The sequence below is a fragment of the Nyctibius grandis genome, chromosome 1 (assembly GCF_013368605.1).
Source record: "Nyctibius grandis isolate bNycGra1 chromosome 1, bNycGra1.pri, whole genome shotgun sequence".
In the NCBI taxonomy this organism is placed as follows: domain Eukaryota; kingdom Metazoa; phylum Chordata; class Aves; order Nyctibiiformes; family Nyctibiidae; genus Nyctibius; species Nyctibius grandis.
Genome location: NC_090658.1, coordinates 4,979,841 through 5,101,736, shown reverse-complemented (window position 1 = coordinate 5,101,736; position 121,896 = coordinate 4,979,841). Strand labels below are relative to the sequence as shown.

The window sequence follows — 121,896 nt, the reverse complement described above, 5'->3', positions numbered from 1 at the left end:
CATAACTTGTTTCTTAATCAGCTGATACAGATTGAAAAAAGATGTTTGAAGATATGTAAACGTTTAAAAGTGCACAATATATTTCAGGGGAAAAGGCATCCAGAAAAGTCAGGCTTAAGAGCTTCTGGATGAAGCTGAAAGACCAGGAACACTTTCCATGAAATGCTTGTCACACAGAACACTGCACCATGGATAGGAATATTTCAGCAATAAAAAATGAACTTTCAGTACAGGGCTCTTCTGGAATGAGCCATTTAAGACTATATATTTATATCCTTAAAGCACCCTTTAGATTGTTACCATACATAATCCACTTATTGATTATATCTGTTTTACATTGTCCACTTGAGGTGCTGAACAGTACTTAACAGGAAAAAGCTGGCAAATAAGGCTCTGAGCACTTACCAACTTCCACATTCATATTCTGTACAAAACATCCTATTTCTAGAGACCTGCTAATGCATTCTTTGGCAAAAGGGTAGCTCTGAAAGAAAGTTTTAAATAAGCTTTATCATCAGCCCATGCTTCAGATAAATGTGCACCCCCTACAGTTTTTTTTCTTTCTCTCAGAAGAAAAATATTATCTTGACTTTGTGCCTGACACCCTTGTATTCTAGGGCTGCATCACTTAAGTGCTCTGCACAGGAACCCCCCAGAGAGAAATCAATAACCTTCTTTACGCTGATCACCTTAATTATCAAACCACTTGTCTGAAAGTTGCAATAGGCTTAAATATTTATGGCCACTTCAGAAGTTGCATTTAATCATGGGATGATAACTGGTTGCTGATTGTCTCTGTATATTTGAAGATTTCTGTGGCCTTGGCAAATAAAAGACTAGAATTTCAGCTTCCTGGAAGCTTGAGTAGTCTTTTTCTCAGATAATTTGCATTTTAAAAGGCTTCTGCTTTCATATGTCCCAGCAACAAGATACAATTTCTCAGTCTAACAATTTGTAGCCTAATCCAGCAGTAACTCCTGCCAAATCGAACAGAGTTTTTCCTGAATAGGGAATACCACAGCAGGCCCATGATCACTGTCCCACTACCTGAAAGGCAATCGCAATCCCCAGATGACAAACTGCCTAAAAGGGTCTTTTGACAGCAGCAGCGTATGGGCCTCTGGCAACTGTCACATGCAAGCAGCTGCACCGTGAGCTATGGGGATGCTCGGTACCAGATGGAGACTAGGCTGGAAGCAGTTATCTGGGTGGCCCATTTCCTTTGGCACCTGTAAGAACATTTAGTCACCAACAGCAGAGTCCCATTCATAAACACATCCTTGCAGAGGCCTAATGATCTACACGGCACCTCTTTTTGGAGCACAGAGAAATATTTCTATGGCCACATAAATTACTGTGAAGTATAAGCAATCTTCTTGTTCTGTTTTTAGCAATGCTGCAGAGACAATCCAGCCTGGTGATGGTAATAAAATCACCTTTAGCTGGCTCTTCATTCATCTGGATTTTTAGCTATGAAAAAGACACTGTCAGGACCAAGAATTTTGAACTCTGCTTGCTTTACATTTCAATACAGAAAACTTTTTGGATTGAATCCAGTTTTCACTGAAGTAACTAACCTCTCTAAAATCAGTGGGGTGATTTTATGACAACTGAAAGTGGTCTTGTTCCAGGAACAATTTGAGATCATTGTCTAAATGATAAATGGCTTGAAATGTCTATTGGACACTAGTGATGCAAGATGAGTGATAAGCTCAGATCATACAGCAATGTAATTCTTCTTTCAAGTAACTTATTTTAAACTCTCCATGGGAATGGGAGAGCAAGGAGAACTACAGTGACTAAGCTATGGCAGATTATAGTTTTCTTACATTGTGTTTTTCAGTAAGTTTCTCTGTATAGGTAGGTTTGTCCAGTGCCTTGCAATGTTTTCTGTAGTTGTTTACCTTCTTTAAATGGTTGCCAGGAAGAAAAAAAAAAACAAAAAAAAACCAAAAACAAACAAACAAAAAAAAAAACCAACAAAACAAAACTGAGCATTACTTGTCCATTGTCCTTGGTCTACATAATGCACAGGTCAGTGGGAAAGGAGCAGGAGAAACATGCCCATAGTTGTAGGTAATCACCGGTTAAACAGGAGGTCCAGGATAAGGATTTTATCTGTTTTGAAATACCAAAGGAGACAGATGAACTTTATTACTTGAAAATTATTAGAGAAGACCATTCCCACAGAAATCTCGAATACTGGCACACATATCAAGCCAACATACCCATAACTTTTCAGATGGGTCCCAGAAATACTATTTTTCGCTGCATTTAGGTAAAGACATATTTTCTTACTGTGGGAGAGAATGACTACAAACTCTGGTAATGCAGATACAGCAATACCTTGCAAAATATTTATTATTTCATGTATATCTTGCTGCTTCCATCTGAAGTTGTTTATCTCAGCACTAAATTCAGACTAATATATAAAGACATTTTCAAAGGTTGGAATTTGTAGAAGCTTGGCTTGAGAACTACATGCAATGGCATCTGGATTCATGGTTCTGCTGCAATATGTCTTCAAAGACACTTAACCAAAAATTGACTACAAGCAAGAACTTAGCTTATGGTATGACAGTTTTCATTTTCTCAAACATGCCATCTTTTCAGGTGAGCTTTTATTCTTTTCGCAGGAAGTCATGAAGTATTGTGACCTTTAAAAAAAATTGCAGCGTATATTTTGTGTGTTACAGAGTGCACTGTAGATACTCTGCCATAGAACATCTGTGAGCTTAGCCTGCGTTTACATCTGAGCCTTTGGGCAGCCTGCTTCGCTGCTGAGCTCCTGCAGCTTTCGGAGCAGGTTTAAAATAAGTATGACATACTGTGAAGAGAGCTGCCTGCTGTTAGTGAGACTATCGCTCTGCCTGGAACGGAAAAAGCACTTGCTGTGTTCACAGTGCCCAGCGCAGCTTTCAGATACACAATTCTTGTGCGGTCCCTGCTGAAGTCAATAGAAGATCTCCATGTCCACCTGACTTCAACACAGTTTGATTCACTTTAACACAACATGCAGCTGCCAGAAAGGAGCTGAAAAAGGGTTATTTTTGAAACAAGAAGTCACTGATGGTAAAAAGCTGTGCATAAATAAATAACCATGCCATATCTAACAAATCTTAGTCTTGTGATAAAGGCCTGCATTTTGGATTCATGTATTGTATAAGGAAGAATAATTCCTTTGCCTTTAATAGCATTATTTCTGATTTAGTTTGGGAGCACAAACAGAATTATTCTGTGTCAATGACTGCTTATGTTGTAAATCATGCCCTGTTACGCCCATGGCCTTCTTGCAACTAATAGAAGGGAACCAGTGTCACAGTAGAGAGAAATACTGACCACAAACAGCAATATGTAAGAGAGCAGAATTTGGCCGCAGATGTTTGCACTAGATTTACTGGCTGACAAGCCTCGCCAGCTTGAGCTTGCAGTGTAATCTAATAAAAACCTAATAATACCTTTTCATCTAACTCACTCAGCTGCATATATCAGGCTTTGGAGGTGTCAGGTCTAAAAAGAGAATTGTACTTCTGCCTTGGAGATATTTTTATTGCTGAGGAAAAATATATTGCAAGAAACAGTTCCTTACACAGCAGGAGAATGCCACTTTGGAAAAATATAAAAAGAAAAAGAAGTCAGGCAACAAAAATTCACATTTCTCATGAGATCTGTCCTGATCTGGTGCACTCAAACTTGAAAGCTGCTTCTCCTATCTCTTGCAACTTCTTTCTTTTAAATTCTGAAGAGTCTTGACAGGCAGAAAAAGGAACAGATGTACATTAAGGGTGGGAGATGATCTTGTAGGAGGTCTATGCTTGAGTTATGCAAAGATAAGGATGCGGAGGCATGCCTGCATCGTGGAGCGCTGTGTGGGTAGAGGAATCCTCCAGCATGCACCTCTTTACAGGACTGGATATTACATAAGGCTTGCAAATGACTTCCTGTCCTTCCATTTTGTACCTTGGAAGATATGTAAAGATACCAATACAGAGACATTTCACCAGAAACAGGTGGCCCTTCAGGTTCCAAATCTCACTCTTTCTGTCCCAGTTTCCCTGCTGAGGAGTCTTCTTTTCAAAGCCAGCAAGCAAGCTGTTCCTCTAGCTCCCACATAGGCATTTTATGCTTCCTGAACCAGGTACTCTGGCATCTCTGCTCCCTGGAGGTTATGGATGCCTCTGGCTGCACGACGTACACTGAGCACTACTGTTCTAGTCTTTGTATGACAAACTTCACCTCAGTAGCCAAGTGTCTTCTGTAGCTGGACATGCAGGCAAGATGAAAAAGCATATTTTTTTATATTATGTTATTTAATGCTACAAGATCAAGAGCAGCCATGCAGGAAGGTAGGGCAGAACTGTTAGCGCACACTAATGGGCCTGTAGTGATGCACGTTAATTTCCCTGTACAAGAAGCATAAACAACAAATGAGTGGTGAGGTTTTTTGATAACAAAATACATTTTTTAATGCTGAATACTTTTGATAACTTATCTTCAAATTGGAGTGCTTGACAGGACAACTCCAGTTCTTCACATTTATGCAGGACAGCAAAACTCAAAGTTAGTCTGAGATGTTCTTGAAAACTACATTTAACTAGTAGTATTATAGGTATGGTACCCTCACTGGCTTTCTTTATGAAGGTGCAAAACATGATTTCCTGTTGTCATTATATATCTACGTTTTTGTGGGTAGTCGTTAGATTCATATGAACAAGAAAGCTCTTTATAGATTTCTTTTAATATTCCAATGCATTTTGTAGTCTTATTTATGAAGGACAGATATGAACATGCCTGGTCAAAAGTCAAACTATTGTATAAAAGTTTTTGTTCATTTTAAATAGACATCAAAGGCAGAGCCATGGTGAGTTTCCAAGTTAGTTACAGTGCTGTGTATTTACTGATCTATCTATTTGAAACTAAACCATTTTTAAATATAACAAGCTTTAGGGTTAATAGATCCATGTTAGAATACACACAGAATACTTATTTCTGGCCATATATTGCTTATTTTCTACTACATTATTTGACTTAAATTATAAACAAAGTTGCAAACTCTTTTACCATTCACATAGTGAATAATATATTGCAACTATTATTTTGTTAGGCACGTGTACAAATTAAAATTGGAAATATCAAAATTGCTGCGTAATAATAACCTCTTATTTGTGAGTTTTACAAACAACCCATCAAAAACAAATTCCAAAAGTTTAGGAGGGTAGTTCCGCAAATCCAGTATAGAACTGAAAAAATTACACAGATGGTGAAATTAGGCATATTTTAGGAAAACAAGTGTTACAAAATTTTATTCCGCTTTAGGCAGTGTCATGAACCTATAGCAGCACACAGTGAAAGAAAACATGTCAAGAATGCTGGAATACCTTTCTTTGCCACAAAACATCCACACAAACTAATAATAGGACAACATTCCATTAGGTTTATTTTCTACTTCATTGAAACAAATTTACAGAAAAAGTTTTCTAACCATACCTTCTGTACCACACACCTAAAATCAATCAGTTTTAATTCCCTTCTTTTTCCAGTGGAAGACCACACTGTCACAGGAGGCTAAATTTTAGTTCAGTGAACGTAAAGACTCGACACAGAGAAAATACTTACGGAGCACAAAGCACAGACGTCCTCAGGTCCTTCAAGAGAAACACTGAAATTACTGGTAGGGAAGTCTAGGAAACAATGTATTTTGGTGGTGTCCTCTGTGCAAAGCAAGGATTGGCCACCAAGGTAAATTATCATTCCAGTACAGAAATATTTGTGATATGAGTGCCTGCAGTATCACAGAAGAGGAGAAAGATACGTTGTTGGTGTCTCTCCCTTCATTCAGATCTACCGCACTTACCTGTTCTTTCCATATTATAGTTGAACTTCCTATTTTATAATCAAGATTAAAACAGCTACAGAAGTGAACTCAAATCTTTTTTTTCCCAAATTCTGTCCAAAACTTAACTGTGGTTAATGGATACACTTCCATCAACAGCTGTCCAAACCTAAACTGACAGCTTGATTCCTAAACCTTTTCTGTAGCAGCAGTGGGAGCATGGAAGTTGGAAAACTGTAACTCTCAAGATCTATGCAAAGCCAGCAGAGCAACACGCACATATAGGGTAAAAGTTGAAGATGTACAGGTTTAACAGAAGCCCAATGAAGCTAAAGGAGAGTAAGCTTTGTAAAGGGCAGAGTAATTGAAGTAATCACGAAAATAATAAGTGGTCCGGCCCAGACAGTTGTCTTCTCTAACTGGCCCTCCTTGTTTTCTCTTTTTATCCATTTCTCATTTTATGCTCCTAATCATGTTCAAATGAGGTGTATCTTCTCAATCCTTGCAAGCCTGACCAACTTCAGAGGGATTAGCAGCACTGTGACATGCCTCCCCTGTTTCAGGAACGCTTTGTTCTGTTTTAGGAATGAAAGAAACTCTGCCTTGTTCCTGAGCAGACTTTGCGTGAACTGCAGACATCCTCTGTGTTGAATGTGGCTAGAAATGACTTATAAATTACTTATGAAGTAAGTTGTTTGGTCTTTTCATCCTCAAGACTTTCTTTCCTAGTCCTTTTGAATTCACAGGAACACTCCCATATGTTTGGAGCCATCATTTTACATATTCCTTCTTAGCCGTTTCAGAGAGATCTGTTTTGCTACTCCCTTCATTCGCATGTGCTTTGAGGACACAAATATAATTATTCGGCACCTTGTACCACACGATAAAATGTTCCTCAACCCTCTCTTTTGCACATCAGCTCTTTGTCACATAAATTCTCCTAATTTGGCTCCACTAGATCTCAAACCTCTTGGTTTTGGCCAATCACTTTTTTTTTTCCCCAAAGAATCTACAGAAAAACTAGCATGTTTCCCCAGTTCTAACTGAGCAGCAGAAAAAAGTCCTTTCTGTATTACCTTCTCAGAAGTAAACTTCAGCCAAGTGTATGTCTTCTCAAATAATTTCTACTGCTGTATTTCTTTCTTTTCACTACATATCTCAGGTCTAAATACTGCTAAAACACCACATCCAATTTTCAAGCTATCTGTTCAGGAAGGGCACTGATAACTTAGAGAAAGATTTTTTTTTTCTTTTTTTTACAAACCACAAGAATAGCTAAAGGATTAGAAAAATTGTAATATAGAGACTTTAAGTTCAGTCTATGTGTATCACATGGAAGATATTACAAGATAAATGTGTTCTGTGAGGCTCTTACCTACTTAATCCTCAGCTGGCATTAATGGTGGTGGCAAGAAGCTTACAGCTCAGAAAAGCAGGGATCTCTACAATGCTGGGAAGCTGTCCACAAAAATCTTCTTCGGTAATGGCAGGTACTATTTGAATACCTAGTGAGGAGAGAATATCACTGAGTCATTGGGAGGGTGGTCTACTCTTGAGAAGAAGCAAATGAGGAAAATTGCTGTCACTGTTTCATTTCTGCATAGCGTGAGTGGTGCTACAGGCAGGCCTGTCTACCTGCTCACTCAGTGCTGGAGGAACAGTGGAAGCCCACAGCTGCTGCTAACCTCCTCTTGGCTAGGAGTAATCTTTTGCTTTTGTCCCCAGATGCTAATGCTGAGCCCACTTCAGTGTCTATAAGTAAAGGCCAGACCTATACTCAGGCTTTATGGAATGGTTTGATCAAAGCCCAGATTGCTATGGAGAAACGTGGGAGTAATGTGAAGGGGCGTCATGAGACAAACTGGCAAAGCATGACAAAATCCAGAGTTGGTAAGTCCTACTGTTTCCTCTACTGGGGGACAAAAAAGTGTGTAAATGTTTTAACAACACGTCTTATTAACTTTGGAGTAACTGTGAAAAAATTCTTCAACACAAGTTACTTCCAAGCCAAGATAGTCTTCAGCAAACAAGAACTAATTTCTGTATCAGACAGGAAGGCAGCTCAGACCTGTACCTGATCTTATTTATTCTGGTCAATTTACCAGGCTAACTTAGGAAGTTGACTGTTGTACTTACCATTAATTGAGATGCAATCACTCCACTCAAGGGCAGTGCTGCTGTTCAGAGGGACCTGGACATGCCAAAAGGAATGGGGCTGACAGGAATCTCATTGAAGTCAGGGAAAAACACAGAGTTCTGTGGCTGGGATGGGCTAAATAGTACATTGGGGTAGACAGGCTGCCTGGCTTGGGCAGACAGTTCCTTGGGGCTCTGGTGGACACTTGATTAAACATGATCCCACAGTGCAGCCTGACAGGGCTGGTGGCTGACAGCATCCCAGTGAAGCGATTATGGCTTTTTACTCAGTGCTCATAACCTGGCACCTTGAATACAGCATCCCTTTATGGGCACGCCAAAACAAGAAAAGACTTATACACCTGATCGAGAGCAGTGAAGCCACGGCGATGTTAGAGCCAGAGCGCTTGCCCTGTGGCCCTGCTTGGAGACGGGAGCTCGGGCTTTAGGCTTCCTCCGGGCTTGTGACAACGGGGCCTTTTCCCCGTGAGGGGAGGCAGAGCACCCGGCTGCCCCCCCCGCCTCAGCACTGCCCCCCCCCGCCTCAGCACTGCCCCCCCCCCCCCCCCCTCAGCGCTTCCCGCCTCAGGAGGCGCCCGCCGGCTCGCGCTCCTTCCCGCCCGCGCAGGCCCCGCCCCCGCGGCGGCCGCTCGCGCCCTCACTTCCTGGGCCGGCCGGGCGGAACATGGCGGCGGGCCGCGGGGGAGGGTGGCGGCTACTCTGCGCCGCGGCAGCTCTGCTCCTCGCAGCGGTGCTGGGTCCTGCCGCCTCCTCCCGGGCGGGCAGCCCCGGCGAGCCGCGGAGCCGCGTGCAAGTGCTGGGCGGCTCCAACTGGAGCCTGGTGCTGCAGGGCCAGTGGATGTTGAAGTTGTGAGTAACGGCCGCTTTCCCGCCCGCCTCAGAGGCACCGTGCCGGGGAGGGGCGGGGGGGGCTTCCCTGTTAGGGCAGCCGGCCTCTGCTCGGAGCCCGCCCCGGGGAGCGGGCATGGCCGGTAATGCCTGTCCCGGTGCCGGGGGAGAAGGGCCGGGCGGTGCCGGCCTTCCCACCCCGCGGCGTGCGGGAGCAGCCGGGCACCTTCCCCGCCCTTGCAATGGCTGGCCCGGGGCGGCGAGGGAGGAAGGCGCCGGGCGGCGTCCGCGCAGGGACACCTAATGCGTGTGATCCCCTCTTCCACCGAGCACGGTGAGCCCCTGGCCTGCAGGCACACGCTCACCTGATTTGGGACGATCTGATAAAATAGCTTTTCTGCAGGTTCTGCTCCTGTGCGGGCACGGAGCGCCCGAGTGCCCCAGGGTTAAGCGGGGCACGGCTCAGGAAGCCGCGGTGCCACCGGTTGCATTGCAGCGGTGTTATTCGAGACAAATACCTGCTGGGGCATCGTGTCAGGCGCTGCGCCTTGCACTGCTTACCCATTTGGGGCTGTCACTGGATTCTGTGCACGCTAGGGAGGCTGGATTTGGTGGGTAATATTTAGCAGGAGTAGGTTTGCAAAGTGGTGTTACACAATACCGCGGTGCACCCTCGCTTCCAGCCGCGCTGCTCTGGAGTTGTTGCTCAAGGAAGATGCATCAGATTTCATTAACTTTTCAGTGCTGCTGTTGCTTTACCCTGTTGACAGCTAGAGAGGTTTGCCTATTGCCCGCCAGGGTTTTAACTAACTGTGGTGGTGTCATGGCTTCACTTGTGACATGATACTGTTCTTGAAATGCACGTGACATTTTGTGCGTGGAAGCTATCTCACCTCTTTGTATTTAGAGCGGGGGAAAGGAACTTGAGGAGGTTTTTTTAACATAGTTTTTAAAAAAAAGTAGTTTATATATGCTGTAAGCTCACATGATATGTGTGCTGTGCAGCTGTGAAATACGGTTTTATTGTGGTACGTGCGCTGCTCCTTTGTGGAAATGTTTGAGTTTGAAACAGATGGGGTAGCCTGTGAAACAGACTAGGTTGCCCATCAACGTCTGAACTCATTCTCCCTTATAAATACTTACCCAGCTGCTTTAAGTTTTGTTTTAGTATTGGATTTGCATTATCTCCAGTCTCTTATTAGGGGGAAGGACTATCACTTCCCCTAGGGCTTTACTGCTCAGGATCCTAATGGTCACCTGGTGTTAATCAGTGAATAGATGGGAACAATCCTGAAATAGCTGATAGAGGGACTTGGGGATGCACAGTGTTGTGGCTAAAGACTTGGGTTTGATTTTGAGTCTCTTTTACCCTTTTCATTTATTGTATTCTAAAAGGTGGGGGAAGAGATGATGTTGGAGTGGGAGAAAATACATTTATTTTTTAAATTGAAATTTTTCCACTTCTGACATCCTAGTCCTATGCGGAAGCTAGTGATTCATCCACGAGTTGGTGAATCTTGAGGAAAACGGTTATTTATGGTGATGCAAAGTTTTTATTTCTAAGAGAAAATGTTTAAATAATTAGTGATGCATACCCCTGAGGAAGAAAGAAGGGAGGAACTGAAATCAGAAGTGGTTGGGATAGCGAACAGTTAAAACGCTTTGCGAGTCTTTACTCCACTTGAAACATGGCACTCTGGTTTGGAGTGACAGGTAGCTGACAATAGCAGTGGTGACAGGTTATCTTCAGTGCTAGTTGAGTATAGTACATGTTGCTGCATTGCTTAAATTAGACTTATTTTTATTTTATGTACAGGATTTGATGTGAAAGATCCTTGGTTCTCCATGCTACTTTCTGTGGTGCATTTCTAGTGCTTTCTACTTTTCTCCTAACTGAGAAGGAACCTTTGTCTTTATTGGAGATGCTAACTCGATGCTGCTGTTTTTGAATTAGTGAGAGTTTGAGATTCCCAATTGTGTCTAAACAGGAGTTTGAGATCTAGTATTGATGACTTATGATTCTTGCAGCTGTTTTCATGCTGATGGATTTTGGCTTCTACTGGGTTTTATCTGGTTTAGAGCCGATGATCGGGACAGGAGTCCTGCATGGGAGTTGGCCTCTTCTCCCAGGCAACTAGCAATAGGACAAGAGGACATGGCCTCAAGCTTCACCAGGGGAGGTTCAGGTTGGACATTAGGAAGCATTTCTTCTCAGAAAGGGTTATTAGCCATTGGAATGGGCTGCCCAGGGAGGTGGTGGAGTCACCATCTCTGGAGGTGTTTAAGAAAAGACTGGACATGGCACTTAGTGCCATGGTCTAGTTGACATGGTGGTGTCAGGGCAACGGTTGGACTCGATGATCCCAGAACCTGATTGATTCTGTGACTATGATCCATGCTGTGTGGTAGACCTATTGCAAAGACTGCAATATTGTTCATCAAAACAAATTGCTCAAAGAACCTCCTGTTTGTTTATAAGACCTTTGTTTTCCAAGCAGTATTTGTTTGTTTTTTTGTTTTAATGCAAATGTTGCTATAGGATCTCTATGAAAAAAATATTTATTTTGGTCAGTTGCTCTAGATCACTGTTTTGAAGCCTACTGCCCTGGTAGGAATGGGTACTACTGCTTCTGTTGAATGTCAGTTTCTCTATTTGTGGAAGTAGTGTAGGTGAATTACTGTATGCTGCCACTTTTTGTTGTTCTCAGGTGCACAGATAGAGAAGCTTAAGTCAGAAATTACTTGTGTGCGGGATTTGTAGTGGAAATAGAATTTTTCTTCCTTCATCCCTCCTCGCTGAAGTGTGTGTACTTGGCTGACATTTGTATATATTCAGTTATTCATACCTGGCAAAACTGCGGACACTGGAAGCGCTGCTGCGTTTCATTGATAAAAATGTTCTGGATAACTTTGTGTCTCTGAAAGACATTACACCACTCTTTGCTTCCTGTTACTATCGCAGCACGCAGATCCTCGCTGAAGTGCTGCAAGCATGATGCTCGAATGAACCGTTACAAAAGGTTTCCTTATTGACTTATTTCTAGTCTGTAGCTGCAAGATAAAGATTCGTTAATATGAGGAATATTTTTGTGTGTTTATTTTTAATATTGTGTCTATAGAAATATAGACACTATAATATAGAAATATAGACACTATAATATAAATAATATAAATATAGAAAACTAATTTGTGATCTGTTTATTTAAAAGTGCATTTTACATTTGTAAATATAGCTTGTTCCAAGCTTGATTGATCTTAATTTAACATCCTCTTCTTTTTGAAGTACATTAAAAAAAAAAAACCCTTTCCCCCCCCCCCCCCCCCCCATAAACTTCTTGCCTTTATGCCTCTGGTTACAAAGGGAACTATTTAATATGGTCCTGTTGCACCAGCAGTACTTTAGGTACTTGCCCATCAGGAAAATCTCTAGTGTAGTTCCCACACAGGGTGTTAAATGTTTTGGTTCCCCTTTGTTTTCAGCACAGACTTAGTGCTGTGTGTACCTAAGAAAGAATGTCTTAATTTTCTATTTTAATTCTAGCCAGGTGAAAATGAGAATAGTGTAGGTAATAGTTATGTTTTCAAAGCTAGCTTATCATACCTATAACATAAGCCCATACTTTATTTTCTCATTGTTATTTATCATTAAACATTGCCCTACTATCTAGTAGGCCAGATTATCACAAGGGTTCAGTCCTCCCGCTAGCACTTTTGTCTGTAGTTTCAAGGGAGTGTGCTAAAAATCTAGCTGAATGTTTTGTAATGTACATCGTTTAATGCTTTTAAACAGTTGGCTCGAAACACTTTGTGTAAATAAACTCCTGAAGAATTCCATAAATTATTTAACAATTACTGTAATTTAGATTGAAAGTTCAGTAAGATTGGGAATTTTCTGTCACTTATGAGAATATAGTCTCTTACTTCCTTTTGATTTGTTAATATCCAGGCTTTTATTTGTCCTATTCTTCGAAAAAACCCACCCCAGAAAACAGGGGGGAATGAAAATCAAGTTACCAAAACTCCAGTTTGATTCTGAAGCTTCTGTGGCCCTCCTGGCTGAGTTTAGAGAAAGTGACCAAATTCTCTACGGACTCTTATTTGATAACTGACCATGTGGCTGATTACTGTGTTGTGCATTGACTGAACAGAAACTGACAAAATGTGAAACTGAAATATCCTTGGTGGCAGATGCTTTACTATTATAGAAGGGGACAAAACCATGTACAATGATGGAACTTAATCTGCTGAAGTTCTGGAAGAGTTCACATAATTTTTCAGTGATTGATTGGCTATTTTAAAAATAATTTCTCCATCTTTTAAAAAATGCTTGTGAACGGAAAGTTTTTGGGGTCTTTTTTTTATTTTAATTGCAGATGATACTCTTATCCTTCTCTTGTTTTTGAAACTAGAGAGCTGAATAGTTCCGATATATCCTACTTTGCTTTTCATCTTGTTCTTGGAAGTTTGAAGTGCATTTCATTAGTGAGCTGTAGAACAGGTGGAAAGTAGCACTTGAAATGTTATCTTAGAGAATACATTTTGTTTGTTGAGTGAGCAACTGTTTTTGGGTTGGGAGGCCTTGCCTGGCTGTTTTGGAGGGCTTTTGGCATGCTGGAGGAAACCTTTTGTCAGCTTGCAGAGCATGTGCTATTGTGATATAGGTCTTGGTAGATTACAGGGACTAACTTCTGTATCTTTGGCTACCACCTGCTCCCTTGAAAAGTAGAATAAAACCATGAAGTTGACCTTCTGAAGCTTATCTTTTGTTGAAATTACAAATCTGCCTATCCTGCCTCAAGACCTATCTGTATTTAGGAACAAGAATGAATCAAATGATAGTCTTAAGGTAACACACAAAGACATCAGGTGCTGTCTTTTTTTTTTTGTATGTTTATGGCAAAACTACTTAAAAGAATAGAAGTAATAATTATTTCATTCTGATATTGGTTTTACTGTTCTGTTAGGTACTGTCTCAACATTTGCACCTCTAATTTTAGTAGTACTCCCAATCTGAAATCCAGCAAATAGCTTGATTCACTGTAAGCAGTACCTTTTGTAAAACCTGTGTCTTGAATCGAGAAAAACTAGACGAAATGTTTTGCTGTTTTCTCTTCAGCAAATCCTCTCATGCCTGTATCTGATTCTTGCAACTTTGTGAAGTTGCTGTCAGAGCAAACTGTAGAATGTTATTCAAGGTTACATCTGTTCAATGTTGATAGTTACTGATAATGGTAGTAAAAAAGCAGATAAAAGGAGTCAGTTACATCATTTGCAAAGGAGTGAATTGGTGAATTCCCTAGCCAAGCAGTTACAAGAAGAGAGAAGATTAGTGGCTTGGAGTTGGAAACTGTGTATCAGTAAATCTTGGTAAAGTCATTCTGTGTTTACTGATCAGTTCTGTAGTGATATGCCTGAATGGTGTGTTTGCTCAAACTAGTTTTAGCTTAAGTATTTATATATATTTTTTTTTTTTGTATTGCAGCCATCAGTGAAGTTGCTGGTATTTGAGAGCCAAAGCTTGATCTTTTGTGCTTTAGATCAGACATAGACACAGACTTTGCTTTTGACTTTTTAAGAGCTTAAAATTTTGCTTTTGGATTGCTTTCTTTATGCCCTCTGAAAAAGCTTCAGGTATTGGAATGGATTGGAGTAAACTGGAAAACACCTGGCTACTTTGAAATAGTTATTTTAATCCAGTTAAGTCAGTTGATCTTACAGTGGGCCTGACCAGTAGGCAGATGTTAGTTGCCTCATCTATGGAGGGTAGACAGTGCATGAGGATATTTCAGCTGTAAAACTTTGTGCAGTGTAAGAGGTCTGGTAGTGCCACAACTGGGGTGTATGTTGAGAGATGTGCGTTACCTGCTTATGTTGAGACTTGGCAATGTGTAATGTATAGGTATGTGGTGTTTTCAATCTGATTTTTAAATAGTGGAGATCAGTAAATGGCTTTTTAATGCGTAACAGGCTACTGAAAACTTTCTTTCCTTAACCAACTGCCTGAGTCTTGATTTCAATTCCAGTGGACTTTGATTTTTAAATTGGAAAGACCTGAGTGCTGTTTTCTTGGCACGGTTGTAGGGCATAGGGCACAGTGCAAACAACAACAGCTAAATGTACCCCCTTGTGCAAAGGGAGTGCTGGAGGAGTCACAGCCCTAAATTTGGTGGTGTTGATGAGGTGCTAATTATATCCTGGTCTGTCTGTGGAGTATGGCAAAAGAAATTTGGCTACATCTACTTTTGTAAGTGACCTGGTCTTGGATCTTGTGACTTGATGAAAAGTAACAAAGACTGGTTTCACTGCACACACATGGATCTGCTTTCCTGCTCCAACAGATTTTTTTTTTTTCCTGGGGAATATACAATGGCAGTTGTACCATGGCTCTGGTAGGAATGTGAATCAGCCACAATTCTAAAGGATTCATTAGAAGCCTACATAGAAATAAAGTACCTCCTTAAGCTTCAGTTCTTCAGGGTGCAAAAAGTGTTATGAAACTTTTGCTAAAGGTGACCTAAGTGTGAAGTATTTTACTCTTCTATATCTTACTGAAAGAGAAAGTATAAGAAGAGGTATTGTAAGACTGAGAAGGAGGAAAAATAAAGCTCTGGCAATAGAATGTTTTTATTATTTCCAGGAGGCACTCCTGAATGTCTCCTAGTGCTTCGAGTGCCGCATAACAAATGTGGACATTAAAGGTTCAGCAAGGATGTTGAAGTAAACAGCAGTGACAACTTTTGCAAAAATCTGATGTCTATTGCAAGTTCTCTCTTGTGTATGTGGGGACAGGGTGTTCCCTGGCTGGCAAAAAATGAATGTGTAGTTTCAGGGATGTAAAGCAAATATTTTAAGCCTGATTGTGCTAATGTTCAGCTTGAGTGGCTGGATCTTGTAGCCTCATATGTGATTGTTGCCATCCCCCTTCCAATATTGGTTACAAAAACTAGGAAGCCAACAACTAAGGCTGTTGGTGAGGTTCATTGTTATGGTCTGTCACTGCCAAACTGTGATATGGGCAGATTTTAATGCTGCTTTGAGCTAAAGAAAATGTTTATAATTGTATGAATATTAGCCATGTGTGTCGACTATTCTGCTTAATTTTCTTTAGAAGTAGTGCTCATGAATGTGAAATGTAAACATAAATGTTGATACGAGCCAAATTTCTATTTCAAGATCAGATAGTACCTTAACCAGGCTAAAGGGTATATTAATCTTCAAAATCTCATGGCATGAGTTGGACACATTAGAGAAGTTGGGTTTAGAAAACGTTCCAACTTCTGTCTTTAATTTTAGAGCAACATCAGCAGCATGATCTGATGGATGTGTGCAGTTTCTTACCTACCAGTCAAGCTACTGTAGTTAAATAATAAAGTACAGTATCTGTCAAACTGTTATTAAAAGCCCTCTATAGGCCAGCAACGCAATGGGGAACAACTCTGCATGTGAGACTTGTTTCCAGCATCTTTTTAAAAGATACTGAAGGGCTGTTTCTTGGCAGGGTGAGATATATGTACTCTTTTCAGATATTCTCACATGAAGTGGTGTTGATTCAAAAAACCACAGATTAGCTTTCATACTTAAAATAATGAATTCCTAGTACAGTAAAACACAACACATTTTTAAATTGGATCCTTTTAACTTCTAAATGACAAGATTTCCTTTTTTAAATACTTAGGTTTCAAAACTACCATAAAGCACTCAGAATAAATTTAATTCTACCTCTTCTGTGAGTAATAACGTCTTTTAGGTTCAGTCTTATTTACATGAAACATCTGTGGGTGGCTGGGAAGATCTCTGTCTGCAGCCACTATGAAAGTAAACATTCCTGATCAGAAGACAGCCACTCTCCAGACCCACTACTTTTGCTCCCTTTCATTTTAAAATATCAGAAACCTGCATATATACATTTCCACCTCCCCCAATGAATTAGGTTAAAGCATGTAAAGGTCTCTTTTCATTTGTAAAAGGGTAAGTCTGTGCATGGGCAATTGCAGTGGCTCCGTTGCACGCTATACCTAGCTGTTCTGTGTTACCTTAACTGTGTATATGACAGACCACTGCAAGCTGCACAAGTTTGACACAGACTTTGTCAACCAAGTTAGGGTAAAATACATAAAGACGGCAAATGGGGTTTTATCAGCATTTAAGTGTTATCTGTTATTATCCTTTCATATTAGCTGTTCTGTCTCCATGTTGATATTACCAATAACAACTGCAAACTTGGTTTGATTATTCCAATTGGTAGTATAGAAAACTCAGCTCTTGAAACATGCTTTCTTATTTTGCTGAAATTAATTCTGAGAAAAAAAAAACCACAAGACTCGAGAAAGACAGGGAGTATGGGCAGTAGGAATTTGATGTGCACTCTCTTTAAAAATCTCTAAAGAGTGCTATCAAAAAGGGCATGCTTTGATGTATTAATTAGTGGGCTAAGGCAAGTGTAATTTCTGGAAGTTCTGAGGTGTGGGAAATCAATGCAAAATGTTATACTGAAGGATGCCATTTCAGAGGGCAGTGTGGCTTCAATAATTCATCTGCCATGGAAATCGATTTATTTCATATGTAAATAAAGTAGATCATAAGTGATGAGGGGATTGGATATGAATTTCTCAGGTCTGTGGAGATTTGTTTTTGTTTTAATAATGTGAAGAGGAACGTAGGGATTGATACGAAACTACTTGATTATCTTATTCAGTAGACTTGATTAAGATAAACCTTAGGGTTTTTTTTTCCTGTGTGATAGATGTGTTTGTATTTTCTCTGTACAGTAAATCAATTTGGATGTCTATAAGTGTAAGACTATTAAAATATTTAACCTGTCTTTCCCCTTTAGCTATGCTCCTTGGTGTCCAGCTTGTCAACAGATTGAATTGACATGGGAGAGTTTTGCAAAGGAAAGCGAACATCTAGGTATCGCTGTGGGAAAGGTGGATGTCACTCAAGAACCAGGTATAGTATGAAATAGACTGTTTTAATAAAGAGAATTATTCAACGTAAGTACCACTTAGTATCTAGGAGTGTGTGTTATTTTACTGGAGTACCTGGGATACCAGCCAAGTCAGAAGAGAGGTTTCTAAATCAAAATAACATTAGTCACATTTTGTTTCTCCATATAGTTCATATCTGTGTGCCTAAGTTTGTAAACTCAATTTGAACGATTAAAGAACGGGGGGAGTGATCTGGCTTAATAATGTATTAAAAGTGGCTTATTCTCTATTTTAATGTGCTTCACTGAAAGCTGTTGCCTGTCTCATTTCTCTCTCCTCCAAACTGTCTGCAGAAGAATCCTGTTCTGTAGCCTTTAGTTACCAAGAGTTTCAGGGTGGGATAGCATTACCACAGTGTGAGCCTGCTTCAATAAGTTCTTAACTGTTTCCGTGATGGTGCTGGTTTATTGTCTTGTTTAATTGTAGTAGTGCTTTGAAGTACAGACATTATGGTGGTTTTCTGTTGGTGATGCACATAGGCAAATGTGTTTACAAAAAGGGCTTCCTAACTATCCACAGAAACATAAATGCAATCTTATTTATTCCTTCAGTGATTCCCTTCAAAGTTTTAAATGTGTGTTTGTGTAAGCAGTACCAATATTTTTTAAACCTCTGCATCTCTTGGGAATGCTTCATGCTTATTTTGGCTTTGAGGGGATAAAAGATCTTATCAGCAGCATCAAAAGCCTGACAGAGTTAGGAAGAGATGTTACTAAAATAAAAAGGCTAAGCTTTACTGTTTGTTTTTTTTTCCCCCTTATAAAGTGTGTGGAAAATATGTCCGTTTTATTATTTGAAAACATGCCAAACAAGTTAGCTTTATCAAGTTAACAGCAGGGAAATGACTTAAACTCTGGTCTCAGAGCAATTTAAGTTGACCAGAAAATGCCAGCTGTTCTAGGCCTTGTGTAGGCTAATGTTTTGTTAAGAGCTTAGGAGTATACAAGAACTGATGCCAAAACGCTGTTGATGTGGGTCTCTCCTTTAGTGCGTATACTAATCATTAACAGTTTATTAAAAAGATGAGTTTGAATATTAAAAATTTTTGCATAGATATAAACTTAAAGTCAGCTTCTGCACATTAACAAAGTAGTGGTTACTCTGGAATTAAGGCTCAGATGGGGATCCATTATAATCCTATCTTGTTATTTTCTCCCAATTAGACAGGGATTCTTTTGCTTATGCAGTGTTTAAATAAAAGGATTTCAATATTTATTGTGGCATTTGGATGTAACTTATAAATGCACTTCCAGAAGTGAGGCTGTAGAAATGAAATACTTGAGATCTTGAATTATTCCTCCTGGTAAAGAACTTGAATGGAAGTATTAGGACCTGAAGGGGTCAGGTACTTGGTACTTTCTTTTGGTCTAAATTTTTCTGACTGCTGAGTGATGCCAGATGCTTAAGACCTTAGATGTGACTTTTAACCAGAAGTTCCTTAAATACTTGAATTTCTAATGTTGCAGAGAGTCTTGACCTCTGAGACTGTTTGACTTCTGCAAGTCAGAGGACTGACCCAAAACGATGAATCTGTACCAATGCATGCATAATATACCTACAATATCCAGTCCAGCACAAAGCATGAAAACTGTAGCCACTTCTGAAACTAATGAATACTCAAACTGGAAAATAAAGATTTATTACATATTTGACCTTTGGTGCTGATGTAATTTTGAAGGTAGATGAACTCCTTTTGGAAGCTTTCCAAAGTTACTGAGGTGTTTTTACTATAGGCTTGTGCTTCAGCCTTTCTTTCAGTTGTTGTGCTTAAGTGCTCTAGCTCCTGTTTTTGCTTGCACAATGGTACCTTAATTAGCTTTGGTTCTGTAACCCCTTCACCAAATTGAAAGTAGCCAAAATGTGTTAAATTAGGGGGCAACCACTAGGTGACTGCAGAGTTTCATAAAATTGCACTTCCAAAACCTGCAGGAGAAAGTAGCCATTCATGGTGCTTAACTACAGCAGGTGCACAAAGAATAAATCCACCAGAGCCTTAATGGATTTACAGCATATTTCAGTCACTTGATGCACTAGTCTTAAAGTGCTTATTCCTTCCTCATCTTTTCTATTGAAACATTCAGCATTTCAAGAGCAAGTAATGGAGGCGCTTCTGGATCTCGAAGTTCTGTATATTTGTGGTGTCTTTCTCAAGCTCCCAATCACAACATTTACCTGGGATTTAAAACAAGCCTTCTTTGGTCTTCTGTAATCTTTGAGTACTTGTTTGATGAAAGCAGCTTTATTTGTAGATGGCACCCATATTCTCTATGTTTTTTGGTGTGTGTGTACAAATACTGAAGTTTTTTTTCCTATTCTCGATTTATCTGTTGACTTTATTGTGGATGTTTGTCAGTTTTTGATTTGCAAACGAAGATACTTAACTGTATTTCAAGTTAAACTACTAGCCAGTTCAAGTTTGTGTGAAACATGCACCAAAACAATTTACCGTCTGTTCTTAGCTTTTTGTAGCTGGCTCACATCTGGTTTTACTGTCTAAGGAGGTGCCTTAGATAAGCAACAGACCTCCAACTGAAGTTTTGGGGATACTTAGATGCATTTTGGCAACAGATTTTATATTTTATAATTTATATATTTAATTGTTCATTCTGAGACTGGTGGTACTTGCTCTAGGATAGGCTACTGGTAAGAGAGATTTAAGCTATTTTGTTTTCTGTTTGCCTGACAAGCGTTTATAAGAACTTCAGAGAGTCTTTCAGTGTTCCCATGACTTTCTGTGCTCTTAAGCATATTATGTTCTTTATGGCTCTCCACCTATTTTTTTCTGGTGCAGCTGTGCTTTCTGCTTAATTCTACTGTTACACTTGTGGTTTTGTTTACTTTATATCTCCCTGTGCTGGCACAGCTTTTAGCTCTTTGATAAAGTTTTCTACCACTCTGCCTCTCATAGCAATAAAGGCAGAAAGCTGGAAAATTGAAATGAAGATGACTTCCTTTTTGGAACTTCAAAGATGCTTGCACTTTGTTTGATTTAAACGTCTTCAAAAAAAAACCAAACAACAAAAAATCCCACAACTCTTTTTTTTTTTGCCTATTCCATAGGGGAATTCACACTAGGAAAAGCATTACTACTGAAACTTTTAAAAATACCTGCCGTGGTTCAGTCTGGCACATCTCTGTCTCCAAAGGCAGAAACTCTTTGACTATAATACTTTTCCATGGCTAGCATCCTGATGCAGAAAGCTGTTTACTTTATTGAAAGCTGAATAAAGACTTAGTTCCCCAAAAGATTATCACAGAACTTTATAAAAGGAAAAATTAGATAACTGATTTGTACTCTTTACCTTGGTGCTTTATATGAATGGCAGTTGCTAGCTAGAGGAATGCAGTCCTTACTAATGGAGTTAGACTGCATATCTAGGGGTTGATAACCTCTGAAGTCTGCTGTTTTGTTTTTTTTTACCAAAATAGACTGCATTAGTAGCACGTTTTTCCTTTCTGCGGTCTTTAAGTTGGATGTATTGAATAGTAAATAATATTACTAAGCACTAAGGGGAGTTCTTTCTCTCACTTGCAGGTTTTCTAATTGTCAGGAGGTGGTAGTGTCAAGTAGCTCTGACTTCCCCCAAATTTGGGAGCAGGGGGAGAGTGATGCCTCCCTTCACTTGACAGCTTAGCTAGCTGAGTCGTGCAGACAGCCTGCTTATGGGATGTTTGGGAGCTTTTTTGCTTCACAGCTGACTCTTTTGCAATGAAGCCATACACTGGGAGATTTTCATTGGTGTACCTAACACAGGAGTGAAGCTGGAAGGACTTGCACCTTTTACTCTGTAGCAGTACTGAGTGCAAGGCTAGAGAACTTCAAACACCTTCTGCTCCACAAGCTGCTTTTTGATGATTTGGATAATTTTTCTGTCCTATGAGTTGCGTTATGTTGTCACTGTCCGGAGTGATACTTGTAAAAACATGATTATGTATTTGCCAGTTGGTGAAACACCCACTTTCAGTGTGGAGATCAATTCCAGTCGGACTGTTGAAGTCCTGCTTCAGCCTTTCCTTGTCCTTTCTGCTGTCTTATGTCTGATGTTCAAAATGCTGACATGACCCACCCTTCTAGATGGCGTGAAAAATTATTCTTATGGCTTAAATTTGCAATATCTTACAAAATGGAATGCTGAAACATCCCAAGCTTTATTGTCAATCTGTTGGCATACCATTTGTATTCACCTAGAGAGGAATGATGTATGGAAAGGAAGGATAAGAACCTAGAAACATGCAAAACATTGTCTTGCTATAGTCATGTTTGAGAGAGATTGAGCCTTCCTAGAGGATATAAGAACAGACTGGTTGTGCCATGTATGTTGATTATTTAGAAGCAGCAAACAAGCAAATATGAAGATTAATTTATTTAATGACTTGAAGTACCCGCGATGTGAAATGTGTGGCTCTAAATCATTTAAAATCAGGTAGAGGAGGAACTAAAATCAGCAGCCAGAGTTTGTAAGCCATTGTTGTCATTGCTATCATTAGTGGCCCAGCTTTCTAGATGAAACAAAGGTCATCTGGATGATACTACGCACAGACACAAGCACACAGCATTGTGGAATATGGGTGCATTTGTGTGGCTCTTCTTTCTCTTGGTTGGAGGTGCATGCTGCTGGTCTGGTCAAAAACTTCATCTGTGTGCAAACATTGGTTAGTGAAATCCACGTAGAAAAATTACTTCCTAGTAAATGTTCTTCAAGGTAAGCATTTTCCCCTAATTTGTCAACGGTATTTAGTATCTGTTACTGTTTGTAGCATTTCTGAAAACAAACTGTAAACCTGTATTTACAAAACAAAGGTAAAAGCTGTGCAGTCTGCTGCTTTCTAGTCTACAAATACAGATCTGTAGGTATTTATAGATAAGTCAGAATGCTGAGAAGTTTCAGTTTTACTTAACCGTTTGTTGTGTTTTTTTCTTGTCTTTCCAGGCTTGAGTGGTCGTTTCTTTGTCACAACACTTCCTACAATTTACCAGTAAGTGTGTCATGCTAGAAACAGTTGTCTGTTTCAGTATGTATTCTTTTTTCCTGTTGGGTTTGAACAGTGGCTGGAAGATGTAATGAACAACTGGCTTACTTCACTTTTATCAATCTCTAAAACATTTCTTGGGAGCTCAGTGTACTAAATGAACATAAAGTGTGTATTTTTAACTTATGGTGGGAGGTTCTCCTACAAACAGTTTTGTACCTAGATGAAAGTGATGCTTTTTCAGTCTGGAAATGATATTTAATAGCGTTTGTAAAAATTGGTGCAAGTTTGCAGCATTGGCTTCTAGAAACCTGACCATGTGCAAGCAGACGTACTTGACCTTATATAAGTGTCACTAAAATTTCTCATTTGAATAACTGACTGCATAGGTCGCATGTAGAACAGTACAGATATTTTCCACTGTTTGTTGTACTGCTTCTCTTACTGCTAGAATTCTTCATCTGTTGACTCAGTACCAGGACGTAGCTGTTGACTCCTACTTGTCACTTGTTTTAAACTGTAACTCTGAAATGCAGGTAAAAATGAAGGAATACTGACACTCGATTTGAGTTCAGGTTATTGTTTAGAGCTTTGATTGTATTGATATAGTCCTCATCTGAGGCTTTTCTTTACTTTAAGTGACTTTTAAAGTTGCCCTGTTATCAATACTGTTAAAAACAGATCAGGAAAGATGTTTTCTGTATCTCTTCTCCAATAAAAAGATGTCATCCTTCTAATATTGAACGCCTTATTAAGTTACGGTATTGATACTCGTGCATATATATATACACGCACACTCTCTTTTAATTCTGAGTTGTATCTAAAAAATTATTTGGTTGTTGACCTCATGTGCTTTGTATTTGCTGTAATGCGAGAGGATATTTAAGAAACGTAGCATTTTTAATGAATGGCAAAAGCTCATGCTGTTTAAAAACTGAGACCTTCCATCATGGATTACATTTTCAAAACATATTGAAAATGCTTAGGTGTTCAACTTCCTGAGCAAGTCAAATCTATAATGTATATGGGGTTTTGGTTGTTTTTTACAGTAGATACAGTTCAAGGAATGTCTGTGTTAATGCGTATTTCTGGTGGGTTTTTTTTTAGTGCAAACGATGGAGTATTTCGCAGATACCGAGGCTCACGGACACTGGAAGATCTTCAAGGTTATGTTTTAGAGAGAAAATGGGAAGCTGTGGAGCCTGTAGCAGGATGGAAGTCTCCATCTTCTATAATGTAACACTTTGTTTTTATTAACAAGAAACATGTTTTATAGCTCATTATTCATTAAGGGTGCTATGTTGACAGCTTAGAGACAAAAGGCCTTTATTCCCTGGATGTGTAGGCTTTGCAGAAGCAATCTGTATTGACAGCCTGCTTTCCAGTCTCTCACCTTTAAAAACAGTTTATTTTCTTGCACTTGCTTTTGTTCATGCCTACGGAGGCTTGTTTATATTATCTTTGAAAATATATAAAGAAAAAAAGTACAGGCACTGAGCATTATGTAAGTGTCAGCTTTCATGTCTGCTGAGTACTGGAATCAAATGCACACTTGCATAGATTATTACTTCATGACTTCTGGCTGCTTGGGGCAGGCAGCCTTTAGCTTTAACGAATTCTTGTTTATTTGTTTACAAGGAAGTCGTGTCCTCCTTTGGATTGGGAAACAGTGCAGCGCTTACACAGTATATCAGAATTTGTCTTCAGAGCATTGAATTTGCTTTGAAATAGTATAGAGTGCTTGCATGTCATAAAGGAGGAATAAAGATTTGAATGGCCTGCATTTCATTCTGGCTAAAGCTATTACGTGTAAGTGCATGGCAAAGATCCAGTGGGTGTCCGTCCTTTTCATCTGAGAACGAGGAAGAGCTATATAATATTTGGTAATGGGGAGAGCAGCTACAGGACTGGAATTGGTATTTCTTGATTGTGCTCAAATGTCATCTTTCAAGTCACTGTTTCAATGTTTTGCCCTCAGCTGGCTTAAATGAACATAATACAGAGAAAACGTATTTATTTGCAGTAGGCTCCTTCTGACATTACTAGGGGCTGAATGGCATTGAAAGTCTGTAGATAGAATCTGAGTGTAGCTCAGCTCCTATCTGTCTTAGAAGCTGTTCCTTCCTTTTCTTTGTTTTCTAGGATGCATGGTATGGCAGGGCTATTTCACCTCTCTGGATGGATCAGGGTAAGTAACTAGTAGTGTTTTCCATACCCCTGTTTATGCTTAGAATAATAGTCTGTTTAGGAGTCAAAGCCTAACTGAATATTTTTATTACCCTTTTATGAGAGTTAAGTTTTCCTTACATATACTGTACATTGGATGTACAGTATCTTTGCAGTATAAATTTTGTAGTACTAATAGACTATGCAAAAAATGGCAGTTTGATTGTAAAGATTATCATCAATACTGAAAATGTTTACCATTCTTATCTTGATATAGTTAAAATGTTCAATCAAAGCGTGCTAACATGATAAAGTAGTTTTTTGAGAGCTGCTGCAAAAATGGTTTGTAAACATCAGAAATTCATTTAGTATCTACCAGGTTCTCTCACTTAATAAGATTCCCAAAGATTATGTCCAGGTTCATTTTCAGAGTTGTAAATCATGCTCTTCTGCAGTTCATTGGCATCTAGTGTATTGTACAGGAAAAGAGAGGGCAATGGTTTTATTTTTTTAGGGAGAATTTCTGCATCTGAATTTCAAACTGTCAATGCTATTTGCATAGGAACACAACAAATTTGAACAGTAATCATCAGAAGTAAAGGAGAAATGCTTAGTGTACTCTGAAGTATGCTTTGAACTTAAAAATATTTCAAGACACTTTCATTTGGGAGCTATCAAAGTTTTTCCTGTAGCATGCAAACACTGAAAATTTTCAGACCTTTCTGGTTTTGCTCAGGAAACATACTCTCTCTTAAAATCTTCAAGTGTAGCCATGATTGAGAGACTGTTTGATTGTAGCAAAAGGTCTTACTATTGAAACCTGTGCTACGAAAAATAAATGTAATAGTTTGAACAGAGTCACTTCTAGTGAGCATCTAACTCGGAATCAAACAAAACTTTCAGTTATTAGGTTTCCTGTGCAAGCTATCTTTGATTATTTTTTTCACTGGATAGTATTAAGTTTTTATAGGCTTCTGGCATTTCTCTTCCATGGCTGCTGTGTAATGGTGTTGTCCCTGTCTAGTTTCCTTCCTGAAAGATTAAATGCTCTGGGAAGAAACCTTCTCTAATTTGCTTTCCGCTTTGATGAATATTTCAGCTGTACACTTCCTCACTCTTCTGGCTGTGCTGTCCTTGCATATGCTTGAATAAATGTTGGAAGCTGTTCTGACATTAAAAAAATAGAGACCCAAGAGTTTCAATATTTAAACTTTTGTAAATGTTGACTGTGGTTTGTTTTCTAATGGATATACTCTTGGAAGAGATCTAATGGCATAATTTACTTCCTACCAGACGGTCTCACTCAATGTGGTGCTTGTTTCAGTCAATTGAATTTGTAGGTTTGAATAACAGACTTCAGTTTCAAAGAAATCTTAGTATTGTATTTGGATTATTCTCTTTAAATTTATAAGTGAAATCACTTATTCAGGGTCTGCTTAGAATGGGTGGCTCCTTTTAAGAACTAAAGAACTTGAGTAAGAACTAAATGGCTCAATTTTAGTTAATGAATGAATTCCCAAACTTAAGTATGTATTTTGACCTTGTGCAAGATTTAAGTGTCTACCACTCTGCTTCCCAGATGTAGTTATGGGGATAAAGCTCTGTGTGAAGTTACATTTTTTTTTCACGTGGTGGTGTGCTTGTGAAGTGGGTATAAAAGGACACTTGCTTTTAGCCTGACTTGGTTGCTTTTTTGTTTCTGAAATGTTTAAGTTCTAAGTTACCTTTTCATACAGTCAGCTGCATAGACTTCTATTGGTGCTGAGACTGCCATTATCAGGGGTGCTTACTGTATGGTCTCCTTCCTATGACAGAGGCCGTAAGAACGAATGTACAGGTTCATGCCATGGGTTCATCTAGCCCAATACTCTGTCTCCACCAGTTGCCACCTTCTTACAGAATATAAGGATGAAGACTGTTGGATACTTTCCTGTGTGCTCTGAGGCTTCCTCTTACATATATCTGCAGTCAAATTGCGTATGGCATCTCTAATGCTGAGTTTCTTAGGAAGAAGGAATTGTGCATCCTTTGCTTAAAAAGCCTTCTAAAGTGAACAACTCAGTAAAGAAAAACAAGGTTTAGATTTAATGGTATCAAAAGAATTATAGTATGACATTTAAGGATGACTAGGGCTTGAGAGGGAAGACCTTAGTATAAATACTGTTAAATTAAAGATCTTAATTAGATATCAATTTATGTAATAGTGATGGCAATATAAATAATAAGTGATGTTAGATATGAAGTTATTAAGTATCATCTTCTCATTTCCAGCAAATTCATAGCTACCTCACTGGCACTCTTGGAATTCATGTGTGGATTTCTTATGCCATCTTCATCTTAGCTACCTTATTGATTGGCCTGTTCCTGGGTTTGGTAAGAAAGCGTATTACTTTCTTTTTCTTAGTTACCTAGAACTTTTGCATTGCATTAACTTGTGAAAAAAAGAATAAACTTCACTGATAAGATATACTGAAGTACCTTATTTTAATCATGTATCTCTTCCTCCCTAGTATCCAATGATAGGACGCGTGGGAATGGCTCAAAGCTGTGCCAGGGGAGGTTTAGACTGGATGTTAGTAAGCATTTCTTTACCGAGAGGGTGGTCAAACACTGCAGTAGGCTTCCTAGAGAGGTGGTCGATGCCCCAAGCCTGTCAGTGTTTGAGGCATTTGGACAGTGCCCTTAATAACGTGCTTTAACTTGTTCAGCCCTGAATTGGACAGGCAGTTGGACTAGATGATTGTTGTAGGTCCCTTACAACTGAAACAGTCTATTCTATTCACATTCTTAAGTATTCAGTACTGCAGATCCACTCTCCAGTGTTGTTACTGGCTTCTGGTAGATGTTAAGACCAGTTCACTCAAATAAGTTAACCTTTTTGTGAAAGTCATGTTTCAATTTAGATTTGTTTAGCCCATCCACTAAACACGTAATTTTTGTATTGGCCTTTTGTACCTAAGACTTTTGTACTAAAGGATTGAATGCCTGTGGTCAGAATTATGTAAAGACTCCAACTCTCTAAAAACACAGGCTTTGTGGAGAGATTGTTATTAGCTGGAGTGGGATTGTATTTGTGGGAGTTAGCAATGTAAGTATGCTGCTGCACTGTTACTCAAAATGAAAGGATGTACGTACTTTTTTTAAAAAGCTTTGAAGATTTGGGGGTTTAATTGATTTACTCTATTCCAGGGCATAGCTTTGTGGTTACAGCTTGGTTTTAATAAAACCTGACTTCACTTCTTTCTCCCCCATGATCTTTTGGTTTGAGTTCTCATTAGTAATTGAAAAATCTGACCTCTCTTGTTACTAACCAGAACTGGTGCATTTATGTATCCATCTCCAGAACATCAGGAAGGTTATTCAAACAAACCTGTTAGTTGCGTATGCAAATGTTAAGGGCCATATCCTGAGCCCTCTGTTCTTTCTTCGGTGGAAACAGTTCAAAGTTGCTTTACCTGTGGAGCTGGGATTGTTTCCTTCCAGAACATTTGAATGATGACCTCTCCAATATCAATACTAAATGAGAAACTGAGCTGGAAAAGGAGATATAGAGGGGAACAGAAGTTCTTACAGACTAGTTGCTTGGTCCACAGGCATGTTCTGCAACTGCAAAGACAGTTTAAAACAGTTACACTGATAACTGGTTTAACCAGCTGCTAAACTGCTATTCTGTGTAGGAAGTGTAAAGGTTGTTTCTGGCACTTGGATCTCTGCTCTGCAGCCCAAATATTAGTGTTAGTGAAATAAAGTGAATAAAATAGCCTTTTATGAGGATGTTACCCGGTGGATAGATGATGGTAAAGCTGTGGATGTGGTCTATCTCGATTTCAGTAAAGCGTTTGACACGGTCTCCCACAGCATCCTCGCAGCTAAACTGGGGAAGTGTGGTCTGGATGATCGGGTAGTGAGGTGGATTGTGAACTGGCTGAAGGAAAGAAGCCAGAGAGTGGTGGTCAATGGGACAGAGTCCAGTTGGAGGTCTGTGTCTAGCAGAGTTCCGCAAGGATCGGTTCTGGGACCAGTTCTATTCAATATATTCATTAATGACTTGGATGAGGGATTAGAGTGCGCTGTCAGCAAGTTCGCTGATGACACAAAACTGGGAGGAGTGGCTGAGATGCCGGAAGGCTGCGCAGCCATTCAGAGAGACCTGGACAGGCTGGAGAGTTGGGCGGGGAGAAATTTAATGAAATATAACAAGGGCAAGTGCAGAGTCCTGCATCTGGGCAAGAACAACCCCATGTACCAGTACAAGTTGGGGACAGACCTGTTGGAGAGCAGCGTAGGGGAAAGGGACCTGGGGGTCCTAGTGGACAACAGGATGACCATGAGCCAGCAGTGTGCCCTTGTGGCCAAGAAGGCCAATGGCATCCTGGGGTGTATTAGAAGGGGAGTGGTCAGCAGGTCAAGAGAGGTTCTCCTCCCCCTCTACTCTGCCCTGGTGAGGCCGCATCTGGAGTATTGTGTCCAGTTCTGGGCCCCTCAGTTCAAGAAGGACAGGGAACTGCTAGAGAGAGTCCAGCGCAGAGCCACGAAGATGATTAAGGGAGTGGAACATCTCCCTTATGAGGAGAGGCTGAGGGAGCTGGGTCTCTTTAGCTTAGAGAAGAGGAGACTGAGGGGTGACCTCATTAATGTTTATAAATATGTAAAGGGCAAGTGTCAAGAGGATGGAGCCAGGCTCTTCTCAGTGACATCCCTTGACAGGACAAGGGGCAATGGGTGCAAGCTGGAACACAGGAGGTTCCACTTAAATTTGAGGAAAAACTTCTTTACGGTGAGGGTGACTGAACACTGGAACAGGCTGCCCAGAGAGGTTGTGGAGTCTCCTTCTCTGGAGACATTCAAAACCCGCCTGGACGCGTTCCTGTGTGATACGGTCTAGGCAATCCTGCCACGGCAGGGGGATTGGACTAGATGATCTTTTGAGGTCCCTTCCAATCCCTGACATTCTGTGATTCTGTGATTCTGTGAAAGAAAAATTGCATGAGTATTTTTCTCAGTAGTAGAGGGACATGATTTCAAAGCAGTATGTGTGTATTTAGGCAAAAACATTTTTATACATAATATGTGTACGGAATTGGTATATATCAGCAAATGTCTTTCGTTATACAATTTAAATGGCTGCACTTTTCTAGATTGTGGATTTTCATCACAAAATGAGTTCAGATCAAGTTAGCATAACTAGGAGCAAATGAATATGGTAATTTAAAAAACCCTTTCGTTCTTCCTTCACTAAAAAAAAACAAAACTGAAAAAGCTGAAAAAATGTAGAGTTAATCTCTTATATTTTTCTAAAAAGCTTTTCAATGATTTAAATTTATTTCTTTAACATGGTATCATCTGTCTCTCTTCTTTCCTTTGCATTATTCTTAGCACATGACAGTGAGACACAAGTATCTTCCTTGCATTTTGATTGTATGTGTTCTACACTAGGCTGCTTTAAATAACAACAAAAACCTGAAAGAAAAAATCAAGCACAAAAGGTGGAAGTACACATCGTGTATTGGGGAGTCAGGGGTAGGAATTGAGTAACATCCCAAAATATAGAAAATCTTGACTAAGAAGGTTTCATAAGTTTTAAATAAATAAAAATTCCTCAACTGTGTTCTGGGCCTCTCTTCTTAAGGTGCAAACCTGAAATTCAATACTGAATAAATTTAGGGAAGTAGGAGGCAGAAAATTTGGAGTAGAAAGCAGAGAATGTTGGTTGGTGTACACTGAGAATGCACTTCTTTTCACTGTTTTTATTTAGCTTATAGCTCCTTAGGATGGCTCTTATCTCCAAGCAAGATAATATAATTTTCTAAATTTTATTGTATGTCTATCTAAAATGGATGAGTAGGAAAATACTTAGTAGCACAGAGGCTGCTGGGATGGTTTGCTAATAGATGCCTTTTTTTGCTTTACACAGATACTGGTTTTGATTTCAGACTGCCTTTGCCCATCCAAGTCAAAATACAGAGCTGAAACATCTGGTAAGAGCTCTTAAGTAGGTGAGATACTGTAGGTTTAAATGTGTGCTTGTGGGAGGGAGAACTTAGATGTGAACCAATGTCAAGAAGTTAGATGTGAATCAATAATCCAGGTATTCATTTTAGTCACACTGACGAGGGGTGATATGTTGGGCTCTAAAATATTGACATCAAAGCATCCACCTGGACAATAGCAAAGCAGACAAACCCCACAACAACAGTAATTTGTTGTAGCTTCCCCAACTGTGAAGAGGCTAAATGCATTCAAAGTGAGGAAGATTGAAGAAAGATACTGGGTTTGTGTATATTATGCAGGTGCATATTCACTAGACCTGTTGCTTAAATATAGAAAGGAATTTGCTTTGGCAGGACACTTCCACATCCTGATACGCACTCTATATATTGCATTACGAGATGAAACGTTCTGAACTGTAAAGTTCTGTATGTAATTTGTGGTTGGGGAAAGGAGCAGATAGAGGGAATCAAATTAATCTAGAGACTGCAGGTATGGGGACAGGGGAAGGTGTTGCATCTCCTTCAAATAAAAGAAGAAAACATACATCTTTCTAATTCTTAGTAAGAAGGCTTCTGAATAGTATTCTGCTCCCTGTGAACATGGGAGGCAATAACTTGCACAGGAAATAAAGTCTCTTGTCAGCAGCAGATGTGTGTTAAGCTCCAGAACACCTTTTGGTACGTTTGTGCTATTAAGTGGAGTCAAAACTTAACTGTAATTAAGAAATTATTTTTTAGTTATGTACATTTGTGTATATTGGTTTGCTGTTGAAAATGAAGATGCATCTGTGACACTTGCCAATAAGACTTTAGCCAAATCTAGAATTCGTAAGTGTGCAAAATTACCATCTTCAAAATCTTAGATGTTCATCACTATCAAAAGAAAAATGCACCTATGCGTGCTTGTGCAGTATGCTGTCCCATTGGCTGGTTGACTCCGCAGCAGCTTGAGAGAGCTTACCAGTGTCTTATCACTTTCCCACTGATAATTAAACCTCTTCAAGGAGCCAAGTAAAATTGATCTGTCTTTAGTTTGTAACTTGGTGGAACAAAATGAAAGCTGTCTACGCCCGATATGTGAGAAAAACGTATGAAAATGGAAGAGAAATACTACTGAAGACTTATTTTAAATAGTTTAAAAAGAAGGAAAATGTAGTCCCGTACAAGTTTTCAGTAATGACGTTCGTGAATATTTCAGAATACATACATGGTGATGTAACTTTAAAAGACATTGTGCTGAGATTCAGTCTAACTTCAGTATTTGAAACTCTTCTTTTATTTAGAAGAAGCAATTACAAAGGATAATGTGGAGAATGCAGCATTAGAAGAACCGGAGGAGGCTGCAGAGCTTTCCACAGATGATGCAGAAGAGGCTGCAGATGTAAAAGATCTCTCAGATGGAGAAGATGCAGCAAATTCAAGTGCTGATGACTCAGAGGAGGATTTAGCACTTGCAAAAGAATCAGGGGAAGAAGAAATGGAAGACTTAAGTGAACAACCTTTAGCTGATGCAGAGACTGAAAGCTCAGTAAGACAGCGTAAAAGTCAGGTGGCTGATAATGGACTATAGTGGTTTCGGTGGTGTATTTTGTACACTTGGACCAAAGAAGTATCAGACCCTTCGTCTGAAGCTGAAGCTTACACTTGATTTGTCGTTTGTGTTTACGCAAAACCTCTGCTCTGTCAGCAGGCTTCTCTTTTTTAAGCTAATACTCACTCATTGGGTTTGTTTTGTAAACACATATGCTGTGTGTTGTATAACTTTTAGCCATGACAATCAAAATAAGTGTATCTTGCCTGTTTGAAGTCTTCTAAGAGAAAAGGAGTGTCACAGTCTCAGTTCACTGGCTATAAAATGGTCACCGCCGCTTGTGTTCCTTTGTAAGGATTGAACTAAGCAAGATCAGGACTTTTAACTCTTTACAGTAGCTTGGCAGCACTGTGACTTTTTCTGTCTGAATGTTTATTGTTTCTACATGCCACAGAAGCACCAGATAAGTCATACAGTAGTGAAAGAAGGCACCTTACTAGTCTTCTATCAAAAATGTGTATGGTGGGTTTATTTTTATCACTTTCAACTGAAGCACTTTTCTCTTTCGTTGTTATTAATGTTTGTTTTGAAAACTTACCATACAGCACACTGTGTGCCCCCAGATTTTTCAGGTTTTGGTAACTTGGAGTCATGCTGCACAGCTTAAGCTTGTCAGCTGAGTTTTTTTGACCCAAGGAGTTTGAGTAATTGAAAACCTCAGGCCGAGAAAGAGTGGCAGCTAAATGTTTAAAATATGTTTGAACTTCTAAAAGGTTTAAAGGAAATTATTTTGGTCAGGGGGGAATTTTTGCCAAAGCATGACTTTTTTTTCTTTCTTCTTCAAGAGATTGTGGCAAGAAGTATTCACTTTGCAGTCAGTAAGTTGTGTATTTTTTGCCAATACAAGCTTGTCGTATGCAGCGCAGTTCTGCCATTTCCAACTCGGAATACTTTTGGTAGAACTCAAACTGCTTTAGTTTTATTCACCGAAGAGGCACTTAAGGTTTTACCTTTGATTGCTCTTCTGCTTTTTGTCACTGGAATCAGCACGTTCGGAAAAGAGAGGGGCACAGGTGGGGAGAAGCTTTTGGTTTTGCTACTGTTGTCAAGATAAACGTGTGACTGTAGAACTGTGTAAAGTGAAAATGACTTGCCAGGTAGACAACAGTATGTGTGGTTAGAAGACTCAAGTCATTAAAGATATCAGTATTTCCGTCCTTCGACCTGGTTAATATATAAGGCACTGGTTTTGGTAAGGAATATCTACAGTGAGATCCTGTATGTTCCTATTTTATTGATGTGTGATCTTGTGCATAAGATGTCTTAATCTTGATTTTTTTTTTATATATATATATATATTGCAAAAACCTTGCTAACATACATGAATTTCATCTTATTCTTCAAGAATAAATAGTAATCAGAGATGAAATCATCTGTCATGAGAAGAGACAAGTTGCAAGTGCAAAATGCTGGTTTCCTTTGAGACTGAGATTAATAGGGCCAATTTGTGTTGAAAGTTATTTTGTGGTTTTTTTTTTCTTTAAATGCTCATAAAGAGCATATTTACTAAGAAAGCTTAACTTTTCTGTCTATGTCCTGTTGCATGTTGTGTCTTGGAACTATATGGTAGAAACTTCGCGCTTGTCTGTTACAGCTGTGCAAAGAACAAAGTTACACTGCATATATTAAATATGAATTTTCTTAAGGAACATTCTCTGGAGCTTGAATTTCATATAGTGGACACATGTAAATATGCTTTTACATATGTGGAAACATACAGTTGATAATATATATACATTGCACTATAATGAGAACAGTTTGTCTTGTGTTATTTGGGTGTTGTCCTGTGTAACTGAGCAATTGTAGAACCTTCCAGACAGCAGAACTCAGTAGCAGTTGAGGTACATAGCAGGTTTTTTTAAACAAAACAGAACAAAACCAACCCCAAACTCAAGCCAAGCTTTTATTTGCAAAAATTAAGAAAACTTTGTGACCACTGTAATCTGTAGGGAAGAACTGTGCACCTAAAAGCTCAGAGTACAGATTTGTTGTTTCCACCATGTATTTGCTTTTTTCATTATCTGTGCATCAGGAGCTCATAAAAGTCAAAAAGAAAAACAAGACTTGAACTGTATTTCATGAGACAAGCAGGGGCTGGTGTGTGTATTCAGTTACGTGAACTTGCATAAGATAAGAATAGATATATCTGCTCAGTCATGGATCCAAAACTGCCACTGAAAAATATGTGGGACTGTATCCAGCACAGATTGAGGGCAGTGGTGACTTTGCTTGTGTACCAAAGAGGATGTGTCTTGGGATACTCAGTGTGTAGGAGGGATCACGTCAATATTAAATTTTGATTCAATTTCTCTTCACTTTTGTAGTATCATGGAGCCAGTCATCTAATATCCTCCTCAGCTGTTTAAAGAGGTTTTAACTTTAAAAGGTACAGAACATCCTTATAACTCACAGCGGCTTTGTTGTATGCTGTTGGGAATATGAAGTATTAAAAAGTCAAGCATACTTCTTTTCAGTGCTCAAGATGAGGTATTTGGGGTTTTTGAATGTTTAGACAAATAAGATGTTCTCACAAGGGTTGGATTTTGTTACGGTGTCTTTGAATTTAAGAAAACAAAAACACAAACACAAATGACACTTCGTCCTATAAGATACAGGGTTTATGAGATGCTGTGAGAAAGATCAGAAGCTCCTTTGTGTAATGATTCTCTGTGGTCTCTGCTTACATTTTCTCTGGTTTTACATGTCACTGTTAAGTTTGGAGTATTTAAAAGAAGATATGAAGTATTTTCCATCATAATAGCCCTAACTGTAAGACCCCTCTGATGAGCAGGGATTAAGTAAGCAGGCAGCAAGTTTCAGCAGTTCATCTCTTCATAGATCTGTCTTGTGAATCTGGCAATGAGCTATACTAGGCTGCTAAGGTTTCTTGAACGTCATAATGTGTGCCATTGCTCCTGTGTTTTCATTAATAAAGTAGGGAATACCAATGCTAACATGGATTTGACTGTATTTGACATGCATTGGAGTATCTTCTTACAAAGATCACTAAATTGTGATTAAGACTTTAGAATAACATGCTGTGCAACCATTGATATCCAACTTAGTTTTACATTTGTACGAAAAATATTGTAACATGATACTAGAGATACTCAACTTTGATGTTTATTGGGCAAACAACAAGTAGCAAACACCATAAAGGCTAAATTTGTGTTTAACAGACCACTGGCTATGCAGTAACAGTGTAATGTTAATGTACCTTCCAGAATCAGGGTTTTTTCCACTAAAACACATTTTAATTGAATCATGTAAGTTTAGTACTAATTAGACTATTACAATAGTATTAAACTTGGTGTGTTCCAAAAAAAAAAGTCAGTATCAACCTTTTGTACAATCTGAGTGTTCTGCTATCTCTGTTCTGTTATGATTAATTTTAAAAAATGGAACTTGTTATTGCAACCTCAGTATAGACAAAATGTCCTTGGAGAAGCTGCTGCTAACACTGTTCAAAATGTTTTGATTAAGGATAAGGCTGTAAGGCTTGTAAACTAGAGCTGTGTGTCAAAAATGACTTAAGATTTTTGAATTTAAATTTCAAATGGGATGCACGCCGCTCTGAAACCCAGTCCCTGATGGATCTGAACATGAATGCTTGAAAGTGAGTAATTCAAAAAATCCAGGGGGTTACTTTTTAAAGTGGTTAGAAATACCTACAGCTTTGCAAATCTCCTGTCCTCAAGATCGGTGTGAAACTTGTATGCGTGACTTGGAATACTCTGTATATACTGCACCTGTGCTGGGCAACACTTGCTGTGTGGTCTTTCTTCATGGAAATGCTGTACAGGATTGTCTTTTATATGAAAGTGTTGCAAATTTATACTGTGGGTATTTTTACAGAAATGCCATATAAATTTTTTATTTATGCTCTTGTTAGTTTTCATTTTCTCAGTGTGTAGATGGCTCATCTGTGTAATTAACAAAAGATTATTTTTTTTATATAATAGAGGTTGTGACTTGTGAAGGTTCTTTAAAACAAACCTGTCCACTAATGAGTTGCTTCCTTGTTACCTGAGTGAACAAAGGCTTGGAAGCACACCTACCCTGAGGTTTTCATTGGAGCGATTCTGGGCTGAACAGTAGACTCTTGAAGATATAAAATGCAGCTGGGACTCAAATGGAGGCTGCTGGGCCAACCAGTATAAGTCTGAACCCTCGAGGGCTTCACGTCTATGGTAGGTTAGGTTTTCCCCTCTTGAGAAATCCTCTGTCTAACTCCCTGCAAATCATGTGCTAGCTCCCTCTGGGATTTGAAGGGCAGCGGTACATTTCTCCCTGCTGATGGGGTTCAAAAAGCAGCGTGCAGATCTAAATGGCGTATCTTCTGGTTGTAGCTCACAGTGAGCAGTCATTGCTAGAGAAATAGGCCTGAGGGCCAGGCGTGCTGGAGGGAGAAGTGGCTCCCAGGAACCATCGCTGCAACGTATTCGGATGATGTGAACAGGCACTGGATGCAGTACACAGGTTCATTCTCCTCAGGTGAGTTTCCTGAACGGCCTTTCACTGGGAACAGAACTGCTGTGTGGGTGGGGTGGTTTGCTGCTCGCTTGGGTTTTCTTCTTTCCCATTGCATTGATTTCCTCATGTACAGTTGAAGGGGGAGTGGTATCAAATGAAGCCCTTGCGAGCATTTTGTTGTTTTAATATTTCATCAGCTCCTTGTTCTGTCTCACGGTGTAAGGATACAAAATTTTCCCCATGAAAACAAGCAGGTGGAATACTGCAGGCAAAATCTGATTGCGTTTTGAAAATGAAGTAATCAGACAAACATAAGCTCTATATTAATAGAGGAAATATGAAGATAACTCTCTGATGGCTGTTACTGGAGCGGTAGAAAAGCTTGAGTTTCTACCTTGGAATTTTGAACTGGACCAGGGGTAACTCCCAGCTCTGGCAATGAGGCTGCCAAGTAGCGTGTGCCTCCACCTGGGAGCTGGCCACACACTGAAGATGGAAAGCTGCGTGGCTTTGCAGCAGGTCTTTTAGCTGCAGTGGGGTAGTGGGAAGGAAACGGATGCCCTCCTTCTCCCTTTTCTGAGTATTACCCCCACACAGAGCAAACAGCGGGATGCTTGGCTGGGAAGGGCTGCCCAGGAGGAAATGGTGCAGGTCCCTTGGGATGCTTTTGCATCTCTTCCTGGAACTGCCTGCCTTTTCTCCAATTTTCTGCTTATCCATCCCCTCCTCATCCATCATGCACCAGCAGTTCCCTTGTAAGCTTGCAAGCCAAGCCTGCTGATGCCTGCCTTTCGTTCCCTTCCCTACAGGGGAAAAAAAGAAGTGTTCTGGTTTACTTTAATGAAGACTGTAGTGACAACTACTTTTAGCCAAACGTCTTCATTTCTTTCCCAGTAGAAAAATGCTTTAAAAACTCTGTGTGCTTTACTTTCACTTCATCTTCCCTGAGGAGAAAGGAAACCTCTGCATTTAAGCATACAGGGAACAAATGGGGATTTAGTAATCAAATATTTTCATTTAAATGTCTATTTTATATGGAAAAAACATTTTTCTTGTCTCGTTAGCATTTCTCAGAGCCTGCTAGTACTTTAGGCTTTTACATCTGTTAATTTGGATTCCAGTGGGGTGTGAGAGCTGCATGTAGACACTGCTGATCATCTCGGCACAGGCTGTGCCAGTAGCTCACACGTTTGCAGAGGGTGCGGAAATAACCGGTTATTCAAAGTGTTTGACTGTCAGTCCCACGGCAAGGACATGAACATGCTTGATAAGGGCTTTTTTTTATGTCTGATTATCACTCTTCAGTTGGGAGGGCAAAAATGGCACTGAGAACCTCTTTGTAGATCTCCCCTGGCTTGTTTTCATGGTATTCAAAGTCATCCAGATCCTCCAGGAGAGCTGGTCCTCCATTTGATGCTCCAGTCTCCCTCCACTGCAGCGGTCCCCAGATTTCCTGACTGACTTCCCAAAATAGACATTCAGGGGCTTGTTCGGGCCACCTGCTCACTGTCTGTGCTGAATGGCTGAGAAACTGTCCTCTTCCCTGCAACACGTCCATTGTTTTTGACTCGGTCTCACGCTGAAGTTGCAGATGGCTGCTGGAAAAAAAAGCCACACATTTTCTGTTGATTCTTCTGACTGACTTGGAGGGGCCAAAGTAAATTGGTTCAGCTCTGACTGGTGAGAGATACTCGCTGAAAACGTTTCACAATCTGTAAACAGGTATTTTCTGACTTTATTTGGAGAAGTTCACAATGTTCATGGGGAGTTTGGAACTCAAAATAACCATTTACTTCTGTAAGTGAAGTTACTTGATAAACCAGCTTTGCACTACAGCCTTGAGAAATAGGTAGTCACTGGGACATTGAAATATTTTAATTATATACTGCAGTTAACTTTTCCAGTTAATCTTTACTGCAGCTAACAGAAGTGAGAACAATCCCAGCTGACTCATCCTTCACCTGTGGAGGTTTCTGCACGTTGACAGGAGACCATCGACATTGTCTCTCTGATCTTGCAGTAGGACACAGTGGTTCAGACTAAAATGCTGCCTAGTGATCTCCCTCTAGCAAATAACATACGTGAGGAAAAGCATGTGGTATTTCTTAGAATGCTTCTTTGCCTTTTGATTGGGGCGCTTTCTAAGCTGGAAGTTGTGTCTCTGTGTTTACTAGCCCTCTGTGTGGTTTTTCATCTGGAATTTGTGATACCCCTTTTTGAACTAAAGTGCAAAGTTTCCTTTGCAGACACTGGTTCAGCCAAGCTCCAGTTACAGGACACCATTCTCCATTGGTAATTCTCCAGTGACCTGCCAAAGGAACAAGTGAGAGGCAGTAGATATGGGTGAGGATGTTAACACTACCTGGGTTGTGTTGTGGTATTTTTTTTTCTTTCCTCTGCCCTAATTGCATCTGACCGTTTTGATTGAATCGCGCGTTGACTTTTATCAGTGAGGTTTGCTGTGGCTGCTTGGGCGAACTTTTTGCTGTTAACTCAGATGCTGTTCTTTTCCTTCAAGGTTAAAGTTCAGACAGGTGATGTCTCATTAAGTGGCCAGAGGAAACCTCTCATCCAGAGAGATTCATTAAAATGAGGAGCCAATTACTTGGACAGATGCCATTTCAGAGCTGGTCTGTATATCAGTGTCAGTTATGCTGGGGAGATGTTGGCTGTGCTCTCCTAGGGGTTACACCCATAAGAGACCAAGTAGTCCTAGTTCACAGCAGATTAAACTTGTTTTGCTTCCTTTGTGCTGTTACTGGCACCTTCCACCGCACCTCAGGTCATAAACTGGCCAGCAGCGGGAAGCGGGAGGTCCTGCTGCGTAGAAGAGTCTTCAGCTCCTGGTGGACTCCTGAGGTCTGTGGAGCTTCCCAGGGCACATTGGCAGGGCTGCAGCAAGAAGTCAGTGCCCCCAGCTGGGCTTTGGTGTGTGGCTGGATCATTTGGGGGCGTCCTCAAAGGGTGACGTGAGCAACTTCGTGCTAGGGGAGGGAAGAGGAACTTTTAGCCCAAGTGGCAAATAATGATGAGTAAAGTAAATCACCAATATCGTGTGCATGTGGCAAATGAACATTAAGTGGAAAAAGAGAAAGATCAAGGTGGGAAGTGTTTCAAAGAGCTTAACTCTTCTTTAAGTGAATATAGACATAAAAGGGTGGGGGAGACCAGTGGTGAAACACTATCGCTACTTCAGGAACTTTTCTGCAACTTTCCAACATTAAAAGCTTTTGAATTCATTAAGGTTGAATTCAGATGGACATCTTAAAATGTTTAGCTGTTGTGCAGTGCTTACTGTCTCATGCTCTAGGATAAATACCTGTTTTTAGCACAGGCAATGCAAACTTCAGATAAATGAGAGCAGATGTGTCCCCGGTTTTGTGCTGAGAGTGCAGAGAAATGTCAATATTAAACCAGTTTGCATTTAAATTGTATCTGACACTGATGTGTGATAAATGCCTCATGGTATAATTGTATGTATGTTGATATTCATTTCCAGTAGTTCCTCCCATGAATATTCTGACCAGCCAGAAAAATGACTCCCTGCACACCCTGTACGACTTAATCTGAGATGCCCTCATCTGGGAAAGCAGTTAGAGAAATAGCTGCAAATCCTAGTGCCATCATTGCCTTTAAATGATTCCTGAGACTGAGCTTACAGCTGGCACCATCCTTCCTGCCTCAGCCCCTGAGATAACCCTCCAAAGATATTTTGACAATCTCCTTTGAATCGTCAGCGTTTTTCTTGCTCTTTGCAGAATATTGTGTTCCGAGTTGTTATTTATAAACCAGCAGCGAGGAAGATGGCTTTGGGGGTTTGTTTCCAATTAAGATATCGATTTCTCCCTACTCCCCAAAATCTGGTTTTAATAAAATGGCATTGTTAATAATTGAAATGTGCACAGCTGGAAAACTGGACTATATACACATGTGATATACTTGTAAGTTTTCCCTGTCAAACAAATACCATATACCTGTTGCAAACGATGTATATTTGTTAAATTTTAAGTCAAGGTTCAATCAAGAAAACTTAAGTGAGTCAGTTACACTTTGAATGAGTGTCATCTCTTTGATAAGCTGGTTTTATTTCCAGCTGCGAAGTGCATCTGACTTCGTAACATTTTAAGAATAACTAGAGTCTGGGTTGTGGAGGTGGAATCACGTTAAAATCAGGAGCCATTTGCCCGAGGATGTCTTAGATGCCCGAGCTGCCTGGCAGCCGAGTCCCTGCAACTTGACTCTGTATCCAGGATTTTAATGGAAATAACTGGAAACTCACTTGTGTTAGGTGTTGTCCTAAATGTCCAGGCTGGGACCTTCTTTTATAAATCATCTAAATCAAGATTTTTCCTTTCTGAGCATAAACAGCATCTTTCTTCTTCCAGTCTCCTGGATATTTTGGGTGATAAAGGCATACACCAGAGACTGTACGTTCCTCTCATTGCAGATTTAAGTCATGCATGCTGCACCTACGTATTTCTTTCCTTGCTGATTCATTTTCTTTCTTTTTGCCATATTTTATTCCATTATGTTCTAGGTTGGCCTTGACCACATGTAATAAAATGCGGTGCTGAAGTCCAGTATGACACAAGAAGTTGGTGTATTTTTTTTGGTATGGAGGTAAGTTGAATCCCGGTGAGGTCCCATATTAATGATTTACAGACAAAAAATACAGAGCTTAAAAGGGAGGGAAGTAGGAATAAACTGACCCTGTGAGATCTGCAAATATGTCTGGAAAACCAGTTTGCATTGCTGATTTTGAAGAATATGCTAAAAAATTTCTCCCCAAATCAGTGTATGATTATTACCGATCTGGAGCAGATGACCAGGAAACGCTAGCAGATAACGTAGCAGCGTTTTCAAGGTAGGAGGATGATTTAAAGCTGGGGTGGGAGTTAGAGGGTGTAAATTCTGCTTTATTAGTAGATGTGGTGCAATATTAGATTTTTCTGTGTGAACAAAACTCAATTTTTCTGCAACTTCTTTCTTTTTTACCAAAAAGACTCTCAAATAATTCATTTTCAGAACAACTGTCTCTCCCCTTTTACACCTCAACCTAAAATTTTCTGTCAAAAAGCAATCCCTAAAATCCTTGAGCATCTTTTTAGCTTTATGTGCATTTTGTTTCTTTTGTTAACATAAATTCTCTAGAGTTCTTCAGCTCAAATATTTAATCAGCTGATGAAACTGTAATTTCTACGTTTTGAGCTATAATGCTGGCAAGGGATTCTTGTGGGGGTTGTGCCTTTTAGGTCCTGAGTCAGTTTTGCCTTTTGCTTGTTCTTCCTAAACCGAATGAATTAGGCAGCCTTCCCTGGTGAGCGCTTGTGCAGCGTTGCTAGACCAGAGCTGCATAGCCCAGCAGAAAGGATTTGTGTAGCCTAGCTCTGGAGCGAGCCATGACAGCCAGGGCTCACTGCTGGGTGGCCAAGCTGTGCTCGGGGGGGCTCCAGCAGAAGGTCACCAGGAAATATTGTAAATGATGGGAACTATTACATACCAGTTTTGACTTAGACTGGCCCCCTGAACTGTTGTCAAAACCTGGACTCAGGTCGCCCTTTGTCTCGGAAGTACAAGGTCAACACAAATTAAGTCGACATTTGCTGTCAGATTCAGTGGAAGAGTGTCAAAACTCATGTCACATCAGTTGGTTCCCCATCCCCTCAATCTCTGCTGCTGCTCTGCCCCCAGAGCATCAGCCCAGGCGCTGCAGTGGAAAGAAGGCAGCTGGAGGCTGATTGCCTCAGCCTGGCTGAGCTGGTGGAACTGCTGAAACAGCTGCTGGCTTCTCTTTCCTTTGGGTCCTGTGTTGGTGCAGACATTTAACCCCCCTGCACTTGTATTTCTTCATCTCTGAATGCTTTGTCTTAAATCCCTCTGAGTCTCACAAACCAAAACAAGATTTTTCCAATTTATCTTTAATCTTTCTTCCTCCCTGCTCTGCTTCTCTGCTCTAGAGCAGCAATCCTACTTACTGCTCTGGTTGCCTTTCCGTAGGCTATGAGCAATTCAGCTGGAAATCCCACATAACTTTAAGGCTGTAGGAAGCTCAGTGGTATTTCATTTAGTGGGATCTCAAAGGTCAGATTGCAGAAATCTGCTCAGAACCTTGATTTTAGGGACATGTACAGAAAACCTTTATAACATCAGGAGAAAGAGAAAACTAACTTCCAATGTGACCACTTACTCCAGACCTCTTAGCTCCCTGCAGAAGGCCCCATCACGGACTTGAAATCCCCTTGTGCTTGGGGCTGCTCAAATACAAGCCAAAGCACTGCTCTGTCTCCGAGGAGTAAATAGGAACAGGAGGGGATGTAGTAGTGCTCACCTAATTGTTTTTTTTTAATTATTATTTTATTTTAACACTTCCTGGTGCTACGATGTTATTTGTCCTCATGAAAACAAAATGAGATGTTAAGGAAAGGACACTCAAAGGAAGTGCTCAGAGGCAATGAAGTGTAGAAGTGGTGAACTTTTTACTGCTAACTGCTAGAGCTGATCATGATTATACAAAAGTTGGATCTGAACTGCCCAGAGACAGGCTAACAAAAAGCTGGGTATGTCCACTTACTGGTTTGGTATTAGTGGAGCTAGATGTTAGTGGTGAGATAAGAGCAGCTCTGCTCTGAAGCTGTTTCCCACTGCAGGGGCAGATGCCTCTGATAAGAAGACCTCCTTGTATCAGACTGGTCACCTGTGGGGTTCAGGCTCACCTCCTCTTTCCTGGTATCTTCTATCATGCTTCCAGTAAGAGCCTCCAGTTTGAGGTGTTCAGAACTGTGGAGCTTGCAGGCAGCCTGGAGCTGAAGGAGGTATTTATTAGCAGTGCCTTGAACAATCTGAGACATTAAAAAAAAAAAAAAAAACAACAAAAAAACAAACAGATTTGCTAGGTCCTGGTGTGGCTAAAAGACCCTCGATGCTGGGTTCCTGCTCCTTAGCAGTGAAGGTATGAAGGGGATGGAAGCTGTGTTTCTGTCTTTGCTCCCCCTCCCTTTGTATATTTGTCTTAAAGAAAACAAGATCTAATTTCTGCAGTAGCTTTAGGCTGTTTAAACGTATTCCAAAAAGGCAGTTAATAAAATCTAAAAGACCTGACAAATGGGGTTTGGTTTATTAAATCATCAAACAACAGAACTTGTTGACAGCCAAAGAGAGAGGTTACGGGGCAGAAATGCTGCAGTCAAAGCTTGGCTTGTTACCTTTCCATCGCTCTACATCTATGTCTCTTTCCGGGTGTCCATCAGAGCACAGAGAAGCGCGGTGATGTGCTGACGGTCACCTGGCGGATCAGCGGAGAGCTGGGGTCAGAGCCAGTAACAGTTTGTTAGACTGTCTTTGCAATGGCTTCCTGGCAACTCATCTAGAAAAGGTAGAAACCTGGTATAAAGACTTCAGTGTTTTGGTTTGTGAGACCTGTTTGACACAAGCAACTTTTAAAATCTTTATTTTCGTCAGTGCTGTTGGGAGAAGCATGGCCTGATTGCTAAGGATGCAGGGCTACTGCTCACTCTGCCTCTCACACAGTCCTTGTGTGTCTCTGAGCATGTTACTGGTTTTCTCCCTGTTCCTGAGCACAGCCTGTGGGTAAATATAAAGTAAGATGGACTTTACACCCCCGAGCCACAAAGTGGGATGACTTTGTGAAAGAAACGAGTACGTTCAACTTCATTTCCCACTGCCAGAGACCTCCTGTTGATTTCCACTGTCAGAAGCTCGGCTGCAGGGTTTAGCCTGATTAAGAACATTTACAGTTTATCTAAATATTTCTAGATATATGTATAAATGTTTATGTTTAAATGGAAGAGAAGAAAGCATGAAACTGAACCAGAAACATGAATTGTTAGCCCATACCTTTGTGGTGCAAGATTATTCAGGTGAGCGAGACAGTTAGGACGGATGGTATTTGGAGAAAAATCAGTGTGGGGCTTGTCTGTGAGCTCTTTTATTTTTTTGGCAGCTGAATGGTTGCATTTATGGAGAAATAAAAATATTATTATTAAGGAATGATCTAGCAAATGAATGGTAGTTTCGATAGATGCTGGAATACCTTTGGAATGACACGTGCAATTGTTGGAGCAGCGCAATCCTTGCTCATTAGATTATAAAATGAATGTCCTGGCCTTTTGACAGCACAGGAGCTTGAAGTCCTTTGGACCTGTAATCAGATACCAGAGCATAAAATACCTCTAGTAACTCTTCTCTAGCTCCCAGCTCTTCTGGAATTGAGGGGAGAACCGGAGCTTGTGTTTCAACATCGGTGTGTTCCTGCTGAGGCCAGATAATTACTTTTTTTATTCATGATTTTCAAATGACGTGGAGCTGGCACTGGCGTCAGTGAGGCATTAAGGCCAAAGATGATGATTTGGGATGTCGGAGCATACGTTGCTCCCTACGGCATCTGACTGCATTCACATTGTATTTGCTCTGTGTCCCAGAACACTGCGTGTCCTTCCTGCACCGTGCTGTCTGGCGATTAAATTCACTCTCAAGTCGTCAAGGAACCAAGGGGCCTGAATGGAGAACAGATTTTATGACAAGGTCGGGACGTCGTTAGCTTGATGGCATTCAAGAAATCAATCTGAAATCTTCCCTTTTGGCATTTTAATGAAGGGGGACGTCTGCGTGTGTAGGAACAGGGTTCTGCTAATTTGCCGTGACACGTTCTGTCACTGACTCCCCAGCAGCCTTCGGAGAAGATGCATTTTGTTGTTGTGTATGAGGAACAGCAGCCGCTTGTTTATCCGTGACAGCATCAATGTGTATTTTTCTGCAGATGTATCGTTGTTTGTAGCTAGGTATTAAGGGTGTTAAAGTGACTGGGCACGTAAATAACTTAAATATCAGTTAAAAAAGCAAGGCTGAGAATGTGATTGGGGTCAACCAAGCATGTGAAGTTGTAGGGAGGGAGAAAAGGACAGGAATGCTTGTAACAATAATTTGGTTACGTGTCTGTGATGTCTTTCACCTCGGATTCGTGGAGTGCTGGGAAAAGAGTTGCTGTGTGGATGGCAAGACTGCCTGGGCAAGAAAATTGATTTTCCTCAAGCAAAAGCAGCTGTTGCTTAGCCCTGCACAGCCCTAGCACGTACCCCAGGTGATGGGAAGTGGAGCTGGAGGGGAGATGAAGGCAGCAAAGTAGGTTGAAGTTGAGATGGAGGGTGTTGGAATGGTCCTTGCCCAAAGGTGCTGCTTGCAATGCAGCACAAAGGGATTATTTAGCACAGACTCGGAAGGGAAACAAGAAGAACTGCTTCAAAATGTGTTGCAGTTTGAAAATTTCAGCATTTTTCACAGCTGAAAATGAGTGTGGAAAGCAGAGAGTGCTTCTCTCTTACCCAACTGCAAGATCATTTACATTCTGAAATTTTTGAACATAGACGGAAAAGAAAAAAAAAACCTGCTTAATCTTCCCTCCTTTCTGTTCATCCTTCTTGCAAAACAGCATTTAGCTGAAGTTGCCCAAATCGGGAGTGCTTGTTGCCTTCCCACTGCGGCATCGCCCTGCTTCCAGCTGGGAGGAAAGATGTGCTCGCTTGCAATCGCTGATTGTGGCATGTGAGTGTGGACTTGGCTGGAAAAGAATGTGGGTGAGGAGATGATGAGTACAAAAATTCAAGTTTTTTACAAAATATCCAGGAAATGTTTTCACTCAAAGACTTGGATGAAGCAGGTGGTGTGTGGCAGCCTGATGATCGCATGCTCTGGTTACTGGGAAATACTGCCCTTGGGTTTTGCTTGCTGTTGTGAAGGGCATTTCCCCATGGCTTGTCCAGAAAATGCCTCACTTCAAGTATATGGCAAACTGACAACCAAAAACATCCAGAAAAGGGAGATCAGGTTTTGCGTAAAGAGTGTAATACTGAGGTAGTGGTGTAATACTAAGGTAGTGATCCATTTGGTGTTTTTCATGGGTCCTGGTTATGAGTACTGACCTGACGTTGGTCTAGAGGATGTGACCTGATAAGGTGCGAGGGGAAGAGAAGCCACAGGAGACAGTGGAAGAGATGTTTATGTTTAAAGTCTGGAGCTCATGAGCCCGAGGACCCCGAAAAGCTCATGGACGGAGTAATTTGATGGTACATAAAGGTGAGTGGGAAGGAGGCTGTTTATTGCTGCTTGAAACAGCATCACTTTTCTTGCATACACTGTTGGGAGGATTTTTTTCTCTGTTTCTTTTCCCAGCTAAAAACAACTACACAGTGTTGGTACTCCAGAACTGCCCCTCATGCCTTTGCTTTGAGATGGCAGGGGTTTGCACCGAGTAAAAATCTGACCTGTGTGGAACAGCAGAGAAACTAGGAGGCTGGGGAAGAGAGAGATGCTTTGAATCCTTATGCTTTTGAGTTTGACTGTAAAAACGAGCAAGGTTGTTAAAGGATTTTAGTTTTCTTTATATTTGCTGGGAAAAGATGTCTCAGAGCTGGGAGAAAGCCTTCGGAATAAGGGTTAGGAAGAAAGGGGGAGAAAAAAGTCACGTTTACTTTGTCCCACCCTCAGCCCATCCTCCCCTGAAGAATAACAAACCAATACAATAGCCTGAAAACAAGTCTGAGGAGACATACTTGCAGTGTGTGTCTTGGCACTGAATGATACAGCTGACTCCCACAGCTACGTGTGTCCTTCCAAGCATCATAGCTATCTTTCTCCTCCCTGGGGAGCGCTTCCTGGAGAGCTGGCACAGCGCTGTGCTCTAGGGCTTCAGAAGTTTGGGTCTCATCCTGGCTTTGTCCCAGGCTTCTTATGGAAACGTCTCTTGATCTTTCTATAAAACAAAGAGATTCTGTCTTGTCTTTTTTCCGAACCTTGTCAGCTTAATGTGCAAGCTCCAGCTGACCACTACTCACTGTCAGAGCATAGTCTGAGGGTAACAGTGGTGCTGATTGCTCTCTGCTTCCTAGTAATACTAATATCAGTCCCAGGCTTTCTGGTGCTGAGCAGGTAGTCAGGTTCAGCAGCACTAGAGCTTAAGCTTTTAATTATTTACTGTAATTAAAATTCAATAGCCATCATCTAAAAGCGCAGGGTCCTTTCAGAGGGAGGGATGCCTTAGTGAGAGGTTGATGCGTACCCTACTACCGCTTGCAGAGAGCCTTTGCCCTTGCTCAGCGCACACCCGTGTCGAGAGGCAGCCCCTGCTAACGCACACCCTCTCGTGGCTTCTGCTGACAGCGGCTGCACTGCAACATCGCCTGGGTGCTCAGAAAAAGTCCAATTGCACAGGTACCCCCAGGAACATGACCCTGTTAAGATAATTTTGGATACTGCGGGGTCGTTTAGCTGACCCCGTCATAAGAGAGATCGTGGTAGTGTTGTGCTGCTGTTGTGGGGGGAGAAAAAGATACATTTCTGTGTGTGCAAGCATGTGGTGTCCAGCTTGACTGCAATAAATTGTAATTTCAGGTTAAGTGTGTTTTACTTTGCTCTGTTTTGGAGTCAGCTTCCATTTTCACCCAAGCTGAAGACCCCAGTGGGGAATAAAGCCCAGCTCTGGGCTGGTGTGGTTTCTGGCAGACATCAGAAGGCAAAGCAGGGTCCGGAATGGTTCAGCAGATGCTGGGCCAGGTCATTCAAGGGCTACATTGTAATTTACCCTATTGGGAAAGCAGTTGTGCTACTTGGTCTTTTCCTGCACCAAATCACAGTGGCTGCCTTGGGTCTGTTCCTGGAAGCCTCGAGTCCCTGCGGTGCGATGGGCTGTCCCTGGGGCAGCAGCTGTAGTCCCAGGGACTGCATGTGGCACAGCAGCCAGTGACTGCCAGGGATGGGACCTCTCTGAGCAAAGCGACTTGATCTCTGTGCCAGCAGAGATGCGGTGCAGTGGATTTCCACACCTCCCAAGCTGAGGAAAGCCAGGGCAGCCATCCTGCCCACCGCTTCCCACGGGGCAGTGCATTTCTGTGTAGTCTCACTGCAGAGACCCGTAGCACAGGGACAGGGAGGGCTCAGCATGCTGGCCAGGCTGGTTTAATCAAAAAATCCTGTGTCTTTTGTCTCCCTAGTCCATAGAAGGAGTAACTGAGGGGGGCTGATGACTCCTGTTCCTGCACACCCTCTGTCATCCAGTTCTGCCACGAGGCTTTCAAGGAGGCTGAGACTCACAGTGAACTTTATTGTTTTGCAGCTCCTGTCTTTTCTTTCAGGTGATACCAGCCAATGATGTCCAAAGGCTCTTTGCCTCTTTCACCTTCCATGGACTTTGGTCCTTCCTTGCCTGCTCCATCCTGGCTTTGTGCATTTCATGGGTCCTGCTGCAGCTCTGGGCCACGCAATGAGGTTCTACTCCACCCCCAACACACCTTTCACCATGCTTCTCCTGACAGCAGGAAAATCTGCTCTTGCCCATTAGGAACTGTAAATAACCCCGATGATGCAGGCTTTTTATCCTCCTTATTTGTTTCTGTGTCAGATGGAAGCTGTATCCCCGGGTGCTCAGGGATGTGTCGGTAATGGACCTGTCAACCTCAGTCTTGGGGCAGAAAATCAGCATGCCGGTCTGCGTTGGAGCGACGGCCATGCAGCGCCTGGCTCACGCTGACGGGGAGACGGCTACTGCTAAAGGTAAACCGTGCAAATTCCCCCTGCAGCGAGTTAGAGATGAACAGAGGAACACTGTGCCTCCTGGTTGTGAAACCCGGCTTGGTTTCTTGCTCCTGATGCTGTGGCCAGGTTGGGTTTGAGTTGCTGCTCAGAGTAATTTGGTTTATTTTTGGTTGTTTTTTTACTGTTTTCTTTTGCCTGTTTTGTGTGTGGGTTTTGCCTGGCTATGAAACAGGGATGAGAAATGCAGTATGTAAGAGGGGAATCACTTGTAACAAATACAAAATTGAAAACTACATCTATCTCTCTCTATCTTTCTATACATGCTATAAATGTAACTATGTATATTGTCGTGGTAACATTCGTCCTGTTACAGAACTGCTTCTAGAAATTCAGAAGCCTTTACTTGTCTGGGAAAAACACTTGCTTTGAAGAGAGAACTCTGAGAGCATCCCAGGGAGCCAGTGAGATAAGGGCCCCTCTGGGCCCAAAGAAGTTGCCAGCACGGAGGCTGCGGCCTAAAACACTGCGAGAAATAGGATATTAACCAGAATTCAGGTGTGAAATACCTTCTTACTCCTGTAAGCTGAGCTGCAGGATGACACAAAATCTGAGAAAGAGGTCACTTGGTGTGCCTGTTGCATACAAACAGCCTTGAGCTGATGTGTTTCAGTGCTCTAGGACAGAATGAAAAAGGATACAAAACCTAAATAGCTAATATTAAAAAAAGAATATATATCCTGTGCATGATTGAGCTATTCATCCTTGACCAATGCATTGAAAGCTAGTGTGAAGTGAGTCTAATTACCTGCCCTGCAGTGGGAGCTGGTCTTAATCCTCGTTAAAAAGCCACGTCACAGCGATGTACGCCGTGTTAGGCTGCAGCACAGCAGCGATCTCTGTAAAAGCAGATTTCTCTGATTTTATAGTATGTTTGGGGATACGTTTTTCCCCTTCCCAAGAGATTTATTAGGAAGCCAGATTTTGTGCCTGTTGTATGTACAGGCACGTTCCACACGATGGAGCTCGAATACCTTGAATTGGTTTGCGAAGCGGCGTCTGGTGGGACGCGCTGGTGCTGTCCTGTCCTTTGGCAGCTCTTGTGGATTATTTCTGGCCCCAGGTTATGCAGGGAGGAAACTCTGAAGCTTTATCCTGCGAAGTGCAAACATATTAATGCGATGTTAAGAGCGAGATTAGAAACACACAAAATTCAGTATGTTTCATAACAAAAATTCCCACCGATACTGTGGCCTGGCCACGTTTTAAGGCATAAATCTCTAACAACATGTACAGTCAAGGGGTACAATAAGGCTGACTACTAGGGCTGAGTTACGGTTGTGGTAGATAACTTAATTTTGGAATTTCCTGACTTTTGTGCACTTAACATTTTCAAACTTTAACATATGATTATTGCGTTTAACGTTCTTAGGTTTTCAAGCTAGGAGAACTTGGCGTACCGGCAACGGTTTGGGTGGGAGTTGGTAAATTTTTCATCACTTCCAAAGGAGAGCGTAATTAAAATCCACCCTATGTATTGCATTAGAGTTTCTTGCAGAAAAAATACGGCTTCAGTTCTGTGCTCTGTTAGAGGTGGAGTGGGGCATTCAGTGCCAAGCTTTTCGTTTGACCTTATAAGATGACAGGGATTAGCTGTAAAGTACACGTTTGGCTTAAAGGTTCCCTTAAGCTTGGGACATTTGGGATCAGGGGGTTTGCCACATCCAACTTCTCTTAAACTCTGAGATACCTCTGAAATATAAGCAAGCAGATGGTTGGTTGCTTTAAATCAGCTTTTGCTTCAGCTGCACCAATTTCCACAAGCCAAGAAAGTCTGATCCATAGCCTTGTGGCTTTTGCAGAGCCTGGCGTACTTCCTAAGCCTGACTTTTGGCTCCAGTGTGTAGGAAGCGATGTATGTGGTGGTGCCTCTGCTGTTGTGACGATCCTGGAAACGCACGGTGTGGTCTGAATCCTGCCCCTTCCCAGCCAGAGAAGCAGATGGCGTGTGCCCTGGCTCGTGTTGGGGGCATGGCAGCTGCCCAAAGGTGCACCCACAGTGTGCACTTGTGCCTGGGCACTGCTCAGCAGGTGCCACAAGCCACACATCTGCCTGGCTGGGGTTAAACCCCAAGAGGTAACCTTGGGTTCACAGCAACCTTACCTGCAGAGCAGGGTGGTGTGGGTAGCAGTACCAGCTCCTTCCCCTGCCTTGTTGTGTTTTGAGAGCGATGCCGGATCCTGCCAAGGAATTCCCTTAAGCGACAGCATTTTGCTTTGAACTGCTCCCCTCTTCCAGTGGGTTTGCCTGCAGGTGGCAACGTAAATGTCCTCTCTAGGGACAAGGGAATGTCGTGGTGTCTCTTGTTGGGTAAAACTCCCTGCCCTCGTGACCCCTCGCTTTGGGGCTTGTCAGGGTTTTGGGAGCTGCTGCTGCTCCTTGAGGGATGCTCTTCTGCAGTGACCCAGCTGGTGGAGAGAAGCATGCATCTTACCCAAAATAGGGCAAAGTCTGGCAGCTTGCCTTAGAGACACCTTCACTGACGATTCTGGTTCATTAGTAAAGGATCTTTTTTGGGAAAAATTGTTCAATTGTAATTTTAAAAGTTGCTGGTGACAGGCCATCCAACACGTCAGTTATTCCGAAGGTTAACTAACTCCACTTGAGCAGTATAAGCTGTGATCGTGGTCAAAACTCGTACAGCTTCAAATCCAGATGTTGCCTTTTGTTATACTTCTGTCAGCTAGGCTTTAAAAAAGAAAAGAAAAAAGAGATATTGTCCACATAGGCTGTAGTAAGGTTGCTCCTCAGGTTTGTTTGACATGTCTCAATGGACCTGGAGTCCCTCCTTCTAGAGAACACTCTCTCGTCCTTTAAACAATTCCAGGGACCTTGGCAGTTGTTCCAGTTTTTCCAGGTCTTTCTTCAAGTATATTCCCTAGCATTTCAGTTGTAGTTCATCAGTGTGTGTGGCAATTTTCCAAATAATGGATTTTCTGTTCAGTAGAAACTGAAAAATTGGGAGGAAAATTGTTTTGGATTAACTGAAATGTTTAATTTGATCCAAAACACAATGTTTTATTTCATTTTCCTACTAGCTAATGCTTTTAGCCATAGTTCTGTTTTGAAACAAAAGTGTGAGCTCAGAAGAAAACATTTCCATTTTGAAAATATCAACACATGACATTTTGACTTAGGTGAATTTTTCTCGTCCTTCCCGCTCCAATTTCAACCTCTTTAAAAATATTTGCCAAATTTGATGAATAATCTTAGCCACCATTAAAGAGCAAAGGGCTGTTCTCTAACACTTTTCAACAGAACTCTTCTGATTCTACACGATTTTTTTTTCCCTGTTTGTCCATCGGGAGCTTCACTATTTCTCCATGCAAAGACATTTGTTTGCCATCCTTGTGCTTGCAAACCAATGTGATCCTCATGTCATCTCCCTGAAAGGGCAGTAGTACTCGTGCTCCTCTAAATAGGTGTCACGGTTTAAAGCTGGGCCAGCTATTAACCAGGTGGCAGATGCTCTCTGTTAACCCTCTCCCCCCCCCACCTAAGGGAAAGGGAAAGGGAAAAGGGAGAGAGACTTATGGGTTGGAAAGTTAAAACAGTTTTAATAAACTATAATAATGAAAAAGAATATAATAACAATAATAATAGAAATAACCAAATATATACAAATATGTACAAAACCAAGATCAAGAGCTTGGAAATCCTCCTCAGGCAGAGTTGCTCCCCCCAGTACAGGCAGAGGGGAAAAGGCAGTACCTCCCCCCAGCACAGACAGAGGGGAAAATGCAGTAGCTCCACCCAGCACGGGCAGAGGGCAAAATGCAATAGCTCTCCTGCCATCACACCTGCAGGCTTTTAACTGGAGATTTGGCAAAGCTGGTACCAATCAGTGGGAGACAGGAGGGCCCCTCCCTCCTGGGCCCCACCTCCAGGAGGCAGTGGGTTAGTGATAAACAGGAAAGTGAGAATGACATGTATGGGATGGAATACCTTGCTGGTCAATCCTGGGTCACCTGCCCCGTCCACTCCTCCCTGCAGGTACAACCCCCTTCGGCTCTTTACTCGTAAGCAGTGACCTTGGGTTCTCTAAGGCTATTTGGCCTGGTTTGAGCCAAACCAGGACATTCCACCCCTTATTCCATACCATTCATGTCATACTCAGATCACCAGTACCTTTTCATTTTCAAATATATATGTACATATCACTAGTCTATGATTCATCTTTATGCGAAAAGTCCATCAAGTTCATTTGGTTCAGGATTGTGGGTTTGCATCTGGTTAGCAGTCTCTCAGCAGTCTTTCTGGCTAGCAGTCTCTCTTTTGTCATGGTTCGTGCCCACGGGTTGCAGGTTAAAGATGTCAGACTCGAGGAGGTTACTGGACGCCACTTGATGAAGCTAGCTCCGGTCGCATCACCACTGTCTTAACCTAAAAGACACTTATGCAGCAACAACATGCAGTTCAGACTTAAGTAGTCTCACCCATAATCAGATCACCTTCAGGGACACATCGGACTTCACCATCTTGCAACATCACCCACCAAGTACATCCAGGTCCCTGAGCAAAAGCAATCCCACGAATGGGTTTACCTTTGCCCATTACAGGAAGAATCCAGACAGTTTTTCCCAATAGATTCCTTTCATGCACCACAGGGACTTTATCTCCTTCTACTGTATGTAGAAGGTCTGACTGAGCAGGGCCAGCTCGATTGATAGATCCCCTGGTGTTAACTAACCAGGTAGCTTGTGCCAGATGTTTATCCCAGTTTTTAAAGGTTCCACCCCCCATTGCTTTCAGGGTAGTTTTTAACAGCCCATTATACCGTTCAATTTTCCCAGAGGCTGGTGCATGATAGGGGATGTGATATACCCATTCAATGCCATGCTCTTTGGCCCAGTTGTCTGTGAGACTGTTTTTGAAATGAGTCCCATTGTCCGACTCAATTCTCTCTGGCGTGCCGTGTCGCCACAAGATTTGCTTTTCGAGGCCCAGAATAGTGTTCCGGGCAGTGGCATGGGGCACAGAGTATGTTTCCAACCATCCGGTGGTCGCCTCCACCATGGTAAGCACATAGCGTTTACCCTGGCGGGTCTGAGGGAGTGTGATATAGTCAATTTGCCAGGCCTCCCCATATTTATATTTCAACCACCGCCCCCCATACCACAAAGGTTTTAACCGTTTGGCTTGCTTAATTGCGGCGCATGTTTCACAATCATGGATAACCTGTGCAATAGAGTCCATGGTTAAGTCCACCCCTCGGTCACGAGCCCATCTGTATGTTGCATCTCTCCCTTGATGACCTGAAGTGTCATGAGCCCACCGAGCTAAAAATAGTTCACCTTTGTGTTCCCAGTCCAAATCTATTTGGAACACTTTAGCAGCTTGATCCGCTTGTTGGTTGTTTCGATGTTCCTCAGTTGCCCGACTTTTAGGTACGTGAGCATCTACATGACGTGCCTTCACGATTAGTTTCTCTAGCCGAGCAGCAATATCTTGCCACAATTTAGCAGCCCAAATAGGTTTCCCTTTGCGCTGCCAGTTGCTTTGCTTCCACTGCTTTAACCACCCCCACAAGGCATTTGCCACCATCCATGAGTCAGTATAAAGATACAGCCTTGGCCACTTTTCTCGTTTAGCAATGTCTAAAGCCAGCTGGATGGCTTTTACTTCTGCAAATTGACTTGATTCACCTTGTCCTTCTGTGGCTTCTGTGACTCGTCGTATAGGACTCCATACAGCAGCTTTCCACTTCCGATGCTTTCCTACAAGACGGCAGGATCCATCGGTGAACAGCGCATACTGCTTCTCATCCTCTGGTAGTTCATTATATGGTGGGGCTTCTTCAGCACGTGTCACCTCCTTTTCTGGTGGCATTCCGAAGTCTTTGCCTTCTGGCCAGTCCATGATTACTTCTAAGATTCCTGGGCGATTAGGGTTTCCTATTCGAGCCCTCTGCGTAATTAATGCAATCCATTTACTCCACGTCGCATCAGTTGCATGATGGGTAGTGGGAACCTTACCCTTGAACATCCAGCCTAGTACTGGTAGTCGAGGTGCTAGGAGAAGTTGTGCTTCAGTACCAATTACCTCTGAAGCAGCTCTAACTCCTTCATATGCTGCCAGTATCTCTTTTTCAGTTGGAGTGTAATTGGCCTCGGAGCCCTTGTATCCTCGACTCCAAAATCCTAGGGGTCGACCTCGAGTCTCCCCTGGCACTTTCTGCCAGAGGCTCCAGGTAGGACCATTGTCCCCAGCTGCGGTGTAGAGCACATTTTTAACATCTTGTCCCGTACGGACTGGTCCAAGGGCTACTGCATGCACAATCTCTTGTTTAATCTGTTCAAAAGCCTGTCGTTGTTCAGGGCCCCACTGAAAATCATTCTTCTTTCTGGTCACTTGATAAAGAGGGCGTACAATCTGGCTGTAATCTGGAATATGCATTCTCCAGAAACCCACAACACCTAAGAAGGCTTGTGTTTCCTTTTTGTTAGTTGGTGCGGACATTGCTGTTATTTTGTTGATCACCTCTATCGGGATCTGGCGACGCCCATCTTGCCATTTAATCCCTAAAAACTGGATCTCCCGGGCAGGTCCCTTGACCTTGCCTCTTTTTATGGCAAAACCAGCTTTCAGAAGAATTTGGATTATTTTCTCCCCTTTGTCAAAAACTTCTGCTGCTGTATCACCCCATACAATGATGTCATCAATGTATTGCAAATGTTCTGGAGCTCCACCCTTTTCTAGTGCAGTCTGGATCAGTCCATGGCAAATAGTAGGACTGTGTTTCCACCCCTGGGGCAGTCGATTCCAGGTGTACTGGATACCTCTCCAGGTAAAAGCAAACTGTGGCCTGCACTTTGGTGCCAAAGGAATAGAGAAAAAGGCATTAGCAATGTCTATGGTGGCGTACCACTTGGCTGCCTTTGACTCCAGTTCGTATTGAAGTTCTAGCATGTCTGGCACAGCAGCACTCAGCGGTGGCGTAACTTCATTTAGGCCACGATAGTCCACAGTTAATCTCCATTCTCCATCAGACTTTCGCACTGGCCATATAGGACTATTAAAGGGTGAGCGAGTCTTGGTAATCACTCCTTGATTTTCTAATTGTCTAATCAGTTTATGAATGGGGATCAGGGAGTCTCGATTGGTGCGATATTGTCGTCGGTGCACCGTGGTAGTAGCAATTGGCACCTGTTGTTCTTCAACCTTCAGCAACCCCACAACAGAAGGATCTTCTGAGAGGCCAGGCAAGGTAGACAGCTGTTTAATGTCCTCAGTCTCTACAGCTGCTATACCAAAGGCCCATCTGTACCCTTTTGGGTCCTTAAAATACCCTCTCTTGAGGTAGTCTATGCCAAGGATGCACGGAGCATCTGGGCCAGTCACAATGGGGTGCTTTTTCCATTCATTTTTAGTTAGGCTCACTTCGGCCTCCAATACAGATAACACTTGAGATCCTCCTGTTACTCCTGAAATGCTGATAGATTCTGCCCCTTTATGATCCGATGGCATTAGGGTGCACTGTGCACCAGTGTCTACCAGGGCTCGATACCTTTGTGGTTTTAATGTGCCAGGCCATCGAATCCACACAGTCCAATAAATCCGGTTGTCCCTCTCCTCCACCTGGCTGGAGGCAGGGCCCCCCTAATTGAGAAATGGATTCATGCTGCTCACAGGGACTGGACCTTCATTTCTCCTATTCACACTTGGGAAAAAGTGATTTGAGGCCCATCTCCCCTGACTGGGGTCCTGCTCACTGGTAACTGGAGCAACCATCCTCCTAGAAAAATTCTCTCTGGTATTTCTTTTAGCTTGCAACTCACGTACTCGTGCCTGTAGGGTACTGGTAGGTTGTCCATGCCATCTGCTCATGTCCTCCCCATAACCACGCAGGGCAAACCACAGGATACCTCGTGATGTGTTCCTTTTCCTTTGAGCTGGTCCTGTAGGAGAACGTTTTCTCTTAACAGCTGCAACGCGCGCCTGTGTAGGTAGAGAGTCAAGTTTATTCTCGATCATGGACAGTTTGTCTGACAGTTGTTTAAATGAGTCCTTGTTCTCCTTAGTCAGTTTTTCCACAGCCGAGATGCGTGCCTGCAGTGGGGAAGAAATACTATCTTCATACTGTCGCATACAGTTAGCCATTTCGCCCACACTAGATCGTGCCATAGCATCTTCTCCCCATACTAATATTGACAATGTATGGGTATATGTCGGTGGAGCATTCTTCACAACCTTCCGGAACATGGATCGGTTGCATTCCACTTCATCAGGATCTACAGGATCTACAATGTCCCGTGGGTGTCTATAAATGATCTCTTGCACAGCCAGTTCTCTAAGGTAGTTAATACCTTTTTCTATAGTGGTCCATTTGCTTAGGTGGCTCATAACATCATCTTTATAGGGATACCTGCTCTTTACAGCTGACAAGAGTCGCCTCCAGAGACTGACAGTGTTTGACTTTCTTGCGAGCGCTTTATCAATACCACCATCTCTGGACAGGGATCCCAACTGTCTGGCTTCTCTGCCATCCAATTGCATGCTGTCTGCCCCATTATCCCAGCATCGGAGCAACCAGGTAATAATAGGTTCACTGTCATAACGGCTGAAGTCTTTCCTTATATTTCTCAGGTCCTTCAGGGATAAGGAGTGGTAGGTTATCTCTACGTCCGAGTCCTCTTGTGATAGTTCTGCTTTAGAAGGGCCTTTCTTCTGTGATGGGTCTGCTTTAAAAGGACGATCGAGGAAACCCCCATCTGTGTCAGGCCCTAACTCTGCCTGAGAAGGGCCCTCACCTGGGTCATATGATGGCTCTGCCTTAGAAGGCTCCGAGTCATCATCCTTCACTTCACGAGCTGATTTCTTTTGGTATTTCTTCCTGGTTACAGGAGCAATTGGTACAGATTCGATAGATGCTGGAGTCTGAGTAGATGCAGTGGCTGTCGTGGGAGTGCTGAGAGTCTGAGTAGCTGCAGTGGCCATCTTGGGGGGTGTAGCAGCTGTGGTACAGGCTGCCAAGGTTTCAGTGGGTTTAGTGGCTGTAGCGGCAGTACACACTGTAGGATCTGAGGTGGCTGCATAACACCTACAACTGTCCCTGCACCGATATTTAATCTTATCCCACATCAGAAACACATTCAGGACAAACAAAAATAAAAACATGCCACCTAGACAGTACCATCCTAATTTCGCAAAATCTAGTGGAATCAGCTTGGCAGAAAAGGAGAAGGTACTATTTCCCAAAGTAAAACTGGAAGTGTAATCATTAACAGAGTCAGCTAAAGGATGCCTGGAGCGTGCAGATGAAGTTGCTGCTACTGATTCGCGATTAAAGCTGCCCATCATTGTGTCATAGAGATAAGAGATCGGAATATTAACTGCCCAGTTTATCACAGCATAAATCAGTATCAAACCCCATACCAAAACAATACATTTCGACCAGCGCCCACTGCTAAACTGCATGTAAACATTCATAAGAAGCAAGCAATAACACAGTGCCCACGGCAGGTAAGGCATCATTGCAATACTCAATTGTGAAAGAAACTCCATAAAAAGATGAGATAACACAGCATTCAAAAATGACATCACCATCTTCACTATCTGTTTTAACTTTCCAACCCCTCGTAAATCTCAAAGGAAGAAATCTGATATTCTCTCAGCTGAGTTCTCCAGGTCTCCTCCCACCAGAGCCAGGATTCAACTTATCAGAGCAACCTGTTGGAGCTTCTCTCGAGCCCCACGTTGGGCGCCAATAAATCTGTCACGGTTTAAAGCTGGGCCAGCTATTAACCAGGTGGCAGATGCTCTCTGTTAACCCTCTCCCCCCCCACCTAAGGGAAAGGGAAAGGGAAAAGGGAGAGAGACTTATGGGTTGGAAAGTTAAAACAGTTTTAATAAACTATAATAATGAAAAAGAATATAATAACAATAATAATAGAAATAACCAAATATATACAAATATGTACAAAACCAAGATCAAGAGCTTGGAAATCCTCCTCAGGCAGAGTTGCTCCCCCCAGTACAGGCAGAGGGGAAAAGGCAGTACCTCCCCCCAGCACAGACAGAGGGGAAAATGCAGTAGCTCCACCCAGCACGGGCAGAGGGCAAAATGCAATAGCTCTCCTGCCATCACACCTGCAGGCTTTTAACTGGAGATTTGGCAAAGCTGGTACCAATCAGTGGGAGACAGGAGGGCCCCTCCCTCCTGGGCCCCACCTCCAGGAGGCAGTGGGTTAGTGATAAACAGGAAAGTGAGAATGACATGTATGGGATGGAATACCTTGCTGGTCAATCCTGGGTCACCTGCCCCGTCCACTCCTCCCTGCAGGTACAACCCCCTTCGGCTCTTTACTCGTAAGCAGTGACCTTGGGTTCTCTAAGGCTATTTGGCCTGGTTTGAGCCAAACCAGGACAATAGGACCCACCTTATAGTGCACCGAAACAGAATTTTGTGCACCATCCAGCTGCTTAGCAAGGAATAGCAATTTTTTGAAGCCTTAATTGATTATAAACAGATATATAGCATTATTTTATTGAGATTTCTATTCTGTTTATATTTATATTTTTTATATATGCCATTCTGTTTATATACTTACATAACACTCTCTTACTGACTGCTTAACTTATATTCTTGTGTTTGAGCCCAGAAGGGGTATTGCAATACCTGACTTCTCTCTGACTTGCTGAAAATCAGGCTGAACAGCCTGACTGTTTTGTCGGCCAGATCTTTTGAAAACTTTGAATGCTAGTTGCTCAGATCTCATGTTTTTGTGTTTACCCTCTGCAATTGCTCTCAAACGACTTTCTGAGTTACTGCTGACGCAAGAAGGGTTTCACCATCACCTGCGATGTGACTGCACCATTCGCTTTGCCAAATAGAGAACAGGAATATCGACTGAAAAGCTTTTTTCCCCTCCCTCGTTTAGTTTAGTTACTGGCAGCTCTATCATTTCCACTAGAGAGGAAGCAACACCTTTGTTCCTTTGGCTCTTAACAGACTTCTAACATGCTTTTTGTTGGCTCTGATGCTGCTGAGTATCTGAATTCAGGCTCCTTGTGCTCATCTGACGTGCTCGTGACTGTGAAGGAGGGATTTTGCAGTCTTTTGCTCTTTGTGCTCAGCCGCGATGAAAACATCAGGACTTTGTACCCATCTTTCACCTGTTTTCTATGTGGTGTTCCAAAAAAAAAAGTTAATTTTGAAGTATGGCTACTCCAGAGTCATTGAGAGGACAATATTCACGTGGGACAGTATGGGCTGGACTGACCTGGCCCTGACTCCCCCCCGTCCCAGAGACCGGCATGGCCAGAGGACTTTCTGATGCAAGTGTACGCAGGCAGTCTGGCATGACAGCCCTCCTAGACCAGCCAGAGCCATTTTGGCCACGTGTATTTTCCCTGCTGCCTGCAGCCTTCCTGCACAGCTGACAAAATGGGTTGTGTCAACAAAAGGATCGTAGGCACAACTCGCACACAGTGTTTTGTAAGGGGTAAGTGAGGTAAGGCTGGGCAGCGGATTTCTCAGCCAAGTGTGTTTTGTCAAGAGAGTAATGTTAAGTACTTTAAACAACTGTGTTTTTCAGGAGATGCAGCTCCAAGAGCATAGCTACTTCTCTTGAGAAATACCACCGTGCCAAAAGGACATCGTGTTGATCCCAAGTCATGTCCTCTGGCCCCTAACTCGGACACAGTGAATACACTGGTGAATTCAGGGAATACCAACCACAGTGGGGCAGTTTGGCTGCTGTGCTTTGGAGATGCCCCTGAAAGGGAAATGATGGCAATTTGCACAGCTAGAGAAAAATAGCAAGAGTTCCCCTTCCCATACAAGGTAACCCTGACAAAATATGCAAGCTTAAACTGGGCTCTTCTCCAGTGTCCTCCCCTGAAGCATGTTGCCCATGTGTTGACCACAGGGACAAACTCCATACCCTTCCTATACCAGTTAACAGAGTGATGTCCTATCAGATGTGGGAAAGAGACTCTGAGGCTTCCGGATGAAAAAAGGGCTAAAAAACATTATTGCTCTGTTTTCATGTGGACTCCACAAGTGGGTCCTGTCCTATGGTCAACTTTGATGTGTTGCTGTGTAAAATACTTCAGTTGAATTCCCCAAGAATGAGGAAAGCGCCATTTTATTGACATTTATGTTCCTTGGTGAGAAGGTATGTCCTTGCTCGTGGCTTCCCTGGGCTAAGTACAGGCAGGTAGCAGTGGGGCTGAGAAACCTGCACCCACTCAAGGCACCCAAGAAGCGAAGGCTGTGAAACTGCCCTTTCCCAAGCACCCCACCATATCCCAATTCTGGTTGCATTTGTCCCTGAAACAAGGTGGAATAGAAATAACTCAAAGCTTTATTGTCCTGATATGGAAAACTTCCCCAGCCTCCTGTGTGTGGCTAATGCCGTGCTCTCTGCACCGTCACTGACCTCAGTGGGAGCCTGCAGCGTGTACAAAGGTAAATGAATCCTTTGGGCAAGGCTCAGGATTAAAAGAAGACCTGGAAAAAGAAAAAAAAAGACTAAAAGCAATCTGAAATGGCATGAGGAAAGGCTGGTTTACAAAAATCTGATGTTTAAACTCTGGCAAATGTCACATATTGCCACAACAGCATCCCCTGGGAATATGGATCCAGGACTGATTTGTAATAACAAACAGAGGTATTTGCAGCACCCCAAAATTGAAGTGTAAAATATAGTTGTTGGAGGAAATGAATTGCTTCTGTTTTCTTCAACAGCAGCTAAATATGCAAGAAGTGGGAGAGTATGTTTTTAAGCAAAACCTGATTTGAGGTAGGAAAAAAACAGAGCCTGGCAACACTTAGTACTATGTATCATATGTTTTTGAAAGTCTAGAAAATTGTCAAAATAAGCTTTCAAATGATCAAGATAAAGCACAGATCAGCTAAAGCTGGAACTTGGAATCTCTAAAAGTTTGAAAAATTTTGTGTGCGTGAAGTTTGAATTTGACCGTGCAAATCCAAAATCCGCGTGTTTAGCTGGTGCTTTACCAGAGAGTTGTTAACTTTACGGGACAGAGGAGAGGAATTTTGTGATTATGCTTTTGTGAAATCCCCATAACCCAGTTTGGGATGGTTGAACTCTGATTGAACCAAACTGCTTAAATCTAATCTTAAATAAGATGGAAGTGTTGTCTTCTCTGTTGCCATGTATGCAGATAAGTTGAAAGGATGCGATATTATTTTGTGTTTTAAATCTTCCGTTCACCGGATACGTTTTATCGTGCAGCTTCTATTTTCATTTTTGCTCTCCCAACGATTATTGTATCCTTAGGGCTGTGGAGGTAGAGTTGAGAATAAAAATAAGAATAGAAATAAATGGATACCTAAAGGCAGATTGAACCATAACATTTACATTTTTCCCTTATCTGATCTGAGGGTTTTGCAATTGCTGGGTTCACAACCCTCCCTCTCATTCATGAACTCATATTTGACAGAGCAACAGGAATGTGGATCCCCTTTTTCTTAGAATCACTTAACAGACTTGATTTGGTGAATTGCTTATTATGGGATTTGTGATAACCCACCACAGCTGATACTAACAGGACTTTAGGCATTCTGTATGCATGGGTTCTTCAGAAGAAACTCATTTCTAGGTACTTAATCTGTGAGAAGGAACTCTTTTCAGTAATTTTAAGGGGAGAAATGAAATGGCTAAAATGTAGAGTGTTTTGGTTCATTGCTACTGTATTTCCACTGATTGAAAGCTGCCTGGTGGCCGTGGGAGGGTGTAACCAATTTGTTTGAATAAGCTGTTCATAAGTTTCCACTCTGAGAGACTTGTAATCCTTATTTAATAAAATGTTGTCATAAAGACCACTTTTTAATTCCTCGATGGGCTGGAGATGACGTTTTGAAACAGAGGTCCATTTACGTTAAACATGTGCATACTGCGGTAGACCAAGAAAAATAAGGCTTCATATAATATTTTTGAGTTTTACAGTGTGTTTTCCTTTATTTTATATTAAGTGACAGATTACTCCAAAAAGAGTAAGTGATGGATTCATAAAAATATAATTATATGAGGTTAGCTGGTTTGTAGTGCAGCCCAAGTTGGAAATCATCCCAAGGGAGGCGGCCGGCACAGAGCCTCCAGCTGCTTTGACCCCATATGGGATTGTTCCATGACATTTAACCTTGGGGCTGCCCATGCCTCGGGAGTGATGTCACTCCACAGCTTTTTGAAGGTAAAGGAGGAAAGGCCAAAACACATCGGGCATAAGCACCCATCCCTTTGGCCTCAGCAGAGGCTTTGGAAACCATTTGTTTGTTGTACTTGCTCATTTTTTATTTACCTTTGGAGTCTTCTGGGTGGGGACTGCCACTTGGGATGTGTTTCTCCCACTCTCAGCGAGATCAGAACTTCTAGTTTTTATTGCCAGAAGTGTGAAGCTTTACATGTGGGAACACACCATGGACATGGGGTCCCTCTCCTTCAGTCCACGAGACCGTCAGCAAAAGTGTTGAAGCAAAGAACAGTGGAGCTTCCACCTCAAGTCTTTAAATGAGGTTGTCTGCTGGACGTTGTCCTTCTGTTTCATTATGCCTCGAAATACTCTGTAGGGATGACAACAGGCATTTACTAGAAGAGCACTTCACGAAAGACAGGTTTCATGCTAATGAACATTTTAGGGATAGGAGAAAGCAGCCAAAATGCCATCATCAAAATGCTCAAGGGAGCGTGTGTGGCAGTGGTGAGGAGGACTGAAGAGCAATGTTGAGAATGACAGATCCGAAACACCGATCTGCAGCAGTGTGGCAGTGCTCAAGAAACTGGAAGCCTTAAATGCTTTTTTTTTTAATCATTTAAAACTGTGCATGTGTGTGTATATGTCCTTAAATGTATGTGCCAAAATTTCTGACAAGTGGCAGCCAGACACTAGGGACTTACAAACAGGCTCCCCATAGGATAAAGAATTATTAGTATGGGTTAGGCTTAGTTTGATTATAATATCCTTTATTTCCAGTATTGGAGCAGGGATCATCCCAAAGAGTGTGCAGTCAGCAGCCACCAGAAATTTGCCTATAAACACAGAGAATGAGCCAGAGAGCACCCACAGTACTCCACCACTGTTAGTAACTGCTATTAATGTTACCTTCTCTGGAAGGCTGGAAATGCATCAACACTGAGGAAAGGCAGCGTGAAATTACGTGCACCGACACACTCTGGTGAGCCAAGCGCTCCTGTTTAGAGAAACCTTTTTGGATAATCTCAAATATAACCTTGTGTTCCTGCAGCCTGCCAGGCAATGGGGACAGGGATGATGCTGAGCTCCTGGGCCACCTCTTCCATTGAAGAAGTGGCTGAAGCAGCTCCAGCCGGCCTTCACTGGCTGCAGCTTTATGTGTACAAGGACCGGGAGGTTACCAAATCCCTCGTGAAGCGGGCGGAGAGAGCAGGCTACAAAGGGATCTTCGTGACGGTGGACACGCCGTTCCTCGGCCGGCGCATCAACGATGTGCGCAACAAGTTCCAGCTCCCTCCCCACCTCAGGTAGGTGCCAGCTTGAGGGATGTGGGACAGGCATGTGGCAATGCCATGGTCACCATGAGGTGCTGTGGGGGAAATTTGTCTCTGGCACAAGGAATTCCTTCCAGGTGCCACACAGGCGATAACACCGAGGAACTGAGCACCTGCCTCTCCCTGTGCTTGGGCTGTGATCTGCTTAGGGTCAAAACTAGGCTTTCTTGGCTGTTTGAGGACTGTAAAAGAAACTGTGTGCCAGGCAATGAGGCTGCAGAGTGCTGAAGTTAGAGAGATGGGCCATTTCTTTGTACATCTGTCAATGTATCCTTGGATGTCTTCAAAACTCAGCTAGGCACAGCCCTGTGCAACCTGCTCTGACTTGGAACAGCTGTGGAGATGGCCTGGACTGAGTAGACCAAATACCCCTTCCAGCCAATGTTATGGTCCATTCTAACCTGTGTTATCCTATGACACTGCACTGGGTCCAGGGCCATGTTGCTACTGACCACAGAGCCCCTTTCCAAGCAACTTCAGCTCCTCTTTTACTCAAATACAGAAACACATGGGTGTCAATCTTACTAAATTCTCCATGAGGGCAATTTCCACTCCCACATGTGTTTTGGGACATTTTCTATATCTCGGAAGGATTTGTGGCCTCATGATTGACTTCAGCATTAATTCTAGTTCCTCTCTACTGCAGGGCCTGTGCAGCATTTAATTTTAACAGTTATCCTGTGGTGTTGCAAGGGCACTGATTTTACTAGCCTTTTGCAAATAGAAATTGGTAGACTGTAGAGACCACCCTGATAAACATCTGCTGAAGTGCTGGCACAGCGTTAGCAGCCAAGGACTGGCTGGAAGAGTATTTTGTGGATGGGATAGCCAAGACTTGGGTTTGCAAAATGGAGCTGAGAATCTTGCAAGTCGGTCTTGGTAGTGACCGTAGTCTGCCACAGCATATATTAAGACTACTGTGTTTGCTCTTATTCAGAGCCTGCAAATGAACACAAAAATGGAGAGGAAAAAAAATAAAGGATAGCTGAACGTATTTTGAAGCAGATTAACTTTGATTGGAGTTTTGGGTGAAAGCTAGTTTTGAATATTATCAATGGATCTGAAGTGCTGTTCCTATGTCTCCTAAGACTGTTATGTTATACTGTGTACATACCATATGTAACATGTACATAGCAAGAAATATAATATCACATCCTGAGGTCTTGCTTCTTTTTCATAATATTCAAATTGAAGGTAAGCCACGGGACTGTGCAATGAATCTGATTCTTCACCTCGGAGGCAAAAAAAACCTCAAGAGCTTGGGGTGTTGGATCTCCCCCATACACTTGTATTTGAAGCTAATATATGATATGATGAAGGTTGACAGAGCAACCGTAACTCTGCCTGTGATTTCTGTGTTGAAGTACAATCTTATGAGGAAAACACCAGAAACCAAAAAATCCCTGACACATCTAACGTTAAAAGACAGTACGCTGGTATGCATATACCCCATATAGTAATCTTGCTATAGATCTGGGATTGACAAAACATTGTCGATACACACTGTCATTTTACCTAAAAAAAAAATATAAAAATTAAAGAATTCTTTAAATAGCTTTTTTTCAGGGGCAGTATCATTTTAAGGCCTGGGGTTAAAGAGTTTTTGAATGCAAGTCAAATAACCCAAAAATATTTGAGGAAAGCGACAGAGCATTTCTGAAACACTTTGACCCCACCTGACTGAGCTGTAAGAAGGTTTTGTTTGAGTGAACCATATGAAATAATATGAAGCTGGAGTAATCTTTAAAGGTTTGAATTAATCACTTCAGATATCAGAATGACACTTGGACAGTGTTTTGTTGCAGAGTCGGCGGTGAAACCCTCCTAGCGTGGGGCTCTGCTCAGTTACGTGATAACTTTTTCTTGGCTTCGGACTTTCAACAAAGTTTTAAAGCAACAACAAGGTGCCATTGTGCTCAGAAACGCATGTAAGGCAACATTCATTCAAGTGTTGATCTGCATTTCACAGGCCAAGAAAAACAACAGTTATTTATATAATCTTATCCATGGTTCTGTTTTTCTCTGGGTACCCCACCCTTCACAAACCAACAGCTGAAAAGCTGGACCTTGCTGAGAGCCCACTCCCTTCTCATTTTCTTCTGGGCCTGGGGCTGAGCAGAAAAGCCATGTGAAGTGCTGCTTGTTGCAGGCATGAAATCAGCAGTGAAACTAGCCAGTTTCCATGCAAAAAACCCTGTGCGTTTCCCAGAAAGTGAAATATGAGTATAAAATAGCGCAATGTGGAATGAGACACAGTTTCTGAAGAACAGAGCAACGAGCTTTGTGTGGGACATGGGTGTCCTTGGCAGTACTAGTGTCACCAGTGGTGATTTAATGCTTGTGAGCACTCAGGGCTGCTTCAGCTTTCTAATACAAGCACAGCCTGAATTTCTCTATTTGCCCTCCCTTACGCTTCTCCTGCTTTGTTTAGTAAGTCTGTGAACTCTTTGGCGCAGGGACTGTCACTTACCATTCAGTTCCTAGAACCTGAGAGACTGATTTGCTGCTAAAGAGCAAATAATAGCTAATGTTTTCATACAAACTTAATTTTCCCCCCTACATTTTACAAGGAAACATACAAAAAAGACACAAGGTGAACTGGCTGGATGTTGGTCTTGCTGGACAGATGAGAATTCTGAATTCCTTGCAAGGCTTCATGCAGCTCTATCTATTTTATGGAGCTTAAAAAGATTTTCCTTCCATCTTTTCCCGTCTCACCTACCCAATCCCCTATTCTTCCAGCAGCTGAATCCCCTGGATTTGGAAAAAAAAAAAAAAAACCCAAAAAACCAAACAATCAAACAAAAAACCCCACAAAACAAAATGAAATTTGCTTCATGAAAGCTAAGGGGATTTTTGCTGGTAAGTAGAGGTGTGGCTCTTGACTTCAGTGCATCCTGGGTTCTGTCAAGCAAGACTGATGTTCTCTTCTCACATCCAGCCTGTACCACTCTAGGGTCTGAATGTCCCACAGCCTCTGATGCATCTATCCTCACAGTGCTCCTGGCAGATACTGTTGTTCCTATTTCGTGGTGGGAAACTGAGGCAAAAGGAGGGGCTAAGTCTTGTGCCCAAAGTCGCACGGGAGGTCTATGGGATGACAGATGCTTGAGGCCAAATTAGTGCTCTCACTGCTGAGTTTTCCCTCCCGATTGCGCATTTGATGCTGAACCTTTAGATTTTGGACTTTATCCTATTTCTTTTGAAAGAACTAGGACTGTTGCCTTGGGCCAGAGAAAATTTCCCCAATGTTATCAAATGCTTTGCCAGCCAAAGGCTTCGGCTTGCTAAGGACTGTGATCTGACATGCCAGGGTAGGCTTTTGTTGCTCCTGCCCTGCAGTACAGCGAAGGTTTAACACAGGTATATTGAATGCTGGCATTAGGAACTGATTCGTGGCTACAATGGATCTTTCTCACGCTATTTTTCTATGTCTTTTGTTGTAGATTAAAAAACTTTTCAACCAGTGACCTGGCATTCTCCTCAGGGAAAGACTTTGGAGAAAATAGTGGACTGGCTGTGTACGTAGCCGATGCGATTGATGCAAGTGTCAACTGGGAGGACATCAAATGGCTTCGAGGGCTGACCTCGCTGCCCATCGTCGCGAAAGGAATCCTCAGGGGTGTGTAGCTCTGCTGCTTCCCTTCTCACAGAGGCACCAGGGAAGGAAAAGTGCTCATGCTGGGGAAATTTCTGTAAAATTGCACAGAATTACATTACTTTTTGACAGCAAGCATCTGCTTTGCTGATATGGAATATGGTGGGGTACGTGTTCATATTTCTCTGCTGTGCTAAGTAGGGACGATTTGCCAAAACGGAGCCAAAAGCAATCAAAGGGAAAAAACCTTCTCTTCCTCATGCGTGGTTAGAAACCCAGCAACCAAGACACTTGCAGAAGCAGCTGCTTTAAATCAGTACCTGGAGCTGTCAGATGGATTGTAGGGCTGTGCTACAGGGTGTGTCTGCCTTGATGTTCAGTAGGGAGGGACTGGAGCCACTGGTCACTAAACTAGTCAGTTGGTCGGCCGGCATAGTATCAGTTATATCTGAAATCAGATGTGACCAGGAAGACTGAACTTGCTGTGTTCATTGTGCCTGTAAACTCTGATCTGAGTTGTGTACTACATAAAGGAAACTGGATTTTTCATTCTGGCAAAAGAGCACTGAGCACAGTGAAGCGGTTTCGTTAAGTATGGATTATTACTGTAATCATGCTGATAATTTTTGGCTTGGAGAAAATAATTTAGCAAAATAATTTCTTAGTGATGAGTTGTGGGACATAGTGGAGAAAATAACGGCTAGCAACCTAAGTGGCTGCTAATCCAAAGTGGTAAAACGTTCTGCTCCAACACTTCGAATTACTTTTCTGGTCTTATTGCTTAAAGATAAATTTTTTTTCTGTGTTGAGATGGGGCTTTGGCAGGATGAAGCCCTAACGTGGCTTTGCATTAGCTGGCAATGTTTTTTTTTGTGATGCCAAAATTTACCTCATCATGGTGTCAATAAGCTTCCAGTTATGGAAGGGCATATCTTGTTTGTTTGGGTTTTTTTCCTAGCTGATGATGCTAAAGAAGCTGTAAAGATTGGGGTAAATGGTATCCTGGTGTCAAATCATGGAGCACGACAGCTTGATGGGGTCCCTGCAACTGTAAGTACTGGTGCCAGTATGTACCAGTAGTCTCTGGTTTTCTCTACCTTTTGGCTTCTTGTTTGCTTTCTTGGAACACATTGTAGCTGGAGGAAAACCTGTAAATACGCATGTTATATGCCTTAACCCATGAGCAGTAGTCTCTCTCAAGTTCACTATGTATGTCACATCATACTCTGAGTTAGACACAGCCTCCCCTTGGTCACATCAAACAAAAAACCACGGGAGAGTTTACATGTGGCTGTTCCTTCAAGCTACCTGGGCAACCTGTCCTTAGCTGCAGCACCCTGCATGGAAATCTGGATGAGCAATTTCAGATAGCGTATTATTTTCAGTTAAATGTTTAGAAATGGGAAAGTCTTTAAGAGATGTTTTCCAGTCTTCTCTTTCACTTGTCCTTTCTCATTCTTTTTTTGAAAACCCCCTGTTGCTGTTTGCAGTTCACTGAAGATGGTACTAGAGTTGTTTTTCCCTTTTAATATTCTTCAGAGACTTCTGAAAAATTAGAGTTACAGAACAGCTAAAGCCAGAATGGAACTCTCCCTTTTTCTCCTTTCAAACATTTTCACCTTTGGAAAAGGTACAGAGTGGTTAAATTATAGTTTTTTCCTTTTTCCTTTTCCTTGTCATGCTACCCTGTGCCTTTTCCAAAGGTGAAAAGGGATTTGAGAAGTTCTCAAGTGGCAAAAGAGAAAGAAGTAAAGGAAAATAAAAAAGTATGTGTTTAGGCTGAAGGAAAACCCCCAAAATTCCAGTCATCACTCATCTTGCTTCGTTTGATGTGGGAAAGACGTGCAAGTAAAAAGAGAATGAAAGGGAGGAGAATCAAAGCCCAGTTGTGGCTGTTTCAGTATTCCTAATGTGTCCTTGATGGAAAACCTCCTGTTTTCCATGATGATTTTCTGAAGGGAGAGGGGGACAGGTAAGCCCTTTTTCACTGCAGAGTGTTTTGCACGTGAATTCTTATCTGCTCGGCTCTGCTGTCCCACAGGCATGTTCCCTCCTTCCCTGGAGCACTTCTGCTCTCTGGTTCCCTCCCCGGGGGCAGCTGAGGATTTCCCCAGCCGAATTCCTTCACCTGTTGATTTTCAGAAGTCTTCACGCGGACCCATTGATCTCCTGGTTTTGTTGGCTGGTTCTTCACCAGCCAAGCCCTGCGTTGGAGTAGTCAAATGCCAGCACAAATGGTTTTCTGAATGGTTAATGATGTTGAGACATTGTCATCTGAGATGCTCTGGCCTGACTGTCTCCAGGTACTCCTGGGGACTGGTAAGAAAAACCCCTGATATCAGAATGTCTCCAGTTTCAAAAGGGAGACTGAGAATTTTCTTTTTTCAAATGTGATTTTGTGCTGTTGGAGAGTGTGCAGCTATTCAGTTTTAGATACTTTAAGGGGAACTGAGTTTTCAGAGTGAGGGTGCCTAATACTTCTGAAATGAATTTTTCTTCTTTAATTTCTGTCCTCTTTTATCTCCTTGTCACCTTTTGAGAACTTATTCCCCAATTTCACTGAGTATTTGAAAATCTTGGGCAAGTCTGTGTGTGAGGTAATCCAACAGGAAGAATGTATGGAGATATTAAAAACATCCTTTTGAGCAATGAGAACTCAAAAAATAGGAATTATTTTTTTGCTAACTGCAGTAGAACAGAAATTAAACTTGCAAACTACTTGTTGTGAGTTATTCCTTTGCAAGAGCGCAGTGCAGAGGAGAAGGCACTGCTAAAGCTGGTGTGTTCAGGGGATTTCATCATACAAAGCACTACATTTCACAATGCAGTCCTCATAATGTAAATATCTGTATCGGATCACGTTGAATGTTTCTGTTTCAGAAACGCAATAATTTGCTTTAATTTCATGAGTTTTTAGAACGTGAGCTGAACCCAAGCTGGTTAATATTTCTAGTGTCTAGTTACGCATTGAGGAAATCTATGTTTTAATTATGGTTTGCATCATACTTTAGTTATTATAGCACTTTAATGTTGGTACAGTTCGTCAGGATGTAGAAAGTGGTCTCTGTATATGGAAATAGATCCAAAATATGTTTGGCAAGAGAGCAAAACCAAAGGGAAGGGAAAAAAAATCACAGCAAGTGCCAAACTTCAAGAAAATTTTAATCCAAATCTAAAAACAAACTGCACTTTCAAGCTTTTTCCCCTCCATCTCCTCGTCATTTTTTATCCATTAGAAAGGAAATTAATTACATCCCTATTTGAAATACATGAATTTGTGTGCCTTTTGTCTTACTACCACACACTGTTTCCAGTCTCCTTAATACTTGGCTTCCAGTTTTGTGTCTTTCCTGATATTCATGAATAGGAACTATTTAGGCATTATAGAAGCAGTTACCCTGTAATTAACGCCTGAGGCTTGAATTCAGGAGGCTCATCTCTCCATTGAGACCTCTTGTGTGTTGTGGACATGCTATGTAACTCCCTGGTTTCTTACTTGTAACTTGGGAACAGTAAAAATCCTCTTCCCCCTTACCTTTGTCACTGATGTAGGGAATAAGTAGAGCTTGGTGAAAGTTAACATATACGTGCATTGAAAGAAAGCATTTCCCACCTTGCTCAAAACTCAGAGGAAAGCTAATGGTTTCCTATATGAAGAAGTGTCCTCTACAATTATTTCTGTAATCAAGATGTATTTTTCCAAAGGAAAATTAAAATTTTTCAGCCAACTCGAAGTTCCTCAGGGCACATCTTTCTCTTACTCCATATCTACAGGTATTATGCCTGCCTCTGGGCTCCTGGATGCTAGCTGGCCCTTAGTATAAATGAATAATAAATTTAAACAAGAAAGTGAAGATGATTATTTTAAAAGTGACAGTGATGCAACTTCATCCTCAAACTAGTGAACACTGGAAGTTTGAGGGGCAATATCAAGGAAAGGCCTCCTCTGTGCTTGCTGTTCCTTATATTCTTCAGAAGTATCAGATACATGTCATGGGATCAGATGGATGTTTTGTGTGACTCTGCTGATTCTCATTCTGTGTGACTCTTCAAATAAATTTGACCTTTGCATGTGTCTGCTAACATGCTAAGTTACTGCTGTTTTTCATACAAAGCTGTGTTATTTGTGCATACAGTTAGGCATGCAATTGCTCATTTAGCTTCTTTAAAGCTTGGCTCCTATACGTAAGAATTTATTCAAATAATAAATAGGGTTACAGACGCAGACAAGCTGTATTCCTGGTTTCACTCTTTTAGATTGATGTCTTGCCTGAAATCGTTGAGGCTGTGGAAGGGAAGGTGGAGGTGTTCCTAGATGGTGGTGTAAGAAAAGGCACAGACGTTCTCAAAGCATTAGCTCTTGGTGCCAAAGCTGTATTCATCGGAAGACCTCTCATCTGGGGCTTGGTTTATCAAGTAAGTTAGAAAAAGCTCAAATTTCTGGTTTTGGGTATCTAGACTCACTGTTTAGGCTTAATGTATGCATGTATGTGTATATGTGTGCACATAGGGGTGCATGTGTGATGGTATTTGAGTGTGTCTGTATGTATCTAGACAATCTACAATTTGCTATGGTAAGTACTCAGGAGTTACGGTTGTGCATAGAACTTTGTTGGCACACGTATACATGTCTGTATCTACACACAAGCTATATGCACGCATAATAGTACATATTGTCCCCTAATCTCCTAGGGTGAAGAAGGAGCAAAAGAAGTTCTCCAGATGCTGAAGGAAGAGTTTCGCCTGGCAATGGCACTGACAGGTGAGACGTCAATGTTTCCTTTCAGTAATAACTGCCTCTGTCTCACATTTCCTCATAGCTTTCATTTGCCTGAGGCAAGATGCTGTTGTAACCTACAGAAGGGAGATGGAAATGTTTGCAATATAAACAGATTAGGCTATGGAGAGATAGGAAAAGGACTTCTTGTTATCCCTGTCTTATAGATGGGGAACTGAGTAGATTAAGTAAAAACAAGTACAAATGTTTTTCACAAGGAGAGCAATAAATCCGTAGAAAAGTAGTGGCAAACCCTTGGTCTCTGAGGGGTGGATTTCCGCTGACAGAATGTACATTTCTATGGGATAGAAAAAGTGAAGGCTTAGAGTGAGATCGAAAAGCAGGGCTTTCAACTGATACGTAACTTCTCCTCCAGGATGCCGGAGAGTAGAAGAAATTGGCAGGACACTGATACGAAGACATCAAGTATTGTTTTCCAAGATTTAGGTCTGAAGACTATTGCCTCACGTGTTGCCTGTTGTACAGAAAGTGTGCTACCAGACAAAAAGAAACTGCATTCACTCTTGGGGCCTCATCCTGCAATCCTGACTGAGAAGGGGTGGTCTGTAGGAGATCACTTGTTGAAGAAAGTACTTGAAGGAAATTTTACGGGTGTTTCTGTATTCTCCTAGGCTCCTATTCTCTTCTGTATTCTCCTAGGCACAACTGGGAGTTGTGATTAGAGATGGGCCTTTATACAACACCAAAATAGAAACTTCAAGGTGTTTTGCAACAAATGCCAATATTATTTTAAATACCTGGAAATAACTTAGCTGTTAAAATGAAACTATAAACAGAAGTGTTTTGATAGCAAACAGCTATCAAAATGCAGAAATTTGAAATGTAAAAGATACTTCTTGCTCACTGTTTAGAGAAACTACACTGTAGATCATAGAGATTAAATTTTGCTTTTGTATGACTGTAGTGTCGTTTCCCTAGCGACTATGTGCTATTCCTTTATAAGCATGTGTGCTTGTAGCATGTAGGCTGTAGGAGCTCAAAGGAGCTTTACAACTCTTAGTTGTAAAGAACTGAAACAGCAAAGCAAAATTGGGGAAGCTCTAATGTTTAACTGACACAAAGCCCTTTGCAATCAGACAACCATTATATATGTGCATCAGGTATAGTTCAGATCCTTGGCTGGTGCAAATCCTTGTAGCCCTATTGCCTTCACCAAACTGTGCCAACTGCACCTAGCTGGGTCACATTTTTCACCTGGATTCATTTGCTGATGGTGGCAAATGAAGAAAGCTGATGCCACTTGAGAGAGTTTGTAGGATTTGCAGCCATGTGCAAAAGAGAAACTTGAATAACTGAGGTGTTAACCCATGACTTGGGAAGAACCTAGAGGCTCAGTTTGGTTTCCATGAACACCCTTCAGACAGATAAATCTTAGTGTTATTCACTCTGCTGCTGCTGAGGATATGGAGATGTATAGGATCTGCTCCTCTATTCTCTGAACGATCCAAATACCCACTGAATTCAGGAGAAATTTTGCAACTGTAAAGAACAAAGGAATAGCTTCATGCTGCGAAGCGACATTTCCCAAAGTGAGCAGGCAGAGAAGGTAAGACTCTACTAATCTCATATTGGGTAAAACTAAGGGTGGCTCTTACCTGCCTTGCTTCTGTTGCAGGTATCACAACATTACTGGGGATAGGGGAGAAAAGTTTTGAAAATCTTGGTCTGGAAATCTAGTGTTCATTTTTAAGGAGGATTAAAAAAAAAGTCTTGATTTCACTGTTCCACTGTCACTGGCATCACTGGCTCCACCATTTGTTTCCCATCAGTGTCAGGAAGACTCATGCATTCTGACTCTCCCTTTTTGCTCTGTTTGAAATATCCCTTACTGAGCTTTAGAGGCAGCTTTGTAATAAAATGATGGAATATTACAATGTGAACTAAAGCTAGGGCTGGAACTCAAAATGGGGAGAAAACCCAGAAGGCCACATGCTTGCCCTTCAGTTGTAAAATTTGTACTCTTATTTACTGCAGAACGTAGTGTGTTGTGTGAGGGTTGCGTAGCAACAAAATAAAGTTTATCTGTGTAAGGAAATATGAATGTTTCTCAGAGCGTAGAGAAGCATAATTTCTGCTGTTTACTGCACTTATCATATCTGTTGCAATGTGGACTGTGTCAGATGTCAATTACAGACTAACTTCAGAAAGACTGTTTATTTTAGATAATATAAATGTTACTTAAAAGATAGGGGCATAATATCTTATGTTTACATGTTTAAGATCTATTTCTAAAGTTTAGAAGATGCAGTTTCCTGTCTTTGCCCTAACCAGACTTGAGGAAAGTTCTGTAACTCTGTGGTCCAGGATAAATTCTGATGGTGAGGAAACTGATTTTGTTACTTGTTTGTCATTAACTATTTCTGGTTCCTCTGGGATAATGGGTTTACATTGTTTTTTCCTGCTTGTTATCTGAGAATTGTCTGACTGCCTTCCAGTTCAACCCTAGTAAGAACAGACATGCATTAAAAACCAAAATTAGAGCCAAATACTGAAAGATGGTGAGGCAGTGTTAACAGAAATGAAATTCATTTGCCTGGTAGACTTCTGTTTTCAAAATATTCCACAGTGAAGAGAATTCCCCTTGATTTTGAGATAACCAAGCACAACAGCTTCTGGAAATTATTTAATAAAGGTAGGAATTCTGTTTGGTTTTGGGTTAGAAAGCAGAAAGACTGAGTGCCCTGGACCATTTTAATAGCTGAACAATGCCCATGCTAAGAAAAAAATCTACCTGACAGTTGCTTCACCTGGAGAAGCTAAGAAAACATAGCACACGTAACAGGTGGTGGTGGTAGATCTTTCTGCAGTTTGTGAGGGTGTTTCTGATGAGAATATAAGCTGTATAACAGAAGCAAATAATAGGTCTTTGTGAGATATGCTAAGTAGAAAAATACAATATTTGCCTCTAAAGTAACAAGTGAATGCAACAAACTCTTAGGAATAGTCACAGTCCTCGGATCAAGGCATAGAAGTAGGGGGGAACAGAAGGTGTATTTTGCATTTATGATGCTTTAGCATATCTGCCTATCTGTATGTCAAATAACAAACACAATGTCTTGATGGTTTTAATTGTGAAATTATTTTCTGACTTTACCTTGGCTCCATACTAAGCCATAGATACCAAGAAAAGTCTACATAGAAAAAAAAATTAATAAGGGAGGAATAATGAGTGATATTTATGTAGCCAGAAAGACAGCACTCAGCTGGTGTGCTGGGTGCCTAGAAAAAAACAACCCATTTAGGAGGCTGGTGACTGAACAGTGACTGAATGGGGTTCCCTAACCACCTCCGAGGTAGACCAGGAACATTCCCTGGAAAAGGAGATTGCAGCTGTTAATGAGAGAATATTTTTCAGATATACACATACTGGTGTTTCATGTTCAGCCTACATGTAGATTCCTCTGGTGCTGTCAGTTTGGAACATCACATTTTTGGAAGAATCCCCAGAAAGTTGTCTCCTTGGCCTCTGTAAGACCACAGAGGATTAAACTCACTGAAAAAAGACGATGGAGGAGCATGGCACTCTACAGCAGATGTACAGGAATCACTCAGGAGATTTAGAGAGGCTTCAGCCCTGGTTTGGGATCTCAACAACTGGACCCTTTTCTAGCAAGAGGTTCTAGGGAAGACAGTTTGTGTCCAAGTGACAAGGTCAGTGAAAGAGCCTGTGACATTGTCTGGACATCTGATACAGCACATCAAGGCTGGACATGTAGGGAGCAGGGCCCTCCTAGGTAAAAACCAATATGATTCTGCAAAAGACCACTCAGAGCTGCAACACATGGGCGATTTGTGCCCAGGGAACAGGTTTGGTTGAATTGGGAACGTATTTGCCCTGAGAGTGTGGCAGTTAAATATAGCAGAGGAGAGCACCAAAGTATGGAGGTGCAGGGCTGCAGGCATGGCAGTCTGGTGAGCAGAAGATGGCAGAAGTCAGCCGAGGGTTGTGAGCACATGTGACCTTTCAGATAAAAAATAGAGGAGATTGGTGTAGCTTCAGGACAAATTTTACTCTCTCGCTTATCCCTGTCAGTTCTTTGAAGCAGAGACCTGCTGCTTTTTGAATGCTTGGAGCCTGCGCACAGGGTGGGGAATCCAGTAAGTAAATAATAGGAGTCATAATTGAGTGCGCTGAAGCTGAAGAGCTGTGAAAGACATGATCTGTTTTCTTGTGACCTCCACCTCTCGCTATGACTCTGGGACATGTTATTGTGTTTTATTTTTACTGGTGGCCAAGTCAAACAAATAGCTCTGGAACTGGTAAGAACTCCATCTCCATCCCCAATTTTTCAGGTTAAGCATGAAACTTGTCTGTCTTACTGGGAATTTCTGAACATAAATAAACAGACACTTAGAGTAAGTTGCTTTGATAAATGGGCAGTGTAGGTCGGGGCCTGTTGGATATGCAGGCGACTCAAAGATGAAGCAGAGCTGGGGAAGTAGGCAGGAATGGCTCTGCTTTTCTTGGCTTCTCAAATGGTTTTCAGGCTGAAATCAAATACTTGAGAGTACGAGGAAAGCTGGCTTCTGAAGTCATGATTTTGCACTGAACCTCACTGTAAGGATATCTCTTAGAAAGCTACTTTTGATGTGGAAATTTGGCTCCAAACCACACTGAAGGCCATTATAAATAACCACTTCATCACAGGACATGCAACCGTTGGCTTCCTTGAACACTCCTAGAAAGCAAGTCTAACCTTATTGAGCCATAACCTCAGCTAGTGTAAATCAGAGAAGCTCCATTGACTTCATTAGTTTATACTGATTTACACCAGCTGTGACAGTGGCCCACAATATAGCAAGATATGTCAGCTTTTAAATTCTGCCACTGAGTGTTGAACAAAATTGTTTTTAAAACAAGATTGGCAATCCCAAATTTAGATACTAATGAGACACAGCACTGTAATTGTTTCACGATGCCTATATGCTTCATTTTGTTTTCATTTTTGCCTTGCTTCTGTTTTTCTTATCTTCTGCCAAACAGAGGGAGAGTACCACATATGTTACATTCATAACAAAGATGTTTTGCTGCTTTGAGAACATGTCCTCCAGATGCAAAATGCCTTTGTGTTGTAGTTCAGCTTCTTCCTTTGCATAGGTACGTTGGTCATGTGCCAACATAAGAATGCCCTTGAGGTCCAGCCCCATCTTTCTCCAGGGCCTGGAGCTCTCAAAGGGGCACCCAGAGGCTGTCCCAGCAGAACTTCAAAGATCTGATTCCCCCTTTGGGCTTTCTAGCTCCTAAGTCATAATTTCAGATGGGCAGGATGAATTGTGTCCAGGAGCACCCTGACAGGAATGCCCCAAGACTATCAATACATCTCCTTTGTCACAGTCCTGCGGGGTCCTCATGTACTTAACCATATTGAGTAATCAATTGCACTGGCGGCACCTTTATGGTATGTAAGGCTGGTAGATACATACAGCTGGTTTGTTCAGGCAAGCGGAAGACATTCATACAACTAGACTGACAATGATTGATATTGATTATTATTTTATGACAACAGCAGCTGTAAATTCCAGTCAAGGTCAAGACAGCATTGTGCACTGCAAAGATGCTTTTCTGCAAGCAGCAGACTCTGCCCAGCAGAGTCTGAAGTGTAAAGTGACAGGCACAGGAAGAGAAAGTCTGTATAAAATGGGGATAGAAACAAACTGATTTCCCCAGTTAAGTGGAATTTCCATTCCACTGCCTTAATTATAAATCATGCTGTTCTCCCTGAGGCAGATAACTCTGAGGTGGACATCACATATCACAAACACCCAACAACCATGGGAAACGTCCACAGATGAACTATGGAGCCAAGGGAGAGATGGGCTACAGCAGAGCCTTTAACCTGTGTATTTTTCCTTGCAGAAGGTGGAGCTCCTTACACAACTGTGACTATATCTTACACTCTGCCAGTTTGCCAAGCAAAATCTGGTTGTGGTGGCTTTGCAGTACAGGAATGGCAGACCTCTTATTTCTTGCTGGTTGTTATCTATAATTCAAGAGCATAACATGATTCTACTTGAATTCTCCCCAAGACCCACAGCATACTAACCCCTTTAATTCTGTATACTGTGTTTTACTAGATTTTCCTGTTAGGAGGACTGAAAATAGTGGATTTAAAACACTTAGTTGTCATTAAAAAGGTTCCTGCAGACCTTGGTACTCATGGTTAGGTTCATTTCACATGAGATTTGTCTAATTTTCAAGAACTATCAGGAAGACTTCAAAGGAAGGTGCAAGAATCCTACAATAAGGCAACGTGTCATAAATTTAGCTCTTATACAAATTCAGGATGTGTATTGTAGGCGTTTCCACTTGGTATGGATAGCAAATCAGTTCAGAATGTATTGCTACTGGATGCAGAAATCTAGCATGGATGTGAGATAAACAATCTTCGTAACAGGTGAGACCTGAATGCTGATCAGAGATGGGAATTTGAAGAGCAGGACCATCTCACCATACCTAAGCTTTCCTCTGAGTCTGTGTGCATGCTCTGTCAAAGACTGGTGTGCCTGGTGTGTTGAAGAGTGTTGGTGAGGTCTCTATTATAATTTTAGTATAAACTGTCATTCACTCTGGAGTTACACATCTACAATCTTCCCATCAGGTAGTTAAGAGCAGCGAAAAATACTGAATTTGGTATAAGCAAATTCCCTTTGACGAGCTTACGTCTCTACCCAGAAACCTGGAAAAACTAAAAAAGTGCCCTTCATACAAGAAACTCCCCTGGTCAGCTCCTTGAAAGAGGTAAAAACACAGAAATTTATATTAGGAAAAGAGAACTTGGTCATAGTCTTAGGAAAGCACAACAACAGAATATGTGCAAATAAAGAATAAGAGCTGGCAGAAATCCACTTCATTTCCTTACTACCTACTGGTGAGTTTGTTCCAGAGCTTCTAATCCATGGTTGCAGGTCTGGGGGTGCCAGCATCCGTCTGCGCTTTGTTGTGGCATTTCATCTTATCGCATCCTGCATACTGTCACCGTGTCTGCACCAGTCTTTGCTGCGAAGGCCTTGGTTTTGATCTGAGAGGGAAGCTGGAATAAGAGAGATGCCTGGGACCTTTGGGCAGAGTCTTTGCTGTTTGGAAATACTTTGAAATGAGCTGTGGACACATGTGGGTGTTGGTGAAGGGCTTTTGGCCAGAAGGTAAGAGCTCTCTTTCATTTTTCAAGAGCCCCCTACCCAGGATTGAAGTTCAAGTCTAGTTATAGTGGCTAGCTAGATGCGACAAGGGAACCTGCATAGGTGCGAGTTTGGCATAAACCATAGGTGGCCTGTGGTGCTTCAGCAGCACTTTACGTCAGTAGAGAAAGCACCGAGTACCTCCTCAAGGCAGAAGAACCCAGTTCCTAGTTCCCAGGCCACACACCACCTATAGCCACGGTAAAGAAGTTAAAAAGGAGGCTAGCAAATACCTTCAAGTGCTGTTGCCTCATCATGTTACTTGCTCAGTTGTGTCGTGGGGCCAGGGAGGTTAGGGCTTGCTGTTCCAGAACTTCTGCTGTAAGGGTCATGCATTTGAGTAAATAAAGAAGCCCACCACCATTACAACATTCTTTCCACTTCATCTGTTTAGATGCTGATATGATCTTTGTCTAAAATGTTTAAGGCCAAATCGTGAGCGAGCATAGCTCTGTTGCAATCTGCAGTTGTACTGATCTATGTCAGCTGACAATCTGAGCCTACAAGCTCATGTCTCCCTATCCTCCCAAGAGAGACCAAAGTTTTCATTGGTTTCACTGGAAGTTTTGTGTGCATCCCATCGGGCCCATAGTATTTGAATCTGTGGGACTTGCAACTGTTACACGAGGTGCGTGATTGTCACTTCTTTAAGGAATTTTGAGACAGAAGCTGGAGGGAAAGCAGCAAGTTCTGCGCTGAGGCCAAGATGATCCTTCTGAGCTTGGCAAGGCTGTTACCTTCTCAGTGCTGCTGATATTTCCCAACCAAAATTGTCCTGTTATAGAGTTAATACTGAATATCAGACCATCCTGTGTGAATGGAAAAATGAAGAGCCCTGGTGCATGACATACACACTTTAATGTATAAATAAACAAGCACCTTATGACTTCCGTACTTCAATTGTCACATTATCTATCCATAAACTATACCTTACCCAGTTCGGTTTCCCAGCCTTTGCTTTTTTATGTGCTCACTGTAAACCTGTAAGACTGCCACAGCTGTACAGCAGGCCTGAAAGACATCTCTGGTAGTTCTGGCCCCAGCTTATTTTCTGGTTATTTGGTGGTGCAAGAGAAACTCTGAAGACCTCATGGTGCATCATTAACAGTGTCTTCTCATGTTAGTCTATGGATAGTCACTTGCAACTAGCTATGCATATGTTCGTAACTGCTGCATAACAGACTACAAAACCACACACGACCTAAATAATTTGCTGGCTTCCTAATGAACAGTAAACCCAGATGGTTCAACCATCTGCATGCTCTGCTTTTTATCAGTTTCAAGTGTGTTGGGTTTGGGTATATGTGTGTCCCCATCCAACATAAAAACATACTTTTGATCTATCACAGAAAGGCCCTTTTACCATAAAGATAAAAAGATTAAAAAGTATTGCTTTTGATTCTCAATCCTTTTTCCACTATTACTCTGATATGGATGGGAGTTGTATTGTCAGTTATTATGGAGGATGTAGAGTGCATTCAAAGAACAAGAAACTGTAGAGTACATCCAGTCCACAAGCTCGTTTATTAATTTGTGTTGCTTTACTGATGTGTTTGGAAATCTTCAGTACTATATGATGAGCAAAGATTTTGGCTGCAACGTAAAGCATCTCTAAGCCAATGCTATGTGCTGCTGCCATGATCTCTAGAGCTGTTGTTGCAGCAGAATCATGGAGAAAGATTCCATTCTGACTGAATCTTCCCTGCAATGCACTGGACAATTTACCTTGGAGGATTTTTATTGCCTCTATTAGAAGGTTTTTGGTTATTAATACAGGAAAAGTAATATGTATATTACTACATATATTAATACATGGGAACCCAGGAGAGAACATCCTGAGCTTCGATGCTTTTGGTGGTTAGAAAAGTGCAGTGACTGATAGACATTTCCCAAAGAGTTCGAAATCTTTATAAAAGCAAAGTGTCTGTATGCCATATAACATGATGCATCAAAGTAAAGGTGTCTTTGCAGAGGAGACAGCCCTGTTAAGTAATATTCCTTTCTCCTTAGCTAGACTTTTTCGGTCTCACCTTCCCACCCTCTTAAGAAAGTGGCTATGGAGAAATTCCTTGAAGTTTCTCTTTTTTTCTGCTCAGCATTGGTGTACGCTCCCTTCCCTACTGCCTCATGGGCTGTGGGAAGGTGTCGCTGTGATTAATACTTTTTTTCCTTGTTTTTGTTTCTAGTGCTGGCAATAGACCGTCCTGCAGTGCAGAGTCATCATGGTAAATGCTAGAAGAGCTCATCTCAATATTAGTATGTTCAGTGAAGTGTGTCAATTAATTACTGTTCACTTACGCTGTCACAAAGACACTTCCATTGCCCCAACAAGATGCTTTTAAGCAGCATGATAGTATGTAAACAGCTGATAAAAACAGGGTCGTCAACCTAATAGGAACTTTGGATTTTGGGGTGTAGTGTAATTTGCTGCAAGAAAACAGTCAGCATGTAACCTTACAGGATGTTTAGCGCCAAAAGCAACAATTCCTGATATATTATTTTCTCTTTTGGGATTGAAATCTTCCAAATTAAGTGATCCCAAGTCAATTCCAGGAGGTGATTTAGGTCTGCAAAATAAAACTTTGCACACGTGTCTGGCTAAGGGGTTGCCTTTTAATCTTACACGTATAAATACATCCCAGACATGCACGCACACAGTGGTTACTTGTGTGTGGAAGCAGAGGAGCCATGCTAAGGTATGTATCTAACATCTGCCTTGTAATTTTTCCTGCCATGATCATGACTTTTGGAATTCATTTATGTCTGTAGATGAGTGGCTCTAAAGAATAAAGCCCTAGCCAACGTTCAGCTACCTGCGCTTATTGCTTTTGCTGCTCTCGAGACACGTTAGTTAAAGGCTGCTTGAGGTCCTCACTGAACCTCCTGGTGAATATGGGTCTGATTTCACAGAGATGAAACCTGCTTTGCTTGTGGGTGGATGCCATGCAGGACCTAACACCTTTGCAGGTTTTATACAGAGAAGTGTACGTATCTGATTATTAAGAAGGTGGTGAGAGTACTTGATCTTGGTTTGGAGGTACCAGCGAGATAATTTGGGGGCTCTTTCATCTCAAAACAAAGACATAAAGGATCCAGGGGCTGAAAGGATTAAAAATGGAGTGTGGGTTGGGTTTTTTTTTTAGCAGCAAGGGTTATTAATATTGGAATGTTCTCAAGGAATGTGATAAATTGTCCTTTGTAGTATTTAAATGAAAAATAGATTTTTTTTTTTTTGAGAAGATATGTTCTATTTTGGCCACAAAATATTGGAGACTTGTTGGGTGAAATGTTCTGTTGTTGATTGCAACAACCCTAAAACTTATTAAGCCTATCACTTTCTTCCTGATGTTTTTTAGTTTTTTTTTTTTTATTTGTGGCTGAACCTATGTGAATCAGGCAAGACAGGATAGTTTGCATGATTGATTTGTGCGACCCAGGCTATGAAGAGGCGTACCTGTTCCCTGATCCTGAATCGTGCTGGGCCTCTTTATCAGAACTTCCCTATGACTGTGGGCATTTAGGATTTCTAAGCCTCCAGCAATGCTTTGGCTTAAGGTCCATGTCTGGGTCCATCAGTACAGCTCTTCTGGCTTGACTGGTACCTTGCTGAATTAAGGCTCTGGGCTATCGTCTTGTTTCTCTGACATCTCTGCTTTTTACTTTGCTGGTGTGGAGATGTCAGATGCCTCACTGTCTTGCTGACCCACAGTAGGTTTGAGAGCATAATTCCAGGCTTTGTGAGAAGGGAACATTTGTAAAGCAGCAGCCCCTCGCTAATCTGCAGAAGGAAAGCACGTATGACAGGCAGTGGGGATTCCATTTTTCAGGATCCAGGGTTTAAGACAGGCTTAAAGGAGTCTTATTAAAAGTGTTTTCCAGTGCATGTGGCTCCTTCTGACAGCACCCAGGAGGTTAAGAAACCAGCTTTAAGAATAAAAGCTGTTTCTCTTTTCTGCACAACAAATGGTTCAAGTGTCTGGTATTTGATTCAGAAAGGAAACCTGCGGCAGTCATGTCCCCTGAAATAAACCCACCAACATTTTGAGCTGCCAACACTTCTGTCTATTACGTCAAGGCATCGCAAAGTTTAAAGCATAGAAAAGTAATATATATTTTTTTTCAGTAATCCCAGGGTAAATATTAGGTAGACAGTATTTCTGCTTTGCGCATTAAAAACCCGACTGAATTTGAAAAGCCTGCAAGTGCACTTCGGGGATTTCGGAAAGTGTCGTTTGGCCATGAGCTAAGACCAGAAGCTGCCATTTTGCAGATGGGGCAGGAGGGAAAGGCGCTTGGCCTCATTCATAACTTCACAGCTACTGCAAATATCAGCTGATGAATATTTATGTTATGACTGGCAGAGGCCCGAAAGGCAAATGGGAGGAGGAGCGGAGGGGGAAGCTTAAGTTAGGAAAATGGTTGTCTGAACTCTGTGGGATTTCTTTACCAACACTTTCCATGCTTGAACAGTAGCTGCTGAATGAAATCATTATGTACTGAGCCCCTGTGCAGGAAAACAAGGTTTGTCAAGACTCTGTTAGTTAGCACCTCGTACTTTGTTTGAACCTTGGACATTTGCTGGGCCCTGTAAAGGGAAACTTTTTTTTCTTCAAATCAAACACGCTATAGAGCTAGCCATTTTTCTTTTGTTTAGTCCTTGCTGTGATGGCATTAGTTGTAAACCAGGGTCTCATCGTAGGGAAAACAGGGAACCAGACAGGAACGTGCAGTGCTACAGGGTGATGTGGGTACTGAGGAGGTGCTGCTGCAAGGCAGACTGAGATAGCAGATATGGAAAGAGTTAAATTAGAGATGTCATTATTGAACAGACCTCTAACACTTGACTCTGCTCAGCTGTATTGGTGTCTGTAGGCTCATCCCTTGTGCCAGGAACACACTTGAAACCGGACCACTTTCATGCAAGTTGCTGCCCAGATATTGATAAGCAGAGGGAAAAGGGAGAAATGCAAATTTAATTATTTGGGCACAGAGCTGGGAGAAACTAAAAGCCAGCTGTGCTTCCCTCTTTGCACAAATCCTCAGCACAACCACTGTGTTGTATTTAACTGCTGCAGTCAATAAATGTTTGGTTAAAATGAAAGTTATGTTGTTTTTTTGCAAGACAATACTTCCCCAATAATTCCTGCATGTATCAGCACTCTCCAGTGTTACTGGATTAGTTAGTACTGCACTTGAATTTTAAAGCAGCAAAAGAGGTGAGTGTCCTTCCTCTATATAACATAATTTCAAAGTAATGTATTTCTTCATATTTGAACTATCTCAAGTCAACCAATGAGAGGGGAAAAATACCCAAATCTCTTCCCTCTGCCTTCACCAGGCTGTAAATTAACAGCAAGGAGCAACTTTTCAATAAAGTTCACGAACATTACTTCACTGTTGGGATGAATCAAGCCCAGGAAGGAAACTGGCTGAAATAAGTAACTGCAGAAAGGGAGCTAGGGCTTACTAAAGTGAGGGCCAGCTGCGGGTGGCCGGGCTGAGCCCCCGTCAGAGGACCACAGGGTCAGAAAGCAGCAGCTCAGGACTTGATGAAGCGCAAGTGCTTTGAAAGGCAGGCAGCCTGAGTTAGATATATCGCAAAAATAAAGTGCCCAGAATCAGTTGGTCCCTTCAGAAAATCATTCCCCAAGGGGTCTGCAAAATTTACCAGGGTCTGCAAAACTTTCCAGGCTCTGCTTTGGAGGAATCGGGAAAAGCCGAGGTTTTGAGTGTTGCACTTCAGAGAAACCCCTAAACCCAGCACTAATTTGTCTGTTGTTTCTCCGGGAGGTGGCTTCTCTTAGACTGCACATTTTAGCGGTACCTTAATTCCTTTACAAGGAGGAGAATCTTGAGGAAAGGCCCATGCGCGGGAACCCACAGGGGCCTTGCGCCCCCCCCCCAACGCCACCCTCAGAGCCCCTCCGCTCCTTCCCGCCCTGCGCGGCCAGCCCCGCGTGCCCCGCGTACAGCCGCCAGCAGATGGCGCTGCAACACCCCGAGTGTTTCCTTCCCTCAGCGGGGAAAAGGCGGGACGGCGGCGCGCGGGGCTGCCCCGGCCGCCCCTCAGCGCTGAGGCGAGCCGCTCCCCGGCCCTGGCAGCCTCGGGCGATTGCAAATGCAGGCGGCGCAGCTCCTTCTCCCGCCCAGCTCTTTGCTCTTTCCAAACACGCGAAGCAGGTTCTGGTGGGGAGGGGTCTTTCATATCGATCTTTCCTCACGCAGCAGCAAGATGGAGTGGCCATGAGGGTGCTGAGGGCGGTTGGGTGAGGGGAAGGTGCGTGCCTCTCCTCAGGGGTGGCTGGGGAGAGGTGAGGGGACAGCAAGGCAGCCATGATCCCCTAGCACTTTGCCAGCTTGGTCTTCCTCACAGTGAGGGGTTTGCCCTGTGGCACAGGTCTCACTTTGTTGGGCACCCATCAGAGAAGGCAGCCATGCCTCACTCCCTCCCCAGCGCTTTTATTGCTGCCAGATTTTTGCCCTCAACTTGGAGTAGAGGTTCTTGAGGTATAGGGAAATGACTATTTTTCCTCAAAAATTTAAAAAATACCTCAAAAAAACCAAGAAACAATGGTGAATTTGTGCCTAGCACTGCAGCCCTGCCTCCAGCCCAGAGCCCCAGAACTTTCTGGCGCCTTCTGGAACCTTCTGGTGCTTCCCCTCTCAGGGCAGTGGGGACCTCGAACTGCCACCTCCACCTCCCGCCCCGAGACTCTGTGGTGAAAATCATGAGGAAAACCCCTGAAAAAGAGCAGCAGAGGAACAGAAGGAGTTGGGAGCAAGGTACAGAAACACACGCAAGGCGCTGTGAGCAAGCAGGACATGTGTGTGTCCAGGGAGGGCTCTCTACAACATGGCGGTGTAAACCAGGACAGGAATGGGTACGATGCGTTGTTTTTCCCCTCCTCTGTGGAAAAAGGAAAGTCTTCAAAGGGTTTGCCATTTATTTGTGAGATTGTCCCTGCCTGCCAGCCAGCACCTGATGCCCTGTGAATCGACAATGTGCCACGAGGAGAAGGGGCTAAGGAGCTGCTAACTGTCAGGCAGCAGCAGCGAGGACAGGGAGAAATATGCTTGGGGAGGGACCCAGCAAAGCTGCGCAGCTGTTTTTGTTATACCACCGAGCTGTAAAGTTGAAAAATGATTTGAAAAGCAAGAGATGTGCCGGGAGTACTGGCGTGTCCTGCTTATGGGCGCTTGGGGCATTCTGTGTAAATTGAACTTTTTCCCCCCCTGTTTTTTTGGATGGCTTAATATCACAGCAGTGGAAGGGAAGAGCAACAACACGCTTGGAGTGCAGAGGCTCTTCCCTGATCCCTCTGGCACCAAACTGCACCAGAGTGAGCTGAGGACAGAGGCAAAGCCCGGCTGCTCCCTGTCTTTTTGTTACTGTAATCCAAAACGTGGAGGTTATTTAAGTGCGGAGGTTGCACGCGAGAAGGCCCTCAGTTTCTTCTATTAAAAAAAAAAATAAAATCAACCGGGACAAGAAGGATAACTCATGCAGGATTTACTGGACAGCAGGGGACCAAGTGGAGGGACCTGGCATGGAGTGGAAGGGCCTTGCTGGCAATGGAGCAATTTGCAGTGGTGGAACATCTGGCCCATCAGCTATACCCAGCGGTTTGTATGCTGATGCTCTGCAGACTGGGGTCACAGCCCCTGGGAGTGAGACGGCCTGCATCCCTTTCACAAGTAAATAACAATGTGCAACTTTTCTTTTTTCTGCAGGGTTATTTGATAATTGTGAGTCAGGGGTTGTGTGGGGATGTTTCTGGACTTTTTTGGTCTGCTCAGTAGCCTTTTTGGAAGGTGACCCATTTGTTTCTGACCAAAAGCACCTAGGAAAACCTGCCCCCTAAGAGGAGTTACTCATCTCAGTGAGGGAAAAGGGATGGAAAGACAATTACTGTGTCTTGTGACTAACGCAATATGTGACTCAAAACGTTAAGCAAGAGTGCTGATGCGATAGCCTCTTCCCCACAACTTGAATTCAGGGTGAGAGGCGTCAGGTTGAAATGTGAAGTGGTTCCCCCGAACCCAGGTTGCTCTGGCTTTGTATCCAAAGCAGCTGGAGTTGGAAGTTAGTCCATAACCTAGAAAAAATCAATTGGAAAAGGATGTACATTGAGAAAACATTGCTGTCCTTAACAGCTCAAGTCCCTATTCTTGTTCAGGAGTGGTTTCCCTTGTTCCAGTCTCTGCTGGGACATCTCACTGAAGCATTATTAGCAATTTTATTGGTGGTATGTACTGAGGTGATCTTGCTCTTGGAACTGTCTGCATGTACTTGGTTTCTCTCCCTTGTGTGCAATGATGCACTGATCTGGGGTGATGCTCCTGACACTTTATATATAAAAAGCGTAGCTGTTGCAAATACTTCCTGCCACACATAAGGTTTTTCAGAATTACACGTTTCAAACGTTAGTTTAAAAGAGGTAAGAAATTCAGACTTAAAAAGGACGCGAATTACAGAAATGTCCCTCCTTGTCATTACTCTCTTCCCTAGCTGACCTCTTCCTCCCTTCAAACCATGCATTTATGGTTTTAGTCTCTGAGCTTGAGCACAGAGTTATTTCATTTCTTCAGGTAGCAGATCCGGAAGGAAGCGAAGCTTTAGGTAGATAAACATTCATTTTGTTGTGTAAAACCACGCGCTGCCTTGTGGCAGCACGTTGCAGAAAGTGCTTTCGAAGGGTGTTGGCTAGATCATCCTTCCTGTGGGAGTGCTGCCAAGAGGCTGAGCTCCTCAGCGTGGGGGTTAAAGGGATTGCTGTCTGACTCAGGACCAACCACAGGTGAGCGAGCCCATCTGTGAGCTGATGTCCCATAGAAAAGAGTGTGCTTCCTCCTGCCCCCAGAATGTTTTGTGACTGTTTTCACACTTGCTTCAGAGCCAATCAGACAATGTAGCACATTCGTGTGACTCCTGTTGCATTGTACTGCCCTAGACTATATTTTTTTTTAATGAAGAATGATTTCCTAAAATAAATTGTACTGTGTTTTGCAATAGGGTGGTAAATACTGCTTTGTTTGTCAACTATGGGATGTACTGTGGATGGCAAATACTTCGTGGCCTAACAGGCAAGAATTTTATTTTTAAGAAATGTCTGTAGATTGGCTTTAAGAAACCTGTATTTTTTGTACAAAAGTCTTGTAAGAATTATAAGAATTTGGATGAGCTTTCACAAAGATAGTGTTAAGGTAAGCGGGACGTTAGGCATCTAAAACCTTGGCAGATTTGGTCATGGTTTTGTGCAGTCACTTAAACAAAAAAAAAATTGTAGCTGTGATTTTATTTCTGACTTCAAGGAAACTTAATTTTATACCTTGCTTTGGGACATGACATGCACAGTTTTTATCCCTGAAATTGGACAACTGCTTTGGAAAGGATTTAAGTTTTCTTCTGGAAGTCTGTGAGCTTTAGCAGATCACAATACACCTCCCATCCAGGAAAGTGTAGTGTGGTTTGAGGTTTTATTATAGCCGTTTTCTACAGCTCCGCTCAGGGTGGATTCATGCTTAAATGGAAGCCCAGCAAGGCAAAGGGCAGGTGTCTAGGATGTGGCATTGGTGACTCAGTAGGTGGTACGCTTCCTTCTCCGTCAACATTAAACAAGTGCCCTTGTGTGGTAACAGGGATGGGTTATTTCTTGGCTGACATGAAAAAAAAACAAGGTCACTACTAAGACTTTGGGACTTGTACGGGAAAGTCTTCTGTTCCCTGTAGTGAATGGGAAATTAGCCTCAGGATCACTTCAACTGAAAAAAAACAACATCCTTTAAAAATGGAAGCTGTTAAGTGTTCTATTGCAATTGGAGCAAGAAACCCCAGCTGATGTCAAGGTTCCATCGTGCCTCACGTAAAAATAAAGATGGGTAAATGGGGAATTCTCCCTGCTCGTGTTCAGATGGAAACATGATTGAGTGAGCACCAGAGCTACCTAAAAGGGCACGAGTGAACCAGGATCTCGGTGGGGGGATGCATTAGCAGAGCTTTACCTTTCCTGTCTCTGAGCAGGTATGTGAGCAGTATGGTCTGTCCAGTTACCTGACCCTTACACGTTTGAACTTGAGTTCATTGGATTTGATGCTGCCTCTGCAACTTGCTATTTGCTACTGATTTGGGGACTGATTTGCCTGCCAGATATTATTCCGGCTGTTCAGTTGTGACATGGCTGGGCTTTGTGTGTCTGGGAAGTGAGAACTGCATTTAATTGTACCTCTAAGCTGCGCCTTTGGGCTGAAAAGGGCCAGTCTTGATGGTGTTGCCATTCGAAGTCCCCTAATACTCCAGTACTCAGACCCTGTAGAGAGGCACAGGAGAGGTCCCTTCAGCTCTCAGAGGTCTCCCTGCAGCAAGCCTGCAGATGCAGGAATAAAACTGCATATCCCACAGTTTCAAACCTCTCTGAAACCTGCCAGGGCTCACAAATGACCAAAGCATGCATGACTCTTGTTCTGCTTTTAAAAAAAAAAATTAAAAATCACATCTTGAAGCAGTAAAAGGTTTTTTTTAACTTTAAAGATTGTTATTTCAAAGGATATTTTCTTAGTGACTGAAAAAGAAACTGGAAATCCCATATTATTTCTCCATCCCTCCCTCAGCCAGGTCCTTATTGTGCCCAGAATTTTATCTGGTGTGAGCAAAATGCTCCCTGGGTAGACTGTGAGATGTTTGAAGACAGAGTGTTCAGGTGGTGGTTGCCACCTGGCCAGAGCGTAGCTGGCTGGCTGCTGCAGTGGTTGGTTAGACCTGAGAGGGCATATCCATTGCAGGTGGCACAGTTAGAGGTTTTCTTTTCCAACCCCTGCTTTAAGGGATGGGGGGAAAATCTTAGAGATTTTAATTATAAAATGGAGAGAATGGTACTTCTGAAGTAAGGACATCAGATACAGAAAAATACAGAGACAGCTCACTGCTCTGTGCATGTTCCCACAGACAGTAAGATACACCATTGTTTCTCTTTGCCTACAACTGGACCCAGAACATGGAATTAAACAGCAAAATTTGAAGTGCTGACAAATTGAAAAGCTTTTCTGAGCTCAGTTCGCATTTAAAATCTGCTTTATGGTAGGCACAGAAACCAAAACCAATTATCATAAACACTGATTCTACAGCAGAGTTTTACAGCAAAACTTAGGTAGGCTCTTAGCCTTGTTAGAAATATCACAGTACACCTTTCCAGTGTAAGGGTTTGAGCGTCATTGCCTGTCAAGATTACAAGATTACATTATATGATTCTTCTTCCTGTGGAAATGGCATCAATGTTATTTTTTTTAGTACATTAAATCATTACATGGGATTATGTAGCGTTACATTAGGCACTTTCAGGAAAAGGTATACGTATTTCTGAATGCTTTCATGGCTTCACTGGTGTTCCAGCGGAAATCTAGATGTCCTAAATGTTTGTGTTATCAAAGGGAGTTAGATCCTTAACCCCTGTAGGAACCTTTGAAAACCCTATTAAGTGCCTATCTGTGCTTAAACAATTTTAAAAAACTGATCCTTAATCTCTCTCTGCCTCATTTGCATTGTCCTGTAGTAACATAAATACCTGGGCTAATATTGTTCTGTTCTTTCTTAGTCAGCCGTCTTCTTGACTTCCTTGAAATTACCCACAGAGAAATATTTGCTGATTAGTGGAAATAAACCTGTTACCTTTCCCTTTGTATTTTATAAACAAAATACAATACAGTAGTTGTGCAGCTTGAAAATATTTATAAAAATACACAAAATATTTTTTTCCTACTTTCAGACAGCCAGATAAGAAGCAATAGTATCAGTGAAACATTGCAGGTGAGTATCATTTGGCTCGCTTTTAAGAAAGAGGAGTGGCAAATTACTAATCTTGGGGGTTTTGCCATCCCAGGTGGTGAGGATTAAAAGGTGGCACTCTGATTTACTGTGACAAGAAATCCTGTGTCATGGCGCACAAGGAAGCAAAGCTCGTTTGAAAGGCAGACCAGGAAAACAGGGCATGGAAGAAGGTAATACAAAATTAGGAATTGCTGGTTGTGATGGCACTTTTGTCAGTTGTTCATTTAGAACTGGATGCAGCTCTTCTGTAAGCACTAAACGGTCAGTGGCACCTGCTAGTAAACTTACACTCAGGATGGGTAGGAGGAAAGGAGCACGTGTGTCTTTACTGGTAAGGGTAGTTGCTGGAGTAATGTTTCCACTATAATGTAACTGTCTGTACTCCCTGTATTTTAAAAAGAGAGGGTAGGAAAAATACCTTGAGTTATATCCTGATTAGTCATGTACAAAGGAACAAATGCTGAGGAAAATTTTCACTGCACTATAATGCTTACTCATGGTGGGTGTTCTGTTGTGATTTCTTAGCTGGAGGCTCAGCTGGGGATTAGTACTACAGAGAGACACCCAGGGAATGACCACAGAGGGAAACAGTGGCTCACAGAATCACAGAATGTTAGGGATTGGAAGGGACCTCGAAAGATCATCTAGTCCAATCCCCCTGCCGGAGCAGGATTGCCTAGACCATATCACACAGGAACGCGTCCAGGCGGGTTTTGAATGTCTCCAGAGAAGGAGACTCCACAACCTCTCTGGGCAGCCTGTTCCAGTGTTCGGTCACCCTCACCGTAAAGAAGTTTTTCCTCATATTTATGCGGAACCTCCTGTGTTCCAGCTTGCACCCATTGCCCCTTGTCCTGTCAAGGGATGTCACTGAGAAGAGCCTGGCTCCATCCTCATGACACTTGCCCTTTACATATTTATAAACATTAATGAGGTCACCCCTCAGTCTCCTCTTCTCTAAGCTAAAGAGACCCAGCTCCCTCAGCCTCTCCTCTTAAGGGAGATGTTCCACTCCCTTAATCATCTTCGTGGCTCTGCGCTGGACTCTCTCTAGCAGTTCCCTGTCCTTCTTGAACTGAGGGGCCCAGAACTGGACACAATATTCCAGATGCGGCCTCACCAGGGCAGAGTAGAGGGGGAGGAGAACCTCTCTTGACCTGCTGACCACTCCCCTTCTAATACACCCCAGGATGCCATTGGCCTTCTTGGTCACAAGGGCACATTGCTGGCTCATGGTCATCCTGCTGTCCCCTAGGACCGCCAGGTCCCTTTCCCCTACGCTGCTCTCCAACAGGTCTGCCCCCAACTTGTACTGGTACATGGGGTTGTTCTTGCCCAGATGCAGGACTCTACATTTGCCCTTGTTATATTTCATTAAATTTCTCCCCGCCCAACTCTCCAGCCTGTCCAGGTCCCTCTGAATGGCTGGCTCAGTTAGTCTGGGGCTTCCAGGCAATTTGTACCTTGTGCTGATTTTGGAGGAAACATTTTATTTTTCTAGGGAACTTTTGTCTTTTTGAAAAGCTGAAGATTCTTTTTGCTGGGTGTATTTTAGCTCTTCTGATGAGAATTTGCAGTTTTCTGTGCAAAACAAAGCCTCCATTTGGTGAGAACTGTTCTGATGGACATACAGATGGCTTTCGATGGAAAATTTCCTACCAGCTCCACACATTGAAAAGAAACTGTTTCTGAATGAGCTTCCCTAGTGACAGTGAAGGTGTTCTAGTAAGTCTCATGCAGGCAGAACATCTCGGGATTGGCATATGGCCGTGTTTGTTGCAAGCTGTCCAACTTCAGGTTGCTTTTAAGACAAGTAATTTTCCTTCCACGACTCTTTGCATTGTGCAGGTGCAGCCACAAACCACCTTGTTTTCAGTAATAAATTTACTGTTATCTATAATAACTCCTGTAAAGTGAGGCATGATATTGAGCTGTGTGATCTAACAGCTGTGATTGCTAGGACCTACAGTAAACAAAGCACTAGTGTTTTTTTGCCAGGAATGAAACTGATTGATAGCAAAGCTGTATGAGTTTCTGCATGCTCTGCTGGTGGTGATTTGAAGGTAGTTTGTGGGCTTTCACTCTCACTCAAATACAAATGGTTCCCAAATTTCCAGCAAACTATTTTTTTACATTTGGGTACTGAAAAAGACACAGCTCTTTAAAGCTTACAGGAGCTGGGTAGTTTGAGTGGCAGCTAAACCACCCTTCATTAGAGAAAGAGAAAAGAGAACTCCAGTGGATGTGAAAGTGATGTAAGTAAGATACTAGCAAGCAGTGTGTGGCAGGAAAAATCTTCTCTCAGGTTGGTCTGGCTGTCTGAGGAAGTGTTGGAGTACAAATGCTGAAAGATGTGAAGATCTTGGAAGACTGGGATCTGCAGGAAAAAAAGGTTGGAAGGGGAGGGGCAGGGAAGAAGGCAGTCCATCAGGGATGCCTGACTGCCCTAATCATGGCTGTTTTCTCCTTATGCTCTTTCCTTGCCATCACCCAAAGCAGATGTGTCTTTTTCTCCTGGTCTACTTGCTTTTTCTCTTGAAACTGCTTCTAGGGTCCCAGCTAAAGTGCTCTTCCAGGCACAGGGATTACTCAGGATGTGCTATCTGTACTGGGCTCCAATCCCATGGGGCCCCTACTGACTACAAGGGGCCTCATGGCAATCACGGTTGCATTACCATCAACAGAGAGAGCAGAGGTCAAATGAATGCCTGGATTAACCCTAAAGATCTTGCAGGGAAGCAGCAAGAGTGGTGTTCTGGCATGTTGTGAACCTGTATTTACTCTTAAATTTGCCAGTGCTGCATGAGCTTAATATTGAGGTAGTGCTCACCTTACAGTGCACAGTGAGTCCCAGTGGAGCTGAGGAGCATAGCGTGGAGGTGGATGGGGAGAAGGAATGGGAGCCCGCAGCTGACAGACCCTGTGCAGCTGCAGGTTTTCATATCTTCATCTCAATCATCTATTTATGGCACTGGTGATTCCCATGACCTTGGGATTTTGCTGTGAAAGGAAAGTTTTAAGAATTACCGTCATTTATTTATAATTAGAAATAGTAATAAAAACAGAGACAGTTTCTGGGCTCAGTAAATTCCTCGCAGCAGGATTCCCCCTTGACACCGATCTCTGTTCCAGGCTGCCCTCCATTCCCTTTCTGCACTAAACTTTCCCTCCTCCCAACAGTAACCCTGTGTTGCTCCCAGTAGCTCAGTCGCACCATAGCGCACTGTGGTGTCAGTCCCACTGTCTCTTCCACCCCAAGGCCTCCTGTACTATCGCTGTGCTCTGATGGGGAAGGATTTTAAGCAAGAACAAGCCCACAATATTTAAATTAATCCATAAATTAGCTTCATAGAAGTGATACCCAAGTATGCTGTTTCTATGTCCTTCCAAACAAACCGTATATTTTCTCAGAGATTTTAAAGCAAGCTTTGTAGTGTGGCAAAAATCAGTGGAATCAGCAAATACTGACCTTTATGATAGAACAGGATATTAGCTTTAGTAATTGTGGCCCAGGCTGGGTGATCTAGATCTGGGAAGAAAATAAAGTTAATTTGCCTCTTAATGTGATCTGATGTTTCTTAACATCTGATATCTAGGAATAAATGTCATGTCATAAAACCACAAAGTTACCACCAGAAAAATAGCATGGAGGTTTTAAAATGAAAAAAGGTTTTTTTTCACTTTTTCACTTGGGCCAAAATCTTGTGATATTTTTAAAATAAAAAAATATTATTGTAAGTATGTGGTAATATGGATCTAATAACTGCCTGGAAAAGTGCTTTATTTTCTGAAAAAAATTAAGGAATCGAATCTCAAATGCTTTGTACCTGAGTTGTTGTTATTTTAAAAAGCATACAGTCAGTACATATGTTTGAGCTATACTGATTCACGTTAGAAGAGAATCTGGCCATGTAGTGGGTTGGGCATTTTGGCTGAGTTTTGTTACGAATGTGAAAGTTAAATAGTAATATTGACTCAGTCAAGACATTGAGTCAAAAGGCTCAGTCAAGCTTTTTTCACCTTCCCCTGGTCCCCAAATTTGTTAATATGTGTTAGTCTGGACTTTCTGTGAGTGACTGAAATATCTCTTTTTTTTATATTTGTCTGGATTTAGATAGGGCTAGATTCATTCAATTCAAGTATCTTACAGAGAGATCAGACCCAGGATCCTTATATCACTGTCATCCTTATGTCACTGCCTTACCAGTGAAAGTCCACCAGTAATCGGAGCAGGTTTACCCACAATAAAAAGGGTGGGGAGCACTCTGCTCCTTGAAATGAATGTCTTGAGTTTTTTCAGCTTTCATTTTTAATTTTTGTTCTTTAACCTGAACACCCCCAATATTAATTGAAATTAAAATCCTTTTAAACATCAGGCAGCTCTGTCAGCCAGCACAAGAGCCTGCCTTTAGATAGGTTTTGGCTTCAAGCACGTCACCAAGTTGCCAGCCATCAGCTGAGCTGTAGCAACCGATCACATATGTTTTCTTAGACAAATGCTGACAATTAATGTGAATGGGAACTGCATGTACAGCTTTCCTAGTGAGATTTGGACTTTTTGTCCAATTTAAAAATATTTTTTATTTTGTTCATTTTACTCTGGAGACATCTGTTTGCTTTTATTCCAATGGAAATTAAAGAGCTAACCTCGGTCAGAGTTTAAATTCGTTGTTAGTGTTACACTATATTTTCAGAAATTTAATTAAGCCTAAGTTCACTCAAGGAAATCAGCTCCTCTTATTAGCCTAGCCTCCTTTTACTCAGAGTTCTTCATTGACAAGTTGTGTTACATTTTAGTGGGCAGAATTAAAATTAACCTCCTATTTACCTGAATCCAAAACAATACTGAAGCTAAGGCAACACAACCTCACACAGTCTTAGAACTGGCTTTGGGAACATACATTTCTAATCCATTTCATTTATTGCCCCTTAATATCTGTCAGCCGTAGAAGCTCGTGCTTGCGTGTGATGTTCCAATTTTAAGGCCCCTCCCAAAGAATGGGGAAATGTTGGATTGGATTGATTTTAATTCTACCGAAATGCTTTGCCATTTTTTAAATTGTCAGCATCTGGATGTCTCTGGAATTGTCACTGGTGGAAAAAGAAGTTCTTTCTATGGCTGCACAGAAAGAGTGATTTTGACAGAGGACTAAACTGAGTTGTTTAAGTATTGTACATTCGGGGCCTTCCAGAAAGTCCATTAAATTGTCTGGGCATATAGACGAGCTGAGCATTAAACCAACTTTCATGGAATAATAAATACTCGTTTTTGAAATTAAGGAAGTCAGTCAGTCGATGGAGCCCATGAATGGAAGAAGGGGAATTCACTCTGTATAGCTGTGTAAACACAGATCTTGCTGTATATAACTCAAAATAAGACTTTTCAGCTTAACATGTGCACTTCTAAATTCTTACATCATACATCTTCAGTGTTTCCTCTGTAAAAGGGTCAGAAACTTCTGTTAGAGCTGTTTGCTTTGAAATAAGTTATTCAGTGCTGCGTCCATCTAATCCAAAGCTTTTCCATCAACACTAGACTGAAAGTTTCCTGTTCTTTGGTTTTCTGTGGTCTACCATTTTACTCACCATGACCTCTTTACTGCCAGGTCATACATGACTTGTAAGTTCAGACTTGTGTTTGATTATAATATGAGCTCCTAAACCCCTGAATTTGGTTACTAATTCCATTGAGAAAGACTGAAATCTGAGTTTGAAAACAAAACATTATCTATTAAAAAGCGCATTTTGCTAGTATGTAAAAAATGTCCAGTTCCATCTAAAACCAGCTTTTTTTGTCTTAGCGTATAACATTATGGTGACAACAGAGACACACTTACTGTATTGGTTTTGGCCCATTCACAATGGCTTTAACTCTCTGTCTTGTCTCAGCCAAAATTGTGTCAAAAGAGGTCAAAAAGGAGGATATAGTAGCCACACTAAGGAGGTCATTTTTGCTTAATATGTTGGGTGTGCTCACTTAAACCCTGGGGCTTAGTATCTAAAGAACATTTGATTAGCTTGGATCAAGTACAAGTGCTTCTATACTGGGAACTAATCCTGATAGATTTTACAGGATGTTTCAAGTTACTAAAACATAAAACTCTGGACAATGGCAAGCTAGAGGGAAGGAGGACCCTGCTGGGTTTGCCTCTGGAAGAAACGTCAGATGCATAACGACTCATTTACTTTAAGGAGGATGAGTGAGAGGGCGTTGGGACACTGACTAAGGCTGACAGACCCTTGATGGCTGGGGAGATGGGAGTTACACACCATTTCCATTATGTTAATGTCAGCTTAAAAACACAAATGTCAATCTTTGTAACTCTCTCTGGTCCACATAACCTTCTAGCAGCTAAATACAAATAACAGCCTAGCTGCTGTGTTCCCCCTCCCCAAACTCTGTGTGCCTCTCTGCTCTTAGTTATGTCTTTTAAGGTGAGTCCACACTACTGGATGGTAGTGAACGTTATGGGCAGTAGGGCACTTATTCTTCATGTGAAATAACGTGAAATCTTGGCAGAGGCTACAAAAACCTTCCTCTGACTCATACTGAGGGTTCCTTGAGACTGGGAGTGACTGCTGCAGGGGAGATGTTAGAAACAATGTGATAGACAAGGGAGAATCTTTAGGTTTATGAGAAGGGAAAGAGAACTGGCTGAAGTACACGTGATCAAACACCACCAGAGATGGAGTGAGAAAAAGACATGTGTAGACCAGGAGCCTGCTGCTGAGATGCCTCTTGAGTTGTATTTTCTCCACATGGTTCTTTTTGGGAACCTGCATGTGCTTCTCTACTTCTGGGGAGTTGGGAAGGCAGAAAAATGCTGCTGTGCACCTACAAGTCGGTGCTGGAAAAGCAGTGGGTGGCAAAGACATTCTTTCTGTTTTTAAATATGATCAGTGATGAAGTCCTGACATAAACAACCTATTGAATAATCCACTTCAGACTTGTTTTATATCTATTTTAAAATCTTTGATAATTTGATGTTCACTGGTATATTTCTACTAGAATTTTTCCTTGGTTCTGACCTTTTCTGCTATAGTATTATCACTATGTTACATATTTAAGAAATTATGTAACAAAATATTAGGACTCTTAACTATCAAAATTTGCTAAAATTTGAATTATGCTAGAAAAGGATGAATAATATATTTCATTTTACTAACTACCTACTGACTGTTTGCTTGTTCATCATCCCAGGCTGCATTTAGATAAAATTTGGAATTAAACTATAATACACAAAAAGACCAGCAAAATGTTTTATTTGTTGTTTAAAATATCTTAATGTTCCTGATTATATAGGAAAAAAATATTTATCTGAAGATATTTTGCATGTAAAACTTACCTGTTAAACACAAGAGTAAAGAAATTAAAAGGTCAGCTTCTGGTTATCATGTTCTTCAACATTTCAGAATTATTAGGCATCATCCTCTCATAACTATCCTTTATTTATAGCTAAGAGGAAACCAAGCTTTCCTGTTCATGCACGGTTTATAAGAGGAAAACAGACTTTCCTTCTTTTTCAAATCCCAATCTCTTTACCAATTCTGAATGAACTAGTCATTTTAGAGAACTGATTAAATGGACAAGAACTAGGACAATATTTCTTCTGTTCTTTATAGAAGAGGTTCCGCTGTCCGAGGCTAACTATCAGTTCAGTAAGTGTTGGTTAGAGTGGCATTGATCTACTCAGTGCTTTAACTTTCTATATGAGTTTGACAAGAAATACCTGTATCTCTTAAGACTATTTTAAAAATGTAGTTTAAAATATTTTAATAATTTTTGTGTTTAGGCTTTAACATGGATTTGTCATTATCTGATAAATATTTCTTTTTAAACAGGAAAAATATCTCACTGACATTTAAAATGGCTGAATTTATCTTATTTTATTTTTAAATGACTTTCAAGTCCTAAAGGACAGAATCAAAACTAGACTTGGTGTTGATGTAGGCCACTTCATACAGGGGAGTCAGAGCTAAACTCACAGTCTTTTCCTGCCAGTGTGAATGTCAAACATAGCAGCCTGCAGTGATTCTTATGTCTGTGCAATGCTCTTTTCACCAGGGTTCCTCTGAACCTGCTGCAGTGTTCATGGCTGTTGTTGTAAGTCTCAAGGGTCTTCCAATCTGTTTGTACTTTGGTGTGAGAATGGAAGCCTGAGATATCACGGATTGACCTCTTGAAGAGAAATTCAGATCTTGTTTCTGACAGCATTTGGATGGCCCACCTAAGCAAGTAGGTGGGTTTTTGAAAAATTTGAGAAATGTATTCTTTTCTGCTTACCTTTTTCTACGAGTGACTGGTGGTTTCAACACCACTTCAGTAATTTCATGAGCTCTTGTGTTACTGATGCTCTGTTTGCCAAATGGTCGGTGTTAGGTGCCATTTTATTTGTAATAATTCACCATTAAAAAATAACTTGGCTCATGGTCTCTGGATAGTGAACCTGCAAAGGTCCTTCTACTCCCTCTTTTTCTGTAATGCCTCAGCTGAACAGATAGAAGCGGCATGATTTTAAAAAATTATTTCTATTTCTGTTAGTCCTAGATCTGAAAAGAACAAAGATCTATCAGATCTCTAATTTGTAAAGTCCGAGTCAACGAAACTGAAATGTTGTGTGAAAGATTGTGTTCACGTTATAGGCTTGGAAAAAAACCTTAACCACCCCCTCCCGTGAAAACGCTGATATGATTTCTGTTGTACTTTTGCATTGAAGCAGTTATGTCTAAGACCTTATACTGAATTCATTGAAGTTGGTTGCAAGTCTTGCACTGATCTCAGTTGAAGAATCAGGCCGTAGTGAAATTAACAACATAAACAATGTCTCTAGGAATAAATGCCAAGGAAACGGGAAAAGTGGCCTAAATTTCTATGTCTTTGACTTAGGTCAGGAAGAAAGAAAACAACAGAGACAGTGTTCTTTGCACAGAGAAATGGACAGGAAGCACAAAGTGTGAAATAAGTCAATTATATATTTCCACTGCTATTTATTGGAAAATAACAACCTTTTTCCTGCCTACTTTACCATGAGGAAGGAAGGGCTGAACTAAAAAAAAAAGTTTTATCTTCTAGCTTTTCTCCTAACCTTTTATGTGACCTTGAGCAAGCGACTGATGTTTTTTTAGCCTCGTTTGTTCTCATTTGCAAAATGAGGATAGGAAGTCGTCTTTTTGTTAGCCTTAATCATGAGATTTGTCTTACCTAGATCTGGTCATCACTAAAACCCTAAAAAACTGTAAAAGTTAACCTTTTTGTCTAAGTTACTGTCTTCCTAGAGATCAAAGAGAGATGAGCACCTACAGAACCATCCCATGGATGGGATGAGTTGTCATTTGAATGTGCCCGTCTCCTTTGACTGTACAAGGAGACTATGGCCAGTTCTTAGTCAGTGCCTCATTTTTACACAGGGGACTGTAAGCATGGACTCTCTCTGTACAACATCTAACATGTCTGGGGTCCCACTCTATTTTTTTATTTGTACTAAGATATATGACCTGGAAGCCATGATATCATGGGAGGGGTAGAAGACCCTATCTGGGTAGCTCCTAAGACTTTTATGACTTCCTGGGATCAGTAGAACAGGATCACTTGTTGTATGATACCCTCATTAGAAAATGAATTCAAATATTCACCCATAGGGTTTGCAGACACTTGGACAAAAGAAGCTTAATAAAATGCATTGCTGGGAACAGACTTGTTCTCAAAACATTTTTTTAGGCCAGTTTTACCCAGCATCATTTTGCAGGTAATTTGCACCTCTGTGTGCATGTACAGTGTGACATGTTTTCACTAAGCCCAGACCAACTTCCATTTCTGTTCAGAAATCATGTCAAACGCATGGTTTGGCACAAGTCATACTGGAAGCATGAAAGGGGTAACCAACTGGCATTCATACCTTGTAGGTTTATTCAACTGGAGATGAATAGACTTGCTGTTCTCAGAAGGCTGCTTTTCTGAAGAGAACACTTGTATAAGAGTTGTAATGAAAGAGAAAAAAGGTTTAAGCCCTCATCCTTACTTGAAATAATAGGAATTAGACCATAGGGTCACCAGCAGCAGCTTTATTGACCAGGAATGCTGGGTGACACAGTCGGCCTGCAGAAGCCCAAATATCCTGTGTTTAGTGGCCCGGGATTTCACTCGCCTCAGACCGCGTAGCTGCAATATTGAATCAGCTTTTGTTGTCCTGAGAATATTTATGATTGTGAGAGCAGAAATCTTAAAAACAAAACAAAAAAACCCAAACCCAAGCTGGGATTTTCTTCTCTGCATGTATGTGTATTATTTCTGGCTACCATGGCATTTTTCCTATGAAATTTGGCTTTGTTCGGTTGATAGTATCACTTTGGTCAAACCAACTACATTTCCAGACCTGGGCTGCACAGACCATTACTGAGGTGAACAGAGGGGTTTTTAACAAATTAACCTCATTAAGCTGTTACGCTTTTTGCTCAGCAAGTGTTCCACATGCAGTGTCACAGTTCTCTGGGCTGCTCAAACCAAGTGGTATTTACCCACCTTTTCTTGAGGTACTTTTTTTCTCGTCACATGTTCTGTGCTGTTTACCACACGTGAGTTACAGATGGTAATTTTAATTTAAAAACCCAAATGTAATAAATTCAGCAGATTACTATTTGGCCAGGATTGAGTGCTGAGATTGTTCAATTGACTGTTATGGAAAACACATCAGCCAGCCTCATCCCTGACCAGCGAGCAGTGGTTCCATCCCCTTACAAACAAAGCTTTTGTTATGTCTTCCTTGCCCTGTGACTCTAGTCTCTACTGTGCATTTGTTTCCAAAGCAAAACAAAGAATTCATAATCCTTGGCAGTTTGAATATTTCAACTTGGATTTTCCTGTTATACAATTTACCTACTAGCTGATTGAATATGAGATGACCTCACTGCTGAGGAACAGTATGTTTTCAGATGCCTTCAGCCTTATTTGTTTCTAGGGCAGCTTTAACCAAGAGGGAACTGTAAAGCAGAGTCTAAGGATCTAGTGCTAGTGCTGCTACCCCACACTCTACGCTATAGAAAGACTCAAGCCTGCTCATTTGGATCTGGTTTTCAATAGATCCCAGAGTTTGGCACTCTGTGGTTAAGGCTTGGGTTATATCATTGTTACACATTGAAGAAAACAAGAGCTTCTTTTTTCTTGGTAGGTTTGAAAAAAATTACTAGTTAGTTTTATTTGGAGTTTTCAAACATAAATAGGATAATAAATTACTCACAAATATTTATTACTATATACATTATAGTCTGTATTATTTAATGACATTTTACAAACATGAGCATACATAAATGCATTGTTTATATTCACTGTGATGAAACTGTAGAGGGGTATGGATAATCAACGCGCATCATACAGCTTTTGACTGTTTTACCTGTATTCTGCCTATTGCTTTCCTCCTGGTTATTTATAACATGTCTAGACTTCTACCAGATTTAATGAAAAAAATCATAATGGCAACAAAGATCTCATTTTTCCTCCAAATATGCACCAAGCTGACCCTGGCTTGGAGTGCAGGATGAACACCTTCCTGCAGTGCAGACAGTCTGGAAGTCCTGTCATGTTGCAGGGTATGTACTAGGGAGAGATCTGAGCTTTTCAGTGTAACCCTCACAAAACTTAATTTTCCAGTGAGTCATGTGGTATCACTTCCTTATTATTTTGGCCATTCTGTTTAGACAGGTTTTAAGTGCTTCATTTTTTATTCCCAGGAACTGAAAACAAGATCCTAAGAAGCCTAGCAGAGGAAAGTAGGAGAATAACATGTAAAAGGCTATAAGGTACTAGGCTGCGCACTTTTTTTTTTTTTTTCCCAGTCCTTTATCAGTGTAAACTGCACAATCTGTTAACCATTGGTCATGATGGGGTCTTCAAAAAAGCAACTACTAATTTAGAAAGTGGATAGACTATCCGAGTAAGGACTGCACCGGTATTAGGCCTGAAAGATGAGCAATGAATGACTCTTACTTTTTGGAAGAATATTTGTAGGATTAACATCTAAAGTTGAAAGTTGAACAAGAGAGAGGAAGTGAAAATGGAAAGAATGACAATTCTGTACAGGCTCCTCTGCCAACCATTTGGGTTCTCTGAGAGTGCATTTTTTGACATTTAGTAACAATTATTTAGTTTATTTTAATATTTGAGGATGTCAAGGCCATGACCAAGACTAGGGATTAGTTATGCATTACACCCTGCATATGTAGGGACAGCTCTGCTCATAGGACTTGCGAAGTGTAAGAACAGAAACAACGACACACAAAGGTGCTATTTGTTTCCATGGGTTGATGAAAAAGGTCAAACAGCAGGTCACTGGCATAGTCAAGAGTGAAGCCCAAGCATGCTGACTCCTGGTCTTGTGTTCTGCTTACTAAACTTTGCCTCCTTTAGCAGCAAAATGGGAGCCAAAATGCTGCAATAGTCTGGGGTGGGAACAGGGGTGGGAAAGATGCAGAGAAAAAAACATGTTCAGTTCTTTATGGAGCTGCCACAATCATGATTTGTCACTATCAGTGACAAAACTGCCTGTGCAGTTTTTGTCTATTGAGTTCTGCTCTTCACCCGAATTTGTTAGAGGGTCTTGACTTCTCATACTCCCTCTATTTCAGCATTTCTCTCTGCACAGTGACTATACAGTCTGACACTTCATTTGATTGTTTTTTAACTTTCCAGTGATGAATAGCATATACACCCAATAGCAATATATGAAATTGGGCATCTGTTAAGTGGTGAAGTGATGGAAATTTAAAGCTTGGCAAATAATCTTTTCAGAAAGAGTTGGGCAAATGTTCTGTCCGTTCTCCTGAAGCCCTTACACACTGGCCCATGTACAGTGGTTGCTATAATCTTGTATTAGAACTGTTTTTCCATTTCTGACAGTGAACAATACCGCGGTATCTGCAGCATTCATTGTGTTCACTGTAGGAAATGGATAAAGCATCCTATGCGTGTGATAATAAAGCTAAGCGCCGGCCAGCTCCAAAGACATGTCTGATAAGTACTGCATGGGTAAGAGCTAACATGCTCAGAGTATGATAGGAGTGTTGGGCTCAGAGTCATTCTCCTGAACAGTGAGTTGATTTAACTTTTTTACCACTGAGATCTGGATTTATGTGTTTATAGTAATTTCTATGTCAATACGTCAGTGCTTAATGCAGATCAGTTCCCTCTGCAGTAGACAGGAATGATCAGATTTCCTCTTTACTGATGGGTAAACTGGAGCCGCAGAGAGACTTAATGATTTGTTCACACAGCAAGCCAAGACGAAGCAAGAGATTCCCAACTCCCAGATCGTTGTTCTAGTGATTGGCGGAGTCTGTTTCCATTCCCAAGCAGTAATTTCCGTCCTAAACCCATGAAGAACACTCCTTCCTATTCTATATTCCAAACTAGAACAAACTGTACTGATCTGACCCTAGCTGTGAAGCTATAAATTTAATTTACAAGGTCATTTGTATGGGAGGAGAAGTAGAAAGAATCTATGCAAGGAGAAAACAGAAGAGGCATAGATAACATAACCCCTGTAAAATGTCTCCACATGTGATTTGTGTGGAAACAGTTGCTCTGAGATCAGAAGGAAAACTGTTGCTTTTGGCAAAACTGGTAATTCTACAGCTCAGGAGTTATTAGGGCCTCTGATACTTTCTGAGCTATGGACTTATCTTAAAGACTTCCTGTTTTGTAGCTTTCAGTCCTGTCAAGATGTATGCCTTAGCGTGATTCAGTTCTGTTGTTATAATGATATCAAGATTTACAATGAACTGGTAAAAGATTAAAAGATAGTATGACAACAAGCATAAAGACGAACATAGTCTGGAATGGAAAGTAGAAGAGTACAGAAGAAAATTTCAGACTGGATGTTGATTTAGCAGTATTTTACGCACTCTATGTTTTCTGTAGCTCCATCAGTCCAGTGAGCCTATCCTCACTGTAACACTTGTTAGCACTAAAAACCCCTTTTCTTCCATTGTAGCTAGCTGTTGTGATGCAGTGTGGTCTAAATCAATTGCAGAAGGAGATAGAAATTACCAAATAAAATTTATCAGATTTGAAAAGCATTAACAATGTCATTACAGAAGTAACTAGAGGATATGATATCTAAAGGTCTTCTGTGCTAGGTGCTGACATAGTTAAGTATGCACACAGAGGTGGTCTATTCATTGGTAGCTACTGCAAGTGATGTTAATCAAAACAGGGAACAACCATCTCTGTTTTAAGTTGTGGATCCACAGGGCTCATTTTGAAGCTAATAAAGGCAATTATAGCTCATTCCTGTGGAACTGTGGAGAGAGATGAAAAATAAACCATTATTTGGTGAAAGCATCTGACCATGCATGGTCTTCCAAAGGCAGTGAAGGGTCTGACCGTCAGTGGGAAACGTTACAAAATCTTCCTCTTTGAAAATCTTGTGAAAGTAATACCATACTGGCAGTGTCCTATCTCAAGAGTCACCAACCCTGCCAAAACCCAGTCTGCCTCATACTAAATAACAACAAAAGCCATGAAATCAATTGATCTTAAAATCACAAATCAATACACTTGGGAAAAAATGATGTCAAAACAGGGTTCTTAATTCCCAAAGACAGGGCGGTTAGAGACTTATAGGATGTTCTATGGACACTGTGTGTGTTCTCAATTTTGGTCAATTTTATGCATCAGGGTACTCAGGTGGTACCGAAATGTGGTACCATAAAACAGAGAGATCAAGTAAATAACATTAAAAAGCACAGCAGAACCAGGTGTTTTACCAGCAGTGCTTGAAGTGTTGAACAGCACTTTGTCTACAGGTTCAGCTTTCTTTCCTGAGTAATGTAGCATGCATCTCAAGGAAATAGATCTAAGCATGAATAGAGTTCTCCTCTGAGCTTTATCCACACTCAAAAGAAATATTAGCAAGCTAGGGAGAGAACGGGCAATTCCCATCAATCTGCAAGGCAAAACGGGAGGGTGTTGTGGTTAAACCCCAGACAGCAACTAAGCACCACACAGCTGCTCGCTCACTCCCCACCCAGTGAGAAGAGGGAGAGAATTGGAAGAGTAAAAGTGAGAAAACTCATGGGCTGAGATAAAGACAGATCAACAGGTAAAGCAAAAGCTGCGTGCACAAGCAAAGCAAAATAAGGAATTCGTTCACTACTTCCCAGTAGCAGGCAGGTGTTCAGCCATCTCCAGGAAAGCAGGGCTCCATCACATGTAATAGGTTCTTGGGAAGACAAATGCCCCCCCCTCCTTCCTCCTTCCCTCAGCTTTATATGCTGAGCATGACATCATATGGTATGGAATATCCCTTTGGTCAGTTGGGGTCAGCTGTCCCAGCTGTGTCCCCTTACAACTCTTGTGCACCCCCAGCCTACTCGCTGGTGGGGTGGTGTGAAGAGCAGAAAAGGCCTTGACTCTGTGTAAGCACTGCTCAGCAGTAACTAAAACATCCCTGTATTATCAACACTGTTTTCAGCACAAATCCAAAACATAGCCCCATACTAGCTACTGTGAAGAAAATTAACTCTATCCCAGCCAAAACCAGCACAGAGGGGCATGTCACACTTGTACGAGCTCTGTGTTAGAACTAATAGAAATGTTAAAACATGAGATTGTTTCTGGTGAAATGCCCACAGAACAGAGCACTCAAAGCAAGAAAACTGGAAGAGATCTGCCCTTCCATACAGCATCACACTCCATAATTAACTCGTGATGCAGCACAACCTAGGCAGCATGCGAGCAACTGTTTTGCTCAAAGCCACAAGTGATGACTGGAGTAGTTAATCTAAATTAATGATTTGCTGTTCCTTGTTAGGCTACAGCTTCCAGTCTGCCTGGCAATGTTTTTGGTAAAAGAGGCAGGCTTCAAAACGAAGACTTCTGATGCCTCTAAGTGACAACAGTCATGCTGTCTTACCTGTATGTAGAAAGAAAAAAAAAAAACCCCAAACCTCAGAACTACTGCTTTTCTAGGCTTCTTTTCTTAGCTAGGACACATGAGGAGGGAAACATTGATTCTGATGAAATTAGTGGGAATTTTGCTCTTGTCTTCCAAAGGCCCAAGACTTTTACCCAGGCCTCAACAGCAGGCAAGTCTGAAAAGGAAGGTAAAGTGCCTCTTGTTTGAAGGCAAACACATGGGCTAAGCTGGGCATACTTCAATATTTCTTCTCCAGCCACTGGAAAGATGAGGGAGCTTCAGGCTGTTTTGGAAAGTGGAGTTCTGACTTAAATGTCAGCAATAAAAAATAAAAAAGTGTGAATGGATGAATGAGTGGAATTAAATGATGGACTAGCTCATAAACTTGCAGTTACTCACCTGGTTTCCTCCACAGTATAAAGTCATCTTCCTCTTTTCAGTGGCAGGTTTTGTTGTCACATGTAGTTAATAGTCTAATTAAATAAACATAGGTTTGACATGAAATTTATGCTCGCCTCGCTCTCACGTTCATGGAATAAGTGAAGGGATACCTAGCTGACCTGGCCCTATGACACATGGGACCAATGAGTCAAAGGGTTTGCTCTATAGAACAGTTGTTTAGATAGCAATTCACAAGATTTACAGAGGAGATAAATTAGACTGGACTCCAAACCACACCATCTCCCTTGCTTGTCTTAAGGTCGAAAGGGGAAGAAAACATTTACTAATGGGTAGAGGACTGGATGGGAGCTGCGCTCTCACTCCCACTCTGCCGCAGAAGTACTTGTATACATAGCTGGTTTAGGCTGGATTTATATATACGTGAATCAGAGTCTTCTGACTGTGCTGCTGAATTTGATGCAAGCATGGGCACTCAGAAAGGTGCTGATTTAATAACTCTTGAACTCTGTAGAGGTTCTTCAAGTGATGATGAAGCAACTTTGGGAAATAAACGTTTTTTTTCTGTTGGTTTTGGGAGAAGAGAGCTTCAGTGGCAGCAAACGTTCTGTAATAGACTGGATTTTTTGTATTGTGTTTAAAAAAAAAAAAAGAAAAATCTCTGTTTTGAGCTGTTATTAATTGTCACTGTGCAATTGAAAGGTCAAACCTGATGTTCTTGCTCAATCAAAACCCTTCTTAAAGCCAATGGAGCTTTGCCTGAGAAAATACTGGATAGAAGCATGCACAAATGTCAGCGTTGGGACTGGATTTGAAATGTATTCAGGCACTAGTTAAGAGAGTTCCAGAAAAAGCTCTAAAAGTAGAAAGAATGCTATCTTTAAAGGGTACTTCTACATAAGAAATACGGGGTGATATCTTCAATTTACAAACTCTTAGGAAGGAGAGGCAAGTGGCTGTAATTCATGGCTCTGTTCCCTTGGTCCTAGAGGGGCCAGTTATCAAAGTGTTATTAAATAAGTCTAAGGTCAGTCTAAATGCTGCTCCAAAAAGTGCCAGCTGGCTGTCCACATCCTGACCCCATTCTCCTCTCCTGAGCAGGTGCTATAAGGCTGACTTTCAATTCAGGCCTGTTCACAATGCCTTTGCGTCCATTTTTCCTGAACGTGCATGAAGCAGCAAGAGTATTTGCAGTGTAATTAACAATATATGATGCAGCAGCCAGGAAGGTACTGGAAGAAGCAGGATTTCATTTGTTTAGCAGCTGTGTAGGCAGCTCTACCGCTTGTCTCGTTTCATCCTGAACTTACGGTCCCACACCAAAACGTGTGCCTCCTGCTGTCTGATCTCTTCTCCTGTGATACCTATTCTGTAACGTTCACAAGACCTTTTTATGTGTAACTACTCAAGCACTGGCTGAAACATTTCTTATTTCTGTGTAAAGTTCCTAATTTGACATTTGCAGAACTAGTTTAAGTAACCAATCACGGGACAGAAAAAGTAATGGCTAATTTTTCTAAACAACTTACACAACGCAGCATGGTAAATTAAATAATGAAATGTTAACAGCAAACTTCTTGTAAGTTATTTTGGGAGGGAAATGGCAAAGAAGTTCACAAGTCCTTTCAAATAAAGCTGAGAATATCTCAAGCTACTCACAAACAAAAGAAAAAAGGTGGAGATTTTCCAAGATATTTATTTTACTGCTTAGCTCTATTTCTGTCCAAAAGGCTGAGAAAATTAACAGTCATTTCTTGCTTTCGCAATTTTGATTTCTAAACAGGATGGGATGCGGAGTATTGAGTAGGTTGTGGGTATTCCTGCATTGAGTGATGTCTCCTGAAAGTAGGATCTAATGTTTGCAAGTCTCGTATCATTCTGATATCTACGAATGAGACCTTCATGCTGGCTGTTCATATTGGTATTTTATCTACTTCAGTTACATTGGAAGGCATGGCAGATGGAGGTGAAGGCATATGGAAGGGTTCTTGACTCTTAAAGTAGTATTAATGGTAATGATAATATTAAAGGCTGGAAAGACTAAACTAGATATCAGGTATCCTTGCAGTAAAGCATGACGTAGTCTCTGTATAGAGACTATTTCCATACACTGACTATTTAAAGAGCAAGATGAAGTAGAGTAAATAAATAACAGTCCTTTGCATCAAAAGATGAAACAAGTTCACGCTCTTCACTTTATCGAGGAGATGTACCTTGTTCACAGTGCACAATTTTCTAATGGTCAAAAGATTATAGTTGTGGAGTTTTCTCTGCTCTGATAGATGAAGGTATAAAAAGAGCCAACAAATAGAAGGTGGAGGATCCATTCAAAGTAGGAGTAAGGCTGCATTTTTGACAGTGAGGTTATTTAACAAGTTTGGAAAAATTTATCCAGGAGCACAGTGGATCTCCATCACTGGAAGTCTTTAAATCAAGAATGGTTGTCTTTCTGATGACCTTGCTTGTTGCTGTAGCAGGAGTTATAGGCTTTGAAATTCCATGGCTTGTGTCATCCAGGAAGCCAGAGTAGATGATTGCATCTGGTCTCTAGTGACCAGTCCCGGCAGAGCGTTCAGCTGGATTGCTACTTGCAGCATGTGTGGAAGAGGAAAAGTAACATTTCTCATATCTGGACAATAGATGACAAGTGGTTTCCACTGGAGTTACAGATCGGGTTTCCTTTAATTTTCCAGGCAGTGCATTAATTTTTCAGGGAATAAGAAAACTGCCAAAGGACCTTTTGTTTATTTTAAATTTCATTATAGCAGCCTTTCCACTCTTCCTACTTCTCCTCCCCTCCAAACTCAGTGTAGGGGTAAACAATACATAGAAGTGGTGTACTGGTCCAAATATGGAGACACTGGCACTTGAACAACTGTGTTTGCATTGGGCATCCTTTAAATGACAGTAACAAAAAGTTGACTGAATTTCTCTGACTACTCTGAAATGAGTTTTGAAAGAAAACAGCTTTCGGCAATTTGAAAAATATTACATGTTTCATTTGCAAATGCCATATATTGACTGCAGTTGGCCATAATATTTATGAATAACCATAGAAACATGACAAACAGGATCTACATAGTTACTTCCAAACTCCATTGCCAGAATCAGTATATTCATATAACACTCCTAATCTGATATACCAGGTAATGGCAAATATGTACACAAAGGAGAAGAAACAAACAGAGGCATTCTTTAGTGGTGGTGTTCTGCAAATAGACCAACATTATGCACACACTTTGAGTAGACCATAGCAAATTAATTAGACCACAGAATATCTGCAAATATTTACTTGATGGCTGTGGTTTGAAAAAGCTATAACAGTACATAAAATAAATTTACTTTACATTTCAACAGACTTGTTGGTGAGAGTAAATGATAGGAAAAAAGAGCAAAAAACTAAAATGAAAACAAGTTGATCATGTTTCCAAAATCCTACCAAATATGTGATCCACTGAAATTATCAGACTGTTAACTGCTTGTAAATCTGCCTAGACTGGGGTTCTGAAGTGATTTTTAGTACGACAGCAGAAACTTTTCTAACGCTACCATAGTGGCACCATGTCAGCTGAGTAAGAGGCAGCAAGAATGGCGTAAGTGTCAACTGGGCAACCTGAGAACAAGGCTGTTCAGCAATACAAAATTTTATTTCCAAATAGAGGAAGAAGTATACTGATGTAATTGTATTTATAGCCTGTGAACTTGTGAAATCCCAGGGAGAGTACATCTGAGGACAATGCTGTGGCTTTGCATAGTCCACCTAGCAGCTATGTAATTTTTGAGGAAGAGCGTCAAGAGCTCTTGCTCAGCTGCTTAAGAGTGTGTTAGAGCTCTGCTGTCCTTAGTGAAGTGGTACCTTCCCAGCACGACAGTTTTGCATCCATTAGTGCCAACCTCAACATCCCGCCAGTCATATCTTATGCTTCCATAAATTGTGAACTTGGTTTAAAATGAAAGAGCTTGAAATAAATGTATTTCCATTATTTTTATTTCCTGAGTGGTGTGAGAGTTTGATATTGGTAGGGAATATGGTTTTTGTGGTCTCCGAAGCATACTTTCTCCGGTGGGACCTTCTGCATAGCCCATGCATCAGGCTGGGGCATGGTGGTAGCAAGGAGGACTTTCTCTTTGGAAGCAGAAGAAGGCAGAAGAAAATGCTGTTGTGGAAGTGTTCTGGAGATTAGGAGAGCTCTACTGCTCTCAGCTGCCTTTTGTGTTTTCAGTTGTATGAACTACTCTACTGGTTCCAATGAATTGTATAGATACTGGGTACATATTAGGATTTCAGTTGGTTTTTTTTATGGCACTGAGGAAAAAAATGATAGACTGCAGAAGTTCAGCTGAGGATTTCTGCTGACATCCTTAGCTGTGAAAAAGTTAACAATGTTGACACAGACTGTCATCTTCTGGTTTCAGATTTACCCCACTAGGATGAGAGACAGGAGTTCATATCCCTCAGACATGTTGTTTCAAGCTCTCTACAGACTAGAGAAGATAACAGTGCATCAGCTTACATTTTTATGTTTTTGCTTGTAATCACAGAAAAGGAAGGTTGAATTTTTGAGTGTTGATTTCAGTGGGAGCAGAAATGCAGAGGCACTTTTGAAAATGTTGTCTGCAATTTATTTTAAAAATTAAACTTTAGGTTTTTAATCTCAGTTCTGTAAAAAATGTCAAAGATGGAAAAAAGTATTAGGCCCTGCATGTTGCAGAAATAGATATGACAGTTCTACCTGATTAATTCTGAAGAAAACCAGCATAGCTTTATGCAAATGAAATTGCTCAGAAGTATAGGAAGGCCTGAAAAATTAAACTAAGGGAGGTGAAAACTGGCTTTTGAACATCAAACTAAAAAGAACTTCTTACTTAACTTTGTAAACCATAACAATTCCGTTTCTCTAAGCTACTCAAACGAATTGAGCTTTGTCTTCCAGGCCAATGGAAATATATTATACAGCGCTGTTGCAAAGTAAAATGGCTTCAGTGACTTTATGGAATGGAGAAAGGTTCCCAGGCTTTCTGTTCCCAATCCAGTTTAATTTCGAGTCTTATGCTCAGTTTCACTTTCAGAGTGCCCTAAGAGAAAATGTAGTTTAGACTAGAGCTGTACTCAGAAGTTAATGACACTGGTGGTAATCCTTCAAAATGATGGACACTGGAATTTTCCCCCTTTACAGGAGGAATTGCATTTCTCAATGTCACATAAGGAAAAGAAACAAACATGCAGAACAGCAACTGGCCCACAAATCTTTGAAAATACATTTGTGTTTCCCAAGCTGAAGTAATTTTCCTGCCAGAAATTGTGACCTGAAGTTAGAACTACTGTATCTGTGCCCTTTGTAGTGTGTTGACCTTGTTAAAGATACAATTCTATGTATTATAGAAAAAATGGGAATTGTAGTAGAAACAGAGAGATCATCAAGCAGGCTAGGGTTTGTCTCCTGAGGTAAAGGAAAAACTTAGACACAAAGCCCGGCTTCTATTACCTGTCTCCTGTGTTCAGCATGTTGCAAGGTATCAGCAAATGTTTGAACATGAGTATTTCTGGGTTTTGACTGGTTTCGCAGTATTGTATCTGCTTTTGCATTACTTCGCATGGGGTTTTTTTACTGCTGTTGCTTTGCTACACATTCACACCTGTTCTATGCACACGAGGAGGTCCTTGCTGAAAGGTGATATCCTCAAAACGCTGTTCTTCAAGAACCTTTGAGGGTAAGAAATTGATGGTTTTGCCTGAAACAGGTGGGTAGAAGGATGATACAGAGCCATTCTGCTCTGTTCCTCCAGTAGTACAAACACTAACAGCAAGAAGGGAGGCCTAAGAGGGATCTACTTTTCACAGACAATACAGCAAAGGTTATTTCATTTAGAGTAATTGAACTACAGACCTGAACTCTGCATGTCTGCAAAACTATCCCTGTTCTCTATTGCAGCTAGATGGGGAAGTAATTCTATCACTTTGAGGCTATTGGATGGGCACAGTCCTCACACCTCAAGCTCAGCACCATCAAACACAACAAGTGTCAGAAACCCCTAAAAACACTTAAAGCAACAGCTGGTAGAACAGCAGCATGTCTTTACTGGCTAATAAAAGCAGGTGGAAACAGTTGTGTGTGCTGCTAATGGAACTACTCAGTGTCTCCTTCAAAGAAGGTGCATATCAAACGGTTTAGCCACTCAGACAATCAGCACTGAATCCTGAGGGACTAAAAATGATTAAGTCTTTGCAGCACAGGGCATAACTCAGCATTGACTGGATGCATGTTGTACTCAGAACTAGCTGTTAGAGTCTTCACTAGGTTATTTCTCTTCCAGATGACAGCTATCCATTCAGCGTTAATGGAGGCAGCATGAACAGAGATGGTTTTATGTCGCTATACACTGTCTTATGGCCACAGACAGAGTTGAAACCTCCGTGCTTACATTGCTGGACTTCGCTGCAGTTTCGTCGGAGTGAAGTACAAAGTATTACTATTATGATACAGTAGGGGCAATATCCCCAATAATCTGTACAAGAATAATAACTGGAATAATATTACTAGCTTCTCCTGCCCCTTTAGTGCTAGCATATCCGGTTTGAGGCATATCCCATTATACTAAGGTATTGCAGTGTTGGGTGGAGGTCTGGTGTTGTCCATGTTTTCTCTTATATGTGACTGCCGTGATGTAGAGGGGACAGAAGGGGTGAAATAATCAGGTGTTTTTCCTGGGCAGTAGCAGGCATTGGGTCCTGTCGATATTTGTCTTCTCTGTTTTTCTCAGGTGCCCCCCTCCAGAAATCTTCCCTTACCAGTAGGCTTGTTCCCTTTAAACAGGCAGGGAATAACACCAGGAAAAAACATAATAAAAGGAAGGCTACTTCTTTGTTGGTGTTTTGGGGAACGCATTTGTGCAAAGACTTTAAACATTTGTTTTTGCAAAGAGATACTTACCTTAAAAACCAGACAATTGACAAACAAGCTGGAGTAGGTTCCTGGATTATGTCAAGACTGTTTGGGGATGCATCGAGGTTTGGTGTCATGACTCCATTAATCAAAAATATTTTGGAGGAAATTCTTCCTGGTTCATTCATCCACAAATAATTTACACTGGGAGCAGTGGGTCTAAACCTCTTTGGCAGACTGAGATCAAGGAGTATGATGAACAGCTAGCCTGGCTCCTGAGTGACCAGACACCCACTGCTTGCCAGGGGTCTCATTTTTTTTCAGGCATGCAGTTAGTCTGTTGTGCCTGGAGGGAGCTCACAGTAGATATTTGTGAATGATAAAATAAAAAGGGGCTGAGGGCCCAGGGACTCAATGGAGGATCTTAGGTGAAAGAAAGTGCAGTTGTTAACCTTCTTGTGCCTGATATGTGGTTTGTCAATTAGGCAGAAGCTGAGTTGGTTGTATATTGACCTACAAGCATTAAACAACTGGCTGGGAGCCATATCCTGTAAAGACTGTACTGTCCTTTTGATTTGAAAAGCAGCACCACAGTTGTGGTTCCACTTAGGGTTTTTGAAACACAGGCTTTAATAAAAAAAAAAAGAGAAAAGTATCTTTCACCAGGTGCACTTTGACTATTTATTTGGAAAAAATAAAAAGGATTTTGCACAGAACTATCCGTAGTTTTCCAAGGGTTATTAACATGCATAGCCATGCCTGGCTTGACCGTGCAGTATGCTCCTAGACAGAATGACAAAGCTGGAAAAATGAAGTCAAGGAAATATGAGCTGATTTATTTTTTATGTGTAACAAGCTAAACTTTGATCCAGTGCATTTGTGGAGCAAAAGAATATTTATTCAGTTCCACCATCAAAAACACTGAGAAACATATGAGGTGAATATGAATTGTCTCTGCTGAACTCATATATTCTCCAGACATAATTAAACACTGGCCCAATTTTTAAGGTGGGCTACTTAATTGGATGTCAGAAATTCCACATTTGGAGGTTCAGTTTGACCTTTAGTTACATAAAAGAAGGATTTAAGAGACTCCAGTGAGTGTCAGTGTCTGAATGCAGATGCCTTATTTGAAAACTGTGCTCCTTTACAATGATGCATTCCAGGAGGAGTAAGCCCTGATCCTGCAAACAGTTTGAAGCAGGCTTCAGCTTGCTGCCACTGACACCAGCTTGCTGGAATCCACTCATTCCAGGGAATGGTACACTAATAAAGACAAGCACATGTGGAAGCGGTTGCAGAGTTCAGGTCTAAATTAGCATGACATTTTTCTCCCATCTAAATACACTATAAATCTGAGAATATACTTTAATTTCAAGGTGGAGATTCAAAACTGAAAGAGAAAGTGCTCAGATGATAACCATCTTTCTCAAATACCAGAAGATTTGTGTAGAAAAAACCAAACCAATTACAGTGAGACTTTTCAGTAGGTGCTAGAGCTTGTTAAAGCTGGTGTGACCAGGTGAAAATGAGACTTTGATATACACACCGGGTCATTTTTAATCCAGCCAGCCTGGAGGAGACAAATAGCACTGAAACCTGGCAAGATCACCTGTAGCTCACACCATCCACCTGGGAAAGAAGCAGGGGATGTAGTCAGGTAATCTTGCTTATAGCTATCGGAGAAGTCAGTAATCCCTAGTGAAGTGTCCTGAAGGAACATTTCTGGAACAAAGAAGTCTTAAGCATCTGAAGCTGTTTGGTCAACGAAGCTTTATCTGTGCCCCAAGACCTGGAGAAACTTTTGCATCTCCTGCTATCTCAAGCTTGACTCCTGTCAGTACATTGCATAGCAGGGTTAAAGCTAAGTGAAGTAGATTATCTGCACGCTGCAAACACTGCTCCAGTAGATAGGCTCATATAGGCTGTGGCTCACATCAGCTACCTTTGCACACAGTCTGTGATTCCCTTTCTGTAGTTTAAAAAATAGTCTTACTACAACACCAGAAAATTAACTCATAAAGGGAAATAGTTTGCTGGCTAGTTTTTAAATGCTGTGAGCTCCTTACAAGGTTTAGGAATGATGTGAGAATCTCCAGACTTAGCTTTGGTTTTTAGTGTTACTTGGATCTGTATGTACAGGTCCCTGTTTACTATGACGTTATGCTGAAACATGCAAACTGATGTTCTTGTTCCCATAATGATTTGTTTGGTCAATTAAATTCATGTAAAAAAATGTTGCTTTCAGGGTAAAAATGTCCTCAGTAAAAGGCATCGCTCACTGAAGTGTGTTCCTCACTTGCCAGCTACTACTTGGCAGGAATGAACAGGCAAGGTCATTAGTTTGGTACTTTCTGGAGAAGGACGCAATATACAAACTGCAAAATCCAAGGAGATGCCAGACTACCAGTGCAGAGTTATTTTGTTTGCTGAGCCACAGGGGATGTTAAAAATCTGTAGATAACTTCTCTACTTTAAGCAAGTGTTCTTACTGTGTATGGCTTGCAATTCACACAGGGCAGAGGTCCATGAGAAAAAAAAAAAATAGATGAAAATGGGACTGTCAGTCAGTCAGCACTGAGTGTGCTTTTCTAACTTGAATTACATCCACAGTACTTGCTGGTGCAACTGTATATATGTAAGACAGTTTGAATTGGCTGGTTTAAGTGTATAAAGTAGTCTAGCAAACAGGGAATTCCCCAGGAGAATTATGTTTGTCTTTAGAAGTAATTCTTTTTCCTCATTGTATCTGTTTTAAAAAAAAAAGTTTCACAGATAAAGAAATGGAAGTTCTTTCCAGACAGAAAAAATATGGCATAATAAATAGTACGTGGATTGGATAATTCTAGTGATTTGCTCGTAACCTATGTAGTATACAGGGGAGTGATCTACAATCTTGTTATTTCTAGTGGTTCTTAAATCACAAGTCAGTCCTTGCAATATTATGACCAAGGCTTCAAAAGTAAAGACAGACAGTTATAAAATACCTTTAAGCAAGAATAACTTAAGATTTGTGTTTCCAGGTTTTTCTCTGTAATTCTGTGGACTAGAAGCTAAAAGAAAAGGAGCACTGAAATCCTCAAGATTCCAGGAGCTGGGGCTTGCTTTTCTTTTTTTTTCTTTTTAGAAAAAGCCCACCTGGTATCAGAATAAGTAGCAAAAATGGTGAGTGTGGCAATCCTCTTGTCACACTGAATTTCCTGCACTTTTGTTTTTAAACAGATGATGGCCCTGGTGAGAGGGTGAGACTGTGTACAAATGTTTGTGGTTTAGAGCCCAGTTTTCCAAAGAGAAGTCCAGAATACACAATACGTCACCTGTTTGTACTCCAGCTCCATGAGGCAACTAAGACAGAATTATACAGCGTTTCCAGATCACTTCTCCCATGGGGCTTTAAAGCTGAGTTTTAGTCTCCGCAACACACAAAAATGTTTCCCCACATGAATTCAAATATTACTTCTTGGCTGTACAGCATGCTACAGGCTTTATCCACTGGTGTTACACTTTTATACTGTTTTAACTATTCCCAAACTAAGGTGGGGAGCATGGGTTTGCCAGCGTAGTATTAGTCTGCCTTTGGCTAAGGAAGTATTTGCATTTCTTGCTATTACTGCTAAGCAGATTACTCACCGTTTATGTGAAGAAAATTTATAATGTCTTGCAAGGTTGTAATACACCTAATGAGAGACAGAGGGGATTTGGCCAAGTGGGGTTCTGCTACCTCCAATTTGATCCACTTCTATGACTGACTTTGGGAGCAGCAGAAATCAGACCTAGTGTGGATCTTTTTATTTGGTGCTACATGAGTTTAGAGCCCAAGTGAATACCTGGGCATGGCAAAAGAAGGATTGCTATTGCCTTCAGTAGGATTGGAGGATATCCAGTGAATAGTACGAACAAAGACTCTATTAAAATTAGGACTGATGCTGGCATGTAGCTCTTCCTCTGTGCCTTTCTCCTAGAACTTACTTCCAGTCTGTGAAAGGAAATCTTACCCTGTGAGAATGAACAGTTTTGTGATGGTACACAGATTCTCTGTGCTTACAGTCAGAAGGAGAATTGGCTGGTGTCAAAAGTCCCAATGGGCATGTTTATTCTGCCCCATGGTCATCCATATTGGGGCATCTATTGGCTCCTTTCCCACTTGTGCTCCCTTGGCCCTGCTCTGAAGACATACATGACACGTAGGCCAGGTGCTAGCTCCCAAGACATGAAGTCCAACAAAGGTGGACTTGAGCAGTCCTTCTCCTCTGTCAGATTTCTGAATACAAACGCAGAAGGAGCACAGAGCGTGACTACTGCATACAGAAATGAAGAAGCTGGCAATAGATAGCTCAGTTTTTTATTACAGTTTTTACCCACTTACATATTGTGTAGTTCCATTGATTATTATTACATTTTTAGTTTTTACAACTATTTCTAGTTCTTTAGTTGTAAGAGGTCTTTGGCCAGGTGGCTGTCAGCTCTCAAATGATATTTATATGAGAGACAAGCTGTGGACATATTTTCAGACCTTGTGGTCATATTTTCAGTCAGGAATTAGGGCAAGAATAAGACCATTTTTCTCCCCTCTCTAGTTAGAAATGTTGGACAGAGGTATCTTTCTGGTGTTGTTTCATGTTTGTTCATTTTTGTGTGGACAATGGACGGTGTCAATCATTCTGCCGTGTCAGTAGAGCAGAGACTAGACAAGGAGGGGAATTGAAGTGCATGCTTAGACCCAAGGGAGCATATACAGTGCAAATAAATGGAGAAGGCAGGCTACTCGGAGCCACTGAGTGTTCCCTTTGTACAACAGATTGTGATTTTTGGCTTTGAAGGCAAGTAGGTGGGCAAAGTAGAGCAAAGGAGAGATTTTTCACTAGCCAGCTCCAAGCTCGCCTTTGCCAAGAAAATAACTTTAAGTGCAAACGGAAACCAAATTATATACGACTGCACGTTGAATTTCAAGGGATGGAAATGTTGTGTGAGAATCAGAGTCCATGTTTGCTTTCTTGGTGTGTTTTTTTCCCACTCTCTTGAAGAGGAAAATGGAATTTAGAGTGGGGAAAAGTGGGGAAGGAAAAAGCTAACAGAACTGATAAAGCAAAACATATATTGGCACTACCTGACAACTGCCAACAAAGGGAACGCTAAATAAATATGCAGCTCTTACCAAGTGCTGCTGGCTAGATTTATTTTGGTTTTGCGTTTTTTTTTCTGCCCTCTGTGTTTTTGCTAATTATAAGCTGTAGCATCAAGAATATTTAATTTTGTTGAAATGATGTGTGTTTTTTCAGATGATGGGAGTGAGGTAGCCAGGCGTACTACAGAGGTAAAGTGTCCTAAAGTAAAGGTTTTAAAGCATTCACTGTCCATCTAAGCAAGCACCTTGTGGTGGTGGGACTTTATGTATAGCTTTACCACTGAGGCCAACTTTAGGGTACTTTCTGCACATACCCTTACAGTTTCAGTGATAAAACTCCATAGTTCAGCAAGGTGGGTTGAGTTATGCCAGGATAAATGTCCTTGTTCCAATTTTATTTGTTTTGCTGACATATCTTTACTGATTTTAAAACCTAAATGCAGAATGCTGTTATAAAAAACTAGTGACCCTTGTACAATACCTGTGGAGTCTGGACTTGCGTGAATATCTTTGTTGAATATCCTTGTTCCTATTTTTCTGCGCTGTGGTCTCATCTATCTGCTTCTGGAGGCATCTGCTGTAACCTAGAGGAGTTTACTGGTGTAAAAGTGGGGCATCAGCTTTTCTGTCAGTCCCTTGGGGAACTTCAAATATTTGTCAGAGCAGAAAGTGAAGGAGAAAGCTGGGACACTAGTGAGTTTTCAGCAGATGTTTAAGCTGTATGGAGCCCTAGGCAGCTGATCTGCTTTCACATCCTTTATACAATTTTCAGGGCTGACACTGGATGCTCTGGGAACCGGAGCTGGACCTTCTTCTGTCTACCTCCACCTGGGATACCAGTTTGGAGTCCTCCTGAGAGGATTGCCCATAGCAAAATAAGTCAGTCTTAATTCACTTGGCTCATTCCACTGCAGCCAGTTGAATCACTATGAAAAGACAACTTGAAACTAGTTACATGGAGACAGATTTCTTGTAAAGTGCTGAGAGACAAGGCCCAGAATCTTATACTCTTTTTTTTTTTTTCTAACTTGGAAACCCCTCCAAAGACTAATTTTCAGAGACAAATTCTTATTCTGTCAAGGTTTTAAAAAAA

At 41.6% G+C, this 121,896-nt stretch overlaps 2 protein-coding genes and 1 long non-coding RNA gene across 3 annotated transcripts; 2 read left to right on the top strand and 1 right to left on the bottom strand.

The window, feature by feature from the left end:
- Positions 1–3,561: 3,561 nt before the first annotated feature.
- On the bottom strand, positions 3,562–8,446 carry LOC137671339 (uncharacterized). The gene is made up of 3 exons (XR_011049414.1): positions 7,970–8,446; positions 7,209–7,338; positions 3,562–4,261 (listed from the first exon to the last, which is right to left on the bottom strand). It is a non-coding gene; the product is annotated as an uncharacterized lncRNA (long non-coding RNA).
- Positions 8,447–8,650: 204 nt separating this feature from the next.
- Positions 8,651–34,609, top strand: TMX4 (thioredoxin related transmembrane protein 4). The gene is made up of 8 exons (XM_068414820.1): positions 8,651–8,839; positions 17,652–17,767; positions 22,737–22,782; positions 23,884–24,012; positions 24,919–24,964; positions 27,214–27,315; positions 30,857–30,920; positions 32,216–34,609. Exons 1-8 carry the CDS (start codon positions 8,655–8,657, stop codon positions 32,500–32,502), a joined length of 975 nt encoding a protein of 324 aa, XP_068270921.1. The 5' UTR covers positions 8,651–8,654; the 3' UTR covers positions 32,503–34,609.
- Positions 34,610–41,723: 7,114 nt separating this feature from the next.
- Positions 41,724–74,044, top strand: HAO1 (hydroxyacid oxidase 1). The gene is made up of 8 exons (XM_068409292.1): positions 41,724–41,860; positions 49,406–49,557; positions 64,809–65,064; positions 68,538–68,713; positions 69,648–69,739; positions 72,947–73,105; positions 73,382–73,451; positions 73,843–74,044. The coding sequence occupies exons 1-8, from the start codon at positions 41,724–41,726 to the stop codon at positions 73,911–73,913; spliced, it is 1,113 nt and encodes a 370-aa protein (XP_068265393.1). The 3' UTR covers positions 73,914–74,044.
- The last annotated feature ends 47,852 nt before the right edge of the window (positions 74,045–121,896 follow it).

What these genes read in the sequence shown, in the direction of transcription:
- TMX4 (XM_068414820.1), top strand. Translation starts at nt 8,655, where the DNA reads ATGGCGGCGGGCCGCGGGGGAGGGTGGCGGCTACTCTGCGCCGCGGCA. An exon ending in GGATGTCACTCAAGAACCAG is followed by an intron (nt 17,768 to 22,736) that starts GTATAGTATGAA and finishes TTGTCTTTCCAG; the next exon opens with GCTTGAGTGGTCGTTTCTTT. An exon ending in TTGGCCTGTTCCTGGGTTTG is followed by an intron (nt 27,316 to 30,856) that starts GTAAGAAAGCGT and finishes TGCTTTACACAG; the next exon opens with ATACTGGTTTTGATTTCAGA.
- HAO1 (XM_068409292.1), top strand. Translation starts at nt 41,724, where the DNA reads ATGTCTGGAAAACCAGTTTGCATTGCTGATTTTGAAGAATATGCTAAA. An exon ending in TCTGGGGCTTGGTTTATCAA is followed by an intron (nt 73,106 to 73,381) that starts GTAAGTTAGAAA and finishes CTAATCTCCTAG; the next exon opens with GGTGAAGAAGGAGCAAAAGA. An exon ending in CCTGGCAATGGCACTGACAG is followed by an intron (nt 73,452 to 73,842) that starts GTGAGACGTCAA and finishes CTTCTCCTCCAG; the next exon opens with GATGCCGGAGAGTAGAAGAA.